The sequence below is a fragment of the Carassius carassius genome, chromosome 15, assembly GCF_963082965.1.
Source record: "Carassius carassius chromosome 15, fCarCar2.1, whole genome shotgun sequence".
NCBI lineage: Eukaryota > Metazoa > Chordata > Actinopteri > Cypriniformes > Cyprinidae > Carassius > Carassius carassius.
Genome location: NC_081769.1, coordinates 19672605 through 19774937, shown reverse-complemented (window position 1 = coordinate 19774937; position 102333 = coordinate 19672605). Strand labels below are relative to the sequence as shown.

General features: G+C 38.3%; 10 protein-coding genes across 18 annotated transcripts; 1 reads left to right on the top strand and 9 right to left on the bottom strand.

Annotated features, from left to right (window-relative positions):
- The first annotated feature begins 3546 nt into the window (after positions 1-3546).
- On the top strand, positions 3547-5311 carry LOC132158432 (protein LRATD2-like). The gene has a single exon (XM_059567853.1). It carries the CDS (start codon positions 4128-4130, stop codon positions 4938-4940), a length of 813 nt encoding a protein of 270 aa, XP_059423836.1. The 5' UTR covers positions 3547-4127; the 3' UTR covers positions 4941-5311.
- A 10226-nt stretch (positions 5312-15537) lies between these two features.
- On the bottom strand, positions 15538-18199 carry tyrobp (transmembrane immune signaling adaptor TYROBP). The gene is made up of 5 exons (XM_059567050.1): positions 17031-18199; positions 16324-16344; positions 16061-16219; positions 15906-15970; positions 15538-15768 (listed from the first exon to the last, which is right to left on the bottom strand). Exons 1-5 carry the CDS (start codon positions 17074-17076, stop codon positions 15712-15714), a joined length of 348 nt encoding a protein of 115 aa, XP_059423033.1. The 5' UTR covers positions 17077-18199; the 3' UTR covers positions 15538-15711.
- A 605-nt stretch (positions 18200-18804) lies between these two features.
- hcst (hematopoietic cell signal transducer) lies at positions 18805-20953 on the bottom strand. The gene is made up of 5 exons (XM_059567852.1): positions 20844-20953; positions 20340-20415; positions 19979-19999; positions 19220-19351; positions 18805-19119 (listed from the first exon to the last, which is right to left on the bottom strand). The coding sequence occupies exons 2-5, from the start codon at positions 20395-20397 to the stop codon at positions 19076-19078; spliced, it is 255 nt and encodes an 84-aa protein (XP_059423835.1). The 5' UTR covers positions 20398-20415; positions 20844-20953; the 3' UTR covers positions 18805-19075.
- A 79-nt stretch (positions 20954-21032) lies between these two features.
- On the bottom strand, positions 21033-30230 carry LOC132158430 (zinc finger and BTB domain-containing protein 17-like). The gene is made up of 5 exons (XM_059567851.1): positions 29794-30230; positions 29280-29485; positions 27285-27974; positions 25482-26458; positions 21033-23255 (listed from the first exon to the last, which is right to left on the bottom strand). Exons 1-5 carry the CDS (start codon positions 30054-30056, stop codon positions 21915-21917), a joined length of 3477 nt encoding a protein of 1158 aa, XP_059423834.1. The 5' UTR covers positions 30057-30230; the 3' UTR covers positions 21033-21914.
- A 3512-nt stretch (positions 30231-33742) lies between these two features.
- LOC132158429 (zinc finger protein 85-like) lies at positions 33743-38463 on the bottom strand. Of its 2 annotated transcripts, none has more exons than XM_059567849.1 (5): positions 38319-38463; positions 37425-37581; positions 36967-37082; positions 35768-35911; positions 33743-35512 (listed from the first exon to the last, which is right to left on the bottom strand). In XM_059567849.1, exons 2-5 carry the CDS (start codon positions 37555-37557, stop codon positions 34721-34723), a joined length of 1185 nt encoding a protein of 394 aa, XP_059423832.1. In that variant the 5' UTR covers positions 37558-37581; positions 38319-38463; the 3' UTR covers positions 33743-34720. The 2 variants fall into 2 exon arrangements, with proteins under 2 accessions (XP_059423832.1, XP_059423833.1); XM_059567850.1 differs by lacking the exon at positions 38319-38463 and adding an exon at positions 37665-38001.
- A 202-nt stretch (positions 38464-38665) lies between these two features.
- On the bottom strand, positions 38666-49082 carry LOC132158428 (uncharacterized). 2 transcript variants are annotated; one of them, XM_059567847.1, is made up of 10 exons: positions 48939-49082; positions 47578-48253; positions 45904-46425; positions 42198-45619; positions 41854-42040; positions 41523-41681; positions 41322-41414; positions 41039-41234; positions 40739-40946; positions 38666-40305 (listed from the first exon to the last, which is right to left on the bottom strand). In XM_059567847.1, exons 2-10 carry the CDS (start codon positions 48191-48193, stop codon positions 39079-39081), a joined length of 6630 nt encoding a protein of 2209 aa, XP_059423830.1. In that variant the 5' UTR covers positions 48194-48253; positions 48939-49082; the 3' UTR covers positions 38666-39078. The 2 variants fall into 2 exon arrangements, with proteins under 2 accessions (XP_059423830.1, XP_059423831.1); XM_059567848.1 differs by lacking the exons at positions 47578-48253; positions 48939-49082 and having other exon boundaries at positions 45904-46079; positions 46228-46365.
- A 3673-nt stretch (positions 49083-52755) lies between these two features.
- Positions 52756-54011, bottom strand: LOC132158426 (trypsin I-P1-like). Its single transcript, XM_059567846.1, has 4 exons — positions 53888-54011; positions 53356-53606; positions 53093-53229; positions 52756-52984 (listed from the first exon to the last, which is right to left on the bottom strand). Exons 1-4 carry the CDS (start codon positions 53890-53892, stop codon positions 52883-52885), a joined length of 495 nt encoding a protein of 164 aa, XP_059423829.1. The 5' UTR covers positions 53893-54011; the 3' UTR covers positions 52756-52882.
- A 1459-nt stretch (positions 54012-55470) lies between these two features.
- si:ch211-261d7.6 (zinc finger protein 850) lies at positions 55471-65423 on the bottom strand. Of its 2 annotated transcripts, none has more exons than XM_059567845.1 (2): positions 64827-65352; positions 55471-57358 (listed from the first exon to the last, which is right to left on the bottom strand). In XM_059567845.1, the coding sequence occupies exons 1-2, from the start codon at positions 65188-65190 to the stop codon at positions 56154-56156; spliced, it is 1569 nt and encodes a 522-aa protein (XP_059423828.1). In that variant the 5' UTR covers positions 65191-65352; the 3' UTR covers positions 55471-56153. The 2 variants fall into 2 exon arrangements, with proteins under 2 accessions (XP_059423828.1, XP_059423827.1); XM_059567844.1 differs by lacking the exon at positions 55471-57358 and adding an exon at positions 58503-63619 and having other exon boundaries at positions 64827-65423.
- Positions 65424-75561: 10138 nt separating this feature from the next.
- Positions 75562-95605, bottom strand: LOC132158422 (zinc finger protein 197-like). 3 transcript variants are annotated; one of them, XM_059567838.1, is made up of 3 exons: positions 95148-95605; positions 79071-79384; positions 75562-79016 (listed from the first exon to the last, which is right to left on the bottom strand). In XM_059567838.1, exons 1-3 carry the CDS (start codon positions 95524-95526, stop codon positions 75732-75734), a joined length of 3978 nt encoding a protein of 1325 aa, XP_059423821.1. In that variant the 5' UTR covers positions 95527-95605; the 3' UTR covers positions 75562-75731. The 3 variants fall into 3 exon arrangements, with proteins under 3 accessions (XP_059423821.1, XP_059423822.1, XP_059423820.1); XM_059567839.1 differs by having other exon boundaries at positions 79125-79384; XM_059567837.1 differs by having other exon boundaries at positions 75562-79384; positions 95148-95604.
- A 434-nt stretch (positions 95606-96039) lies between these two features.
- Positions 96040-100191, bottom strand: LOC132158424 (myb-related transcription factor, partner of profilin-like). Of its 4 annotated transcripts, none has more exons than XM_059567843.1 (4): positions 100141-100191; positions 99047-99455; positions 97551-97976; positions 96040-97465 (listed from the first exon to the last, which is right to left on the bottom strand). In XM_059567843.1, exons 2-4 carry the CDS (start codon positions 99303-99305, stop codon positions 96693-96695), a joined length of 1458 nt encoding a protein of 485 aa, XP_059423826.1. In that variant the 5' UTR covers positions 99306-99455; positions 100141-100191; the 3' UTR covers positions 96040-96692. The 4 variants fall into 4 exon arrangements, with proteins under 4 accessions (XP_059423826.1, XP_059423824.1, XP_059423823.1 ...); XM_059567841.1 differs by having other exon boundaries at positions 99047-99772; positions 99884-100173; XM_059567840.1 differs by having other exon boundaries at positions 99047-99769; positions 99884-100173.
- Positions 100192-102333: the final 2142 nt, after the last annotated feature.

Below are 102333 nucleotides of genomic sequence, written 5' to 3'. Positions count from 1 at the left end.
TTACAGCTGAGGAAACTAAATAATGAGTTCTTTCACTGAGCGAGTCGGTGTGAATGCAACACTGTTTATCTTTATATCTTCAGCGGTGGAAGACAGCTTCATACAGTGTCGCAGGCATACTGACACAAGGTGCCTTGGCATTCAAAATGGCCAGAGTACAGGCTCTCGGGGTTAGAGAAACTTAAAAACAAAAAAAGATCTTTGTACAGTCCAAACACTCAGAGGAATTCCCATGGCCGTGTCAGACCAATACTGAAATGTCAGGTAGTTGAAATGCCTCTGTTTACTCACCAGGATAGAGATGCAGTGTGTGTGGATCTTTATAACATATAAGCTTTTAGAGAAAATGTCACTCTGAGGACTGATCGCTGAATCATGAAGTTCAATCATAAACATTTTTAGAACATAATGTTTTGGCACATAATGGTTCTTCATTGGCATTGATGGTTCCATGGTACCCTTAACATATAACTTTTTTTTTTCAAATAGTGGAACAATGTTTATTAAAAACAACATATTAAAATGTACTGTATTGTGGAAAATATAATTGAAATATGCTTAAAAAATACTTTTAAGAACTGAAAGCCAATATATTTACAAATGAACACTGAACTAACTGTAGCTGAATGATGACACTATTGTCTTGTTAGAGCTGCTTTGCAGCAGATTTTGGATTTGTCTTATATTTGAAAACAATTTAAATTTGAAACAATCTTTAATGTATAAATTGCTATATAGCGTCTTGACTTAATAAAGGTGTAAACCATTCGAAAAGAATTATGCTAATGAGTTTATATATTAATACTGAAATATTAGGCAGGTGTGTCTGGCCTAAAGAGACTTTCAGGAGGCTGTATTTATTTTGATGTGGTGATGGCAGATGGACCCTCGGTTTGTAACTGATATGCCTCACGGCGACAGCCAGATAACTCCGCACCGGAGTGAGCAGATACACGGCAGACTTGCTGACCAGCTGTTACGTTAGGTAATTAAGAGCTGAGGCAGGCTTCTGGGCATGAGAAGACCCTGCACTAGGGGTGATGGACTGACAGCCAGAGGCTAGCTGTTTGGCAATCCACAACACAGGACTAAACACTGCAGTGGTTGACAGACACCTGAATACCTCCTGGGAGACGCCTCTGAAGATGTTGCCATTGTATTTATTGTGAAGGACACAGTAATGGAGTTTATTCAGGGTAATTGACATATTTCATTTTTCATGAAAACATGCAGTGAGAAATAGATGTACAGTTACCTGAAACATTTTTCTTGTCACAGGGATTTTTTTCCAAATGTTTTTCATTCAAGATTTATTAAATATAGCATCTACCCTGAAGCAGAAAAATATTTTAACAGTATGAATAATATTAAAATAATATATTTATCTTATCTTATAAACTAAAATAATTTCTGTCAGAAATCTAATGTTTTCTGTATATATTTAATTGATGTTAATTTGTTTTTAAATATAGATTTAATGTCTGTAATAATGTGATAAAGACTTTCTCAGTGCATCATCCGTTAAAGGAAGTAATCAAAAAGGTGTTGCTGTAATTATAGTGCCACTTTATGTACCATTGGTGACGCATTTACCACTGTTCATTGATTTTTATTTATTTGTTATTTTTTTAAATTAATGAAATAGTTTCTCCCTGGCATGACAGATAATGGGTTTGCTCTGTGGGAAAATGCTGGTATCACAACTTTGAAAGACTTATTTGAAGGGGACAGAATGATGTCATTTGATCAACTAAGACTGAAATACAACTTATCACACACACATTTTCTTAGGTTCCTACAAATCAAAAGCTTTATACAGAATCCAATTCGGCATAAATTTACTCTGGAAATGTCACCAATTGAGCAACTACTATACAAAATACATAGCAATAAGGCTATAGTAAGGCGATGCTATGAGGCCTTTTATAAGTCCATTAAGACTAATAATACAATTATTCAAACATGGGCTCGGGACCTTGGGGCAGTAATAGATAAAGTTATGGAGGCAGACATATGGGAGCATGCTAACAGCATATCCATGTGTAATAGAGCGAAGGAATTACAATTTAAGTTACTGCATCGCCTTCAGATATCACCTGAACTCAGACATAAGATGGACCCAAGGAAATCAGCTCTGTGTATGAAATGTAACAGGGAAGTTGGTAGCTTTATACATACTGTATGGACCTGTATGCATATCCAGGATTTTTGGGTAGAAGTGGCTTTGAAATTAGACTTGGTTTTTAATAAGAAGTTGGACCTGGACCCAGTGTGTTTATTGTTGGGATTACCACACCCACAAATAAAAGGAACACATTGTCAAAAATTGTGGAATGTTTTAACATATGCTGCACGTAAAGCTATATTGTTGAAATGGATTTCAAATAAACCACCTACAGTTTTAGACTGGCATAAGGTAATATTTGAACTTTTACCCATGGAATACTTAACAATCTGGTCCAGAGGGAAAATTGGTTTATTTTATCATATATGGACCCCATTTCTTGATTATGTAGGACCTAGAATATCTGCCATATTTTGGAAGGTGCTTCCCAGACCAAGGAATAACAGTTAAATGTTATAGGAGAAGTTTTGCTGTTTGTAATATTACTTTTGGTTGTTTTGTTTTTTACTTTATCTTATCTCCTAACTGTTGTAATGTATACTTATTTTTATTTATTTATTTATTTTTATTTATTATTTTTTTTTTTAATTATTATTATCTTTTAATTTTATACTATTGTTAATTATTGTCATTACCATTGCCATATGATACTCTGCCATGATTGTGACTGAATGCTGTGCTGTATGTTCAACTTTGGAGGGGGGGGGGGGGGGGGGGTTCTCTTGAAGGGGGGGATGGATGTAAAAAAAAATGTTGTATATGTGAATAAGATGTGATGCATAATTAATAAAAAAAAAAAAAAAAATTAATTAATGAAATAGTCACTTCAGTAGGAATCTACTCGATCTGGAATTTCATATTAGGGCAAAAAGTTAGCAAATTTAGCAATAGGTTCATGTTGGTCACACAACTTTGTCACACTGTCAAAAAGCTGCTTGGTTAAAAAGCGACTTCTGTGTGACCTCGGGTAGCTTTATTTAAAACATTATTACAATATTGATCGATTTTGCAGTGGTTTCACAAATATAACCCCACCTTAAAAGATGTTTCCTAATGTGGCTGAATCATATATAACATAACAGCTGAACTTCAGACCTTATTTGGAGACCTTCCAACCTTAATTGTACAATCATTTACTTCTAGCCTATATAATTCACACGTGCCATGTGTACAATATTTAAAAAGATTTTAAAGAACTAATTTATAGTATATATACATTCGTAGTATTGAATCATCATGAAGCCTGAAAATGTCAATAGCCTATGAGTTCAAAGTTCAGATATGTCACATGACACGCTAAGTCAATAAAAACCGATTTAATAAAAACCGATTCACTGGCCTCTCGAATTTATGCAGGCACATATAGGACTATAAAATATTAGCATCTGGTCAGTAAGGTAGCCTAATCTTTAAATTGTAGACCCTGGGGGAGTTTAGCTCACTGAGCTGAAGAACCAACATAGTTCCGCTTCCAGTCTAAATGTGCTCTGTCTCTTTAACTGACCGTGCCTTGTGTAAACATTACCGTGCGCAATACTATTTCACACAGAGCGTTGTTGCTGCCTCTGCCAGAACTTCAAAGAGCCGTGGACGGCACCCATTACTTGGAAAGAGAGAAAATCACTCAAAATCAAAATCAAAAGTGCATTTGTCTCCCCGAGACGTTACCACAGGACTCCCCGTGGGTTCCCCGCTGTGTCTGATGGGCTTCCCCTGTCTGCGGCTCACAGCAGGAAGTGAGCAGGTGAGGCGCACCTGTTCAGAACACAGACTGAAACTCAGCACTGGTATCTGATGGCTGGCAAACACTTCGGATAGCTGTATGATATGCCAAAACGCACATCACGCGATTATTCCAAACAGCAATTCGTCGATAAAAAAAGAAGACATGGACTTAGACCTGAACTGGGCTCCAAAGCCGGATTACGTGTTGCGTTTTTGAAATATATCCCTCCGCGACCTATACAGGTGGGACGCGAAACTGTTCACAGGAGTTTCTGTTATGGGGAATCAAGTGGAGAAACTTACCCACTTGAATTACAATGAATTACCCACCGCTGACCCTAATGGATTTGACCTAGAAGACGACGCTCCACGGATCGGCGTGTCTTATATTTTCTCCGCGGATGACGACGAGCAAGAGGAGAACATCGATGAGACAGAAAAGGAAGATGTTAAGCACTATGACTGCCGCGATGAATTAGAAAGCGCGGTATATTATCGCGACGAGTGTATATATGAAAGGAATAGCAGGTTCGGTGAAGTGGGAACACTGTCGTGCGAAAACTTGGCGAATAAGTGCAAACCCGGTGACCTGGTGGAGTTTGTGGCTATCGGTCAGTACCCGCACTGGGCAGTATGCGTCGGCGACCTACAGGTGGTTCATTTGCATAGAAACGAGATTAAATGCGACTTTCTTTTCGATGCCAGTCAAGGTAAAAGGGGCAGAATTGTGAACGAGCTGTATAAGTTTCACGCGTTGAGCCCGGATGTTGTGGTGCAGAATGCCATGGAGCAAGTGGGGATGAAAGAGCGAGACATTTGCTGGAAGAACTCTGAATGCTTCGCTGCCTGGTGCAGATTTGGCAAACGCGAGTTTAAAACGGGAGGCGAGATACGAATCGGGAAGCAGCCGTACAAGATGAAACTGCAGCTGTCGGAGAAGAAAAGTCACGTTTTGGACTTTCAGAGTTTGGAGGATTTGATCATGGAAAAGAGGAGAAACGATCAAATGGGAAGGGAAGCCGTCGTTCAGGAACTGGAGAATCATTTAAATTGCACGGAAGACACCGAGAATGATTACAGTTGTAACTGATGATGGATCAAAGAGGGAGGTTCTCTAGAGGGCAAACAGCCTCATCATGGAGGATCATGTGGGCTTTATTTGTAATCACCTCAAGCACAGCGGCAGTGTTGCAATTTCATCAGTTTCTCAAGAGAGTTTTCCGTTAGCAGCACTTTTATAAATTGAACAACTTCAGCTTGTTTGCATTGATAATCCTGGTGTTTAAGGATTTGATCATTCCCTCACTTTGCTGTATTCACATCCAAGGGAATGTTTAATGAAGTCCTTTCCACATCACCTTTTAATGATCACATTTATAGTATTTTATTTTGAGGACTGGCAAATTAGGCTATGTATTCCCTTGACACATATTTCAATAAAGTCTGAATATTTTTACTTAAGCAAGGTTTTGTTCTTCAGCATTGGATTGTGATATAATCAACATGATTTTTTGTTATTTAGCTTAAGTTGTCTCAAGTATATAAACATATATTTTTGCTACAGGGCTTATTCGAGTGTTATTTGTGCATATGCAGAGAATATATTTTTATTTTAAATGTATTTCAGTGTTCAGTTCAGATCAACTCTTCCAATTGGTTTGATAGATTGAACTTGTTTTTATAAATATATATTTATGAAATTCTTTTTTCTTTTTTTTCCCAGTCTTTTGGTGGGGATTGAGTGTTTTCTGTCCGGAGTTGACTCCTGATTCCATCATATTTATTTCAGGAGCATCCAAACATTTCATGATGAAAAACACCCCAAGGGAAAAAGTAAACATGTATTTATGAATATGATTAAAATAACCGAGAGTTTACAATTTTCAGAGGAAAGGATTTCTTCCACAGATCGTCACTTGGCCCATCTAAGCATATATTTTGTTTTTCCTGGTGACTTTAATGATTATATCTTATATAATTTTTAATGATGCCACATATTACAGGTGTAGACAGCATTATATAGGAGAGTTAATATGTAAGAAAAACTGGGTAGTGATCATAAAAAAACTCTCTTTTTATGTTCATAAAGCATGCATTTGCCCTTTGTGTTGTGCCCCTTTAGGGATTTGATATGAATCAATAGGGAGTAAAGGGGCCATAGCAAGAAAAAAAAAAGTGATCTCTGTGTTTCTGATGTGTGTTTTGTTTCATGATACCAGACTTGAGATCCCCCGTTGGTAGTATCTGTGAGATAATGTTACCTAAAGGAGGTTTTGTTTAGCCGAAGAGGAGAGGATTTACATATCTGCTGGAGAGCTTGACTGCACTCCCAAGATAAGATGTACAGATGCTCGGAAATGATAACCACTGCTTTTTGAAGCGTTTCAAACTAGAAGTCTTAATTAGATCTATTTAAAAGAATTTCTCATCTAATTTAAGATACTGGCTCAGATTTAAGCATAAAATCATGTCATTTAAGCCAACGTTAATCAAATAAAGTTGCTGGTTTAGACTAATAATTAAGCTGCAATCTTAATCTGTTATTATTTTGTGTAACTCAATGGCACAAATATGCCTTTAAGATATCCCCCCCACAGGTCACACAAAGAAACTCAACTATAAAATAGCTATTTTTAAAGAGTCTCTGCAGCTACCAATGATTGACATTCATCCCCAAATCCTTTTTGCCACATAAAGCTGTTCTGTGCTTTACTACGCTGTATATCAAACTCAGTAGTGGGCCACATTGCTGTCTTGTGTGCAAAGATTTTATGGACTATGACGGAAATACTTAGACAACATGTAAACAAACTGCCCTTCCTGTTCAGTGGGGTGAGGTTTTCTGTGGAAGGCAGGGACAGGATGTGAAATGATATTGTACAACTGATTCCCCCATCAGACTGAGCTGACAATACTGCAAGGAATAGTTCACCCAAAATGAAAATTTGCTGAAAATGCACTCATTCTCAGGCCACCCAAGATAATGAGTTTGTTTCTTCATCAGAACAGATTTCAGAACAGAACAGAATCGGAGAAATTTAACGTTAGATCGTTAGATCACAAATAGATCTTCGAAAGTGAATGGGTGCCGCCAGACTGAGAGTCCAAAAATCACAATAATTCACAAATAATCCAAATGTTTTTAGTAAAAAAAAATAAAAAGGTGAGTTAGTAATAAATCACTTATTGAACTTCAAACTGTTGTTCTCTCAAGTCCTTGCTTTCATTATTAAAAATGGTCTTGATAGGAGAGAAATGCTCACAGATCAACAAACATTTACAAGCAAAAACAGACAACGAGGACTAACTTTTTCACTATGAAGATTTTCCATGGTTTATGGATTTATGGTTTGTGGTCTATTACGGTTTCAAATTAAAATGCCTTAACAATGGATTAGTTTTTTCAGACATTCAGCTTTTCACTTCATAAGACATTAATTGATGGAGTTGTGTGGATTATTGTGATGTTTTAGACAGCTGTTTAAACTCTCATTCTGATGGCATTCATTGATGAGCTGCTGTAAAGCTACATTTCTCCAGATCTATTCCAATGAAGAGACAAACCCATCTATAACTTTATAAATTGATGAGTCAATTTTCAGGAAATTTTTGGGTGAACTCATTCTTTCAGATAAAAGTTTTTTTTTTTTTTGCCACCAAGTATTTAATTCGGTACTCTTTATATTTAATTTATTAAGTAGTATGTTACATTTGCATAGCTGTCAGAACAAGCCTAAATCTTTACTCTGTTATAGTGTGTTATCTTAAATAAGGTGTTATCTTCTTAATCACTTCTCTTTGCCAGGGTTTGTTGGGTTAATCAGATCTTAATCTGATTGGGTTAATCTGTGGCTCTGACTCTCATCCCACCCCTCACTTTCATGAAAACACTGAGACTGTTTAAACTAGAAGGTCTGGTGATAGTAAATCATGTCTAAATGCCAGAGAGAGAAAATGAGAGCAATCCATTCACTGACCTGCTGCCCCTCCTCTAACCTGTTATAGCAAAAGGCAAACATGATCATCAAATATTTCATTTTTATAGTACAACAACAGCATTGCTGTATGAATTAGTATTAAAGACACATAAAATAAAAGTTTAATTGCTGAAAAAAATCACTATACCATCTATCCATAACAGATAATTCAACAGCAGCCATAAAAATGATCTAAATAGCTCTGGTGATAAGATCTCCTGTCAGTGAGATAAGTGGAGATACTTAAGACCACATAACACAGTAGTTATTTACAGCTTTTTGATTTGATAGCTGTCGAGTCCCTTCATTCTGATCCAGTTTTAATTTACTGCTCATCCTCTGAAGTTTAAATGGATAATGTAAATTTAAATTGCTGCATAAGATCCAATGCAATAACATAATGCTAATTTGGTTAAAATGCCACTTTCATGTGAAAAAGATAATGAAGAGGAATAATAAGCTGTATTGTCCTGGTGATTTTTTGCCATCTATAATTCCATTGCAGATGAGGGTTTGAACTCTCCTGTTTGCTGCTGGGATATGAAATGTGTCCCTCAGGTTCACCTGACTGAGATAGATGTAATCCTTCATTAAGAATTTATTTAGAATTCATATGCTATAAGTGCAATGACCAGTTGTATGAAATTCAAAACACACACACAAGCAGGTGTGCACAGCGGTATGAAATTAAATGGAAATAATGCATTTTTCTTGGAAACAACCTTGGGCTGGGTCTGTTTCCCCAAAATGCAAATACAAAATGCTGCACTATAGACTTGTGGTCAGGATACCTATCATAACTAATAAGACAGATTAGTTCAGTAAAATCTGTATGCAATTTGAATGCGAACATGATGTTAGTTTTGGTGGTCAGTAACTTGATACATTTCAGTTTCTTATGATGGTAGTATTTCTCAGGAAGTCACTTTTATGTCTAAATAAGTATTTCATTTCCAGGGAAGGAGATTATTCCAGTGCAACAAAGCTACATCTCCCAGCTGTGCAACATGTTATTGCAATTTATTGTGAGACTAATTACATGGGATCATTACACTCCCAACAGCAATCAGAACTCTCTCCCGAAAGTAAAAGACAGATTAAAATCTTTATATATTTAATCAATGGCATGGTAAAGGAAGAGTGAAATGGAAAGAATTATTCATACTTATCCATTTGGCTAGAAAGGAATTATGAGAGATGGTATGATGGAAAGAAATGTATCACATTATACTTATTCATTCATCCTTATATAAAATAAAATAAAATAAAATAAAATAAAATAAAAATCTGACCTTCAGGTTTTGGTTCACATGGTTTAAAAATGTTTTTTGCCTCAGTTAAAATGAGAATAGTTTACTTTTATCTGCTTAGGTTGTGTACAATAAGAGAAACAAGAGGAAGTACAACACCCTTCCTTGTATCCTTGAGAGAATTCTTCAGGGAATTGTTGAGAATAGCTAGGAAAACTCAGAGAAACAGAAGGTATTGCCATGAAGCCTAACCTAAAAGAAATTGGATTTTTTAATATGTAAATGAGCCTTTGTATTGATTTATTTACAAAACTGAAATGCTTTACATGTTTAAGTCAGCATTTAATACTGTTCAATCTGTACAGGCCCACAGGAGTCATTGATCAGGCCAACACCCTAATAAATGTATAATTTAATCAAAAAAAGAAAAAGTTATGTTACCTGAAGATATTTGTAATGACCAGAACCAAGGTTCCTCCTTTACTCCAGTAAATACAGCATTCTGGTCCAGGAAACATCTTATCAGAAAACAAAACATACAGTTTCCAGGATTTCCTTGGCCGAAGAACACTTAAGGCTTCTGTACCGTATGAGTCAAAGCCATTCTCTCAAGAACATTCTGCCATAGTGCTTCTGGAGTTAAGTCAGAACTTCTTCATAATGTATTATATGAATGGATAAACTAACTTTAACTTCTGAAAATACAACCCAGCCCTAAGACTTTGTGCAACATGTTGAAGAAAGCCATGTTTCTGGGTTTGACACCATGCTGAGTCATGACAAAACCTCAGCTATTCATTCATGGCATGATATCATGGCCTGCTGAACAAGAATCAGAAGAAGTTTTAAATCCATCCATTGCTCTTTTTTCCACTGCATCTGACACTCATCCTTCCATTTTGTGTCATATCCTGCTCTAATCTCATATTAGAGAGCACAGCCACCGGTTCAGCTCCCTGTGCTTCTTGTCTGGTTAATTTGTGATCAGTCACTGGTGAGCCATTCATGTGCCCCCATGATGCAGAGCAACAGGGGTGGTGAATGACGCTCATTATGACTAGCTCTTAATAACCTCCATGAATGAGGGTTGCCGGATCCATCCAGTCAAGAACATCAGTTCAATTAGTATACAGCATAAAAAAATAAAAAAGCATAAGAGCATTTGTGCTTTTTCTCAAAAGCGGCATCATAAAAAAGTGCAAATATGTAGATTTTAAGTACTCATTTTGGAGGTTCGCAAGTCCTAACATTGCATGATGCACATCATGGATGTTTTAAACAATTTTAATAAAAGCGAAGCAGGAAAATGAGAGACCACTTTGAATATGCCCCTTAGGCCCTGTCAGTTTGCAAAGCTCCAGTGTTCTGACAAGATAAGAGGATGACCCGGTTACTGACTTTTTTTTCAGGCCAAGGATCATCAATGTGACACGTATTCGCCCAGCTCACTCTGACTGCCACTTTGGTCACACAACACTCCTTTACTCACTGCCGCTGAACAATGTAGTGCCCTCCACAAATACACACACTTACAGAGACAGAAAACTACCAGGGCAAGTCAGAATGAAATTATCCAATCTATTTCCCAGCACTGGCTCAGGAAAATCATAAGTGGGTCAGAAACTTTGACAGAGTTTCATTTGCCCCCCACGTTCTGAAGCTTGCTATGGAGACGTCAGCTTCTGGCTACTCTCATCTTTCTTTATATGTAATTTTAATGCAAATAAAAAGGGTAATGACCAAAATTTACCAAAAGAATATTCATTTCACTCTGTTTCTCTGCATATAGCCTAATGTAATATTTTATCGTGTGTTTATATATATATAAAATATATAAAATTTGTATTCTAATAAAATACACACACACAAAAAAAGGAAGCAAAAAAATAAATGCAAGTGTACTATACTAAAAAGTGTACTATACTAAAAGGTATATTGATGACTCATACACAGAATTTTGTCTACTCAAATGCTTTCTAGACCAAGAATGCCCCTCCCACTATGTCATCTGCTCCCATCTACCAAATAGCTTTTTCTTTTTTTTCTTTTTTTTAGCTATGACATAACTAAGGTCTGTGGCTATTTTAAACAAAAAAAAAGAGGGGGAGAGAGATTATCAATATGTAACACCTTCCTGTTTCAATAGGACATATACTTATATACATATACTACCAATCAGAATTTGGGGTTGGTAAGTGTTTTTTTTTTTTTTTTTTTTTTAGAGATGTCTGCTCACCATTTATTTGATCTAAAATATGTAAAACACTAATATTGCTAAATGTTGTTACAATTTTAAACTGTTTTCTATTTCAATACATTTAAATATGTAATTTTTCTGTGTGATGGCAAGGCTGCATTTTCAGCTAATATTGCTTCAGTCTTCAGTGTTACATGATCCTTTAGAGGTCCTTCTAATATGGTTTGGTGTACAAGAAACATGTCATATCATTATTAATGTTGAAAACAGTGCTCCTAAATATTTTTGTGTAAACTGTAAAACAATGTTAACATATAAGCTTTTAAACATTCTTTGATGAACAGAAAAAAAACAGTATTTATTTGAAATAGACTTTTGTAGCATTTGAAAGCATCCTTGCCAAATAAAAGTTTGTAAAGAAGATCTTGACTCCGCAAAATTTTGAATGGTATTGCAAATGATTTCATGCAAAAAATAAATTAATTACAGCTTTCAGGATACATAAAGTTACACAAAATGCTTTTGTCCTTCGTCTGTAAAGCAATGAAGATGAATAAGCCCTTCTTGCTAGTGTTGGTTCATGCGAATCCTCTCCCATCAGCATGACGTTTTTAACAAAATATTATTAACACCAGCCACCCAAGCGATAACACAGAGAGAGTTTGTTTGATTTGACAGGGTACCCAATCTCCCAGCGCCGATCAGGCCTCATACTGTAGCAATGAGGAGGGCAGGAAGATAACAAGGCAGAAGCTAATTACAGCACCACATTCACTCAGCCTGGCACCATCAGATTGCTGAGAATATTTGGCATTTTTCAGAACTGTGTTTTAAACAGTTGCAAAATAAGAGTAATACGTGTGTGACTAGACCGCACATGTTTACAAAACTCCAGATGTACACGTTGCTAAATTGCAGAGGCTTTTATCACACGTTCACAGCAGACATGAATCATGCGGCTGAAATGTTTACATCATGTTTACCAATGCAACATAGTTTCAGGAAAATATGTGTTATGGTGGACAACATAACCATCAGTGTCAGGAATCTATTCATTTTAACTACAAGATGAAAAAAAGTGGAATTAATAGCAGTTCAGTAACACTGTTACGCAGGGAGGGATTTACAAAGATTTAATTTTCTAACCTAAGTAAGGCTTGTGTGCTTAGTAAAAGGTCACAGAATTATTTTGTAATTCCAGCCAGTTGCAAGAAGGAAAAAAAGAGAGTGTGTGTGTGTGTATACTCGGCTATATGAAATACTTAACAATGTCTTCACTAATACAGTGAGATATGTTGAAAGCTGATTTGTAGTGGCCTCCGCTATCTTAAAGGCTTATAAATCAGCCAAATAGTGGTTTGTTTAGTGTCAATAGGTTACTGTGAAGGTTAGATTTATCGGTAAATTATTATATAAATCCATTACATTTATGGGATATCCTGATTAATATGCACTACAATCTGTAAAATGTTTTATGCCATTAAAAGTTTCTTATGTACACCAGTGCTGCATTTATTTGATCAAATACTGTAAAAACAGATATAAAGTGAAATGTTAATAAACTGCATTTTATTCCTTTGATGGTAAAACAATCAATCATTTTCATCATGGTAAAATAAACAATCATTTTCAGCAGCCATTACTCTAATCTTCAGTGTCACACAATCCTTCAGAAATCATTCTGATATGCTGATTTGGTTCTCAAGAAACATTTCTTATTGTTATCAATGTTGAAATCTGTTGTGCTACTTAATATTTTTGTGCAAACTGTCACAAAGTTTAAAAGAATAACATGAATTCACATAATGTCTTTACCATACTTTAAGAAAAAAAAATAATTTTAATGTCTCCTTGTGGAAAAAAAAAGTATAAATTACTTAAAACCCCAAATATATCTAGCACAAGACTCTCTGCAAAGATGAGCAAGATTTGACAAATGCCCATATGGGGAGGTCTTTATTCATGAAATTGATATATAAATAAAACACATTAAACAGTTTTTATTTTTTTTCCCTAAAGGTTAGCGTGTGGGTTGGGTTAGCATGGTATTTAAAGTCAGTGTACAGTTTAAAATGAACAGAATCTTTATAGAAAAAAGATGGTATGTATGTGTTAACTGTAGATTTAGTGTGATTTACAAGAGTGTCTGTTTTGCTTTATGTTATATGGATAATGTTTCCATTCCTGGACGATTTCAAGTCATGGATTATAATTCCAACATCCACATTAATACACACCTCACAAAAAAATCACTAGAACAAAAATCTATCCTAAGCCACATTCTCTGGTTTGAACTTAACAGGGTTCATAACAGCACCGATGAATCAACAAGCTGAAAATGTACAAATAATAATAATAATAATAATAATAATTTAAGGAGGCCATTAAAGATGTTGTAAAGATTGTTGTCAGTTAAGGAATGTATTTTGATAGTCTGATAAATTATCAAACTGCATAAGCCTGAAGCTGATAACTGGCTGCCAAGATCAGGAAAGATGCAACACTCCTCTAGTTCATCCTCTGTTTTGTCCTGCCCAGTGCATTCCAAATGCATAAACTGGTAGAGGAAGACGAACAGTTTGTACTCCATATATTTCAAACAGTAAGGAACCTTGAAGTTTAAAAAAGCAAGGAAACATATTAACACTGCAAATTCAAATGCAAATAAAAATCTTAAATCAGCATGTAAACACTCAAATATATTTCTTCTTACACTGAGAAAAAAAAAAATATAATAAAAAACACTTCAGCAAGCAAACAAGTCCAAATTCAGAAAATAATTGGTTTCTTTCTCTGAACATGTTCCTGCTGTTTCTTTCTGAGGAGTTCAAGCATGCCAGGCTTGGGGTAAATAGTGCACATGAAGCAAAATAAAGGGTTTGAAATCCTATTTAAAAACCTGATGTAAGATTATTAAAAGATTAGCATAACCTAGTTTTATCTGAACGCTCTCTTTGTTTGTCCATGTGTCCCGCAAACAAATAGCCTTGCTTTAAGACAGAATCATGAAATATGCAATGACACATACCACTGATTTCAAACAGTAATTGTAAAAAATAATCTTAAATTCAAAGTTTAGTTTGTATTTGCCTTTTCCTAAATCCAGCAGAACTGAAGGAAAATACCATCCATGTGAAAGACAAAATCTGCTGAATGATTTAACACACATACAGCTGTTAAGATGTAGAAAACACTTGCCATAGGCCCTACTACTCTCATGTACGTAAACAATGACGTGTCTACCGCACGTAGCTTCGTGCGTTCCGAAATTCATTGACAATTTCTTTACCATCAGTTTTCTATTTCACTGCTACTGTCATGTTGAAGCAATAGTTTATACTATCTAAAACTGTTATATACCTATCAGATTACAGGATGTTGTCAAAAGTTTACTAGCCTAACATCTGGTATTATTTTTAGGCTGCTTAAAAATCATTACAAAGCTATCTTCACGGTTCTGGTTCAGTGTAATTTGGTTTATATCCGTCACAAACGTTCTTCAGTCAATCTGACAAACGAGACATCGATTACTGAAAGCTACACAGAAAGAAGTTTTAAAATAAGACGCGAATGATAGATCCGAGGCAAACAGAAAGAACACAAAAAGACAGTAACACACTGAGATAATAGTGCACTCTTGTGGACGTCGGAAGTGGTCACACTTAAACTAAGAGCTAAAATAAATTGCTCTCTGTGCCAGGCGAAAGGTTAGTTTTATTTTCTTGATTTTCTTTCTATTATTAAGCTATCACACTTGACTTACATATACAGTACACAGAGCAATGAATCAGCAATAATGAAAGTGGCCATATGAACGCAGGAATACTATCAGGATTTAAAACTCAGGACATAACATTCAGGAAGTCTTAAAGAACTGCAAACCGTTACACAGACCCTTTCCGTTTTATCAACCTGATTCACTGCTGTCATGTGAATTCTAAACAGGTCCACTTCCTAACCACTTGAGGAAAGAAGAAGAAGAAGAAAACAGTGGATGTTTGACTGTGACTTCATCCACCGTTCTATGCTGTCTATAAAAGAAGACAAACAAATGATCCAAGACCACACATTTAAAACAAAACATTTATTTCTACATAAAGAGTAAGGGAATTATAGCTATTCAGATAGTTCCATTACAAAGGTTTTGAATAAAAAAAATAAAAAACAAAGATGATTTTTTTACAGTGATATTAAAAACTGCAAGTTCTCGAAGATCATTTCCTTTTCACAAATTATGAAAATATATTTATATTGGCTTATATATATGCCACATGACCAAGCACATGGATTAAAAAAAATAATTAAGTTAAAATCATTTATTGTAGCTTATTTATGCCAAATACACATTTGTGACACAGTTTAAAAATGTATGCACACTACAAATATTCTCAGGTTTGCACAAGACCCACGACTAACCATACATGTCACATAGCCTCCTCATTTCCGATATTGCTGAAGATCACTGTATATATCTGATTGGACTCCATAAAGTTCCTGTCAAACCATTATGAAAAAAAAAAGATTTTGATGATTCGAGAGATTTAACAAAAAGTATCACACAAATATGTTGCATTTATTATAAATACAACTTTGTTTTTAGTTTTGTAGTTTATTGATATTGCTCATTTTACCTGATAAGGTGATTCCACTTCAATCGTCTTTGGCCTCATTGATGTCTGCTGAGTTTTTGCTTTACCTTAAACATCAGAATTACATCATGTTGACTGGAACACGCGTAATAATAAATAAATAATACATTTTTGATTTCTCTTACAAGCAGGCATACCTGACCCACAGCATCTGGCATGTGTATGTAAACTGCCTCTTCTTTTCTGATGAGAAACGAAACAGTAGACCGAAAGAGCAATGAGGAGTGTGAGGATGATGTCACAAGTGATGATCCCGATAGCCACTCCAATGTCAAACTGGTAACATGAACTGCAGTCTGAGAAGCAGAAAATACAATGGCACTTTCACTCTATAATATCCCAAAACAAGAAAAAAAAATAAAACAAACTGATTTTCAGTTATGTATCAAGGAATTATTACCTTGATTCCCCTCAACAAATCCTGTTGATGAAAGTGAGAGAGGAAGGGAGGGAAGAGAAAATGTTATAATAGTGTGTTCACAAGTCAACCAGCTAAATTGCATGCATTTCCTCTAGATTTCTTGCATGTATCACTGAGTAACATACACACGCACACACACACAAGCTTCAGCAATTATTTTTTTTACAACCCCATTACACCGATACAGCCTATTTATATTTATATCTGCTGAATTTGTTTCTTGGCAGGTTTATCCAGAAATAAAAATCTGATCATGATATAATACTACAGGCATTATACAGTATACATACTTAATAATATATGGTAGGCCTATACTAATTTATTTTAGAACATACAAAAAGTATATGATGCTGAAAAAAAACACTACTCATACAGTGGTGTGTGACTTATCAAATAATAATATATAACATAATAGTAAGTGCATGAAGTCTTGTTATACTTTTTCTACATAGCTTTTGAATTAGCATGTTGTAGCTTGTTGATTTTTGTAGTGAAAATGATGCTTAAATCTATTTTGAAAATGTCCCAAATTGTGCTTCAGGAAATATCCACCAAAGCATTACTGACTCTAAAGTAAACTGATCATTTTAATGCTGAGAATTTGTGAAGAACAATAAAAAAAAAACAAAAAAACATTCAAGCTTAAAAACGTACTAAGTATGTGAATGCTTGTAAATTGTACTCACCAAATAGTCCATTCATGGGGATCATTATGTATGCAGTCCTTCTCATAATGAGTGCGGGTTTAGGAGAGAAATGCTCTGGGTTGGTTTAGACCTGATTTGTGAAGTGCACAAGAAGCCTTTACTGTCCGTGAGCTCAAACACCTTAAATATGAGACTGAATGATATGGAAATTGTCTGTGTGTAGAAAAGTCACCGAGTATGTGCTGATGACTTATCACCATCCATCAGAACAGAACCAAAGGACACTGGGGAGGAGCTACATGTGCTGATATGCCATCCCTCGCTCTCTCTCTCACACACACACACACACACACTTAACCTATTTCAGTACTTAATTTGTTTACATTTTATCCTGTCAACATTTGAATATTTATATCTAGGTTTAAAGTACAAAGTTAAATTGAAAACTAAATCTGAGCATACAGTTGATTTACATGAGATGCAACTCAAAATATATGCTTTTTTATGTCCTTAAATGTAGTCTCACTTAGCTGTAAGTTAGATATGTGAGCAAGAGGCTAGTCAGAGGGACCTGGGTGTTAATGTGGTTAAAGGCCTAACAGCACAGGATGTGACTACTAAAGCCAGTATCTGATAACCCCAAACAGGTAGAAAGCAGAACTTATTTCCTGTTCTACTCACATTATCATTTTAAAGGGATGCTGGTCTTTAAATTAGTGATACAGAAGAGTTTAGTTCAGTTTCTCATGAAGACCTGCCTTGTTTATTAGACAAACAAATTGATAAGGTAGTGTTTTTCCTGAAGCTCTGTCTGAGTAGTACTGAGTAGCCTAAGTGCAAATAAATGTAGAAATGTATGTGATGAAAATTGACATTTTCTACTTCCTTTTTTTCTTCAGCGGAAGAGTCACAGTCTTGTGCTTGTTTTGGACACGGGAATTTCTGGGAGATTCCAGAGCACAGTCATTTTTCATATTTATAACAATACACAAAAAAGAACATACTAATGTCAAAGTATACAGCCAAGACAAAGGACACATCTTTGCAGATATTTTGTGGTTTAAACTTCTTTAGCTCAATTAGCAGCTAAGAGCAGATTGGAGAAGATCAAGATCCTTAGATAAAAGAGAACACAAAGTAAACGTTAAACTACATGTACAAATATTTCATATACACTTGCAAAATAAATTTTGTGTTGTACACCAAATAAATTCACAAATCCCCTTTTGATGAAGATCTGAGATTTATTAAATCATATACATAGAATGTAAATATGCCAAACATTACAGCAGGAAGTATGAACGCTCACTTTTTGCTTATGAAGCTATGCAGCCATATGCTCAAATGATAACATCTTACTAATTACCTAATAAACCTATTGCAAACAAACTGAGAGACATCTCTGACATCTGCCTGTATCTGTGGTTCTTAAACTGACACCTATAGAATCATAGTGCATAATTGTACACTTTTTTTTTAATAAAAAGAGGGATTTTCATTATTGATTTTCTAGGGGCACAGTAGTCAAAACCAGCTCCCGTTGTTTGGCATGCCAAATTTTTTTTATAATAATAATAAAATAAAAATAATAATAAAAAAAACATTGAAACTTAATTTTCTGATTTCTATTTTTTTTTCAATTGCATTGAAATACTGTAATTATCTAAAATGAAAATTTAATCCACTTTAATATTGTATAATTGGGTATAACAAACATTTTTTGCCCATGACCCCTCAATCCAGTTTGAAGGTTTGGGCACCTCTGTTTTAGTTGAAGAAAATAGTAGCAGGAAGTATCCACTAGGTATCAGTAATTTTATTTGCCGTTGATAACGTATTAAAACATAGTTTCATTATTTGCATACTTTGATTAAGCAGTAATTTAATTTTTTTTTTTTTAAGTTTTCAGTGTGATGGCAAAAATATGGTAATTTTGTCTTATTTACAAAGCAACTATGATATGAACACGGTTTTAAGTGTGCAGAGCCAGCTAGAAATTATAAATCTAAATCATCATCTATGATCATATCATGTCTTATGTTATTTAATGTCAGTTCCTTCCGTTCATGTCAGTCCAAAGATCTTCATGTTTTGCAGTTTGCTCTGACGTTCATGTAGACTTCATCAGCTACATCAGAAACACATGGACACGTGCTTGTTAAATGTCATCTGTGCACTGATTTCAGAATTGCTAAAGAAAATTTGTGTTGGTCTATGTAATTCCTCACCGTTTTCTTTCTTTTGTCTGCGCTTGCTGGCGTACCAGTAGGTGATAGTAACAACGAGGATCGTCACTGTAACATCAGCGAATATAATACCCGCTATAGTGCCAGAACCGACTCCATAACACGAGTCTTTGTCTGTGAGAAAGAATATGCGGTTAGAGGCATGTGAAGTAGGCTACCATGCATCCCGTTTAATACATTCATGTGAAAAATGTAAATACTGAGCAGGAGTCTAACTAATTTATATAACAGATTTGAAGTGTATACAATCCCTGCTGAAAAATCTAAAACTAGACTAAACTGGTAGTCTGGTTTAGCTGGTAAGCAGGCTGGTTTTAGGACACCTTCTTAGCTGGCCAGGCTGGGATATGACCAGCTAGATAGGGATCCTCAAGTCTGGACCTCGAGATCCACTTTGCTGCAGAGTTTAGCTCTAACCCTATCAAACACACCTGAGCATGCTAATCAATGTGTTTGGGATAGTTAGAAAATCACAGACAGGCGACGATCAGGGTTGGACCTAAATTCTGCACCGCATCGGACCTCCAGGGAAAGATTTGAGAAACCCTGAGCTAGAACAACTAGCTAAAACCAGCTTGACTAGCCTAGCCAAGCTGGGAGACCTTAAACCTGCTAAAATGTCCAGCCAACCAGCTTAGGCTTGTTTTAGCTGTTTATTTATTTCTTATTAAGCTATTTATATATTTATTTATTAGAATGGACTGGACAAATAATAACTATGCTGACCAAAAACTTTCTTACCTTCAAGAGCACTGACCATAGCTTGAAACATAAAGAAGAGGAGATTAAGAGAAAAGAAACGTAATAAAGATGTTGTTACTGGGTGATACACTATATGCAGCAAAATAACACTGTAGGCTTATTAATTAAATGATGAACACAATTATCAATATTACGCATAACTTGGCCTAAACAATCAATGCAAAATAATGTGGATAACACAAACAAACTGTGAAAAAACAAACAAACAGTTAATCTTTCTTTGAAAAGTGCACCCAGCAGGATATTGCTGCAAACTGTATGCAGTGCACGGTGGTCTCACAGATCTGAGTGAAGAAAGGAAGAGAGATGGAGAAAGAAAAAAAACGTTTGTCTCACCTACCCAACAGATAGATGGAAAAGAATATCAGAAAGCCTTTCTTTGTCATTTCCTGTGTCATCGTTGCGTGTTATTTCATCTAACAAGACAAAACGCATCTGTATTCAACATATAAAATGATGTCAGTATATTGCAAATAACACATATACTGAAACTAGTTTTCAAATAACATTAATATTTACTTTAGTTATTACTAAAATAATGCTACATAGGCTATGCATTTTTCGATAAAACAAAACTATACATAAACTGAAATGAAGTCACAGCAGTGAATGCACCTATACGTCACCGGCAGTTTTTAAAACTGATTAGCACAAGCTATATGATGATATATGATGATAATTGAGCCTTATGTACATTCTTATCAAAAGTTTTAAACATGCGAGTTGAAAATACAACAATTTGACGCTTACAACAAAATTTCAATATATTTTGACTCTAATTAAAAAAAATGAACAATTAAATAAGTGCCGCTCATTAGCAAAGCGAAGAGTTTCGCTTACCAACGAAGTGCTGTGCAGCGATTCATGACAACATAAAATGAAGATGATGCTCATCGGTTAACCTGCTTCCGCCCACTCGGGTTAAAGTTTCTCTTTATGAGTCACAGGAGTTGGTGTAGAATGCATGTGCGCCTCTCACATTAATATTTATGAGACCTTTTATGCGTCAGAGATTAGACTTATACACGTGTCGTTTATCCAACAATTTCACTTTATTTTGAGTAATAACGATCCGTGTTCTCAATAACAAATAAGACCTTCATACTTTTCTTTTAATAAAAACTGTATTTCACATTATGCTCCGTTTTACCATTACAGTATTAATTTCAAAGAATCACCAAAACAGTATATCATGAGCCAAGCGTTAAAGAAGTAAAGAAAAGAACTGAAAGATGTACCGAAACACTTTTCTGTAATAATATATATATAACGGAATCGTGGCTAGCCCACATCTTCCCTTAACAAATGGTTTCTGTTCTTTTTAACACCTCCTGGCCAAAAAAATTAAACTTTATGAGCAAATGCTAATACATTCATTAAACAGACATGGTGCGTTATATCCAACATCTGTGAGATATAGAAATGCAATTTTTTTTTCTTAATTTATTCTCATTTATTTTTGTTATTCCCAGTATCTTATATATTATTGAAACTAAAAATTGCTGTAGTGGTGCCACTGATTTGGCTTAAAATATTAGCTTATTTTGAAGAAACTGAAAACTTTTTATTTTATTTATTTATTTATTTTTAAGTACACAGTCACAATAGTCTTAAACTAAAGACTAAATCTGAATATACATAAAACAAAAAGAAAGGATTTTTCCCAATTTCCAATCTACATTTATTGTATCTAGAAGACAATGTAAACAAAAAGATACCGGGAAAGAAATGTCAAAAGTGGAACACATTCAAGACACGCTTGGTTTAAACAATCACCAATCGTTCCCAAGTTACAATTTGGTAAAAAGGACTGGGACCCCTGTCAAGTAACCGGAATGGAAGTAAAGTCGGTGTAATATCAATAACTGCAAATCAATTTAAAATAATATAATTGAAAATACTCTTGAACTAAGGTTCACAACTCTGTGCCAGATCGTAGTCTTTTTCTTGAAGGACTACATGGAGAGGATTGTTCTGTAGTGTGAGAGGCACAGTTAACAGAAGAGAGCTCAGGACTGTTGCTGTCAGCCGCATGCTTCATGTAGTGCTGAATCATACCCTTTTCAGGAAGGACTTGTCCACAAGTCACACATTCATGAAGCTCACCTTCCAACATATCCACTCCGCTGTCTTCATCCCCAATCTCCACTTCCATGCTGCTCGATTCCACATCTTCATTAACTTCAACCTCTACATCAAAACCAGATTCGTTTTGCCCTTGCGGACAATTTTCGGATTTGTCCTCCATCACAGAAAATTCCATTTGTGACTCTGCACACATCCTGTCAGATGACACAACTTCTCTGAATAATCTTTCATCTTTACTGACCTTTTTGTGGCAAGTAATTTCTGAAGAACAAGAGACTAGTTCATGAGAGCTGGTTTGCGAAGAATCCAGCGTTTGCTTCTCCGGTTTTCTCTTTAAACCTTCTACTCCTGCCATTATAGGCGAGGAGTCAAGTTCCTTCAAGTCTGAAGAGCTTTTCTTGATGTTGTCACCACCATCCTTCTCCTCCTTGAACTTTATTAGACATAATGGTGTCATGGGGCAGGTGGGATTGAGAGACGCATTTTCTGATGAACTCCCTGGAACTTGGTTTTCATCAGCCAGTGCATTAGGCTTCAAATTTGATTGAGTTTGCTGCTTATTCTCCACTTCTACTTGAGCAGAAATGTTCTTTTCCTGATTTGCTACTGCCACACCTGCAGCCTGTTCCCCTGCCTTTGCATTTTCTCTAGCAAACACTTGAACAGAACCCTGGTCTTCTAAAGCGGTCCACCTCTTCTGAGAGATACTGTCATGACTCTGCACAGGAATGAGTGTGTTTGAAGGAATGTCGGTTCTGCTGGGCTCTACAGTGTCTTTCTCTACCTCTTTACTAATGACAGTGCCAGACAGGGCCACCGGCATGGAAACAACATGTGGAGCAGATGTTTCTACGACCAGAGAGGATGGTAAAACGTTTTGGGAGCTCTTGGTAGGAACTGAGGTAGTTGAGAACTGTGTAGAGGGAACTGGCAGAAGCATGACCAAAGGCATACCTGGAGGAGGCTCTTTATTTAAAGTGAACTTCCACCTACCATCAGCACCCTTATTCTTGTCCCCGAATGGAACCATGTGGACTTCCTTCAAGCTACTGTGGAATGTGGCAGGTGCTGAGGCCTGAGCAACAGTTTGGATGATTATGTTAGGAGTAATTTGTTTTATTATTTGTGGAGAGGGAGTTGCTTTTGGTTTGGGTTTCTTCACAGCAGCCTGTAAATAGAATTACACGTTTACCTTAAAAAGACATGTTTTTATTTTCAAAATTTATATAAGTTCTATAAGCAGTGGGTTCCAAACTTTTTCTATATATATATATATTTATTTATTTATTAAGTAGAATTAAATACTATTCTTACTATCATTTTACTGAAGCCAAATAATAACACTTTCTTGAAAATATTGACTATTAACCTACGGTAAAATGTATAAAAACTCAAATGTTCAAATCAATTTATTATATAGCAAGTTTCGCAATAAAATCATTTTTAAATATATATAACATATACATATATAGGAAATTTTAGATTTTAAAAATAACAATTGTTATTGCCAGTGTAATTGTTAACAATCACATGGCTTTCGACCAACCTTTACCAAACTCTGTTATTGTAATTATTTAGTTACATTTTTTATAGATAATTCAACCAAAAATGAACATTTACACAAGTTTGCCCCAAACTGGTTTCTGGTCCCCATCAACTTACATAGTATATACAAAGTATGAGGATAAACGATTATTTTTTAAACATTTAATCTAGCGATTATTTTTTCGATGCATCGATTAATCTAACGATTAATTTTTCCAGACCGATTCGATTTCGATTATCTCCCCAATAATTGACTACTAACAATTTATACATGTTGATTTACATATCTGAATGAAAAAACATGAATTACTTAACATTGCAATATGTTTATTGCTCTTAAAATTACAAAATAAAAGACTGACTAAGAATGCATTATTTCTGAAAGTGAAGTGAAAGTGAAGTGACATTCAGCCAAGTATGGTGACCCATACTCAGAATTTGTGCTCTGCATTTAACCCATCCGAAATGCACACACACAGAGCAGTGAACACACACACACACTGTGAACACACACCCGGAGCAGTGGGCAGCCATTTATGCTGTGGCGCCCGGGGAGCAGTTGGGGGTTCGATGCCTTGCTCAAGGGCACCTAAGTCGTGGTATTGAAGGTGGAGAGAGAACTGTACATGCACTCCCCCCACCCACAATTCCTGCCGGCCCGGGACTCGAACTCACAACCCTTCGATTGGGAGTCCGACTCTCTAACCATTAGGCCACGACTTCCCTATTTTGCACTTGTATAGAGATAGCATTCAATAAAACCTTGAAGCCTTGAAAACACATAGCTTACTGAAAAACACATAGGGCCTAGCTTACTGAAAAAAAGTTGTTCTTTCAGATGAAAATGACAACAACTTGATGTCTAGCATTCAATAAAAAAAGTTCACCCAAAATACTTGTTTAGAGCAATTGAAAGAATACAGTAACCAATGTAAACTTTAGGGGTTTAAGCTAATACAGAGAGTGCTTTTCCAAAAAATAAAAATTAACAGTGGGAGCCAGCAGCCTGTCATGGAGAAAAAAAAAATATCCGAATGCTCCACGTGAAACTTTGGCGTTCCGCCCTTTTTCTATCGTGTCTAATGATTTTGGTTAATATGCACGAGGGAGAGAATGAGAGAGAGAGAGTGAGAGCGAGAGCGAGCAAGACAGCGCTCGTGTAATTTGAAGACTGTGAGTGCGCGAGCGCGCGTGAAACTTGGGTGTTTCGCCCTTTTTCTATCGTGTTTAATGATTTTGATTAATATGCACGAGGGAGAGAGAGAGCAAGAAGCGCTCGTGTTGTTTGAAGACTGAGTGCGCGCGCACAGCCGGGGCTCTCTCTCGTACGCGCCCTGTCAGGCGCATCACAGTCATTCTATTCTACATCACTCACCGATCAAATAAGGCTTTGACAGCCGCCAAAAAAAAGATCAATGCAGAAAAACCCCTGGATTGGTTATATAACGTTGGACAGAATGTTGATCCGGCCATCGCGTATATTCAGCGCACATAAGGTAAACGTTTTTTAGAAAAATAAAAACAGGTCGACGAATCAATGCGCATATTTTGCGTCGACGTATTTTTTTGTCATCGATGACCTCGACGCGTTGTCCCAGCCCTAATACAAAGTCAATATCTCTTCTTGTGTTTAACATTTTTCAACCTCAAAAAGTTTTTACCTATTATGTACATTTTATTTTAGGTTTATTTCAATCAGCAATGTAGTTTTACTATTGTCAAATTCAAATCAACGTGAATTTTTTCTATTTTAGTTTATAAATATGTTTTACAAATTTACCAAACAGGACATGTAGTATTCTTAGAATGAAGGGGTGGGGGGGGGGGGGGCGGGGGGGGGGGCGCTTACCACTGTAGGTGTCACCACTCCACACGTCTTCAGGTGGCTGTCATAACCCTGTTGATGTGGGAAGCCCAGGCCACAGTCCTGGCAGAGACACGGCCGCTGTCCTGCATGCCCTCCCATGTGTGACATAAGCATGAGTGACGAGCGGAAACCCATCCCACATTCAGCACATTTTAGGACCCTCTGGTGAGTGCTTCCGTGCTTCTTTAATTCCTCAATGCTTGCAAAGACTTGGCCACACTCCATGCAGCGGATCTCGTCTGTCTTGGTAGGCAAAGCTCCCTGATGACCCCAGCATCCTGTGTCCTTCTTATGCTTATCAAAGTCCTCCTGACTCTGAAAGAAAACCAAACACGCCATGCACTGGATGCTCTCTGGCTTACACTCGTGGTTGTGGTAGAGAGAGGGCAAACGGAAATGACGTTTGCACTTTAGACATGTATACGGTAAGACGCCTAAGTGAGAGAAACTGTGGCGTAACAAAGAAACCTTGCTGGAGAAAGTCAGCTCACAGTCTGAGCAGGAGAAGATGCCTCTGCTGTGCCATTCCAGGTGGCGGAGCAGCGAGTTGCGAAGGCGAAAACTAGCGCCACATTTGAGGCACAAATATCGCTTCGCCTGTTGTCTGTGTGCTTCGACGTGGCCCTTGCACATATCTAGATCAGTAAAAATCTGCTTGCAGAAATCACACTGATAGAACTCTTTCTCAAAATGGTTGGTGTCCAAGTGCTGCTGGAGCTGTTCCTCGGTCTCAAATATGGTTGAGCAAACACGACAGTGGATGGAGGCCTTCTGGGAGTGGGAGCGAAGGTGCGTACGGTAATTGACTAATTGGCAGAACTGCTTGCCGCATTCATCACAGCGGTAGGGACGAACACCCGTATGCATGTTTAAATGTTCTCGGAGTAAGAAGAGAGAGGAGAAAGTGAGATCACACACATGGCAGCGATTCTCTTCATTCTCTTCAGATCCATTAGTCTCTGAAATTGAAGAACAACGCGTGTCAGTAGCTGCTGTAACAGGAAACTGTATGTCTTGCCAGGCTGTTGGAATAATCATTCAGAAATGTTTTGCATTATATACCATCACTTTCCAGCAAAAAACGTGTTTATGAAGTTACAGTATAGCTATCAAGGAGTTACATCTTTCCTGAATAATAAAAAAATAGTTCAGTGTATTTGAAAAATAATATAATAAGAAAAATATTTTTCTTTAACAGATTTCTGCAATTAAGCATGTTTTTTTAACTTAAATGAAAACTAAATTGTCGATTATTCTCTTTAAATTGTAATAGCGATTATTAATTATGATTATCACAATTGTTTGATGCAACTGTATGCCGTATTTTTATATGAAAATAAGCTGAAAACTCTAAATGAATTTTTATTTGTGCTTTTCTATAGTATTAAGTCTCAAATGTTATACTAAAACTAAAATTAAAATAATGGAAAAACAAAGTGACAGATGATGCTGTGCCTGGTAGAAGAAAAAAAAAAGCATCTTATGCATGCAGAATAACGTAAGTGTACTTTGAACGCTTGTAAGTGCTAAAAAATATTAATTTTAATTTGCAATTTTTTTGTGTATTTAAAGATTAATTTATTACACAATGCCAAAGATTTAAAGAAAAATAAGCATAAACAATAAATAAATGGTTAATAATATAAAAGCTTCAATAAAAAATTTGTTCAGCAGAACAAACTCTTATTCATAGATAATGTAAATAACAATCTACAAGATATTGTATAAACTAAAAAAAAAATAAAAAAAAATAAAAAAAACCTTGCTTGGAAAATGATATAGTACCTGACCGCGAAATATCATTATCTTCCTCCTTATCCATGTCCTCACCATCATCATCATCATCTTCCTCCTTATCCATGTCCTCCACATCATCATCTTCCTCCTCTTCTTCTACCTCCACCTCCTCAACATCATCATCATCATCATCATCAGTCAAAACAAATTCTGCATCCTCATCTGTCCGTTCTTCACCAGACACAGCATCATCTATTGTGAGGCCGGAGGCTTCCTGGTTCACTTCTGAACATTTCTGTTCCTTGTCACTTTTCATTCCCTCTTCTCCATTTTGCTCTTCGTCGGCATCATCATCATCATCATCATCATCTCTCTGTTCTTTCCTTTCTCTTCTTCTTCCTCTATTCCATGAATTGCTAAGGACTTTATCCTTCTTCTCTGAGGAACTGATTTTGGAACTGCTTAGAGCTGTTCCTCCGTTACTTGAAGAGTTCTCTTTGAAGGGAGTGTAATATTGATGATCCTGTAGAAAGCTTTTGTCAGCCGATGAGCTCGAAACGACACAGGCATCTTCATTATAGTCTGTGGACGTTTCAGTCTCTGGTGCTGGCTTTTCAGTGCCAATCTGGGTTGGCAAGAAGTCCTCTTTAACGCTCTGCGGCTCACACACGGGGAAATTCCAGTTTGAAAAACCCAACTCCGTCAGCTGGATATCCAGGGTAAACTCGGACATGGTGCCTTGAAGAGAAATATAAAAAATGATCCGTGCAAGTGTGATCAGTTTTGTTGACAAGACATTAACAGTGTAGGTTGTAATTTTTCTTCATTAATAAAGAGCCACATATGTAAGTAAAGCATGTGTGTGTTCCTATATAATTTGTTTAAAATCATTTTATTTAAATAATTTACATATATACAATTTTACATTTAGATTACATATTTGAGATTACTAATGTAGCATTACAGTGTTTACATCTTAGATAAACTGCATGGTTTAAAGACAGTACATTTGTGATAATTTTCAATCTGTTAATTCAATCGCCACAGTGAATACAGAAGCAAGCCTACTTCATTCATATTAACTAGAAGTCTTCGGTGAGCATTTAAAAGCACCTTCCATTCAGCAATGCAACTATTAGTCTCTGATCATGCCGGGTTTATTAACTGCTCTATGAGAGTCTATTATGACAATCAACCACGACTGTATACTGCGTGATGGAAACTGCCGTCAGGGTTAAAACTGTTTTGTCATGACTGACTATAGAGATCGCTAAGACATGTGACCAACTGGGTGGCAACGTCATCAGAATGCAAAGAATTATGGGTATGTTTGGCCTGTTTACATGGGCTGGCATAGCAGGCTAGTGGTCTGGCATGAAAATAATGAAAAATTAGCGTGAAAAACAGAATATAATCCTACAAAATGCAGCGGGCTAAAGAAAACATTGTACACCATACCGCCTAAAACTAAATCCTAATGCAAAGACGAGATATGACGAGCAAATAAAGGGAATCAAAGGACTGGATCCTTACGTGCAGAGCGACTGGTCAAGGGACGTCAAACTGTTGCCCAACTTCCAGCACCCATATATATACACAACTACATGATATTAAGTGTTAGTGCATACACACACAAAGTGTTCAGTAACTTCAAGTCGCTGCAGCAGGCCAAGGTCTTTTTTACAGATGGATCAGTCCAGGGCCTGGCGATTGTAAAAGTGGGGCAGAAAACTGTCGTCCGTTCAAATGTATGCTAATGTTTTAAGCACCACACTCCTCTCTCTATCTCATCTATCTGCATGCAGTCAAAATTCAACAAACCAGCGTGTGTGAGTGTGTGTGTAAACACTTTACTGTATACTGACATAGAAAACAGCTGTTTTAAATTGGAATAATATTTCACAATATTACGGTTTTTGTTTGTATTTTTAATCAAATAAATGCAGCCTTGGTGAGCAGAAGATACTTCTTTTAAAACATTAAAAATCTTACTGACCCTAAACTTTTGAACGGTAGTGTATACTGTATTCTTTTACTATTTACCTGGGTATAAAGGTGCTCCATTATTCAACTCAGCCTCAGGACCAGTGTTGTCAGTGCCTAGCGATGGGTGTTGCTGTTGTTGTGACCTCATCGCTATTCTCCTAAACCGCTTGAACCGGTCTGTGTTCATATCGGTGACCTCATTATGGCCGAGGTACAGAGAAGGGGCCCAGTCAGGATCAGACTCCAACATTTCATAGGCAGGTCTGCCTGCAAACACAGTCACCAAATAAATTGCTATTAAGCCTAGATGCACAACATTTAAAACTGAGCTCATTTTAAAAATAGCTCATTTTCTGTCTATTTAATGCTAGTTAACAGTTAACATTGGCCTAACGTCAAATCTAATTGTCTGGTTAAGTCAAACAAAACCTCCAATTTTTTTTTTTTAAATAAAATCATGCAAAACATTAATTTTGAATTAATCGATAAAACCAGAAAAATTCCCCAGCCCCAGTTTGGGTTCGTTTGTATATTTGCCCACAACATAACATTTACAGAGAGTAATTGTAACTTGCCTTTGTGAAAATGCTTTGAACACACCATCATGTGTGGTGGAGTGTTATCGAAGGTAATCTTGGGCCTCTTTACTGCTTCTATCCATGCCATTCGACGCCTTTTTGTCACCTCTGAAACACGGCTTGTACTATTATTTTTCCACGCAGGAAAACGATAAAAGGATACTCCGTTCTTAAGCTTTATGCCACTTCTATCGTGAGAACGACTATTGCAGTTTATAACACAGCAGGTAGACGGCATCTTGAACACTGCGTTCATCCCTCCATGCAAAGAAGTCTGGCGCGTTATGTATGTTTGTACCGCTGATTCCCAAAATGCTTTGCGTTCACCACTGGGAAAACGTCATGATGACGACACATTAGCAAGCTTTATAACAAAGCTAAAATCAAGTTGCATGAGCATACAGAAGCAGCAATAAGGTGAGCCACTGTCCATCCGATAGTTCCGGTATGAAATACCAGACTAGAATGAAGAGGGTGCCATCTGCAGGACCGGGGCGGTACTGTGGTCGACCACCAAATTGTTAGTTTTTTAGTTTTTGCTGTCAGCAGAGGGATAGCAATATAAAGATGAATGCTGAAATTTTCCCGTAATTTGGATGAGTAACCCGGGAAATTTCCCTTATTTTCAATGTTCAATGTTGACTTAAGCTATCAATTATTATGCTGATGTTATACTTTACTGTCGTATATATACATGTTATTTATATGTCATGTATACACATTACTGAGGGGTTGAGGTTTGGTTTCCAGCAGAGAATTAAACATAATGAAGTGTTGTCCTTATCTGTCATTTTTCATGTAAAGTGTTACTTTATTATTACTGCTGTATTTTTCCAGTTTCAAGCAGAAGTGTTGAAAACATATAAAACCATAATGTTGTGTTATGTTTGTGTTTCATGTGTATGTATGTGGTGTCGCGGTTGAAAGAAAGAAGGAATGTATCAAAAGAAAATCGTACACAATCTATAACATACCAGAATGAAAATGCAGGGAACACACTCTCATCGACATCGGGATACTGTGAAATGTAATGTTTGGTCGTTTTACAGCCGCGATCCAAGCGAGCCGACGACTCTTTGTAATCTTGGATACTTGGTCTCCGTGGTCGCGCCTCCAAGCAGGAAAGCGGTGGAAAGTTAATCCATTTTCATTTTTTTCTCCATGGTGATTATGTGTTGCGCTATTGCACCCCACAATACAGCAATGGTTTACCATGGTTGAAGTAGATTTTTAATCAATCAAATTAAGACACACGGCTGAGAGGGAGTACGTCTAAACACTGTGCAGTAAAGGAGGCCATCAACATGGCGGTCACGCCAAGTAATGACGTCACGACGCCCAAGCAATATGAGAGTGAGGAGACACGTGCCGATTTGGGAGGGGTCTGAGCATAGACAGTAAAAGAAAAGGACACAGGGACCCCATTGGATTCAATGGAGACAAGTGAAGTCAATTAGAAGCACGCACTTCCTGGGGGTCGGGCATACTGCGCAGACTCAAACTGAGCTTGATGACATAAATGTCATGTGAGCAACCTGTAAGTCTTCTAATTGCTGTGCCAAGAGAGATCTGAATCACCCACCGAATCTTCCAGAGAAGGCGAGCGTGAATAGGAGCACATTTTGGTAAGTATTCTGATTAATTATCTCTCCTGACTTTATGCCTCCACGTCCCCCCCTCCCCCGATAGCCTCATAGACAGTAAAAGTTTGCCTGCAAGCTCCTGTCCATACGGCAATTTCTCTACTGTGCGACAGAGAGTCGCTGGTTATGACGCAATCGTTAGCCTGTTTTTTTTTTACAAAAACTGCTTCTATGGGACCATAACGTAAGATACAAGGTAATGGAGCCTTTTATACATTTGTACATTCGTGTTTCTTTAGAAATAAATAATGGACAAATGGAGTCTTTAAACGCCTCAAATGTAAAGTTATTCGCTGTCAAAGTGACGCCAAAATGAATGGGAGTCAATGGAATGCTAACAGCAGGTGGGGGTCCGCTAGCCAATGGCGGCGCCAAGGGGTGCTACAAAAAAATATGAAACCCTGCCCCCCTGGGTCTGATCCGGTCGGCCATGATGGTAGGACACGCTATTGGTTGCCAGGGGCAACGCCTTCACAATTCATAGAGGCGCGACTAAACATACAGAATAATTAGATTATGAAAAATCTATGTAATCAATGTTTTAAACTGGCAACAAGGTAGCATAATGTCATGAACAGAATATCAACTATTTTTTTGTAATCTCATAATCTCATATGATGGGTTCTATGTTATCAATGCTTTACACTGGCAAATCCATTGCAGAACACATGTAATAAAGCCTGTAAAAAATTAAGCTTGAGAGGGTAACGCTACTCAAGGTATTACAAAAGGGCTCAGGGGGTACACAAGACAAAAAAAGGTTGGGAACCACTGGTGTAACTTTAGAGAACAAAGAGACAGAGACAAACGAACTACAGCGACCATATTCCACCAACAAGGCGAAGGTAGCATAATGTCATGAGCAGAATCTCAATTACTTTTTAGTTAAAATTAAAGGTTGGCCATTGAGTATTTTCAAAGAGGCAACAGTCTGTTAGATAGTTAGTTAGGCAGCAACTTCAGATCCACTTTCAGGGTTTGCAGCAACATTAGGTAATCTACACTTCGTAGCTTTAAGAGACAACAACATAAATAATTTTTTTAGAGAACTTACCCGAGTGAAAATGCAGAGAACACACTCTCATCGACGTGGGGTTGAGATCGAAAGTAAGGTCCTTTCTTCCTATTGCAGCCAACCAAGCAATCCGGCGTCTCCTCGTCAGGTCAGAGATTTGCTCTCCCTGGTGCTGTATCCATTTCGGTAACCTAAAATACTGTATTCCATTGTTCCTATGCTTTCCAGATCTATAGTGTGAGGTACTGGAGCAGCTTTTAACGCAACAGTGACTTCCAGGCATGGTAAAAAAAAAAGTGCGGAATTGCGAGAACGTTCTCTACTACCGAGTTAACAACACACGTAAACAATCATGTTTTGCCGCCGGTGTCCTGCCAACATGGCGGAGAGGGAGGATCCCGTGATATCGAGGGGAGGGGCTTTGTACTATGACGACAACTCCTCACTCTCAAACTCAGTTAGTTTGAAATTAATTGTATTACTTTTTAGAGTGTTAAAGCTTTTTAAATTTAATATTTAAAAATATCTGCATTATTATCTGCACAATATGCTAAACATAAATACAAAGTGCAACGGTTGCACTTAGCGATGCGTTGAATAAAGTGACTAAGCTGCCTCTCAGTTTAAGGTGTTAAAATATAAATAACATCATCTGTAGGAAAATGCCCGCTGCAGACTTGCAGGTTTAGACATGCTTACATCTCTATGAGTTTAGATGTGGGATTCCTTTCTCACAGTCCTCGTTCTTTCAGTATAATGTAGGCTATCATTATTCATCTTCATTTTTCTTATTCTTCAAATGTAAATGTATTGGTTTTGCTCACAGGAAGATGATGCCAGCCTTTCCGGTGTCATGGATAATCTTTCCGGTGTCATGGATAATCTTTTCCCGCCTGTCCAGAAATCATGTTCTAGTTTATCAAACAACTTATTTCAACTTTAGCTTTGCATTATGTATGCTGAGCTTTCGAAACAAAGACTAACTGGAGAGGTAATGAAAAGGAAGATGATTTTTTTTACATGCCCTTATTTGTATAGTTTTATTTTATATTTAATCTGTATTTTTACATCTTATATTGTACTGTTAGTGTTATCTGTATGCACCAAGGGCCTGAGAGTAATGCAATTTCAATTCTCTGAATGTATGTGCTGTACATGTGGAAGAATTGACAATAAAGCAGACTTTGAAAAGGAAAAGCGGAATCTGACTATTGCACTTAGCTGTATCCATATCCACCAATGTCCATGAACAATTTAGAGAGATATATTGTTGTGAAACAGATGTTCAATTTGATCTCTGTTCAAGAGCTATTATGTAAATATAATTTTATAGGATTTTTCAATTAATGCTTCACAATTAGGCAGATATGTAATGTTATCATAACCCCAAAGTAATGTATAGCAAAAAGGAAGAAACTTTAATCTGTGATATTCATAGTTAGAGGAGTCACACTTGATTGTAGTCCTACATTTAAAAACTTCAACCATTTTTAAGTACCTCCTCTCCAATCTCATTAATTCATCATCATGGAAATTCTTTATGGATACACCATAAATTAGAATATCAACACAAAAAAATAAATTAATCAGAAAACATTTAAAACATTTTCAATTAATTATTTAGACATTTACTTCAATCAGAGAACAGCCTAAGCTGTGTGTAACATTTAAGGTCAAGTCATACCGGTAAAAAATGGAAACATTGGAAATCAAATTTAGTCCGATCTCAGCAGAAAACAATCATTTAGTAAATCTTTCCCCTCACCATTGTTCACACTTTTAAAAATAATGTAAAAACAACAACACATTAGATTCATAGAAAAAGAGTAAAATTTTCCAAAAACAAACAAAAAAACAACAACAATGTGAAGCCTAAGACAATATAATTAGGCTTTTCTGTGGGTTTTTCTGGATGGTATTAATTACAACATGGTTACCCTACAAATGAGAATTCATTATTGGTATGAATCCTGTTACTTTCCATTCCAAAGCTATGTACAGAGATGTCAAGATACAATGAGGCACCCAAACATGGCTAACACTGGTTAACCGTGAACTCACTACCCTTCAGGTTTCCAGTTTTCAAATAACATGTTCACATAGTGTTGATCTCGAAGGTCACAAAGCTGAAGGATCCCCTACTATGTTACAACTTAAAATCTAAAGTAAACCCTGTCCCCACCTACATTTCTATACACAAAACCTTTAAAAATTTAATTCATCTCCTGTTAACATACACCCTTAAAATTCTCCCGAACTGAATTATCTCTTTCCGACTGGCTTCTCTTCTTTTCCATGGCTCTGTTGATGAGCCTTCAGGTTACTTTCTCTGCCAAAGCTCTTGCCGCATGTGGGGCAAGTGTGCCGGCCGGCACTATGCGCCCTTGCCATGTGGGCCTCCAGCTGCTCGGGTCGGTTAAAACTCTCCTCACATTCTCCACAAGCGTGAGGCTTGCGCTGCGTGTGCTTCTCTTTCTTATGTGCTCGGAGCTGCGTCAGGCTGGGGAAAGTGAGGTCACATTCAGTGCAAGGGATCTGCAAAGCTGGCTGAGGAACAGGTTTCTTGTAATCATTTTCTGCTTTATCATCTTCTGCCTTGGGCTCCTGGGTAGATTTGGCTGGGCGTCCTCGTCTTCCTGCTGTCTTCACTTCAGCTGTGGTTGGTTTTGCAGAAGTGTTTTCTGAATGGTTGGTTTCCTCAGGCCCCTCTGCTTCTTCCTCCTTCTTCTTCTGCTTCGCTTTCTTTTCACCAGCTGCTCCGGCCTCAGTTTTAGATGGTCTCCCTCGACGTTTGACAGCGGCACTACCGTTGCAGTACTGGTCACCTGCATGGTTCTCCTGATGCTGCAGGAGCTCTGCCTCTTCTTCAAAACCCCTGCCACATTTACCACATCGATAGGTCTTAGTGGAATCCTCTGCCTCCTCACCGTCCATGGGCACGGGGTGCTGGGTCAAACGATGGTTACGCAAAAGTCCAGAGCTTCGAAACATCTCGTTGCACTCTTTGCACACGAACTGACGTTCAGGACACACTTGCCGCCGATGTGTTGTTAACTTGTGGAAAGAAAGTGGTGCATGTTGAAATATTAAACATAGGCTTACATTTACAATCAAGGCACGTGTAAATCAACAGTACATGGCCATTCTCTCATACAATACAATAACAATGCCAATGGCATAACATTTTTAGCATCTGTATATTGTCTATTGTTTGGTAATCAAGTATTTAAGATTCTTAATACTCAATAAAAATTAGATTTTTTCTAATCAAGCATTTTTCTGTTTAAATTAATTTAAAACTCCTCTCACCTCTGAGAATGTGCGGAAGCATTCTTGACAATGCGCACATTTGAAGGGCTTGTCCTCCTTGTTGTGGGTCGACTGATGTTGGGTCAGTTCCTCAGAGGAAGGGAAGGTTCGATCGCACACATAGCATGTGAACAAAGTATCGCACTGTTGATGCAAAGACAATAGGCTTGTGAATATACATTGAAGCAAACCAAATTAATCAACAAATCAAACCAAAATGATTTCTTGTTTGAATTTATCACTCCTTTCTTGCAAAAGTCCCTGCTCTGTATTTTACAAACTAATTTTTGTTATTGAATAGATATATTCAATTAAAAAAATATAGATAGGTAAGGGTATAGAGGAGTCCCCATAAACCACATATGCAATAAAGTATTTGTAAGTTTGATATATATTACCGTATATATATTTATTGGTGCATTGGTTATAATAACTATATGGTGGCACAAGTCATGATATGCAAGTTCTAACAATTTACTGTTGCATCTATTATGTTAGAAATAAAAAGGTAAGCACAGTGCAAATAGGTCCTTCCTCAGGAAAAAGAAAGCATCACTTCCACCTGGTGGCAAATACACAGCTTTCAGTTTGCCAAGTGTGTTGAATAAAGCTGACACCACAATATAACTTATATAAGTAATTTACAATCATTTAAAAACATTAACAGAGCATTCAAAAGTCATTCCTGAGAACAGGAATTACATTAAATGTAATTACATTCAGCCTTTCTATCTCTACGGACATCTGCACACTCCTGTGAAAGTCAGTGGCATTAAAAGAATGCTTTAAAAACAGACATGAACGCAACACATCCTCTCTCAATTATGAGAACTGATACTAGCCAAACTAAACTCCGAAACATTCTGGAGTTTGAAACAGAAGTTGAATATTTGCTTGAGTATAATATATTGAGTATATTAATTTTGTTTTGATCAAGTAGATTTATTAATTTCATATGTTTTAATCCAAAGATACTTACAAATAAGGAATAAAAAAAGCAGAAGTTAAACTCTTAAGGAGACAATAACATGATAAACACCAGCAAACATCTTCTAGAACTGTGCTAGTATCTAGACATAATATTACCTAGAAGTATGACCATATCTAATCACATCAAATGGTGAATGCTGTAAGTGACTGAATCTCAAATAACCAGGGATATGTGTTATGGTGCTATCAAACGTAATGCTTCAGCTAACCTGTTGAAGCTGCTGTTTATACTCTTCCCGATGACTCTTCTTCATATGCCTTTCCTTGGCTTTCGAGTTGCAGAAAGTAATAAAACATTGGAAACACTGCAAGCTTTCATGCTGATCTAAATACAGAGAGAGGAGGACAAATTCAACACCAGTATGGGAGATAATGCTAATTACAAGTTTATAATAAAATATAGTGTAACATCAAGATATGAAAAGGGACAACAGCAGACTTAAAAGGAAAAAAAGAAAAGTTATCCTTTTAAGTAATCTTAAAAATGATTATATTTTTGCATCCCAGCTTTTAAATGCAAGGACTCCATTACCATAACACTATATACAAAAATGGCACAACAGTAGTTTTATGCAACAGGTGACCATTAGAAACATATTTAAACCTGGAGGTCTATCCAAATCCATTCCAGCACTAAATCAGTAATTTAGTAATCAGTAATACTCACATGACTGAATGACAGGAGGTGGTGCATGTCCCTGAATGGAGGTGGTCTTCTCAGAGGGCAGTTCAGGAGGGGCAGCAGCAGCCTCTCCTCCGCCCAATACGATCTCCTCTATATTTAGTATGTTTGAGTCCATTATGAGGGATTAAGTGTAGGTCAGCTGTAAATAAGATTATAGTCAATTAATCTATGCAAGTTATACAAATACAGTATAAATTGTGCACGTATCACAAATCCAGTCACCTATTTAAAAGGCACCAGTCAAATAATTAATTAACGCGAGGATGCAACTGAACAGTTTCTACGAGTCTTTCCTTAAGTTTTACGGCTGAATAAGAAAAATCACCTGAGCCACAAAAACATACAATTTAGCTGACGTGCTTCAAGTAACACACATTTGTTTCACAGATTAATAACTTAAGATCACAGCAGCCTTAAATATTGGTTAATACTATATAAATACTGTTTCATTTTAGAAAACAGAGTTAGGAGACCAAACGTTCCCAATCGCGCGTTTTAGAGCCGCCTACCGTTTGTTCACATTATCTAAGCTATGCTAAGCTAAAGGCTAACGAGGCCTACAGGGGCCTTAAACTTCTGCAAAACAAAGCAGTGCTATGTAGCAACCTAGCTAATTTCTTAGTGTATTGAAATAAGTCCCACTACCAATGCACCGAAACCGCTGTAAAAATAAACGCTTGAACGGAGCTACGCGTTTAGCTTTTGTTAAACTGCTATAACGTTAGCCAGCTGCCGAGTTCGAGTTTAAACTTGGTGCAGACTAACAACCAAGTTCGCTGCCCAAAAGCTCTTCAAACAAAGCCCAAAAGAGGGAAGTGTTTATACTATTAAGTTCATTCAATTTCAGTCTTAAAAATAATTTAGCTAATATCTTACCTGAAAGAGAATAACCTTTTTGTCCGGAGGGAAGAGGCAGAAACCAGAAATGTATATAAAAATAAAGGGGGCGCAAACGTGTAGTGACCCGCTGTTAAGACTGAAAAAAAAAAAACCTGCATCACGTGCCAAGGCGTCTGCTGTACTTTCCATTGTGTTCATATGAAAGCAGAACAGGTATCTAGATGACCTGGTTGTCATGCAAAACAAGTTCATGGTTTCTAAAATGATTTAACATTGTTAATTGTTTAGCCCATATATAAAATAATTGCATTTGTACAGGAAATGACTATAATTGTATAGGTTAGATAAAAAAAAACGCATAAGTGTTTATCACAAGACTGAGCTCATATTTTAAAATGTAAAAGCTTTTATTTCATACAAATAGATTGAAGATGCCTTTACAGTGCACAATGAGCAGGAAGTCAGGAATTGTTAAACGAAAACATCACTTGATGTCAAACAATGACCTTTTTCTTTTAGGAAGCAAACAATGCATGGTACATGTTCTAATGTTTGCTAGGTTTAAAAACCAATACAAGTTCAGTAGCAACATTAAAAAGGAGATCTAACAATCACAATATAACATTCATTATACATCCAAGTGGGCTTAACAGTTTATTTTACAGCAAAAACCTGGCTAGAATAGATGTGGCTCAGGGTTTGTTCTGAGTCATGATGAGCAATTACTTAATGTTTAACCATCTTATTTAAGCAAATGAGTTAAAATTTAAGTTAAAATGTGCACAGTCTGTACGCCTCATGAAGACCCCTGACTGTGAAACTTCAGGAAGCAGTTGTGGTTTCGAGAAATGCACAGGAACACACAACATTTGAGACAACGCACACGTGATGTTCTCTCACAGCCTCCGAAACGACACCTCCTGGCCTCCTCGCCCTCTGCCAGCTGCTCTGGCCAGTGCCCAAAGCCATCATACCTTGTATGCTCATCAGGCAAAGGGGTCTCAAGAACCTGAGAAGGTCTTGAGTTTGTATCTGGACCATGCAGTTTTGGAGCAGGAGGGCAGGGAGGTGATGAGTCTTGTGTGTCAACACCACTGGAGAGAATCAATGCTTTTGCCACCTCCAAACGAAATGCCATAAGTGATAACAGATCTGTACTATGACTGTAATCTTGCTTATATTGTATCCATGCATTTACTAAAACCAGATCGATCAAGTCCCAGAGCACAGACTGTGGCCAGGCGCCGACTGCTGAGTTTGTGCAGGGAGTATGATAAAGACTTCTCAAGTCGCGGTTGAGATTTGCTGCTTTAATCGCTCTCTCGAAGCCGCTGACAAGAGATGTTGAGCGAGGTTTTTCCTTTACAACTGCTGAAAGGATGAAGCCATGATGACACCTGAAAAGCTTGAGTTTTCCATCCGAGCTCACAAACTCGTCACCTATTTGCCCTCTTGCCCCACCGACCTTGCCAGCACTTTGCACACCAGCCTCTAAAAGATGCTCTAGCATAGAAGGTGTAGAAAGTTCTGGTTTGCAAAGAAACACCATCCCCTCACTTCTTTCCTTACCTCTAGACACCATTTTCTCAACTACATTTTCTCTATTGGAGTCATCTACACTCAAGCTGAAGTCCACAACCAACCCTCCACCATTAATGACAACTGTGTGAAGTAAAGAATGGGTTGGGTGTCTTTGAAAAGGAAGAGGGTACTGGTCTACCCCATAGTTTCCATCTCTCTTCAGTCCCCGACAACCGTCTTGAACTCTTCTAATCAATGACATTACCTTCCACAAAGGATCTGTCTTTAAGTTTGTGCAATTATGTGCCTCTTTGTTACTGTCATCTTCATTACTCTGTCTCTGCTGGTTTCTGTTCCTTTCTTCAGAATGCTGATCAGAAGCTCCACCAGGAATGGCCAGCTTCACTTTACGAGTGAGCTCAGAAAACCTTGAAGCAGACATGGCATCAGAGATCAGAGGTACTCGTGTGCAGTCTTCCCAGTAAAGCTTTTTGCTTGGAAACTTTGTGGTAGAAAAACAGACAAAGACAGATGGAGAGACATGTCTCACTTTTCTGAGCAGTTTTTGAAAAAGTACAACAATAAGATGGAGACAATATCTTAAAACATACTACTGATTAAACTAAAATCAATAAAATCTATATTTTAAACAATGTAACAATAATGACATTTTCTAAATTAATTATATGATATTCTTCAATGTAAAAATCATGGAACTTTTTTACACTTTTTAAGCCTTGCACTAATGTTTAACCCAGGAAACATTAATGAGCAATAAATAAATAATTGTAAATACTATAAAGGTGGTGTAGGGGCAGGTTTTTTTAGGGTACTTGAAAAATTCAAATAATAGTGATAAAAACATTCAAAACAAGAATGTTTTAGAATCCTGCTTCATCTGTCAATTTATTTTTCAAATGTTGTCGTGTACTAACCTTTAGAGTTCCCATTGCAATGTGGATTCCCACATACTGTGCAACCTCTTTTTCTGTAACTAGGTTTGGCAGTTTTGATATTTTCCTTGTGCAAACAGCAATTTCTTTCCATGTGTCCAAACTAAAATACTGATTAAAGTAGTTAATAGGCTTCCAGTTGAAATGCCTCTCTTGTTCTGTGTGCCTTTTTAGGGAACCAGCCACGTTTCTAAAAATAGAGAAAAAAAATGGCTGTTAAAGGCTGCTAAGTGATAGTAATTAGGCATTCCTAATATTTTATGTTATGTCGACAATACTCACTTTTTCCCACTTGAATCACATCTCTCTCTGCCATTTTGATGTACTGTACTAATACTCTGTATTCCATGGTAACAGGACATCACAATAGTTTCAGCTTCTGGTTCAGAGTGAACATTATCGGCCTCATCCGTGTCTGAATTCTCAGAAAGGAATTCTAAAAAGCCTTGTGTTCTCTGCTGTTCAGATGTATCATCACCTAAAAAACAATAAAACACATTCTGAAAGTAAGCTACACAGGACAGACCACACATTAAAGCATTAAACTTCCCATTCTTTTATTTACCCTCTTCAGATGTTGTGTATAGATGCTGAACGTCCATTTGTACTGAACCCACCCTGACTTCATCCTCACATTCTTCAATTCCAGATGAAGCCCCTACAGGTGTTAAGAGTTGGGAAGTTATTGGTGGGACAGTTGAATGATGACACAAAAAAACACAAATGTATTCAACATTGCAATTAACAATGCAATGACTTCTCTCACCTGCAAGTTCCCCCGAATATAAGCACAACCGATCAGCTTGAGGAGGCTCCACTAAATGCTCCTTCTCTTCCTCCTTTACAGGATAAAATATACATTGCTTGCTGTAGGACTGCAGGGGTACTACATGAGAGTCCGAAGATGTGCCATATCTGTTCTGGTCTGAAAGAGGAATAGAAAAATTAGCCAAAAATATTTGAAAAAGACAACTGATTTTGTACACAATTTTAGGTTTATGAGATTTTGCAAATACGCTGCTCCAACTATTGTCCTGATAGAACTATTAGAACAGAAACTAATATTTTTTAATTTAAATAATTTAGTTAAAATTGACCTTGACATGCAACACGATGATGGACGGGCTGAACTGCCTGAAACATCTCAGTTGTAGTCAAGTGGTCTTCATCTTTGACAAAAAACATTTGTACTCCACGCATTGCACCACTCTTAGAAGAAATCAGACTGTGTAGAGCCAGATTTGAAGAACGTTCTTCCGTTTTCAACTCAGATGATGTGTTTTCCTTGAATGAGAACATTAGGTAACTCTGATACATAATACACATACTGTATACATTACATGACACAATAAATACTCAAAACTCTAAAAGAGTTTAAAAGTTAATACTCAAATGTTACAATAACATCTCAAATGTCTGGAAAACATGCAAAAACACTCACCCTAGTCTGACTCCGGGTGTTTGGATTTTCCATATTTCTCTCCCGAGCAGACAAGAATTTTTCCAGTATAATTCCGGGAGAGCTGCCATCTCGAACCAGCTCTCTAGATTCTTCAAATGAACTGTCTCCAGAGTTTACAATATCCATTACACTTGTGGTAACAGAGTCCAACTCAAAAACGACCTGTTCCTCAGGAGCCTCCTCAGAAGACAATGGTTGACCAGTTTCAGAGGCATTACCTTCATTCATATCCTTTTCTTTGTTCTTTCCCTCTGGAGTATCAAGTACACACAAATGATAGAGAACTTGGCATTCTTGTGGATCCTTATTTCCTTCCATGTCCTTTGTACTTATGTTCTCTGTGCTAGTCCTTCTTCCTAGCGGTTTCTTGCCCCGGCTTTTTCCAACTCCTTTCTTACCCTTTGTCACAGAATTTTCTCCCATCACTCTTTTATTATCATCAACTCGACGAACAAGTACCTCCTCTTCTTCTTGCTTTATCTCTGGCTCAGTAAGAACATTCTGAGTCAGTGCTACACTGGCATCTTTTGCAGACTCTTGAGACTGAGAACATGAATTGTTAACTATCTGAGTGTTATGGTTGTCATCTGCATTTGTTTCTCCAACCATGACTAAATTCACCTCTAAGGGCAGTTCTTCTTTAATTTCTTCCTCTGCTGCCTCTTTGAGTGCAGCGCAAGAAGTTTCTGTGATGGACCCGACCTCATGGAACTGTTCTTTTTCTGACACACTCTCACTAGAATTTTCTGTGAGCTCCTGGGGCACAATGCTTTTGGTTAAGGTTGGGGTTGAGGCCTGTGAAGGGATCTTGAAAACTTCTAAAGGATTTTGCACAGGAGGCTGCTCAACTCCAGAAACAATACCTTCAACATTTTTGTCTCCTTCTTCCTTTCCTTCAACACCACCAGAAGCAAGAGTCAAAGAAGGAGACAGACTTAACGCTGGGAATGATAGTCTTTCTCCCACAATCTCCCCCACCTCAGTCTCCATGTCCCAATCTGTTGCAACCTGAATTTCAAAGACATTAGGAGGAATAAATTTTTCATTAGGAGCAGGTCTTTTGACTCGTTTTTTAGCAACATCAGTTTTCTCATTTGGGAAGGATGCCTTTCCAGCTGAGTGCCAGGATGCCATATGTTCCTGTAAAGCAGACACTTCTGAGAATGTCTTTCCACAGTCCTGGCACCCAAGAGTAAGTTGAGAATATGGAGGGCTCAATGCAATTTCCTGGTCTATCTTTGTAGGAGCTTTGCGTTTCCGTACAATTTTAGGCTTTGTAGTCACAGAACCAGGGCTGTTCTCAACAGAGGGCATTTCAGATGAAAGAGGCTGTACCTGACACTCTGATTTAGTTTTCTTTCGGTGTGTTGCATTCAAGGATTTGCTCGGTGCAGTTTTTGTTTTTTTCAGCACCTTGTTATCACACTTGCTTGGGGGTGACTTCTCGAGTTCAGTAGCATCCAACTTATGTACCTTCAGCTGAGGCTGCTTGTGACCTTTTAATAAGAGCAATGCTTGTTTCTCTATGTGAGCCAGATCTGGTACATCAGGTCTAGATTTTGCCTGTTTTATTTTATGCTTTGGTAGTTTGTGGGTATTCTTCTTTAAACCATTATTCTGGGTTTTCCTAACCTTAGGTTTCTTGGGATATTCATCTTCAGATGTTTTTCCTTGCTTCTTTTTATTTTGAACAGGTACCAGGATTTCATTTTGGTGAGCCTCCTGGATAGAGTTTGACTTCTTGTCCAAGTTGTTTTGATTCTTCATTTTTCTCTTCTGGGGTTTCACTTGTTGCCTTGCTTCTGTTTCCACCAAAACAGTGTCTGATGAATTAGTAATTTGACCTGTTGTCTTCACTGATGCTTCTAAAGGACTTCCAACCCCCTTTCCTTTTTTATCTTTTTGCAATTTGTTGTTAAAATCAAATTTATTGTCATGCTGAGACAAAACAGAAACTTGGTCTTGATTGCTAATTTGCTGGTTCTGGTTTTGTTTGGTTTTTGATGTTTTTATTAACTTCGGTGTAGAGGTTTTTTTCTTTTCAGCTGGTCCAAATCTGACAACAAGCTTTTTGTTCTTCACCTTTTCTCTTTTTTTAGTGATTACTTTTGATGTACTTTTTGAAGTATTAACTTTCTTGGTTGATGCTACCTTACCACTACATACTTCACTTGTCTCCTTAGTCTCTATTTTGTCAGCCAATTGTTTCTTAGGTCTTTTTTTCTTTGTTGGAACTTTCTTCTGAACAAAAGGGCAATCCTGTAAACTGGCACTAGTCTGGTCTGATGTTAGCAGAGAGCTTTGTTGAAGGTCAATTACAATGTCATTCTGCACAGTGCTGAGAGAATCAGGCTGAGATTGTGCTTCCACTGGCATGGATGGTTCCTTCTCTGACTCAGCTTGGTCCTTTTGAGCTGGGATCTCCTGAAGTTCTTGAGGTTCACTTAATTTGCCTACATCACACTGTTGACTTACCACCAGTGACTCAGATTCTACTGACAATTCTGTTGAATCTACCATTTGTGTAGGACATGGCGTCTCTACATTGGTAACCATTTCCTTTAATGCTACATTGTCAACTGGCCCACTTTCCTCCACCACATGGTGAGACCTTGCAGTTTCCAGTTGAGGAATTAAGGGTGATTCATTATTAGTCTCCAAAACTTCAATGCCTTGTGTGACTGGAATAAGTTCCTCTGCTATTTGTGCAATCTCATTACCGGAATCATTATGTGGTACTTCAGCCTGTAAAGGTGTTCGATCCAGCAAAACTGACATTTCAGTCTGTATTGGTATAAGTTCAAGATGAATTTCATCCATCGGCACTTGGACCTCTGTCTGTGTTAGTTCAACAGCTGTTACTTGGGTCTCTGATTTTTCTGTTGAAATATTTGTTTCTTCTTGTGATAGAACAGTTTCCTTTAGTTGCAAATCTCCTATTTCTGCTGACAATTGAAGGTTAATTTGCTTGGTTTTGGATGAGTCTGTGTCAGATTTCTCACACTGTGCTGGCTGAACAATTGACTCAGTAAAATTCACATGTAATGGTTGCATTAATTGCTGTGAATTGGGTAACCCAAAGCTTTGTGGCTGCAAAGGCAATATAACCAACTGGTTCACTTTCTGTACATTTCCAAGTTTTTCAATTAGCCTTTTAATTTGCTGAGGATCCAGCTTATCTATTTGCTGTGGTGCTGGTCCAACATTCTCCATGATCAGAGTCTGTGGTTGACCATTTGTGGTCGGTGTCAGAGCAGGTCCAGGTGGCTTTAGTTGTGGCACCAACACATTGCTACTTTGCGACTCTTGAGAGTGTTTATTTTTAATGTGAAGAAGTTGTGCTTTAGAAGTCTTGAAGACTGCATCACACTGTGAGCATGGAAATATCCGCTCATTTTTTTCTGCAGATTAAAAAGTATAAATAAATCAAATTGTCAGCACAGCAACATTTACATTTAACATCTGCAATGACGCTGAATTGTTAAAGAGGATCCATCCTTATCTTTCTAATCAGGTTTGATTTTTACAGTGAGTGATGAATGCACATTATAACATAAGAATGCACAGTTTATTGGTTCCTTATTGGTTACCAGCAGGTATTAAAATTTGTTATCGTTATTGTATACATCAGCATATTAGATCACTTCTGAAGTCTTTTTGGTGTTTTAAGATTTTGCTTACTTACTTTTATCTCTTTTTTTCTTTGTGGTGGTTAAAGCATTTGTCTGGTCATCCTGGTTATCTTCTTTCTGATGTTTTTCTAAGTGGTGCTGAAGAGACTTGGATGCAGAAAACTTTCTACCACATTGTTTGTGCATGCAAACAAAGGGCTTTTCTGCTGTGTGTACCCGCTGGTGGTATCTGAGCAAAGTAAAAGTTTTAAAAGGCTTGCCACACTCCGAGCAGGTGTATCCATGTTGGCTGAAGTGGATTTTTTTTTTGTGACTTGTTAGCTCACAGGATTGGTAGAAGGCCTCACTACAGAACGGACACTTGAACCGCTCATTACCTGTGTGTGTACGTTGATGAGCCATGAGTTCTGTGGAGGAAGTGAAATGCTGATCACAAACATAGCAAGTAAAGAGTGCATCTCTCAGAATGCACTGCTGATATTCTGCAGGGTGGCTCAGTTTAAGGTGCCGTTCTTTGCTTTTGGAGTCACTGAAGATGATGTGACATTCTAAGCACTGTAGTGAGAGCTGGGATGCTAGAAATTGGTATGAAACACAAAACGATGCATATTAGAAAAGTGAGTCACAGAAAGAGCAAGTTATAACGTTTTGAATAAATATTAATTTATTTATATATATATATATATATATATATATATATATATATATATATATATATATATATATATATATATATATATATATATATATATATATATAAAATGAATGAATGGTTCAAAATAACATCAACAATATTCATTAAGAAAATAATATAAATTTCAGTTTCATGCCAACTTTATAAACATTATACATTATACATTTATAAATACAGTTGAGGTCAAAGGTTTACAACCCCCTTTCAGAATCTGATGTTAGTGTTTAGTACTGACCTGAATATATTTCACCTAAAAACTGTTTACATATAGTCCACAAGAGAAAATAGTTATATAGTTAATAGCCATTAGTGAAAAATTTTCATCAGAATGTGTACATTTTTATTTTGTCCAAGCATCTTTTTTTTCATTTAGTACTGTCCTTCAGAAGCTACAGAAGACATATTCTCAGAATACTAAATAAGTTACATCTACCCTGAAATTCCAATTTAAAAAGTTTTCAACCCCTTGCTCTTAATGCATGGTTTTTCCTTCTGGAGCATCAGTGAGCATTTGAACCTACTGTAACAGTTGCATATGAGTCCATCAGTTGTCCTCTGTAAATCATACAGTCACTTGGAAAGAGTTCAAATACACAAAAAATGCTGGAAAACCAAAGGATTAGTGGGGCCTGAAGGATATTTCTGCAGAAGAGCAGGCAGTTTAACTGTTAACAGAACAAACAAGAGAATCATGAACAACTATCACTAAACAAAAAACAGAACTGTGGATCATTCAGCTAACAACACAGCATTACGAAACAAGGCGATGTAAACTTTCGAACAGGGTCATTTTTTATAAATTCTGTTTTTCTCTTGTGGACTATATGTAAACATCTTTTATGTCAAATATATTATTCAGGTCAGTACTAAATAAACAATGACATGCGTTTTGTATGATCCTTCTTATTTTGGTAAAATAATTAACATTTAGCAGATTCTGAAATGTAAACTTTTGATCTTAACTGTATGAGGATCGTAACAATATTTCATTGCTATTCTATGGGGAATCAAACACAAGAGTCAAAATACTTACAGGTGAGAGGTATTATGGATTTGGCCATGTCAATTTTCAAAGGGTTACGTTTGTCCTTCTTTGGAGGGATGTATTTTCTGTCTACATTATATGCTGTACTTCCAGTTGATGATTTATTATTGGCACAAGCTTTTTGTGTTTCATTAGAGCTTATGGGCTCTACAGGCACACAACTTGCAGCCATCAAGTCTGATGAGCTTGTTTCATTTGTTGCATGCTGATATTCCCCTTCTGTCACAGTATCCAAACTAGTCTCAGCCAGACCTGACAGATTTTCACAATGAAAGCCTGCAACATTGTTAGCTTCATCTGTTCTCGCTTTTGCATCTTCAGGTTGTGTGCTGTCCTCTTCTGTTACTACAGGAAGTGCACAAAGCTCAACTGTTTCCTCTACAGGGGTTATAGGCTCTATTATTGGTGGTGCTGGGACATATAGGTCCAGCTTCAACTCAAGGCTACTGTTTCTTTCTGTACCCTCTGTAGCCTCTATTCCATGTACAACACTATCTAACGGTGCTTCCAAAGGAGACAGGCTGTCTGAAAGTGATAGGTGCTCATTGTGCAGATTGGTTTCGGGAGCAGATGGTTCACAGAGTGGGTCATTAGCAAGCTCCATGATGCTCAATTTCTGATTTAAAACTCGATGGTAAATTGAATTCAGGTCTCTAAAGGTCTTCTAAAATAGAAAATATAAAAGCTAATTAACAAAAATAAGAGGAACACACTAAAAACATATATGCACATCCAATGTCACAATGCACCATACAGTTTTGAGCTATTAAAAAATGTGGCAAAAATTACAGTTGTATAAATGTAACTTTTTTTTTTACATGTTAACATGTAAATATCAATAATTAGCATGGTGGAGGAAGTGAGCCTATAGAGCCCAGTCATGTATAAGTTTCTTATCTGAATAGTAAATGTCCTAGAATTGTTAGATAAAATAAATGAGTAAATGCAACCTATGCAACATTCATGGAACAAATTGATGTAGTAGTCGTCTTGGTTAGATATGCAATATAAAGAAACCTGTTCAAGTGGTTATTGATATGATAAATCTGCTGCCTATGAATGTATATCATCACTAGGTTGAGACACAGCCCACTTCACAGGTTCATTAAAATAATTTGAGCAACGTAGGAAATAGAAGTCGAAATAAACACGACTAACGTTACAAGAATATGGTGGTTTACTCTCATTCGTGCGTAGATCATTCAATGTTTCGCCAGCAAGAGGATTTGCTGTTCTCACCCATTGTGTGCAAAACTGCCTGTTATATGGCGCGTCTGTGCGCTTGTATGCATAGCCTTAAAGGTGGGACTCCACAGCAATGCATTAAATAATATAAACCCCCAACTCACCGGTTTTCTTTTTCGTCCTCCCAGGATCTTTTCTACACTGCATTTTCTTGATAGACCTTTGATTTTGCCATTATGTGATGGGCTTTATGCGAGATCGCCATATCACAACACTGAGATCCAGGTTTTGTGACGTCACGCACAAACTGAGACTCACCCTTGTGGGAGTTGTAGTTCACAGAAATAGTTGTAGTCCTTGAAATAAAATATTAGTCGTTTCAGGGATCGCATCGCATTCTCACCTCAAAAATTGGTGAGGCGAAATGTAGAGGTAAGTTTATATTTCATTTCGTTAATATAAGCACTGATGTCACATGAAGGCTACTTTATGATTTTTGCAACAAAAAAAGTCTTTATTGTTCACTGTCAACTGACCAAGTTATATTTGAGATGTGACTTAAAGCTTAGTACAGTGATGGGAATAAGTATGTAAAATAATTTATTTGAAAACAACGGTAATGTTCTGTAAATCTACGTCCGCTCTGTTGCCATGACTCGTCAGAATTGTAGTGCGTTCTCATTGGTTTACTGGACTGCACATCATAACTGTACTGTATATTTTCATGCTTTCTCAAACAAAGCAAAGCTAAAAAAAAAAGTCTGAAAGTCTACCGAAGTCTATTTAAAACACGTCTGGTCATAAACAGTGATAAAGACATTGTCAACGTGCCTAAGTGGTAAAAAAAACAATTAGAAGTCCTCCTCTGATTTTACTGTTGTTTGCAACTTGGCAATATTTTAAAGATATTATTTATTTATTCATTTTTGGCAATTTGCATGGTCTATTATTGGAGGAGTATCACTCGGATGGGAGTTTTAACTCCTATTTGCTGGGAATAAAAATAAATGAATGAATGAATGAATAAATAAATAAATAAATCTTCCCACCATCTGAATATTACGTATCATAACGTAACTACGTGTAAACGTAATTTGGCGGTTTTTACTCGGAAAAGCAGCTGTCAAACGAATATTCTTTTTTTGTTTACATAATATATGTGTGTGAACTGTGTATTTTATTTATGTATACATAAATACATACACTAAATATTTTCAAAATATTAACATGTATTAACATGTATACATTTATGTTCTTATATTTCTTATATGTAAATATATTGAACATATTTTTCTTAAATACATGCACATGTTTGTATTTATATATGCACATTATACACACATAATAAATATGCACATTATACACATAAATTATGTAAACACAAACTTTTTGTGATGCGATTAATCGTGATTAATCATTTGACAATTATATATATTATACATGCCCTCCATACATTTTGGGACAGGAAAGATAAAATAGCTTTTAAAATTTAACATTTTTTGGAAAACAAAAAATCTGTGAAAATGATTAAATAATGAATATGGGACAAATCTACAGAATGTCACATTTTATTATTGGGTGATTCAACACAAAGATGTTTTACCAGCTAAGAAGATCAGTAGCCTACTTCTGGAGTATTATCTCTATCTGATGTGAGCATAAGTATTGGAACAGTTGTTCAGCTGTGTCCTGTTGCATTAATTCTTCAGATATTAAAAGCAGACAATGTGTTTTATCAGTTATATGCATTGCTTCTGCATTCTGAACAAAAGGGAGCTAACTTTGGTAGAAAAGCAAGCAATCTGGATCCTAAAAGAAAAGAGGAAGTCAATTAGAACTATAGCAAAAATAAAAGGCAACCAATAACGACCTGATTGGTGGAGAAAAAAAAATAAACAGCAGTTGATGACAGACAAATTTTAAAATCTGTGAAAATTAACCCTAAAATAAGTGTCTGTATAACGTGTAAACTCCAGAAAGCTGAGGTGATGCTCTGACAATTTATTGTCCGGAGGATACTTTGACACAGAATTACAGAAGCTACACAGCAAGATGCAAGCCTCTAACCAGCACCAAAAATAGAAAGGCAAGATTAGAGTTAGCAAAAAAAGCACTTAGGTGAACCTGTAGAGTTTTGGAAGAGTTTGTTTTTTTTGTTTGGTTTTTTTTTTTGGACAAAGAGTTAAGACAAAGATGAACCTTTATCTAAGTGATTGGAAAGCAAAGATGTGGAGAAAAAAAAGGGAACTGCAAATGCTTCTAAGCATACAACCTCATCTGTAAAGTTTGGTGGAGGTGGTGTCATGGCATGGGCATGTCTCTGAAACAGGCCCTCTCAATTTTAATGTTGACAGTGTATGAAGACAGTAGCAAAATGACTTTGGGAGGGTACAAATCCATCTTGGCTACCAATATTCATTAAAATGCCACTAGACTAATCTCTAAAGCTCTTCTTATTGCATCAGGAAAATGACCTAAAACACCCTGGAGTTTATCAGGGCAAAGAAATGGAAAGTCTTAGATTGCCCAAATCTAGATTTAAATTTCACCAGCAGAAGATGACTAAAGACAGCAACTCCCCATAAAAACAAACATTTGGAAATGACTGCATTAAAGGCTTGGAAAAGCATTTCAAAGGATGAAACCAAGAGTCTGGTGATGTCTATGGTCACTGCTCTGATGGCACGCAAGGAATCTGCAACTAAATAATAGCTTTTAATCTTTACATCTGCCTTAAGTTTAACTGTCCTAATACTTATGCTCAGAGGTGTAAAGAGTACCTGAAAACCTTGAGTAAAAGTACAGATCCCTTACAGTGAAAATTACTCCACTACACGTTACAAATCACCAATTCCAAAACAACTCGAGTAAAAGTATTAGAGTATCTGATTTTAACAGTACTTAAGTATTTTACTTATACTAAATATAGGCTCAAAGATGGTTATTTTGGGGAGGAGTCGGGGTGGAGAAGCACGTACGCACAATCTTCCCCTGACTGGGATTTATAAAGGGATTCTTGCGCAGGTTCTAGCTTTTGTACCTACGTACAATTTTAGGATGAAATCTACAGAGAGTTTTTTAAATGAGACCCCTGATATGTGAGGACAGCAATCCCACATATTTTCTGAAACCAAAATGAAACTGAATACCTCAAAATTGCAAAAACACAAAACAATATCCTTCAAAAAGGTCAATTCAGTGACAGAAATTTATCAAAACAGATAAATTAAGTAATGTTAAGTAAAATTAAAAAGTCAAAGCCTTCTCACTGGATGTGCTGATTTGGGCCTCATTGGCAGCTGCAGTCATGTCCTTATCTCATTTATAAAACTCAAAGAAACTCAAATTTACCTTCACCTCAAAGTAGCCTTGTTGACAAGTTTGGGTAAAGGGAAAATGCACAATATATTATACACAATATAGTACTTTCAGTGCCCTGTAGTCGGCAATACCACATCTTTTGTAGCATAAATAAACTGCTGCAGAAAAACTAGGCACCATGCAAAATGTAATATGTAATTGCAACACTCATTCCAAATGTAGTGGAGTAAAGAGTACAGATTCTCATTCAAAAATGTAGTGAAGTAGAGAGTAGAAGTTGGTAGTATCTTTGGTACTCAGTACAATTACAAGTACCTGAAAAGATACTTAAGTACAGTAATTACTTACATTTACTCAAGTACTTTATACCTCTGCTTATGCTCACATCAGATGGTGGGATGAACCCTAAAAGTGCTGTGCTTTTTATTTGGTAAAACATGGATGTGTTTAAAAAGCTAATAATAAAATGTGACATATAGTAGAATTGTCTCATATTCATCTTTTAATCATATTATCAGATTTTTTGATCATACAGCAAACAAAGCAATTTTGTCATTACTCTCTCAATACTTATGGAGGGCACTGATTATATACTATATATAGGCCTATATAAAACAACTTAAAAATACACTGATCATTTCACAGTTAGACAGACAAACATGTTTCAAGCTAAATTTAATTGCAGATATTTTAGAAGATAAAATGAAAATGTTCCTGTTAGCCAGGCTGAACAAACAGTTAATTGTTATCTATGATATTTTTGGTCCAGGCAGTGTAGCAGCACACCTCAACATAAACCCCCAGGATAGCCTTCTTTAGCACAGTCTATACCCCAGGAAACAACTCCTCGCAGTTCCCCATTACACACTAATGGACCGCCAGAGTCACCCTGAGAAGAAGAAAAAAAACAAAAAAAAAGAAAATTAAAATGAAAAGAAAGGTGTGAGTCGGCATGAAAATTTACAGAATAACAAAGAAGACTAAGCCAATGAGGTACCTGACATGAGTCTTTGCCTCCTTTCATGAATCCAGCACAGAACATGTTTTCAGTTATTTTACTATCATATGCACGCACACACTGTTCCTTTGACAGTACAGGCAATTCCAGACACTGCAGCACAGAAGGATTTCCATCTGGGAATAAAATATATATGAAAAACACTAAAGCTTCTTATATCTTATATATGATATAAATAACACTTTAAGCACTGACATAATTTAAATAAAAACATAAAATGATTTTATTACTTAAAATCTCACCTTCAGTGAAGCCCCATCCAGAAACCAAGCACTGCTCCCCTGCACAAGAGCATCTGGTCGCCAGAGGGATTGGCTTTACAAACTCATTAAAGATGGCAGGCTCTTTCAGCTTGATCAGCATGAAATCATTGTTATATGTATGATTATTAAAGTCTGGGTGTGGAATCACCTTCTCTACACCGATCCTTTGCTCTGTGCTTTCTTCAACATTCACATTGTGCTCTCCCAGGTGGACAGTAAGATTAGAAGCTCTATTTGACAAGAAACTCGTGCATTACTGTGCTGTAATACAACATTTATCAGCAACATTGCCTACCTATATATTACGTCTATGGATAGTATCAATTGGGTTTTATCTAATCTCTAAGACATTATGTCGATGTGAATTATTACAGATAACTTCTTTTGAAACCCTGCCACTGTTACATTTTACAACCATCAATTTTAGTACACATTTAGACAAGAATAAACAATATCATATCATTTTTTCCTTTTTATGAATAAATAAATACAAGTGAGGATATATACTCACGGCATCTTGCAGTGAGCGGCAGAAACAACCCATCTTTCATTAATCAGAGATCCTCCACACCAGGGTTTCCCATTAGAAGTAAGGTAGACTTGCCAGGGCTGGGAGTTGGGTACACAGTCATCACCTCCAATGATTTTGTTTCCTGGGCTACAAGCTTCAGAATAAAAAAAAACATTGAATTATTAAATACATATATATATATATATATATATATATATATATGTAATGTTTCTGTTTGTCATGTTTACGGTTTATTTATTGGTTAACAATGTTGTAGTATTTATCATAGTAACATTAAGGTCGCTGTGATTTTGCCAAGTAAGATATGTTCTTGGATCAACATCTTTTGATGATCCTGGATCAACATTATAGTCCAAAACTATAGACTTAACCCAATCCCTACCCCTAAACCTAACCCTACCCATAATTTATTCCTAAAATCAGTGGGAAATGATAGCGGATTAACAAGGGTGTAGAAGAACCTAACCCTGAATGTAAGCCTAAAACAGATATTTTATGAAAAGTTATATCTCAATTCTGATTGGTTGATTGGAATGTTGTTCCAGGATCAACAAGGATGTTGATCTAGGAACATGTTGTACTTGGTGAAATCATGCTCAGCATAACATAAAAGACTATCTAAGGAATATTTCTGGTAGGAAGACACTATTACAACTGACATGGACAATAACTAACAAGAGAGATCTACATACCGACAGCCATGGCCAGCAAGGCGAGCACGATGGTCCTCATTGCAGTGAAGGAGAGAAGAAGAGGTCAAATCCAGTGAAGTTTAGAAAGAGATTCTGCAAAGTTCAGGAACAGCATTATTGTTTTTAAAGAAGTGATAAAGGTTAGTGCCATATATTAATAATTACTAAATAATAATAAATGAATACCTTGTGCAGTCAGCTGAAATTGTAGTGGCCGTGTCCAAAAGTAGAGTGGATGAGCATATAAAACTGAGGGAATATATATTGTATATAGCTTGCATGGCTCATAATGCATATGAAACTCAAACTCCCACATTCAAACCCTCCCAGTCTATCTGAATTCCATATGCTCGCAAATTATCTTTATGTGCCTCACCTAAATGATCTGAATTCATGATCACTAGAATCAGATGGTTCTATGTCATACAAACAGTCATCCTCATCAACTTTTCCTCTGAATACGTTTTCCATTTCCTTCTTAATCAAAACCATTCTTTGCTCCTAAACTTTCTTTCCTAGATGATATTAGATTTTCACTAAAATGAGTGCCTGATGCACATCAATAATCAGATTTAATTTATTGTTGAATGAATATATAGTGTTTTGGGCACATGATGTCTAAAAATAAGCATATATCAAACTTCCTGTCTTGCATGTTTCATTCAGAAGCTTATTCATAGAGCTCAGACTCCCCAGCGAATGACCTCCCCTCATGCCTCATCTATGATGTTTCTGTTCTTGATCTTAATCTGATGTGGAGTCTGATGAGACAGAGCCACCGATGTCTGATGATTCTGTCTTTTCTGATTTCTGAAATCACAAGTTTGTGATTGTGAACACAACGAACAGCCATGTGACTCCGTGTGACAAGGATTAATCAGAGTGCTGAAAATTATGGCTGTCAAGTTGTGGACTTACTGTATAATGGTTACAGGACTTGTATCTCTACAATATAGCCTGAAAGTGTAGCCCCAAGTGCCATGAAATCAGCTTACAATTTGTGCTGAGAGCAAGCATGACCTTTAAAAATACTAACAAAGAATAAAAACACATGTATTTGACGCTGAATTTAATTACAGATAAAGGTCCAACTTGGCTGAACAGATAGTTAATTGTTAGCTATGGTGGACTGGACCCAGGCAGTTTAGCGGAACACCTCCCCGAGAATAGCCTCATTGAGCACAGCCAAGAAACAACTCCCACACCACAGAACCCCCAGAATCACCCATAGAAAAGTTTGGAAAATAAAATTAGATAAGTGTGGTTTTGTATGAAAGTATGAAACATATATAAAGACAATGACTCAGATACAGGTGTATCTAAAATACAAAGTTGTAATGTTAAGCAGTGGTGTAAAAAAGTAAACCAGGCAATCTGATGATTTAATTAACATCATCCAAGGCTCCAAAAATTAACTCGCAGAGACAAAACAAATATTATATAATGCATTTTAAAGTCTAATAGTATTGCGTGTCAGCTAGTCTTTGGTCATTGAGACATTCAGTTATGAAGAGTACATCAAAATGCCAGTTTAATAATAGGCATACTGTGCATTAAATGTCCCCACTTGCATGCATCATATAATGCATGTGAAGCTCAGACTCCCAAGTGAAATGTGCACCACAATCAATACACTGCCAGTCACCATCAACTTCCTGTTCTTCTTCTTTTAAACATTTTTGTGGTTCATCTGATGAGATGTCTGATGAGTCACAAGTGTCAGGTGAATGGCTCTCAGGTAAGGTGGCGTTATTGACATCAACATGTTTCTCTTCACAGTTTTCCTTTGGATCCTTATTCATTACTTCGTCTTGACCAAATACATTATTTGCTTTTAAAACAACTTTCTTCATAACGGACACTCGATTCTTTCCTCTTAAACCAGTGTGCCTTATCCCGAGGGGAACATCCTCTCCTTCTTTAAAGACCTCCAGGTGTTTTTTCCGATGGGTGATTAGATTTCCCATTTGCGAGAAGCTCTTGTAGCAAAGATCACAAGTGTAAGGCTTGGCACCAGTGTGAATGTTGTAATGGTACCGCAGTTCTGCTGCTAACCGAAAGGACTTCTGGCAGATATCACAGGTGTGTTTTTTGTTTTCATGGCCAAGCAAGTGTCTTTCCAATCCTACTGAACTTCTGAAACCTTTAGCACATACATCACACCAGAAAGGCCTCTGCTTGTGCATTTCCTGATGGCTCGCCAATACCACAGCAGAGGCAAAAGACTGATCACACCGTTCACAGTGAAGGTCGGAAGGCTCTTTAGGAACACACTGCTTGCTTAGTTTCAGATGAAGTGTGAGAGAGACTAGACGACTGAAAGTTTTCTGACATTTTTCACAGCGGATTTCAGGCTGTTGGTCTTTAGTTATGTGCAGTTTCTGGTGATTTCTGAAAGACTCAAAGTAGGAATAGACCTTTCCACAGACAGCACAGGCATAGACCCCATTTGTCTTCACAAACACTGGCTTTTCTTCCTTTAACAGCATACCAAAAGCAGGGTGGGAGGGGAAAATCTCAGATGGTTTTCTGTGACAAGAACCATCAACAGATTCATCTTCATCGGTTTCTTTTTCTTCTTTCACTTTTTTCTTTTTTGTAACGTATCTCAGACGATTGTCATTTCCATTAGTGACAGATTCCACCTGTCTATCCCCTTTTCTCTTCTCATTCACATGTTCACGAATATGAATTCTGAAGGCCTTCCAGTTAGTGAACCGCTGCCTGCAGTCCTGACAGCTCTTGGTGCAGAGTTTCACTAGAGAAAAGAGAATGAATTATGTCAGTAACACATAAATTGATATCAATAAAATACCAAAATAAAATTTATATCTACTGCAATATTTTGTCCATTCAGTGTTTCCTGATTTATTGTTATCTTATTACAAATATCGCTTACCATCAGTGTGTGAACATAGCATATTTTTATACTATTACTCATACAATTTTCACTGTAAAAATGTCAGCTAGGTCAAGTCATAAAAGGTAGTTTTAGAAAGAGGATGAAATATGCATTGTGTTCTGCTTGAAAACATTTGGACATCTCAAGAATTTTAAATTTTTAGGGTATGATGTGTTTGGAATCAAAAATTGCATAAACATACACTCTTATTTATGGTAAAATAAACTATTCATGTTAATATTCATCAGTATCTTTTTTCCAGTGAAACCATTCAGACAAAAATAGTACTCTATGAGCTATGTCAAAAGCCACCTCAAGGGCAAATAGCATGACAATTGCAAAAATATGTCATAACATTCAGATATACTGTACCACCAAAATGGTATATTCTCACGGCTTCTGTACCACCACTGTATTTAAAGAGGGAGTGGGAGAATAAACAAGACTATAGCAACATGAACAAGGCCTATCTAACAAGGCAAAATAATACAGACAGCTTTTCATTGAAACTGACCATTTAATTTCTTATTTCAAATATCTACATCCAGTGTTTTTTGTTGTTTTTTTAAACATAGGTAAGGATTAAAGTGGAAACCTGTAATTATTAGAAAACCATACAGAAGCAGTTTTGGGAAAGTACAATCAATCATACTAAGATCAATATGAAACAATTGCCAGTTAGTAAGACACTTTGTATTACAATTCTTTAAGCGTTTAAGACATTCAGTGCTTCCTTTATCTATCAGCAAACAACATGTACAGTATTTTGGGAGAGATCAAATTACCATGTTCATCTTAAGTTTCAGTGCAAGTAAAAACATATTGAGGTCCAAAGTTTGAAGATACGTCAACACAAGTTTCAGTCCACAATTATTATTATTATTATTACTTGTAATCTCTCTTCCATCTGGGTGCATGCATATTTTGTACCTGTTCAAGTCATGTAATGTTTAATTCCTGGTTAATCTCCTAACAATTTTTTAAAATGAATCAACTTAAATTAAAGGATGGTCTTTTATTAACAAACCAACCATAATCCTTCACAATCACCGGCCAGCCAAGACTTGACATAATGGAATGATAACATAACAACTGTTGAATTGAAAGATTTTTCAGTTCAAATGATATGCTATTCTAATTACGATTCAACATGCCAGGCCTACACAAATAACCCTGCATCTACTTACTATACAGTTTGCGTCTTATTCATACATTCTTGATTTCTTTAACATGACTGAAGGGAATTTATGCAAGGAACGTAGCATTATATGGCAATAATTTTCTGTACAGTCACAACATTTTAAAGAGACACATTAAACAAAAACCAACGTTTTTCAATAACTTGAAAGATGAAAAAAAAAAAAAAAAAAAGTAAAACCATAACTTAATGTAACAGAAGGGTGGATTATGCTATGCTGACATCAATATCAAGAAAGGAACAATGACAATGGCATGAACGGATGCTGTAAAACAATGTCTAGTACGACCAAACATAAGGTTTAAGCTGTAATGCTTCCAAAAAGCGCAACTTTAAAAAAAAAAAAAACATGTAGAACTTATATCTAACAAACACGTTTGTAGTTTAAATTAACAGCACTTTCAAAGTACAAGATGACCGAAAGCAGCACAAGCACTAAACTGAGCAATCAAAAAAATAAGAATAAATCTTCAAAAACCCCTAAATGCACTGAAACACTTAGCAGAGGTCTAAAGACATTTTAAAGGGAGTACTAGAATTATGCAACTTTTATGTAAGTAATTAGAACACACTATTCAGTTTTAAGGACATCCATGATAATGCTTTCAATTTAGCTGACATATTTCTCTCTACAACAATTTCAGCAAAAATGTAGAATTTAAAAGCTGTTTGTGGCATTTTCCTTCCTCTTTAAGACAAACAGTTCTTCTACTGCATACTAACACCAACAGCAGGTAACAAACTTGAATCAAGCACTAAATTAAATCAGTGTATGAGCAGTAAACAATGTACAAGAAACCAATGTCCATTCTCATGCATTTTTTACACATCTTAGAACCCACGTGCATGCTCAATATAATGCTGATGCAGTTCTGTTTCCTGTTTGAAGGAAATCCCACACTCAGTGCAAGTTAGGTGAAGAGCGCCTCTTACTACGGGAGTAGAGTACTTGTCTTTTAGCTCTTTATCACCCAAGCACTCCTGATGATGGTCAATAAGATTTCTTATTTCAGTAAAGGTCTGTGAACACAAAGAACAATGGTAGGGCTCCAAATTTTTGTGAAGAGTCTGGTGCTGCTGCAAAGCACGAGGTGATAAGAACGTTTTTCCGCAGTGCAGACATTTATGGCTATTGAGTTGTGGACTTACTAGGGCTACAGGCAGCTTGACTATAGACTCGGATCTGTGCGATAAAGCCTGCAGGTTGTCTGAAGGCCCAGGTGCCATGGAAGCACTCAGTCTGTATCGCAGTTCGGTTGGGAGACGTCGGCGTACTTCGTTGTGCCATGCGAGATGCTGCTGAAGCTGGTTTTCAGTCCAGTAACCACGACAGCAAAGAGCACAGCAGTGAGGACGAGTCTTCGCAACCTCTTTGTGAGCGTATAACTGCTCCTCACTTGGAAACACTTTAGCACATTTATCACATTTGAAAAAACATTTAGTGAGTTCTACATTTCGACTACGCTGTATGGGTTCTTCCTCCTTAGAAGTTTTCAGCTCTTTTTTAGTCAACATTTTAGGAACGACCCCTTGTGAAGTGAAGGGCTTCTCATATGCCAAGGGCTCTTCTAGAGATGCAGTGTTATTTTCGCTAACCTTGTTGTGTTTCTGCCATTTGTGTGCACGAAGGCCACGTATGTTCAAGAAGCTCTTGGTGCAGTAGGAGCACTGATGGTGTTGCACCTTAGTCTTCTCTTTTGTTTTGGATGTGTACGATTGTTTGATAGGTGGACCCAACTCATCTGCAGTGAGGATTTCAGACTGGAGTTTCTCAGTTTCACTAGGCTTGCTATGATGTTCTTCAAAGTGACTTGTTAGAAGAGAGCCACTTGAGAATGACATCTGACAATCTGGACAGGTAAAACCACTATTTGATTTAGCAACTTCATGCTCTTTTTGTTGTTGAGCTTCCATGGGAGGGTGATGTAGCTGATGTCGGCGAAGAACACAAAGGTAAAAGAATCCTTTCCCACATACATTGCATAAATATGGTCCACCGTCCACACTTTTCCTTGAGCGTATCTTACTGGTCCTTGAGAGAAATCTGGCAAATTTTTTGTCTTTATGCCATCGCCTGTGTGTGCCAAGAGCTGAATTGGAGCTAAAATATCTTCCGCATTCAGCACAAGCAAAAGACGATGTTGCAGAAAACTTATCTGACTTTACTTTGCCAATATTTAACTGTTTTGCCGAATGGGATTTCATCTTTTTAGATTGGTGACCTTTGCGATGAATTCGCTTGTGAAAATTAAGCGCACCAATTACCGAAAAGCTTCGGCTACAGTCCTGACATTTATATTTCAAATCCGAAGTTGAAGATGATATCTGTACTTGTCCAGAATCAGCCGTCTGAGAAGAGTGAAATACATCTTGCTCCTCTATCCCAACTTTCACACATTCTTTTGGAAATTCCACTTTCTCTTCTGGTTTTGAACAGTGCTTCTGATGATTTTGTAGTATTGACTCAGATGCAAATAAAACATAGCACGTTGGACACTGAAGTTGCTCAGACAAGTCAGAGTCAATCAAAGGATGGCCAGTTTCAAAGCCATGACTTTTCATGTGAAACTGGAGGGCCATGGCACGGGAGAAAACTTTTCCGCAGTAGGGACATTGGTAGGAGTTCTTTTTCAGTTGTTTTACTTGATAGTCAAAAGATTTGACAGCAAGTTGGACACCTTGATCATGGACAAGCTTGTGTTTAAGAAAACAAGCAAGCATGTGGTATGATTTGCCACACACCTCACATTTATGTTCCTCTTTTGAATTCATAGGGTGCACTCTTCTATAACCACCCCTACGACCCTTTTTCTTGCGTCGAATGAGAACATTCTCAGAGTCAGGCACTCCCGCAGGCCTCGTCTCGACATCAGCACACTCCAAGTGGCTTTGCTTGTGATGACAGAAAGCTCCCAAAGACCAAAAACCTTTACCACACTTTTTACAATGATGAACCTTTGGACCCAGAAGTGACTTGGTTGGGTTGAAATGCTTTGTCTTTTCGTCTTTGGCACTGCCATTGCAAACCTTCTGGTGGTTGTACAGACCACTTGCGGTCGCATAGCTCCTGTTACACTCCAAGCAAGCAAAGGCCTTTTTTCTACTATTGTGATGCTGTTGGTGAGAATGCAGTGCAGACAGTCGGGAAAATGACTTGCCACACTCTTCACATTTAATATTGTTCTTCTGCAGATTTGCAAGTTGGTACGAAATAGACTTATATGCTACTTTATCTTCATGCTTGCCCATGTGAAAGTAATGAGCACTCTTGGAGGCACTTTCATGGCCACAAACCTCACATGTTAAAAGTGTCCTCTTAGTTGGTATCAGTACATCAAACTTCTGCCTCCCATCTGATTTTTTTCCCATGCATCCTTTGTGCCAGAGTATGTGACAGCGCAAGGACAAAGCCTTGACAAACTTTCGATCACAATGTGGACAATCATACTTTGCCTCTTGAGGACTTATTTTGCTTGTTAGTTCTGCATTTATTAATGGCTCATCATTTAAGGGCTCATAATCAATCTGTACAATTTTGACATCAATTTCTGGATTCAACTGCAGGGAGGAGGTGCATTTAGTTTGACCAAAGTCATCTTTTTCCTCGTGGTCTGACTCACACACTAACTCAAGATCAGGATTTTGATCCTGAGAGAGACCACTGTTATTCTCATAATCATCTGAAGCCGTGATATGGACAACTTCATAATCGACATCTGTGGCCTCATGCTCTTCTGCTGTGTGACTATAGTTAAAATCTTTCTCTTGAACTTGAGCATGTGATATGTCTTGAGAATGAAAAACAACACTGTCAGCATTATCATTCTGATATATTTTTACTGGCTGAGTGGCGGTGCTCGTATCAGACTTCTTCTCCATTATGTCACGGAAGACATCAGTATGACAGAGCTGATGCGACTGCAGGGCGGAAGCTCGTGAGAACCGACGACCACACTCCCCACACTCAAAAGCTTTCTTCTTGAGCTGGATAACTTGATGAAGGAATGATTTTGCTGGCAGCTCTTCGCTGTGCGCCAGTCGCTGGTGCTTACTGTAGAATGTGAGTGAGGTGAAGACCTTGCCACACTCTGTACATTTATACGGCTGGTCATTGCAGCCAAGTTGTGCCCGTCTTTTATGCCAACGCTGATGGCACAACAGAGCCACAGAGCTTACAAAGGTCTTGCTGCATTCAGAGCAAACAAACGGATGCTTAATTTCCTCCTTCACCTTTCCATCTGAACAGCTGGTTGAGAATCTCTTGTGTGTGCCAAGGCCACACATGGTGCGAAATGATTTGCCACAGAAGCACTGAAAAACCTTACGCTCAGGCTCATCATTCTGTTCAGGGCTTGTGCCACTGTCTTTGGTTTGACCTGGAGCTTCATTAAGCTTCTCAGCTTCACAGCTTTTGGATTTCACTAGCTTTACCTCATGACAACGACGATGCGCGTCAAGAGCCGAAGCTCGAGAGTAACAGCGTCCACAGGTGGGGCAACGAAATGACTTTTTCTTTAGATGAGCAAGCTGATGAAAAACAGATTTCGAGGCCTGTTTATGTGAACGCTGATGGTTGAGACACAGACCAACAGTGGAATAAGCTTTACCGCAATCCTTACATTTGAAAAGCTTCTGCCTTACTGCACCTTCACCATCACATATCCCCTGTTTAATGGCTTGATTGCGGTGCTTCAGTTGATGGCTGAAAAAGCCTTTCGAGCTTGAAAACTTTTGACCACAAAGAGCACAGAACAACATTCTCCGTCCTCCGTCAGTCGAGATAAGCAGGTCATCCCATTGAGAATCTGTGTCCAGGCAGACTATGGGACCATCGTGGATATGCTCGCTGCGATGCGCTAAGTAGTCCTCCTTGTTCCCAAAGGCCTCACTGCAATCCTCACAGCGAAATGGCCAATCCCCTAAAAATAGAAAGGGGAAAATGGGAGGTCAAGGCGACGCCTGTTGCCAGAGGAGAGAGAAAAATAAATGTATAGAGCCAACAAATAAAATGAATAAAAACGGAGGAAGAAAAAAAACAACAATAATAAAGTGGAAATAATTTATTCATGTCAATTTTAACAGTACAGAGGTTTAGGGTCACAAATAAGACAAACATTAAGAGTATTATTATTGCTTGTTATAAAATATATGAAAATCTAACTATTGTAAAGAAATACAAATCAAGAGTAAATAAACTTTTTCTTAATGAGAATAACAAATACATTTATAAAATTACAAAACAAAAAATGGTTAGAATGATCAGATGATTACATTTTGCAATGCTGTAAATGAATTCGATATAGCCTGCCGCTCTGTTGCCAGGTAACGACAGAACAATTCGTCTTATAATTATTTGTTCCACCTTAAATGATACCGACCACATTGCCAAATATCCAACAATCCAAAATATTATGATACTAACGAAATGTTAAAACATATTTCCCAAACACATAATACATGCCTAGAGAATTTAAATTACTGGAAAATAGTCCTTTAAAATAACATTTAATTCGCTTACTTAAGCTTTTTTTTTTTTTTTTTTTTTTTTTTTGCACATGCGCAATTTACAATGAGTAAAGCCTACCATCTACTGGCAACATAGCAATACTGCAATATCAGTTAAGGTGGAGTTGATTATATGAACGAGAAACCAACATCTTCTACTACAATTAATGTAAAACTGGTTTGAAATAACGGAGTTTATTTAATCAAAGACGAAAACCTCACTGTTGTGAAATTCCAGTCAAAACTAGTCAACTCTATACTAAGAAATAATTACAGAAATAATTACAGGCAGCACGAAGGACATGTTTAAAACAGAAATTCCTCATGGGCATGCAGCAGCAGCTGCCGTCTTGTTATTCTCTATGACGATGCGTGCAAATTAATTCAGGTGTTTCAACAAATTATAAACCATAATAAATAAGCTTCAAGTCTTTCATTTACCCAATTCAATTATAATAAAATATGATGTCACGTTTGTGTGTATAATCGCACAGAGACCTCGAATGTAAGAAGAGGCGAATTTATATTTAAGGTTAGGTGACTATTTATTTCGAGATAAAAGATAGCTTGTGGCTAGGTGATAGGTCGGTGTTGTCAACAGCAACAAAAAAAGTTGCTTACCTTCTGCACTTTTATCTCTTTCGGACGAGTCTCGTTTATTGGTAGACATATCAGCCAAATTTTCTTCCTCGACCTCGTCTATATGTACAACTACACATTCATCTTCCGCTGCTTGTTCTCTTTTAATCTTCACGGGTGCAGCTGCAGCATTGGCTGCCACAACTTCGGCGTGGTCCTGGGCTTTCAATATGGGGCCACTGGGACTTAATTCCATTTCTCCGTCCGTGTTTTTAGCATTGCTGGCTTTGCTACTGCTCACTTGATCGATGTTTACCTCTTTGGCTGCACCTTTATCATATTCAGAGGACAAATTTTCATTATTGGATTGCAAACTACCATCATTTCTAGCATAAACAGCAGCCATAATGGCTGTAGCCAGCTCAAGCTTTCCTCGATAGGAAAGGCACCACACTTTTCGCGGTAAAGGACAGGACAGTGTTGTTGTCGGGGGAAGGCAAACTTTCGAATCCTACTATGGCGACAGCTTCGCTCATGAATATTAATTAGATTACGTTTTTTGTATAATTCAGCATGCGACCTCTGCTTGAACAAATTAATATTTATATATTTAGACTTAGCTATAGTAGGATCATATACGACATAAAATAATAAAATAGAATACGATGTGGATAATACGATATAAATTTATGGATATATATTAAACAGTAAGACATTAAATAATACAACATATGGTACAGATGTGAAATGGGCAGAGCTTAACGGCCGGTGTTCTGTCGATTTGTGCTGCCTTGTCGAAAAATGCTACCTCCCATTAAAACCAATGGTAGCATAATTCGATAGCGAAAAGTGTTACCTATCAGATTTTGCTTCATGCATGATATTAATAAGGTGTGAGGCTTTATTAACATGTACACCTACCCCAACCCTAAACCTACCCTTACAGTATGATAAATACAGTGTTGGTAGCATAATCTGATAGGTAGCATTATTTGTCAGAACACCGGTGACCTGACATTTTATTCTACCCGTCAGAATGTTTTGCCAGGGTTTACTGCGCATGCGCACATCAAAATTGCTTCCTTTTTCTCATGCTGAACAACATTTAATGTATCTTTATTATTGTAAGGTTAGGTTTAGGGTTGGGGTAGGTGTAGACTTTAATAAAAAAAATATAATGGGTAGAAAAAATAGTTAATGTTGATTTCCTTAAGCTGTATTCCTTCCAGCTTCAACCGCGAATATAACACATAATTACTTTATTTGCATTACTGTAAGGGTAGGGTAGGATCGCGGTAGGTGTAGACGTTAATAAACCATAATTTTACAGGTAGCATTTTTCACTGTCGAATTGTACTACCCACTGTTTTAATGGGTGGTAGCAAAATCTGAGAGTAGCACAAATCGACAGAACATCAGACATTGTTTAGAATTTGTCTGCTTATGTTTCTATACAAATAATACATTTTTATGCAACTATACATGGTGAATTTCAGTTTACTTGTCATTCTTTTTATCTGTGTCCATAGTGGAAAACACTGTCCATCTGTTTATTCGCTATTAATTATTAAGGCATCTTTACACAGCCGATTTAAGGCTGCTCTAAAGCGGGTCTGTGTCTGCTCAGAATCCAGTGTAAAGACGCAATGCAGCATAAAAAGCAGACCTAAAATACCCCAGGTCTGTGCAACTCCTACCTCTTTGAATGTGGAAACATCAAATTCTCCAAAACTGTTCAGTAACGATTAAATGTAAGAAATCACCAAAGAAATCTGACAACATCCGTGTCCTAAATGTTGTTACTTTTGCTCAGATGGTGTTATAAAAAGCGTATTTTTCAGGCTAGATCAGCCAGTGTGCATACACATTCCTAAGAGCACGTCTCAGAACACTGACTGTTTCTATAGCAACCGGGACTTCTAACAGGAGCTGCAGTCCGTCCAAGACTTTTCCAATTAGTGATTGGCTCTTTCATTCAGAAGGTGGGGCTTCCTATGATTGAGCAGACATATTGAGCCTTGCATTTTCCCCATTCAAAATGTCTCAGTTACGTATTTAACCTTGTTTCCTTGAATAGGGAACAAGATGCTGTGACAGCGGTTTTATGGGAACACCTTTGGTGTAATGAATGTGTGAAGCCCTTATACCATCACAGCAGTTCATTGGCCAATAGCCCTTAGCACTGCCCTGCACATATGTGACGTATGCTTATATCAGTGTGCTGCATGCTATTTCATCAGATTTAACATGATGAAGGAAGCGCTATCAATGGTACGGAATGGCCCACGTCACAGCATCTCATTCCCTATTCAGGGATCCAAGGTTACATACTTAAACGAGACATTCCCTTTAGGTTCACTTCAATGCTGCGACAGCGGTCGCTATGGGAACGCCATACCATAACACCTGACGTACCTAAGATAGCTGGAAGATCAGGGAAAGCGTCTGCTGAAGCAGATAAGACCCGGGAGCCTGGAGCCATCCTCACTTCCAGGCTAAGAACTTGATGAAGGCGCCAGGAGAGGACCATCATGCCGCAGCACAAAGATATTCCATCAAAGAACCTTTAAAGAAGGCCTGAGAAGAAGTTATTGCTCTAGTATGAGCACGTTGTCACGATCGGTGTTACAGAGAACACAGGAGAGAGAACCAAGTGCGGGTATGATATTTATTTAAAGGGTAATCCAAAGGGGTAAACAGTCCAGGCAGGGTCAAAACCAGAATATCCAAATTCAACATAAACAAGACACGAAGACAAGGCAAGGCAAGGCAAGGCAAGATGACGGACATGAAATAACCTCAACATTAAACAAGGACTCCGTAACACAGACTCAGACAGACCGGGTATAAATACACAAAAGGATAATGAGGGAACAGGAGACAGGTGGGGAACAATCAATTACTAAACAGGAGGAAGGTGACCAAATAAGGGAACAGGAAGTGATAAGGAGAAAGACACCGTGAGAAAGGAGGACACCTAGTGGAAACCCAGGGAACACAACCCAGACACTGTGACAGGACCCCCCCTCTACGGAGCGGCTCACAGACGCTCCAAGACAGACACAAAACAGAGACCAGGAGGGAGGCGGACAGGTGGAGGCTCAGGGGGAGGGACGGAGGGCCAGAAAAGAAAAACATGGGGAACAGGCACCAGAATGTAAACACAAAACAGGAAGACCAGGAGGGAGGAGGACCGGAGGAGGTTCAGGGGGAGGGATGGAGGGCCAAACTAACAGAGGGGAACAGGGACAGAAGTGAACACAAAACAAAAAACAAACAATGACATGAAGCCCCCCCAGGGCGGAGCAGAGGACCACCACGTCCGTGTGATGGAGACTGGAGTCCCCCAGGGTGGGGCAGAAATCCACCACAACCGTGTGGTCAGAGCGGAAGCCCCCCAGGGCGGAGCAAAAGACCACCACGTCCTCGTGGTCAATGCCAGAGTCCCCCAGGGCGGAGCAGAAGACCACCACGTCCTCGTGGTCGATGCCAGAGTCCCCCAGGGCGGAGCGGAGGACCACCACATCCTTGTGTTCGACGTCGGAGTCCCCCAGGGTGGAGCGGAAGACCACCACAACCGTGTAGTCTGGGCAAGAGCCCCCCAGGGCGGAGCAGACCTCCGTGCGGCCAGACCAACGGGACGACGAAGCTCTGGTAATCCCCTGGTGTTTTTACTGGACTCCAGAAGATCGGTGCTGGCCTGACTCTGCTCACGAAGATCATCGGTGACTGGCACTTGTTCATGAAGATCACCGGTGACTTGACTCAATCCTTGAAAATCACCAGTGACTTGACTCAATCCTTGAAGATCACCGGTGACTTGACTCTGTCCTTGAAGATCACCGGTGACTTGACTTGACTCTGAAAGGTCAACGGTGACCAGCCTTGTCTCTGGAAAGCCCATGGTACCTAGCCCTGACTCTGGAAGGTCATCGGTGACTAGCCCTGACTCTGGAAGGTCATCGGTGACTAGCCCTGACTCTGGAAGGTCATCGGTGACTAGCCCTGACTCTGGAAGTTCATCGGTGACTAGCCCTGACTCTGGAAGGTCAGCGGTGACTAGCCCTGACTCTGAAGGGATCACGAACACCTGACTCGACTCTGAAGAGTTCACTGTAACCTGACTCGACTCTGGAGGGTCAAATGGAACCTGACTCGACTCTGGAGAGTTCACTGGAACCTGACTCGACTCTGGAGGGTCAACTAGAACCTGACTCGACTCTGGAGGGTCAACTGGAACCTGACTCGACTCTGGAGGGTCAACTGGAACCTGACTCCACTCTGGAGGGTCAACTGGAACCTGACTCGACTCTGGAGGGTCAACTGGAACCTGACTCGACTCTGGAGGGTCAACAGGAACTAGCCCTGACTCTAGAGGGTCAACGGTAACTAACCCTGACTCTTGAAGGTCGACGGTGACTAACCCTGACTCTGAAGGGTCCATGAAAACCTGACTCGACTCTAGAGGGTCAACCGGGAACTGAGTCAACTCTGGAAAGTCAACGGGCACCTGACTTGACTTGGGAAGGTCAACAGGAATCTGACTTGACTCCGGAACGGCCTCGGGCACCGCCTCGGCCTCCAGAACAGCAACGGACACTGCCTCGGGAATGGCCTCGGGCACCGCCTCGGCCTCCGGAACAGCATCGGGAGCGGCATCGGGCACCGCATCGGGAATGGCCTCGGGCACTGCCTCGGCCTCCGGAACGGCCTCGGGCACCGCCTCGGGAATGTCCTCCTGGACGGCAGCGGCCCGCTCGCGAACGTCCTCCTTGATGGCAGTGGTCCGCTCGCGAACGTCCTCCTGGATGGCAGCGGCCCACTCGGGAACGTTCTCCGGGCTTTGAGGAACGGTAGACGCCTGTCTCCTCCTCCTCCGCCCTCTATGATGGCGAGTCGGTGGCACCTTGTCTGGAGACTTAGGCGTTGAGTCGGCCATCTTGTGCTGTGGCGCTGGGCTGGCGGCCATCTTGTGCTGTGGCTCTAAGCTGGCGGCCATCTTGTGCTGTGGCGCTGGGCTGGCGGCCATCTTGTGCTGTGGCTCTAAGCTGGTGGCCATCTTGTGCTGTGGCGCTGGGCTGGCGGCCATCTTGTGCTGTGGCGCTGGGCTGGCGGCCATCTTGTTCTGTGGCTCTGAGCTGGCGGCCATCTTGTGCTGTGGCGCTGGGCTGGCGGCCATTTTGTGCTGTGTGTGCTTGAATATTCGTTAGTTTTTGGTCCGAGCCAAAAACACGTAGCCTACCGTATGCTACATCCATTTTTTTTAGCTAACGTTATTTTAAAAAAAATTACTACCAATAGGGGAAACAACTGGTCTGACAAAGAAATAAAGGAGCTTCCTTTAATAAAAGCAGAGGAAGAAATTAACTGGCAAATTGACTGAACTGTAAGAGACAGCAATGTGTAATGTACTATTGCTGAGAGACTTCGACTTTGTGGTGTGCAGAGAGATAAGATAAGCAGGTTACGGCTAAGCTGAAAAGTCTGAAAGGTTTTTACCTAAAAACAAAAGATTGCAGTCATTCGCTTTTTATGATATCTGTGATAATATCTGGGGACATCGCACCTGTACTTTGAAACAGAAAGAAAAGAGTGCAATCTCCAACTGACAGCACCACTGAACATGCAGATGATGAAGACATTGTCCGCTGACAAGAAGTAAGTTTTCTGATTTCAGTCTCTTATTGCTCTTACGTTAAGATTAAAATTGTAATATATCATAAATAGCTATTAAATTAGCTTAGATTAAAATTATACATTTTTCTTTCAATGCCTTTCCAACAAGTTCATATTCACATGTAGCATATCTGTGTGATGCGGGCCTAAAGTAAATTATTCTAAAACCATGTGTATTCATTTATGAATATAATTGTATTTATTTACAACTGGACAAATAAACAAATATAGGGGAAAATTAGAAATTTCCACTGAATTACATTAGCTAAATAATGTATGAATGCTGAGTCAATTTTCATGTGCTTTCTTTTGATGAACCCCATTATTAATTATATAAACAGCATTGATTCTGAATGTGTTTCAAATCAAAATTTCAATTTATTATGTATGTGGCAATTAGTCAAATCCTATCTAACTTGAGTAGCCTACAACCACTGTCTTAATTTTTTAATCTACAGGCACACCAGAAATGACAAGCCATCTCCTGCGAAAAAAATAAAAATGTCTAAGGCAGACTATGCTCAGGCAATGAGTGCTGCATTCCTAATTCACCTCAATGAGTCAGAGGAAAGTTATTTGCCAGAGAGGAGCAACTGCTGCAAATTCAGAGGGAGTGGAAGAAAGAGGCAGAACTTCAGCAAAGAAAAAAAGTGTTGGAAATGACCAGGGAGATGCGGTCAATGCAACAGGAGGCTATTAGCCACTTTGGCAACAGTCTTAGTAAGTATATGAAATATTAATTTTTGGCTGTAACAAAGACACCTTGCTGTATGTCAACACAGTAAACTAGATCTGATGTATCATGAAACACTTTTTCATGTCATGTTAACGCCAAGGAACTTAAAGTTGCTTACCCACTCCACAGGTGTCTTTTTGATGGTGATGGGTGTGTTCTCTGCTCTGTCTCCTGAAATCCAACACCAGCTCCTTGGTCTTGTCAATGTTGAGTGAGAGGTGGTTCTCCTGACACCTTTTAGTCAGGGTGCTCACCTCCTCTCTGTAGGCTGTCTCATCGTTGTCGGTGATCAGGCCTATCACTGTCGTGTCGCTGGAGCTTTGTGTGGCTGCACAGTCATGTGTGTAAAGCGTACGAGTGGATATGTGCATTTAAATTAAATGAAACTTGACTAGATTAAAAAGAGTATGAACGTGTCTAAAACTAATAAAAAACTAAAATCACAGCTTCACACAAAGACTATACTAAAACTAACATTAAAACTGGCCACCAAAAACAACACTACATCTGACCAGACTATACTAACCAGTATTTCACAGGCTTGTCTAAATGTTGTGCAGCAAATTTTAAACAAGCTTCAACATGCTTTTTCTTCAGAAATAGAGCATGGTGAGTGTGCATACAGGCCACTGTAAGTGAGTGCATTAGTTATTGTACTTATTATTTTCTTTTAAACAAGTAACATGCTAATTGTAGGTTTTTCTGAAGCTCTCCACAAGTGATCCTTGGACAAGTCTTCTAATGAATCAGAAATCTTGCAAGGAGCACCTGGTCGTGGCCGGTTTACATTCACAAACTGGTCCAGCTGGGGCTCCAAACTTCGCTGTGCAACTGGCTGTTGGACTTTCTGACTGGAATACCTACGGGTTGGCAGTAACACATCCAGCACACTGAACACTGGGGCCCCCCAAGGATGTGTGCTGAGCCCCCTCCTCTTCACTCTGCTGACCCACGACTGCCCACCGTCACACAACTCTAACCTCTTTATTAAGTTTGCAGATGACATGACTGTGGTGGGTCTCAATAGCAACAGAGAGGAGACAAACTACAGGAGTGGGGTGAGCCTCCTGGCTGGGTGGTGCAGTGATAACTCTCTGAATGTGGAGAAGATGAAGGAGATCGTTGTTGACTTCAGGAGAGTGCACACTCAGCATGCTCCTCTGACCATCAACGGTGTGACTGTGGAGAGGGTGAGCAGCACCGAGTTCCTGGGTGTGCACATCACAGAGGACCTCTCCTGGACCGACAACACTGCAGCACTGGACAATAAAGCACAGCAGCATCTCTACTTCCTCCGCAAACTGAAAAGAGGCAAAGCCCCGCCCCCCATCATGTACACCTTCTACAGAGGCGCCATCGAAAGCATCCCGACTAGCTGCATCACTGTGTGGTATGGCGCCTGCAACACGTATTGCCAGAAGACCCTTTAACGCATAGTGAGAGCAGCTGAGAAGATCGTTGGTGTCTCCCTCCCCTCCCTACAGGACATTTAAGGAACCCATCTCACCCGTAAAGCCCTCTGCATCGCATGTGATCCCACCCACCTGTCACACAGCTTCTTCAGTATGCTGCCATCAGGGAGGAGACCAGGCCAGGACCAGCAGACTGAAGGACAGCTTCATTTATCAGGCTGGCAGGAAGCTGAACTCCCTCCCGACCTGGGACCTACACAGACACTGTGTGCAGCATTGGTCTGCTCACTACCTCATTCAGCATTTAACTGGCCTCATTCCTCTATTGTCAGTTTATTTTTGACACTTTAATCAGACCGAATAAGCTCTTTGCACTACAATTATTATATCTGCACTGTTTGTTTACTTCACTGGTTTGCACTCTATCTGCCATGTGCCTTGAGATGCTTTACTTATCTTTCTTTTTACATGACCTATTTGTGTATTGGTATAGTTGTACTTTATATTTTATCTGTATTTAATGGTCTAATGTTAGTGTTATCTGTATACACCAAGGGTCTGAGAGTAACGCAATTTCAATTATCTGTATGTATGTATGTACTGTACATGTGGAAGAATTGACTTGGCTTTCCATGCCTTTTTGCACCTACCTTTCTTCTTGTGTTCAATACTTTCCCCCAGTGTCATTAAACTTTATTACACAGAAATTAATTTCTGAACTTATTTGTTTTGCTTTCTTTGTTTGTATGGATTACTTGGTTTGTTACCAACATCTGGCGAAAATTCCATGTCAACAGCACCTTTAGAAGTATATTTACTGAGAACAATGGTGATACGTTCAATACTTATTTTACCCGCTGTAGTACAAAGGAGCTGCATGACTTTGGATACAAAGTTTTGAAACAATATGAGGGTGTGTAAATGATGTCATATTTTACAGTTTAGGTGACTAGGCATGTTTGTAATACAGTCATTTGATTGATTTATGCATAATCTTGTACATTTTTTAATCTGACTTTTGTTCTATTGTAGTTGTCTGTATTAATCTGTTTTGGGCAAATTCCTATATTTATTTTCTTGCTGAGTATCAACAGGGTGGTTATCTTTACACAAGAGAGATGAAAGAAGTGCTTGTAAAATAATTAAAATAATCCGTAACAGGCTAATTGAGCACACATTATCTGTCTTAATTATTTTCTAGAATTATTTAATTATATTCATGTTTCATAGCCCATAAATGTTCTTTCCTGTAACTCCTCTAGACTTTTGTTTGATTATTAACTTGATGGCTGTATTTGGATTTTTTTATTTTATTTTATTCTTTTTGAACAAACTCTATATATTTGCTTAAGGGTTGGGAAATAACTCGGTAGAAAAAATGTCAATTGTTTTTTTGTGTCATTGTGTAAGCTTATTAGTTCAACAAGTTTTAAGCATTTTGGTTTTAAAAACAAATAATTTTAAACTATTTGTGGACATTAAGCAGCGGGGCAGAAATCTTACATCAACGTTAACAGTTAAAGATAAAGCATGTGTAGTAGTAGTAGGCTATTTGAGATTCTGGCATTATATGATGAGATCTTCACCCCAAAATAAAAATACTGTCATTATTTACTCACCCTCAAGTTATTCTAAACCTATATTAATTTTTCTGTTCCCCTCAACATAACAGAAGATATTTTGAAGAATGTTCATAACCAGAAAGTTTCTGGTCCCCATTGACCCAAATAGTGTATTCATTTTTTATTTTATTTTTTGGTTACCAGTATTGTTCCAAATATATTATTTTGTGTTCAACAGCAGAGGGAAACTCATACAGGTTTAGAACAACAACAGAATCTTTATTTTTGGGTGAACTATTCTTTAAAGCAGCTAGCTGCTGTTGCCATTTGTGTCAACAATGTAAATAAAAAATTAGAAAGAAAATCACTCACTGTCCTTGACTGAATAATAATAATTGTATAATAAGTAAGAATTAATGTATATTGAATTTATACAGTGAAGAGTATTAATTTCCTTTATACAATGTAATATTTCTCATTTGTTCTATTATAATTTGAGTGAGTGATGTCACATTCAGCCAAGTATGGTGACCCATACTCAGAATTCGTGCTCTGCATTTAACCCATCCAAAGTACACACACACAGCACTGAACACACACACACACACACCGTGAACACACACCCGGAGTCAAACTCTCTAACCACCAGGCCATGACTTCCCACTTGTGATAGTTTACTTTTGTTCAGTAAGCTTGGTTTTACTTGGGCTAGTATTTTTTGTGATATTGTAATTGGTAACAATAAATTTCAGTGCATCGAAAACGTTTAATGTAATAAAGATCCTATTTATCACATTGTGTGTGTGTTTGTGTATATATATATATATAAAAGATTATATGATTATGTTTACATAAATTTAAACAAATATGGACTTCTTAATGAAATGTGAATAAAAGCAGTTCACGTTCATCCTCAGATCAGTTGCTTGTTTTTATTTTATTGACTTGACCTCTGGAAATGTCAAATTACTACTATTATAACAAATAAAAATGTTTAAAGAGACACTGAGGAAAAAATATATTACAACCTTTCAGAAAGTTTTATATTGCATATACACCATGGCATGCCGATTACTTTAGAAATGTTAAATCTAGAACAAAATGCACAAACTTATAAATAAACTTTGCATTATATTACCTCCACTATTTATAAACACAAAGTGCACATTATTAAAATGTTCAAAGGAGTAGCAATGCTCATTAACTCTTAAAACCATTGACACTCAAACATATTTAAACACCATCATATTACTTGCAAAAGACCATACGTAGGCTATAATTTCAGCAACTTGACTATAAATTGAAATAAAGTTCTTTATAAAATATTTGAATTATTTTAATTTTGTTTAATGTTTATTGTATGGGGTAAAAAAACACATGAAACTAGGATATATGTTCAGCTGGAAAATTTAATAACTGAATAAAAACATTAATACATTTTAAATCTTCAACACACTCCAGCAGCTTAACAACAATGTACAATAAAACTGCAAAGAGACCGTCGAAACTGAGCTATTGTTGTTTTGCAAGTATATCATTTCTAAAATCTAACTCAGACATCTCATTGTGCATGTTGCATATAATGCATCTGTAATTCTAGTTCTCCAGGCAAAGAACAACCACATATCATGCACTGAAACAGGTGATCTGGGGCAAAAGGCAATTTATTGCCCATTTGGTGTGACTCAGTTTGTTGGGCTAACGGAGGTAAGTTTGTTAATTGTGGAATGATTGGCATCTCATTTATGGTGCCCTGTGAGGTAAAGAAGATGCCTTGTGGTAACGGACCTGGAAGTTGCCTTCCAACAGAATGCAGTGGATGCGGAGCAGGTATATTTAGAGCTGGTGGAGGAAAATGTGGTGAGATAAAAGAAGGCTGATTTAGAGCAATCTGCTGGCCAGAAATCAGAGCTACGTGCTGTTGTGCCCGGATGTGACTTTGTTGAACTGGTCCATTTACAAGGGTCTGGGAAACAACTGGAGCAGCCTGAAACCCCCACATTGGAGGTCTATCCCCAAGGGGAAAATGAGCTGGAGAGTACGGGATGTTCACAGGTCCTATCTGGTTTGTAGGAGTTGCACTAACCCAAGTATGAGGTATCTGAGTCTGTTGCTGGAGCTGTGGCTGATGAAGCTGTTGTTGAAGAAGCTGCTGCGGAACCTGCATTTGCTGAGGCAAGTGCTTGATTAGCCTGTTTTGCTGATTCTCTAATGACTCTTCTGGTATTTCTTGCAAGCCCATGGATGTAGACATTTCCAAAGATGTTTTCATACCCCATGGAGTGGTATTCTGTAGACCAGAAGCACCAGCGGGTAGGACTATACCACCAGTATGACCCATCTCTGTTTTAGCCAGACCAGTGGAATTTGGCATTTGCAAATCATGAGTGAGTTTATCAGATTCCTTGTTGGGTGGGGCTTCTAAGTCAACAGTTACATTGCCATCTTCTGATGAAGTTTTGAACAGCTCTGGTTTAGCTGTTTGCACCGAATCACAGAGTATTGGCCACTGCGACTGCTGCAGGTCTTGAATTGCTCTCTGTGATTGCCTTTTTCCATCCAGAAGTGAAGGCCTGTCCACGGGGTGTTGTGAATGCTTGCCTTTTTGCTCTGTTTCAGATATGCTTCTCTCCGAGTAATGATTAGATTGTGCTGACATTGGTATATTTTCTTGAAAAGGTTGCTGCTGGTGCATGACCTCTGGGAGACCATCACATTTAGGCAAGTTCGTCTTAAGGTGACTTCCTGGCCACTGCATCTGCACTGCATTGCTTGGCTGGCCTTCCAATAAATTTGCAGGCATTTGAGAGTGCAGCAGTTCTTCTGATGAAGGTGCCATTTGTAGCTGCCATTCTTGCTGCAAATTAATCTGCTGGGAATGACTTGTAGTGTGCAAGTGCTGTGATCTAAGATGCATGCGTTGATGTCTTTTTGCATCGAAGCTACGGGATTGGTGTGTAACCACATTTGGCAACAGTGTTTCTGGCATGATTCTACCAGATAGAGGCGCCATTCTTCCGTTTTCTCGATCTAACCTTGGCCTACCTCTCCTGCCGGTATTTACTCTGCCTCTTTGAGAATGTATGGACAGTGGATAACCGTGACTCTGACCTTGCCGTTTACGGACATGAATCTTTTGATGCACAAGGAGACTGCTAAGCCATGGAAATGACTTATGGCACTCCTGGCATCGATGGGGTCTCTCCCCTGTATGAGTGTTTAGATGGTCTCGGAGCAAGTACGCTAAAGCAAAGCTCTTGTCACACAGATGACACTTGTAAGGTTTCTCACCTGTATGGGAAAGCATGTGCCGCTGAAGCTGGCTCTCATCACTGTAGCCCTTACGGCATTGTGTGCAGCGAAACGGCTTTTGTTGATGCAGCCGCTGGTGTGTTTTCATGTTGTGATGAAATGCAAAATCCTTACCACAGTCCGGGCACTTGAATGGCTTCTTCCCGGTGTGGATAATTGAATGCTGCTGCAAATAGCTACTAAATCTGAAAGATTTTTTACACACTTGACACTGATAACCCTTGTTGTGTATGCGCATGTGAAGTTCTAAAACTGATCGGTAACGAAAGCACTTTCCACAGTCTCGACACCTGAACGGTTTCTTCTCTGTCTGGTCCTCTAATGCCCCTACTCCCGACATACTTTCAATATCTGCCTCGTCCATACCAACATCATCCTGCTTTTCAAGTACCGCTTTAACCTGATTTGCGATACGTGTTGTGTTTAAACCCAAAATGTTAGTCATATGTGTTTGTGAATGGGATTGCAGCATGGATTCTGACTGAAATTTAAGAGGACAATACTGGCAGGCATAGACCTTATCGAATCTTTTGCCGTTACACATCCTTTCATACTCTGCCTCATGGATTAACATGTGTGCTCTTAAATCAGATGCTGCATAAAAAATTTGAGGGCACAGAGGACAGTTGCGCTGCTGCTCAACATTTACATTCCCTTTACCTCCTTGCCCTTCAAGAGATACCTTATGGTTTGTAATACATGCCTTAGACCTAGTGGAGATCTTTTTGTGTTGCCGACAATGTGCTCGCATGTTTTGTGCAAAAGCAAATGTTTTTCCACAGTATGAACAGTTGTATGGCTTTTGGCCTGTGTGGAGATACTGGTGCTGCTGCAAAAGGCTGCTATATTTGAAGTTCTTCCCACAGATTTTGCACACATGTGCTTTTTCTTCAGTGTGCCTGTGTCGATGGTCCTCCATGACGTAGCGATGCTTGAAGACCAAACTACAATCTGGACACTCATATGGCTTCAGCGCAGCGTGGGATCGTTGGTGTATATGCAACGTCACTAAACTCTGAAAGCCTTTGTTGCACTCCTGGCACCGATAAGGACTATCTATTGAGTGACTCTGCATGTGAGCATTGATGGACACCCTGTACTGGAACTCTTTGCGGCACAGAGGGCAGCGAAAAGGCTTTTCCACATTCTGTTCACAAACATGAAGCCTTAATCTCATCATTGTCGAGAAACACATACCGCAGTGCTCACACTGAAATTTCCTCCGTTCCTTGTATATCCTCTCAGAGCGTTTTGAATGCGACAGGCTTGGTTGGCTGTTTTCTTTATGAATACTGCGGTGTTTGATAAGGTCACTTCGATGCTGAAATGTAATGCCACATTCTTTACAAACAAGGGAAGCCTGCTCATCTTGATGCATGTGAAAGTGTCGATGCAGGTTGTATGTTTCCCGACGAGTGAACTTTTTACCACATTCGTTGCATTCCAGTTTGCTTTTCCTTCGCTTGACAACTATGCCCGTCCCATCACTCTTAGATTTATCTTCTCCTTCCTCCTCTTCTGTGTAGTCCTTAACCTTCTCCATGCGTTTGGGATCTTCTCCTTCCTTCTCTTCTGTGTAGTCCTTAACCTTCTCCATGCTTTTGGGATCTTCTCCTTCCTTCTCTTCTGTGTAGTCCTTCACCTTCTCCATGCTTTTGGGATCTTCTCCTTCCTTCTCTTCTGTGTTGTCCATAACCTTTTCCGCGCTTTTGGGATCTCCTGCTTCTCCCATCTTCTCTTCTGTGCTTTGTGTTGCATCGTCATGACACTTTGCTACTTCACTTATATTTGTAGAATCTTCATCTTGTTTTGGTGGGCATTCTTCCTCTCTGGTAGGCTTTGACTCTTTTCTGACATTTTCTGTAGTTTTGTCAGCTGTTTCTTCTTTTTCGGTTTCTTGCCCTATAGAGTGATAGCAGGAAAACATTAAATAATAAGTATTTTCCAATGTACCCAGTAGGTAACAATCATTCACATTTAGAATTGTAATAAACGGATTAGATCAGTTTTATAAAATTTTTACCGTAGATCATCTAAAGAATGTTGAAAAGCTTGACATGTTGGCAACAAAAAGGTATTAAATACTACCACCAATACTGCCCAGAAACAACAGACTCTCTTTTTGTGAGAGCATACTTAATAAACAGTTTATTAGAGGCTTTTAAGTTATTTTTAAACAGTGCAATGATTATTAAAAAAAAAAATCATAAAACAGTAAAAATATAAAAAGGTAACAACATTTGACTCAAAGCTGTAAATTGAGATATCTGTATGACATCTGGAACCAATGCCCCTATTTCTGCTTCTGAAACAAATAAATGTTCACTTCATCCATACCCCATCGTATTTGTCTATCTCGGTCCATTTCATGCTCTATGACTTACCACTTAATAGCTAAATCATGTGACCTGGTTGTATAATGTGTCATTATTACCAATTACCCTGAACTCTAAAGAGTGCAAAAGTGTTTGCCCATTTTTTCAGCAGCCCTGGTTCCAGATAGAGATCGACCGATATGGGTTTTTCTATAGCCGATGCCGGTTTTTAGAGGTCAGGGTCAGCCGATGGCCGATATGTGCTGCCGATTTTTAGGGCCGATATCTTGAAGTTAATCATTTACATAAAAGTTTTAGAGCATTTACATTTATCAAGTAGAATTTTTCAAGTTTGTTGGAACATAAATGTAAACTTAAATATACATTTAAATAAATACAATTTTAGAAATAAAAATCAATTAAACTGAAAAATATATAAAAAAAAATATATAAAAAATAAATAACAGTAGTGCTGCAAACACACTAGCAACCAGCAACATTTGTGTTTGGTATAAATGACACAGAACATCTAAAGTGCATTCTAATTTCAAACTTACATCGCAGTCTGTTCATTATTAAAATAAAGTACAGTCAACCAAACATATAAAAGGTTACAATGGCCAGTTTAAATAGACCGTAATATACCGGTCCACTCTGCTGTTATGCACGTTTTTGCTTATGTGAAGAGGATGATGTTTTCTGTCTAGTTTACATAAAAAAAATATAGAGACTGAAATTAGGACTGCCTATGCATAGGGCCCGGGATCTTGTGCAGCGCCCCTGGTCTTCATCAAACCATGCCTTCGAACAAATGTGATTCACGGTTCTGGGCAGCTCCAGGACAGCTGTCTCTCCGAGCACGCTGCTGTCTGTGAGCGGGTCAGAGTAATGTCAGAGACAGTTTACTTTGGTAACGTCACGCTGCAGTGTTTGTTAGAACTGCCAACTTCTCCACCCCATTTACAGAGTGAAATTCTCTGACTACCTTTTAGGGCTGTGACGGTTGCCGTGACAACCGCGTCACCGCGGTGGTCGGTTGCTACCGCGGTTGTCTACTGCCACCGGCGGTAGTGCACGTGACGTCACAAACTCTATAGCAAGCATAATAAAAAGTTTTGTATATAAGTGTAATAACTGTAATAGTTGCAAATTCTAAGTCTAGGGTTATTAACAAAATTACCTCAAACACAGCGTTTCCTTTAGATATGCAGATTTGAGCGCAGAAAAATACAGTTTATGCATTCAGCAAATTAATTTAGTGTTTGGCGATGGATCTTGTTGGGAAAGCAAATGCCGCATCACCGATCTGAAGTCATCTGCATTCATGTCACCCATCAGCGTTTGCACAAGTTCTCGTGATCGCAAACGCTGGCTGGTCAGGTTTGGTGAGGCTTTCTCCAAACTGGCCAAATACAAACGAGACAGCGATGAATAAACGATGGTAACAAGAAATATGGCAACGATTCCTATTTCAAAGAGAGCGCGTTCATATGAAGAGTTAGTTATTGAGCTTGCTTGGTGGCGGAAAAGTAAACCGGACGCAACACAACCGCGTTGCGACAGGTTTAGTCTGTCTAGTGTCTATACAGGACATTTGAACTCAGTGTCAGTAGCCTACATCACAGACCGGACGGGGATTTATCATGTCGTGTTGTGCTGCATCCAGTGTAGCATCACTGATTATAATGAGTATTTTGTCGCGCTGCGTCGCTCGCGTCCGTTAGATAGGGGGTATTTAACTTTCTTATTTAGGCTACTTTCTTGTTTAACTGAATTATTTCTTTGATATTTATTTTAGTGTTTTGCAGGTGACGTTCACTGACAGAAGTGCTCAAATAAACACTAACTGACGAGTTAAATAGGATGTGTTAGAGGAGTGAGACAGTGCTGGGCTGATTTCTAGACGTGCATACATATAAATGTATCCTGTATATAATATATATAAAATATATTACATGCATGCACAGTTTAAGTCAGCTTTAATCACCTTTTTTGGTAATTCCATGAATTAACTGACCACGACACTGCTTGCACATAGTTTATTTCGCAGTTTGATATGAAAGGATACGCACAAAGGAAGCGCGCGCAGCCTTTGAGCACAGGACCGTCCGCGCTCGCTTAACTTGCACCTGATAATAAAGTGAAGTGGAGCGCGTGTCTGAAATGTCTCCTGTTCAGTCATTCTGCGACTGAATAAATTCACTTCTTGTCTTGAGAAAAAGTGACGGAAGCAGCAGTTGTGAGTGGGTGGCCATCCCCGCCCCTACGTAAAATAATTTGAATGTTAAACTGGAAAAAAATTATCACCTTCGTTAACGAGCAAATTTTGACACTAATATATTTATACATACATACATACATACATACATACATATATATGTGTTTTTTTTTTTCTTCTTTTTTTTTTTTTCAAACACCGCGCCACCGGCGGTTGTTGGTCCATGACTACCGCGGTGGTAAAATCAGCCACCGTCACAGCCCTACTATCTTTATCTCCCAGGACTGTGGTTGAATCTTCCAAAAGTTTTGGCTTGGGGTGCTCCACATGCAGCGGCAGCAGCAGCACTTTCCACCGCACCAACAACACGGGGCTGCCCGCCGACGTGCCTGACTTTAAATCGGCATTACTAAACATGGATATCGGCCAATGCGATATTTAAAAAAATGACAAATATCGGCCCGATATATCGGCCGACCGATATATCGGTCGACCTCTAGTTTCAGACAAACTTTTCTCATTCATTTTCGCATAGGTATTTTTAAAAAGTCATTGCTAGGAGTTAGAAGCAATAAATCAAACCATCCAGCTATAAAGTACAAGGTACAAGACTCAGGGGATTCGGACTGGGGGTAAAACCAGTACTGATTACCCCAAAGGAAGAGAGGACTCTTGAAAGGTATGGAATAAATTTTATTTTACCTGGATATTTTCATGGGCGGGGCCATGGGGACCCATCAGGGCTGCCTATGCATAGGGCCCGGGATCTTGTGCAAAGCCCCTGACAAGACTGTGTGTACTTATGGCGTGTTTCCACCGAGTGGTACGGTACGGTACGGGTCGGGTCGGTACCCTTTTATTTGCGTTTCCACTGCCAAAAGTTGAGAATGGTACCAAAAAGCCGAACCGTACCGTACCACTTTTTGGGTACCCTTCCGTTGGGGTACCTAGCACAGTGGAACGGTACTAAAGGGTGGAGCTAGACTCACTGCAGAATGTTGATTGGTTGACAGAGAATCGTCATTTGCGCGTGCCGCAAGGGGAAAGACACAACACACGAGGCGCCATTTTTAAATTACAACAACGTCGCAACAATGTCGCCGCGCAGCATAACTTTACCGTGGTCGACCCAGGAGGTGCAGACCTTCTTGGGTATCATCGGTGAAGAAAGGGTGCAAAGGGAACTCGATGGCATGGTGAGAAACGAAAAGGTTTTTCAGCATGTTTCTGAGAGGATGGCTGTCGAGGGTTACCAGCGGACGTCCGAGCAGTGCCGCATTAAATGCAAGAAACTGCGGAGTGACTATCGTAAGGTGAAAGACCACAACAGCCGGAGTGGTGTTCACAGAAAAAATTGGAAGTGGCTAGAAATGATGGACGCCATCTACGGGCACAGACCGGCGAGTTTGGGACGAGAAGGAGGCATCGATACGGCTACCTTGTTGCTGGAGTCGATGATGGAGCCTCCCGGTAAGTTTGTAATTGTGAAATATAACGTTAGTATACATCGATCACGGGAAAGCTTATGTTCAATGCACAACTTTTGTGCAAGTCTGTTGTTTGTCTGCCAGCCAGTGTGGTATCAACCGATCATTTGCAAGCTAGCAAAACGCTAACGTTAGTTTATTAGCCTGTGGTGGACGGAGTACATGTCCAGTAACGTTACTTGTAGCCTACAGATACCCTAATAAAATACAACTGTTTTATTACTAAACATATTCTACTAAATATATATTAAAGAGAGATGGGTCCAATGATATAGCTTAAGGAAAGAGTAAGAACTCCGTCTGAAAATTATTATGAAATATCAGAGCAAGGTGAAAATGTCCACATTCAATAGGCTTAAACAGTACATTAATGTTGTGGTGTAAAAAGTACAATATTATGCTTTGGAATGTAGTGCAATAAAAGTTACTCTTATAAAATTATAGATACTTGAAAAAAAAATACTTATGTACATTATACAAAGTAAAAATGCTTTGTTTGGCTACCCACTCAGTCCTACTACGTTGTATGTTCTGTATTTATCTCAACCGCATTGTTGCCGTTTGTGTTATTAACGTGACTTTTGTAAATTTTCAGTTGAGCATCCTAGCTGTCAGGAGGAAATGGAGGCACTTGATGAGATTTCCACCCTTGAAAGCTCAAGTTCGCCTGCCAGGACATCAACCCCGACACCACCACCAGAATCTGCTCCATCAACTTCGAGTGAACCTCGGCGTATTACAATCGGTAAGACATGAACACCAGAGTGAAAAGAAATGTATAATACTGTAATAATATATACTAGAGGTGTAACAATATATCGTGCCATAATATATTTCGCAATACAAAAGCGCAACAATACGTATTGTGGATGTTGACAATATGTATCATGGATAGTTCTCCCAAAATAAAAATTACTGTGTGAGAAAAAATTCATGTTTTCAGTGTGTCAGTACTACATTAAATTACTATATAATGTTGCTTATGATGTATACTAATGCAATGGGGGAATATTTGTGGGTCCTCATAATGGCAAATGTCTTATTACCAGAACGTTAAGAATATTCGTCTAAAATAATTCAGTATTTTCAGCTTCAGAATCATGAATATTTTTATTCTGGTGTCACCATTGTCCTTGGGTTACAAGCACCAAGTCCAAGCCTATCCATTTAAACCCACAATGTAATATCCAAGTTTTCATTTTAATCGACAATAATTTTTTTTTTTTACCTTTTATCATATGTCGTGGAGTATCGCAATATTGTATCATGAGTTCATTATCGTCATATGTTAATATATACATGTCCAATTTAGACATTGTATTGTAGTACTGTAGATATCTCCCCATAATATTGGTTGGCTCAAATCACAAGGATCAAAATGCTTCGCTAAACAAACCAACATTCCTGTCTCTTTTGCATTCCAGGCAAGAGGAAAAGGAGGCAACAGGATGTTCATGCGGCCCTGGTTGAGATGCAGGCAGCTGATGAGAAGCAGCAGGAGTGGTTGGAGAGGATGGAGGAACGCCGTGACCGGCGCTTCGAACTTATGCTGGAGGATGCACGTGAGGCAAGGCGGCATGAGGCTGAACTAACTCGCCAACACATGGAGCAGTCTGCAAGCTTCAATCAGGCCTTCCTCGGCACGCTCCGTCAGCTGGTGCAGGCGTTGAGTAGTCGCCCCAACCCTGTGCCATGATCCAGCCACTTGTGCTCTTTTGCACACAGCACTTTAGACTTGTTTACTTTTTTGGACTTGTTTAATTTTTTTGGACTTATTTAGTTTTTTGTTTGCACTCGTTTACTTTGTTTGCACTTTTAATTTTTGTTTGCACTTGTTTACAAAACCTTTTTTCTGTCGCACAGCTCATTTTTTTGTCAATAGCATTTGTTTGACTTTTTAAATTAAAGTACTTTTTCATTACCTCATGTGTCCTGTGTTCAATGGCCATCTCACACAATTCCTCCCTTACCCATTCTATAAATTGAGGTCGTTTTATTAATGTTCCTGTCATCTGGTGTCATTGACATCTATTGTTTGCTACCTTGGCCATAATGGCCATTTGGGAGATTATGCTTGCCTTAAATACAAATTAGTTAGCAATGTGTTACTTTACATTTATTGCAAACAAAATCTGAATTTATTTATTTTTACAGTCATAGGTATTGCAGAGTAATAAGTCCTTTACCCCAAATATTATAAATTAATATTATAAATATTATAAATTGTTCCCTTATAATTACACGTGTACTTATAAAGTATGTACAATAATTACAGAAAGGTACGCTGTAAATTCGGTGTACATACGCAGTACTTTCCGGGCTGTAATCATGAATTACTGCATAAATTATTTGTAATTTTCCATGTTTTTTAGCATAATAGGTCATAAGCTACATACCATGTAATATTAAAATAATTAGCCCTTAGTTGGGTAGCTTAGTTATGAAATACTGCATTTTATTTGTATTTTTCATGGTTGTTACTCCTTTATTCACCAAATATTATAAATTGTTCCCCTATAATTACATGTACACACTCTATAATTACCAAAAGGTATGCTGTAAATTATGTGTACTTGCGCAGTATTATCTTAAGCGTTACCAGATTGGCCATTTGATATAGTTACCCAAAATGAATTATACCTCATGTTTAAACACCATCTACATAAGAGGCAGCAGCAAAAATATTTCACAAAATATGAAGAGGCAGGGTAAAAGTAAAAAGGATTTATTCATGTCCATAAAATCAAAACTTAGCGTTTACACAGGTTTGCCTTTGCTATCTGTACAACAGATTTAACTGTTCAAATAACGCATCAGACCCTCGCGTACATCCCTGCCCTCCACCTCTGCACCCTGTGCCAGTGGCACCACAGGCTCTGCAGCAACAGGTGTATCCCATTCGTGATGGTAATCCTCTCCATGCCTTTCACAAAGATTGTGCAGAGCACAACAAGTCAACACCATGGACTTCACCAGTTCGATGTCGCTGTCATTCCTCTTCATAAGGCATCGCCACCTTCCTTTGAGTCTCCCAAAAGCATTTTCTACCACCACCCGAGCCCTGCACACTTTTTTGTTGTAGGTCAGTTGTTCTGCTGTCAGCCGGCCATTGTCAGGGAATGGTTTTAGGAGCCAATTCTGCAAAGGGTAGGCAGAGTCTCCTAGCACATAAAAGCCAGCATTCACCCCACTGATGTTCCTGGTGCAAGCTGGGTAGAGGCTTCCACGCTCGACCAACTCCCACAATGTAGATAGTCTCAGAACCCGAGCATCATGCAAACTTCCAGCCATTCCTGCATATGCACTCCAAAATAGTCCTTTTCCGTCAACTACTCCTTGCAGGATGATGGAATGCCAGCCTTTTCTATTAAAGTAATCGCAGTGGTACTCCTTTGGGGCTATTCTGGGTATGTGTGACCCATCAATGGCACCAACACACTGTGGAAGCCCCCACCGGTTCTCAAAGTAGGCTGCCATCTCTTTGAACTTCTGCTGGTCAGGGAAACATATCTGTTCTGGAACTAACAACATGCTAGCGGCCTTGCAGAATTCCTGGACGCACCGACACACTGTTGTTCTGCTGACACCAAAAAGATGGCCAATACTTCTGTAGTCGCTGTTGGTTGCAAGCTTCCATAGTGCAATGGCAACTCTTTTCTTAACCCATTTGTGCCGGATGCTGCACGCCGCAACATTACATCTGCCGCCGGTTAATGCATTGCGCAACTTTAAATCTCCTGCCGGCTGCTGCGTGGCACAGCATTTTGTACTCGTCATACTTTTCACGACGCGCGCAGCATATAACGCACTGTCATTGGTTCAAATGCACATGTGGTGGGTCTTGTTGGTTTTTTAAAGACCACGTGACCCCCAAATTGTACTGTGGTTCGCTGAAAATCACGTCAATCAATCAGACATACACGTGCACTTGTTTTGGGTTTTTTTTAAAACGCGAGCGGGAAAATGGCAGCGACTGAAGATGATTTTGACAGCGAGGGCAGTGACATTGAGTTGGATGATAGTGAAGAGTTTGAGAGAGAGGAGGGGGTAGAGGATTATAATGAAAACGACGATCCTTTAGATAGAGCACAGGAGTGGGATTTGTGGGACACAGACGGAGAGGAGGAGGACGGCTTTTACGGATTCCAGGTAGACTGGAGAACTGAGGGTTACCAGCCGCGCAAGGCGAAGCAGTTCACCCGCAAACCGGGGGTGAAACAGCCGATCCCCGTGGATGCTAGCCCCCTGGATGTCTTTTCGCGTATTTTTACCGATGAGCTTTGGGACATGTTGGTGATGGAAACTAATCGGTACGCCGAACAGACGCGCGGTCAGACCCCCACCAACTCGAAGTGGAAACCTGTCTCCAAAACGGAGATGAAGACATTTGTCGGGCTGTGTCTCGCCTTCGGTATTATGAAGCTGCCAGCACGCAGGGATTTCTGGAGGCAGACTAAATGGTTGTACCAGACCAACGTCCCCAAGGCAATGGCAAGGGACCGCTTCGACATGATCTGGAGGTAATGATTTTTTTTTTTTTTATGAATAACTAGCATAATAAATAACATAATAAATAATTATATAATAATGTGATGATGGTTTATAATGATAATAATAAATACAATATTGTTAATATATAAATATTGACATAATGAATAAATAGCATAACAAGTAATACAAAAATGGCATAATGAATAAATAGCATAATGAATAAATAGCATAATAACTAGTAATACAATAATGGCATAATGAATAAATAGCATAATAAATTATATAATGATATAATTATGGTGATGATGGTTGATAATGATAATAATAAATACAAAAACGTTAATATATAAATACTGTCATAATGACTAAATATCACAATAAATATTAATACAATAATGTCATAATGAATAAATAGCATAATAAATAGTCATAATTATGGCTATAAATAAATACAATGATGACAATAAATGTTATGTTATAAATTAATCTTATCATATGCATTTTCAGATATCTCCATCTCCAAGACAACATGGACCCTGCTGTGGACAAAACGGACAAGCTCTGGAAGATCCGGCAGTGGATGGACCTCCTCCAGGTTAGATTCCAGGCGCTCTATGAGGTCAATGGCTTTGTGACTGTGGATGAGTCCATGGTTAAGTACAAGGGACGCCTGGGCTTCCGGCAGTACCTCCCCATGAAGCCGGTGAAGTGGGGAATAAAGGTGTGGGTCATGGCGGAGAGCAAAACAGGCTACGTCACACATTTTCAGGTTTACACGGGTGCCATTCAGGGTAAGACGGAGAAAGACCTGGCTCACCGGATAGTGTCAGACCTGGTGGCCCCTTATTACGGGTTCAACCTGTCCGTATACATGGACAACTTTTACACCAGTGTGAAGTTGATGGAGGACCTCAAGGTCAGGGGGGGTGCAAGCTTGTGGAACGGTTCGTGCCAACAGGAAGGACCTCCCCAAGATTAAGGAGCTCACAAAGAAGGCTGAGTTGAACAAGCATGAGTTCAATGTGGCGCAGCGGGATGACTTGACTTTCTGCATCTGGCAAGACACCAAGGCTGTGATGGTCCTCTCCAACTATCATGACCCAACAGCTCATGGGTTCGTGAGGAGGAAGGCCAATGGTCAACGCCAGACAGAGGTTCAGGTGCCAGCATGCCTTGCTGACTATCAGCAACATATGAAAGGAGTCGATCTTCTGGACCAGATGGTGGGCTACTATCAGATCCATCATCGGTCTACGAAGTGGTGGAGGAGGCTTTTCTTTTATTTTGTTACGGTGGCGTGCTACAATGCCTTTGTGGCTGCCAGGTCTGTGGGAGGAGCGGAGTGGAAGTACAGGAGGGGCGGCTACAAGGACTGGCTGGAGGATCTGACCCAGGAGCTGATCGTCCCCGTCACTGCAAGAAGTACTCCTAATGTGCTCCCCACCACCCCAACTGGAGCTTCTGCTGAGCATGACCTGGTCCAGATCAACAAAAAGAGGAAGACCTGCAGGGAGTGTTCTCTGAAGCACTGCGGCACCGACGTGCGTCCTGGATCAACTCTGATGGGGTGCAGGCAATGTAACCTTCCCCTTCACCGCGAGTGCTTCATGTACCACGTCGTTCGCCACAAATGATTTGTCTGTCTATGTGAGGAGGAGATGTGAGCCATGAGCTCAGAGACTGAGACTGTTCCCAGTTCCACCTCAGGACTTTCCCCACCTCTCTCTCATAACAAGATGCATTGTTCAATGTGTTGGCATGTTTAAATGTCATTTGTTATATTTTATATGATTAATGTATTTATTTATTTTTTCCCATATGATTCTGAGAATTTTTAGAAAAATGTGTTATGTTAGTGCCAATGTTGCCATGTTTTAATAAAAACTGAGATTCTTACCTTTAAAATGCACTTTATTTCATGTTTCTAAGTGCTACAGAGGCTTAGATATTAAGGTTTTGGTAGGCGTTGACAATTCTTAGTATTTTTTTCTGAAAACCCTCAGGAGATAAGGTATTTATCCTAGAATAACATAGGTTTTTATAGGCGTTTTTAGCAGGCGTTTTAGGAGTAAATGGGTTAAGGGGAACACACTCTGTAGTTTGTGTCCTGCTTTTCCATTGCTGGATGCACCATGGCACAAAGGAATATAAATGTTTCTTCAGACATCCTGAAGTTGTTCAACCACTGTGTGTGTGTGAATCCGGGAACGATCACATCCCACCAGTCATTTGAGCGGCTGAAAGTCCAAACGGTTGGTCTGCGGCGCTGATTTTGCACCAGATTGAGTATCTAGAAAACAAACAAACAAAAAAGTTAAGATTAATACAATGTCGCAGTGATGGTGGGTCATTTAATTAAAAGTGCAACTATCATACGCCGGATGAAAAAATACATAAAGTATTATATAAAGTATTATAAACATTGTAAGAGTTACCCTTGGACACGATAGAATATATAAATTTGTTAAAATATCTAATATACTGCACCAGAGAGGGAACTTTGGTGTCATTAAAGCACAAAGAAAAAATAGCTTACAGATATAACTATTTTCTCAAAATTATACTTCTAATCTATCATTAACCACAACTAGTATTGCACTTGTAATAATATAGGCATCAACAGATTCATGTAAAAGTTTAATGATCTTAAAAAGTAACCTTCATAGTGCTTAATGAATAGACTGTAGTTTACAGTTGGCACAGTTAAAATCTGGTTTCACAGGCAGGGCTTATTGTACTTATTTATTCAGTGTAGGGATATTTAATCTATAACAATATTGCTTAGTTAGCACATAAGACGAAATACATTAATACATGACATAAAAAAGTTAGCTTAGCTCAAGCTTACCCGCCTGCGCCGTCGTGTTTGTCTTGCCTTGTCTTTACTCGCGCGGTTGTCTGTCTCGTCCCAGCTCCTTAAAATTTCCCAAATTCCCCTGTATTTTTCCACTGTGTTTTTCCTTGCAGCATGTAGCCTTTGCTCAAACAAATATTGTCTCTTCCTTGAGATAAACAGCCACACACCGAGAAGCAAGAATAGGATCTGCTGTATGTCCTCCATTGTTGTTTGCGGTGAACTTTCCTCTTCCCGCGCGATCGAATGACGTCAAGCTACTTTCCGTCATACACCACGCCTATCAAGTGACGTTATCACTACTTTCTGGAATACACCACGCCTATCAAGTAAGGGTACTGTTGGCGGTGGAAACGCTAGCCAAATCATGGTTAACAGACCCGACCCGTACCGACCCAACCCGTACCGTACCGTACCACTCGGTGGAAACGCGCCATTAATGTACAACCCGAATTCTGGAAAAGTTGAGACGTTTTTTAAATTTTAATAAAACGAAAACTAAAAGACTTTCAAATCACATGAGCCAATATTTTATTCACAATAGAACATAGATAACATAGCAAATGTTTAAACTGAGAAAGTTTACAATTTTATGCACAAAATGAGCTCATTTCAATTTTGATTTCTGCTACAGGTCTCAAAATAGTTGGGACGGGGCATGTTTACCATGGTGTAGCATCTCCTTTTCTTTTCAAGACAGTTTGAAGACGTCTGGGCATTGAGGCTATGAGTTGCTGGAGTTTTGCTGTTGGAATTTGGTCCCATTCTTGCCTTATATAGATTTCCAGCTGCTGAAGAGTTCGTGGTCGTCTTTGACGTATTTTTCGTTTAATGATGCGCCAAATGTTCTCTATAGGTGAAAGATCTGGAATGCAGGCAGGCCAGGTTAGCACCCGGACTCTTCTACGACGAAGCCATGCTGTTGTTATAGCTGCAGTATGTGGTTTTGCATTGTCCTGTTGAAATAAACAAGGCCTTCCCTGAAATAGACGTTGTTTGGAGGGAAGCATATGTTGCTCTAAAACCTTTATATACCTTTCAGCATTCACAGAGCCTTCCAAAACATGCAAGCTGCCCATACCGTATGCACTTATGCACCTCCATACCATCAGAGATGCTGGCTTTTGAACTGAACGCTGATAACATGCTGGAAGGTCTCCCTCCTCTTTAGCCCGGAGGACACGGCGTCCGTGATTTCCAACAAGAATGTCAAATTTGGACTCGTCTGACCATAAAACACTATTCCACTTTGAAATAGTCCATTTTAAATGAGCCTTGGCCCACAGGACACGACGGCGCTTCTGGACCATGTTCACATATGGCTTCCTTTTTGCATGATAGAGCTTTAGTTGGCATCTGCTGATGGCACGGCGGATTGTGTTTACCGACAGTGGTTTCTGAAAGTATTTCTGGGCCCATTTAGTAATGTCATTGACACAATAATGCCGATGAGTGATGCAGTGTCGTCTGAGAGCCCGAAGACCACGGGCATCCAATAAAGGTCTCCGGCCTTGTCCCTTACGCACAGAGATTTCTCCAGTTTCTCTGAATCTTTTGATGATGTTATGCACTGTAGATGATGAGATTTGCAAAGCCTTTGCAATTTGACGTTGAGGAACATTGTTTTTAAAGTTTTCCACAATTTTTTTTACGCAGTCTTTCACAGATTGGAGAGCCTCTGCCCATCTTTACTTCTGAGAGACTCTGCTTCTCTAAGACAAAGCTTTTATAGCTAATCATGTTACAGACCTGATATCAATTAACTTAATTAATCACTAGATGTTCTCCCAGCTGAATCTTTTCAAAACTGCTTGCTTTTTTAGCCATTTGTTGCCCCCGTGCCAACTTTTTTGAGACCTGTAGCAGGCATTAAATTTTAAATGAGCTAATTAAGTGGATAAAAGTGTAAAATTTCTCAGTTTAAACATTTGCTACGTTATCTATGTTCTATTGTGAATAAAATATTGGCTCATGCGATTTGAAATTCCTTTAGTTTTCATTTTATTAAAATTTAAAAAACGTCCCAACTTTTCCGGAATTCGGGTTGTATTTGTTAATAAATAACAAACAACTACAACCTCATTAAGCATTACAAATGACACAATCATAAAACAAATGGAGCAATCTAAAACGTTTTGATCATTGATAGATCGATATATATATATAGCTAACTAGCTAGATAGATTAAACTTTTTTTTTTTAATTATGCATATTATTACGGCTGCACGATTAATTGCATGTGATTGTCATGCATGTCTCGTCAGAAATGCTGGTTTTGTGATTAGAAGCAAATGTCCCATAACCTGCTTTCAAATGGAGCTGCACTTACTAAATGGAGCTGTAGTTCACTGACAAGCTACGCAATATCACTTCATAATCGCTGATGAATCACATTCGGTTAGGGATACACAATAAATATCGGCTGATATTTAAAGCACATCTCATCAGTAATACCGGTTCTGTAATCTCTACACGTGCATGATTTCATGTGGAGCACCATTTACTACACAGAGGCGTTGTTTACTGAAAATATGTGCAAAATATAATTGTAGTTTGGCGCAGCTCGTCAGTGAACAACGGCTCTGTGTAGTAAATTCTGCTCCCCATGAAATCACGAATGTGTAAAAATTTACAGCTGATTACAGATCCGGCTGTACTGATGAGATGCGCATTAAATATCGGCCGATATTTATCGTGCATGCCTACATTTGGTTATGAATGTGATATTTCGTAGCTACTACATATTATGCAAACACATATTTAAGTAATTATAAATTGTAGGGGGAACTGACTCCAAGTCCAGTGCTTCTTGGGAGTGCCTGGGCTCTTAAAGGGGTCATATGATGAGATTAAAAAATGTTCTTACTCTTTGGAGTGTTACAAGCTGTTGGGGCATAAAGAAGATCTGTAAAGTTGCAAAGACTAAAGTGTCAAGTCCAAAGAGATATTATTTATAAGTTAAGAGTCAGCCATGCCTACCTAAAATGGCTCATTTTAACACACCCCCAAAATGTCTGCATCATGATGTGGGAAGATTTGCATGACGCCACTCAAATGTTCACGCAAAGAAAAAGCGTGTGGGCGGAGCTGAAACACTGCTTTCATCTGATTGGTCGAATCGCTCCACCTTCAGCTCGGTCTTTTCATTCTTTCAGGCAGAATAAGAGTCAGTGCAAGTGAAGCACTGTAATGTCTGAAACTACACTCACTGTTAATTAGCATAATATTTGAATCAGATGTAGCTGGGCACATAATTCGTGCGTGACATGGCGCGAGGGGGCAGAGACGTGATCGCCTCGGAATGCATTTTCAATGTGCACATTGAATTTTGCTACATTCATTGCGGGATAATTGAATGAAAATGCAATCGCAAGTGTCTTGACTGTGAGTGTTAATGCATTTAAGAAAAATAGCATTTAAATGATAATTTTGCCACAGTTTTTTCTTGAACATGTTATACATATCTAATCATTTCTGTAATACATTTTAATTTTAATTTTGCATTTTATAAAGCGTTAAAATTAGTATTCATTTTACATATTAAAACTGGTGTATGAAATGGCAAATGGAAATTATCTAATTTAATTTTCATTTTCATTTTGCACCAAACGTTGCACAAATGTATTGGAAAATGTTAATGTAAATACAGAAATGCATTGCCATTTTACATATTGCATTGTCATTTTGCATATTACATTCCAAATTGAATATTGCAACCCATATGCTTCCATAATTTTAAAGTATAAACAATTAATTACATGCCATATACCTTTCAATAACAATCTGATAGCTCAAAGTATGTGTCTTTAAAAAGTCAATTCCACCATGAAGGAAATTAATGTGATTTTTACTTCAGGAACCGGACTGTTGCACTCTGACATTCTGCATGAGTGACAGGCAAGTATGTAACAACTGCCTTGAATACATCTATCCAAAAATGCTAAAATTATTATTATTATTATTATTATTATTTTTATGTCAGAACGGCTCTGGTTACTGATGCGCAGAAAATGTATTTAAACAAAACTTTAAATGTTGTATGCAATTCTTACTAGTTAAAACATCTAGATCTTAACGCATGAAAGGGTTAAACAAACAGTTGTGTTTCTGATTGGGTTAAAACAGGCCAATTACAGAAAAAATAATTGCTGTCAGGAAATAAAAAAAAAAAAACTCCCAAGAGTTTCTGCATGCTCTTTCCACGTCTAAATAGATGTGTTAAATTGCACAAGTCTACGATATGTTCAAGAAAACGGCGCGTGCCCTTTACCGTCTGTCCTTGATGCAAAGTTGTACTTACCGATGTTTTCATTGTGGAAACGTTCAGATATCACATCGCAGTCCGTTTCGGGCTCCGCTGAAACGAGATCTTGGTTATCATTTTTAAGCAGCAGGTCCGCGGTTTGCTCGTCCTCCTTAGAATTACAAGACATTCCTGATGCATCTTTGTTGCGTGGTGAAAGAGCAACGCCATGTGGAGGTGAATTTTCACTTGCTAGTGAAGACGGAACACCAGGGTCAGTCGTTCCCTTTACGTCGCTTCCTTGTGCACAAACCTCAGTTTTACAATCGGCTACTGTAGCTGATACAGGTTGTAGTTCAGGTTTGTTTTCACCGAGTGTACCGTTAATGAGTTTATCTTCTAATTGTTGTTCGGATTCAGACTGTACAGTAGCCATTTTTCACATATTTTTCTCTCTTTTTTTTCTCCACCCCTTAAAACATGGAAGCCAACGATTGATTGGAAGCGTGTGCTACGTCATATGCGCCCCCTGAGACTACATTTAAAGTGACACCTTTCAATAAAAGCTAAAGGTTCGGATTTAGTTGCTTATTTGCGTTTTATAATTACTGAAAGACAAAGTTTTATAGACTTAGCAGTTTTATTGATAACCATGGTCAGGCAGGTATTTAGCGTATGTACGACTATTTGTGTAGATAACCTTTAAGTATACATCTAAAAACCCAAGTAATTGCCATGCATCCAGGGCAACCAATGCTGCATAAAATTATTAATTATTACTACTATTTAAAGCAACTGTTCTGTTATTTATTTTAAGATTTTTTATTCCTGTGATTAAATATGTGACAAATTATCCTTCAAAATTTTTTATATTCTGCTTTGGTGGACAAAAAATATTTCTTATTATCAATGTTGAAATATAAAAAAATAATAGAAAACAGAGGCTAAATGTATTGATTGCTTTTATTAAAACTTGCAGACATTTTTTCCAAGTACAAGTGATTTTTGTTAACATGGTGAAAAGTTAGCCAAATAGTATATTGCATTGCATGCAGAGTGTCCGGGCAATCTTAGATCTCTACATAAGTCAGCAATTCAGAAAACTGCATTTATTTCCATGGAACTGGAGTGACTCTATGCAGTATAATGTCCCTTACACAGCATTTGGATGTACTTTCTTAAACCGTGATTATAGCAAAAGTAAAATGTCATTTTGCTCTGATATTCAGTGCCTCAATTAAAAAATAAAAATGAATGATGTTTTCTTGCCACAGTAAGAATACTGAAAAGTTTTTAAGCCTGCCTAGAGGAAATTTTTTTTCTAAACTTGCAATAATCATATAGAAGCTTAAGCAAGCAGATCCATAAAATGTCAGTAATTTACTAACCGCGACAAGAGTGCAGAAGTCAATTTAGATATAGATTTTAGCTTTTTGGTGTACATATTATACAATTTATTATATATCTGCGACAGGCATAACAAGGTGTGGCTGCAATATGACATTGCACAATATGCGACTAGTTAACCTTATAAAAGATTGCTTAAATAAATACATTTACTGTAACTGAATACAGTTCAATTGTCCACATCTCACGGCAACATTAACGTCTGCGTCTTCGTCTGAGGTCTACTGTTCTGCCACGGCGTGGGTGTTGAGTAACTCCATTCATGTCATTCGGTGGTTCAGTGTGCCGAGTACCATCTAAAATATCTGGAGGTGGTGGTAGAGGTGGAACAGTTGCTGGGATTTGCTGCTCTAGCTGTGGCTGCTCCTGTGGCAATAACAGTTGTTCATAAGGCTGCTGTTGTGGAGGTTCCTGTTGCTGTTGATGCTGTGCAGGTTGCTGTAATTGTTGCGGTTGTGGAATTTGTTGCTGAGGCGGCTGATGCTGCATCTCAAGTAGACCCAACAGACGTTGCAAAAGTACATTATTCTGCTGCAGGCTATTTGTAAGGGCCTCTTGTGAAGCCACAAGCGTCTGCATATCACGTCTAAAACCTTCTCCAAACTCACGCAGGCTTTGCTCCATGCGATTTCCAAGCTGCATGGCTGCTTCTCCCAGTCCACGAAGTTCATCTTCCAGCCAGGAAGTGCGTGGTGGAGGAGGCTCCAGCGGACCCTGGTGGGTTCCTAAAGATGGTTCTGGGCTTGGCTGAGGAGTCCCGTTGAGGAACGGGGCACTGTATAGTGGTGAAGGAGGTAGCCAGCGTTCTGATGTTGGAGGTGGTACTATTCCCAGACCCAAGCCCAAACCCAGTTTATCCTCCATGCTGTTTTCCATACCCTCACAATCATCTCCATCTTCACCCTCTTGCTCACCAGCTTCCTCCTCTTTTTCAAAGCCATCTCTTTCAGAGCTATCTCCAACTGCAACTGAAACAGCAATAACATATACATTGACTTTAAATAAATATTCTCAGACTTTATTGTAGAATCAGATTTGTAGGATCAATCAAACCTGGATCAGTGTCTGACAAACACGTGAAACTGGCTTTTCCTCTGGTGCTCTGCTTTTGACGAGATTGCTGGAGCCTGGGACTGACTTGGGTCGGTCTTCCCAAAATCGCAGCCCCTCTGCTTGATGGCAGGTAGCAGGTGCGGTGCCTTGCGTCGGCCAGTCTACCACCGTTGCGTCTTTTCAGGTCATCCCAGCGTTTCTTCACCTCTCTTAGAGTCCGAGGTACTCTAGACACAGCATTGACGCGCTCAAGTATCCCGGCCCAGATGCGCTCTCTTTCTCGGCGCCGGAGCCTCCCTGCTGGACCGAACAGCTCTCCCTCACAACGGGTCACCTCCGATACCAACACCTCCAGCTCTGCCCCGCTAAAGCGGCTCTTCCTTTTTCCTACACCTCCTGCGGCTAATGCTGAAGACACACCCCTGTCTTAAAATAAAAGGCACATTTTAATTCGACACAAAACAAGGTTTTGCATTTCTATTCAAAGGCACACCAAATGCATTTTCTGGCTTTTGTTGCACTGGTTAATAATATCTATTGGACTAATACTGACATCTAGCAGCATGAATGCAGTATAATGCAAAAGTGCGTTACTAATTACAATTTTCAAGGGTCAGTGGCAGATAAAAATACCTGGGATGATAAAAATATTAAATTTTTTTTTTTTTTTTTTAAATAATTAGTTAAAAACGCCAAGTTTGTAGTAAATGTAATTCCTGTGTTCATGGTGGTTTAGTTTTTGGATTTTAAATTAATTAAAATTAATTAAAATTGCAAATATCAGGTTTTTAGAAATTGTATTTTTTTGTATTAATGGTGGTTCCATAAATTTTTTTGGGGGAAAAAACATAACTAATTTATTTATTTTTCAAGATACAAGTACAACGTTTTTTTGTTTTTGGTAAGAAAATTTCTTTTTCAAGAAAAAAACAAAACAAAACAAAACAAAAAATAACTGAAAAAGGCTTTAAATATCTAATTTCTATACACCTTAGGTATACATATCATTTTCAAAAAGTAATTGATACAATTTCATATTTTCATATATTTTAGAATACCAAATCATATCAACATTTTTAAAAGATAAAAACACCTGACTGAAAACTGATCTTGACAATTACAATGTATAAGACAGACGATAACAATCATTGTACTACCTACCTAGACATTTCATTATTATTAAGTGTGGTCTTTTAAATTGAAACTTTAATGTGTTTAATAAGAGTAAAAGCTGTAAAAGAGTGTCACGTCATTGATCCATAGTTATCTAGAATATTAGGATGTTACGGAGTAGTACATGATGTAAACACTTTATGCTTCTACCATGACTGAAATCTTCATCTTAAGTGAGTGAACATGATTTTAAATGTTTTACTTGTACTTAATTTCTATAACTGCAAAACCTTAGTAACAAGAGAAAAATAACAATTGTTATTGTGTATCAGGAGTAAAGTAAAATCACATATTATTAAGACTTCCTACCATCTATCACTTACTCTGTTCGATTGGGATGAGATCATCTGAAGACATTCCAGGTGCGACTATGTTGGGATGGACAACCACAACGTTAAAAGGCAGGCTGCTTGGCAACCCACCATTCTCGTAGTCACAACTGCCCTCTGAGTCTTCATCTTCCCTGGGGAAACCGTCCTCTGAAACCCCGCCTCCAAAGGGCCCCTCTGGAGACTCCACTTTGATGTGCATGGGAGGTGAGTGCTCATACAGCAACCCCCCCTCCTCGTAGTATTCAGTCATGGATTTGTTGTGGTCTACAGACACCCCAATGTGACTGGTGGACAGCGTGCCATTCACAAGGAGGGTGAACAGCCACCATGCTCATGTTCCATGGCAGGGCGTTCATTGCTTCATTGTGATGTCTAACAAAAATAGCCTTAATAATGGGTTCTGTAATACACAGCCACAGAAAATAGATATGTGCTACGGGAGAGTAATAGGTTAATGCGTCATTTTATAAAGGGACTGTGTTCATTTACACTGATTCTACGCAATTATTGCGATGGTTTTGTTGACTGTATCTTACTAACGTCAGACCAAGAAAACCAAAACCTGTGGCTTCCGTCCAAAAGCAAAACTCTGAGATGTTCTTCTGATATTCTGTTATGTTTGACATTATTTATTTGTATCATTCATGAAATGCAGACATCTTAGAGCTCTCCTGATTGACAGTAAATCTGGCAATGACGAGTAAAATTCCGGGGCTACTGAGGAGAGATCGAGAAATAAAACAAAGAATGCTTGGATAATATAGTTGAATTCGCATTTAACCTATTGTTTAATTAAGGGAATGTTTTAAATATAAAGGCCAAGATTACCTGTGTCGCAGCAGTGCGCATATATTCTGCACCACAACCGCAATGGATGCGCATTCCGCATAAATTACGTTAGCCGCCACTAGCTCTTCTCAAGCAAATACTGCTGTTCGTGTAAAAGTCATATATGCGACGTGCCCGCATTACGAGAATAAAAAGAAAAAAATAAAATATTCCGCACTCACATCGTCGTACTGTGAAACATGACTAGAACGTTTAAAAATACTACAATGATATAAGTACATAGATGCAAAGCCAACCTCTTAAAATCTTAAATGTACACAGAACCCAAATCGTCGCAGGAATATGACATCACACAAAGATATTTGCGGTGTGGCTATTTCTGAAACCCTAAAAGTGATAGTATATTTAAACACGTTGGTCTTTTGTCATCTTGCACAAAAATAAATAAATAAATAAATTCAAATAAAAAAAAATAAAAACCGAAATAAAATGAGTTGGACTATACAATTCAAAGTGCTGTGAAATGCATTAAGCCTACAAGTTTGCCTTAACTTTTCAAAACATAAAACACTAAATAAAAGTTTTATATTAAACAATGTGTGAAACGAAAAGTCAGTTTGGTGCTAACCTAAATTTAGCTTAGTAGTTATTCCAGATGTTACCAAGTAAGTCTTCTAGAGAATTTGGTGCTTGCACATTTATGTGATTTTTTTTCTATTTATTCTCCACAAATGCCAATGCATAAAAATAAGTAGTAGTTATAAGAATAAATGATAAGTGGAAATAAAAGTAACAGTCTATGCTGTCTAAATGAGAAAAAGTAGGAAACCTATATGATGCACATTATTAAAAATAATAGCTGCTCTGAGATAACATTATTGAACAAAAAAACATGCAATGGCTTGGACTACTATTAGTACTTGCTCTCACCGGAGAGTGAAGGATCCCTTTGCTTAAAATCAGCCTCCCTTATATAGCTGACCCATTTATGCAACTGGACTTTTGATTCAAAACTGAGTTATATCCCTTTTGACAATGTTCAGATGCATGTAGCAACTATCCTGCTTTCCTTAATAAAGTGATATTGATGTTTATAATGCAGAACTAAATCTAGAATTAATTTTTCTCAAAGATAATAAAGGCATAATAATCATAGCCATTTGTATTTCTATTTTTGATCCTTGTATAGCCTTCATTTGCCACCTGTACGCTCCCAAAAGAGCTAATGATTGATCTGCGATTTCTTGGAATAACCAATGGAACAAAACCCACACCGATTTCACCACACTGTGCCAACCACAAGTAACTTTTCTTGTAAAGTTTTGTTTCTGTCCACCTCCTTTTTAAGTAAAATATTTATTTCATTATTCACTTGGTGGACATCATTTTTTAACTTATTTTAAAAGTGAAATGTCTTTCTAACATAATGCAATGCCCAGCATAAATAATGAACAATATCTCAATAAAAGTGTCCTTACCAGTCTGTATGTCCTAGAACACAAGTCGGTATCACTCTTAGAAGGTTAAAAAATTAACCCATTGAGGTTCCTGGAGATTGCAACTGTAGGGGAACCTTAAACGTTCATTTTTTAACCTTTTTGAAAAGGTTCTAATTGGAACCTTCAATTAATGGTGCATTAATGACCCTCATCAGTTCCTGTTTTAACCTTATCCTTAATAGCAATAACATTATTATTATTATTAATATTGTTATTATTAATATTCTATATTACTAATATAATTTGATGATATAAACCATGATTGTCCATAAACTGATTAATACAAAAATATGTATTACAAACAAACCAACAAACACATAAATAAATAAACAACAATCCATATCATGCATTTATATATAAATTCACTTAATAAAAAAAAACAACTGGCCATTGTGGTATGTTGGTTTTGGCATTATCATACATTAAACAGTTTTAAATAAATGTCAGGGTGTCTCTCAACTTTGAAGCATATTCAGTTTGGAAGATGAAGTGTAGAGCTGTGTTCACATCGTCTGCTTCACAGACCTCCTCCCCTTCCATCATTATTTCTAAAAGAGACTCTGGATCCAAGGCATGTCCCTTTAGAAACAGCACAGGGTTGTGTGTATGTGGTTCCTGAACAAGGAGAAAATAATATTATACTATTACAATATTTAGTAGTTAACGTGACATGTATTATTATATATATATAAAAAAAAAATTAAGACTAAAAAAATGAGTCAGTAATAAATCTTTGACTTTTTTTGAACCTGTCACAATGTAATAGAGGCGTTGAAAAGAAAGATGAGACATTGTAAACTATATTAAAGATAATAGAGAGTGCAAGTGGTCATGAAAATCTAATCGTTTTGGTTGTAAGAATCCCTTACTAAGACTCACCTTACTCTACATCACTTTGAAAAATGTAATTAATAAATTGTAATCAAAAGTACTGTATATGACCCCATTAAAGGGACATTTTGTCGTAATTTACTCTCCTTGATGTTAACA

Coding starts and splice junctions, on each gene's coding strand:
- LOC132158424 (XM_059567843.1), bottom strand. CDS start 99,305: ATGACTGAATACTACGAGGAGGGGGGGTTGCTGTATGAGCACTCACCT. Junction 97,977..99,046: donor TCTCATCCCAATCGAACAGA/GTAAGTGATAGA, acceptor TTTTATTTTAAG/ACAGGGGTGTGTCTTCAGCA. Junction 97,466..97,550: donor TTTGTCAGACACTGATCCAG/GTTTGATTGATC, acceptor TTGCTGTTTCAG/TTGCAGTTGGAGATAGCTCT.
- LOC132158422 (XM_059567837.1), bottom strand. CDS start 95,526: ATGGCTACTGTACAGTCTGAATCCGAACAACAATTAGAAGATAAACTC. Junction 79,385..95,147: donor TTTCCACAATGAAAACATCG/GTAAGTACAACT, acceptor ATCACTCTATAG/GGCAAGAAACCGAAAAAGAA.
- LOC132158429 (XM_059567849.1), bottom strand. CDS start 37,557: ATGGACTCAAACATACTAAATATAGAGGAGATCGTATTGGGCGGAGGA. Junction 37,083..37,424: donor ACCTCCTGTCATTCAGTCAT/GTGAGTATTACT, acceptor CTCTGTATTTAG/ATCAGCATGAAAGCTTGCAG. Junction 35,912..36,966: donor ATAAACAGCAGCTTCAACAG/GTTAGCTGAAGC, acceptor TTGCATCAACAG/TGCGATACTTTGTTCACATG.
- LOC132158426 (XM_059567846.1), bottom strand. Junction 53,230..53,355: donor TGGATGGGGCTTCACTGAAG/GTGAGATTTTAA, acceptor TTTTATTCCCAG/ATGGAAATCCTTCTGTGCTG. Junction 52,985..53,092: donor GAGGCAAAGACTCATGTCAG/GTACCTCATTGG, acceptor TCTTCTTCTCAG/GGTGACTCTGGCGGTCCATT.
- LOC132158428 (XM_059567847.1), bottom strand. CDS start 48,193: ATGGAGCTTGCTAATGACCCACTCTGTGAACCATCTGCTCCCGAAACC. Junction 45,620..45,903: donor AAAGAAAAAAAGAGATAAAA/GTAAGTAAGCAA, acceptor TTTAATCTGCAG/AAAAAAATGAGCGGATATTT. Junction 41,415..41,522: donor ATATTCGGGGGAACTTGCAG/GTGAGAGAAGTC, acceptor TAACACCTGTAG/GGGCTTCATCTGGAATTGAA.
- LOC132158432 (XM_059567853.1), top strand. CDS start 4,128: ATGGGGAATCAAGTGGAGAAACTTACCCACTTGAATTACAATGAATTA.
- LOC132158430 (XM_059567851.1), bottom strand. CDS start 30,056: ATGAACGCAGTGTTCAAGATGCCGTCTACCTGCTGTGTTATAAACTGC. Junction 29,486..29,793: donor AAGCATTTTCACAAAGGCAA/GTTACAATTACT, acceptor GTTTGCAGGCAG/ACCTGCCTATGAAATGTTGG. Junction 23,256..25,481: donor GAGTGGTGACACCTACAGTG/GTAAGCGCCCCC, acceptor TTCTATTTACAG/GCTGCTGTGAAGAAACCCAA.
- tyrobp (XM_059567050.1), bottom strand. CDS start 17,076: ATGAGAAGGACTGCATACATAATGATCCCCATGAATGGACTATTTG. Junction 16,220..16,323: donor ATTTGTTGAGGGGAATCAAG/GTAATAATTCCT, acceptor TCTGCTTCTCAG/ACTGCAGTTCATGTTACCAG. Junction 15,769..15,905: donor AAGTGGAATCACCTTATCAG/GTAAAATGAGCA, acceptor ATGGTTTGACAG/GAACTTTATGGAGTCCAATC.
- hcst (XM_059567852.1), bottom strand. CDS start 20,397: ATGACACAGGAAATGACAAAGAAAGGCTTTCTGATATTCTTTTCCATC. Junction 20,000..20,339: donor CTTTTCCATCTATCTGTTGG/GTAGGTGAGACA, acceptor TTATGTTTCAAG/CTATGGTCAGTGCTCTTGAA. Junction 19,352..19,978: donor TATGGTCAGTGCTCTTGAAG/GTAAGAAAGTTT, acceptor TCTTTCTCACAG/ACAAAGACTCGTGTTATGGA.
- si:ch211-261d7.6 (XM_059567844.1), bottom strand. CDS start 65,190: ATGGCTGCTGTTTATGCTAGAAATGATGGTAGTTTGCAATCCAATAAT. Junction 63,620..64,826: donor AAGAGATAAAAGTGCAGAAG/GTAAGCAACTTT, acceptor TTCTATTTTTAG/GGGATTGGCCATTTCGCTGT.